This window comes from Tasmannia lanceolata, unplaced genomic scaffold (genome assembly GCF_043159265.1).
Source record: "Tasmannia lanceolata isolate RefF3 unplaced genomic scaffold, GAP_Taslan_0.1 ptg000002l, whole genome shotgun sequence".
Classification (NCBI taxonomy): Eukaryota; Viridiplantae; Streptophyta; class Magnoliopsida; order Canellales; family Winteraceae; genus Tasmannia; species Tasmannia lanceolata.
Window position 1 is genome coordinate 21,544,435 of NW_027518679.1, and position 144,179 is coordinate 21,688,613.

The 144,179-nt window shown below is 38.9% G+C and overlaps 4 protein-coding genes across 4 annotated transcripts; all 4 read right to left on the reverse strand.

Moving 5' to 3' along the window:
- Positions 1-6,543: 6,543 nt before the first annotated feature.
- LOC143887794 (agamous-like MADS-box protein AGL18) lies at positions 6,544-54,438 on the reverse strand. The gene is made up of 9 exons (XM_077392012.1): positions 54,085-54,438; positions 44,405-44,480; positions 39,839-39,903; positions 39,597-39,696; positions 39,386-39,427; positions 36,867-36,908; positions 36,584-36,759; positions 31,741-31,821; positions 6,544-7,020 (listed from the first exon to the last, which is right to left on the reverse strand). The coding sequence occupies exons 1-9, from the start codon at positions 54,294-54,296 to the stop codon at positions 6,930-6,932; spliced, it is 885 nt and encodes a 294-aa protein (XP_077248127.1). The 5' UTR covers positions 54,297-54,438; the 3' UTR covers positions 6,544-6,929.
- A 28,616-nt stretch (positions 54,439-83,054) lies between these two features.
- Positions 83,055-89,881, reverse strand: LOC143889482 (uncharacterized protein At2g29880-like). The gene is made up of 4 exons (XM_077393708.1): positions 89,732-89,881; positions 86,286-86,357; positions 83,699-84,034; positions 83,055-83,612 (listed from the first exon to the last, which is right to left on the reverse strand). The coding sequence occupies exons 1-4, from the start codon at positions 89,879-89,881 to the stop codon at positions 83,055-83,057; spliced, it is 1,116 nt and encodes a 371-aa protein (XP_077249823.1).
- Positions 89,882-105,726: 15,845 nt separating this feature from the next.
- On the reverse strand, positions 105,727-113,588 carry LOC143887864 (uncharacterized). Its single transcript, XM_077392124.1, has 3 exons — positions 113,440-113,588; positions 106,057-109,304; positions 105,727-105,944 (listed from the first exon to the last, which is right to left on the reverse strand). The coding sequence occupies exons 2-3, from the start codon at positions 109,132-109,134 to the stop codon at positions 105,936-105,938; spliced, it is 3,087 nt and encodes a 1,028-aa protein (XP_077248239.1). The 5' UTR covers positions 109,135-109,304; positions 113,440-113,588; the 3' UTR covers positions 105,727-105,935.
- Positions 113,589-118,474: 4,886 nt separating this feature from the next.
- LOC143889487 (uncharacterized) lies at positions 118,475-119,956 on the reverse strand. Its single transcript, XM_077393721.1, has one exon. It carries the CDS (start codon positions 119,954-119,956, stop codon positions 118,475-118,477), a length of 1,482 nt encoding a protein of 493 aa, XP_077249836.1.
- Positions 119,957-144,179: the final 24,223 nt, after the last annotated feature.

Sequence of the window (144,179 nt, forward strand, 5' to 3'; positions counted from 1 at the left end):
CTAAATTAACTGAGGGCGATGATATTTTCACCCCCTGCAGTACGCATTCCCCCCCTCTTTTAACGTGATTTGACGTCAAAAAGCGTTTAATTTGCCCACTTTTCACGCTATAAGGGGGGTGAATGCGTCCTGTAGTGGGCGAAAATATCATCTACTTCCATGGAAAGGAAGAATATTTCAGCAAAAATTATTTTCATCTGAATTTTTTTCTTGCAATCCAAACAAGGAGGGATTAACCTTTTCTTGTTTTTCTGGTTAATTGCACTTTTATTCCTAGAAAAGCTAAAAGGCCGTGGCTTTAAGGTTCTCATACCTGACAGGAAATCTGTGGGCCACAATTGTGCCAAGTATGTGATTGGATCTGTTGGTCTGACCTATGAGTGCAAGGTTGCACTTTTGCTAAAAAGGAAGCTATAAGTAATGCAACTATGAATATCATGGAGAGTTCGATCCTGGCTCAGGACAAAACACTAAACCGTTGATTTCTGTAGTTCGTCATCTTATTCATCGCCTCACATGTAACACATGAATGCGATTGGGTCTGTTGATCCAACAGCAGATACAAGTCTGGCCCATCCCCCTTGAACACATCTCATCAATCGGATGATCTGAGGCCCTGACTCTACCAAAATCATGTTGATCACCTAGTGGTGTTCTACAAGATCGACAGTCTAGACACATGTTCCCTTGTGGAACCCAAAAATGGACATTTCATATTCATCTTGATAGTGACTGTTAATATAATGGGAAATGATTTATACTCTCCAATGTTTTGATAAACATACACCCCCGTGTTTGTCCTATAGTATTTAAAGGGCTGTCAGAGGAATATTACGGTTCTCAAAAAAGCTCTTAAAGCCCTTTAAATACTACAGGACAAACACGGGAGCGCATGTTTATCAAAACATTAGAGCGTTGAACCATTCTTATTAGTATTAGGACAAAACTATCTGCCGATGGTTGAAACTTTAATATATTTAGAATCATTGAAACCCCACTTCTTTTTGTAAGTTTGTAACTATCATTCAGCAATTTCCCCCGCGTATTCATGCTTGGCCCGTGGGACTAGCAAGTGAATGAGCCCACCTTATTTTTATCATTCTCATCACACTTTACGAGGAGGCGGCATAAAAATAAGAAAAGAAAGACCGACCAAAGCAATGTGCTTTGATTTTTGACTCTATATCCGTGTTTCTAGGCACATGGATTTCGAAAGCCGAAGGGGAGAAATCAAACAAAGAATGCGTTGATTAAGGCCATCAAAGGAGGCTATTCTCTACTTTATATCCACAAAGAGTATTAATGGGTCCATTTCATAAAGTTTTGGGCACAATATATCTAGGGAAATGTTATCTGTGTCTTTTGATGATGGCACTCCTCACTTTACTAAAAGTACAGTATGGCCTGCACCATAGGGTGATCCGAACCGTCCATTAGATGGTCCACATTCTAAATAGGTTGTGCCCCAAAAATTATTTCCATAGCTTGATCCTAAGCCTCCGATCTATAGAGGGTTAGGATCAACCCTCTAACATTCAGATCGGAAGGTTAGGATTAACCTATGGAAATGATTTTTGGGGCAGAGCCTATTTAGGCTGGAGCCCATCTAATGGACGTTTTGAATCATCCTATGAGGTGGTCCATACCGTACTTTTAATAAAGTGAGGAGTGCCCCCATCAAAATATAGTAATGTTGATAACATTTCCCTATATCTATAGAGATTGGATTCATGGATTGACTAGAATGAGTGGGCACAAAAGGAGATTTTATCAGATTTTCAAAGGGTTACAAAATGCGAACTGGTCAAAAGTCAAAAGTAATATGTTGATCCAATAAGGGGCCCGGTGGATCCAACGGGGGAGCCCTTGCAGCTGATTTTTTTTAAGGGAGTCTACTGGTTTAGCATTCTTCTAAGCTTTGAGTAATGCTAAATTGGAGGGTGCCCTTTCAAAAAATCCCCAGCTACTACAAGGGTGCCCAGGGTCGGAGCCAGGAATTTACACTTGGGGGCCAGATTAATATACACTTGCCTGCATTGGTCATTGGGGGCCATGACCACTAAAATAGATATCCTCTGTTTAAAAGGGTGCGAATTTATCATCTCCCTATGCTAAAGTTGACACAAAAAAACAAAATGTTCAAAACAAAATATTGGACAATACTGCTACACACCATATAAAAACTCCTAAAAAGAGAATGATTATGCCAACAATCGATGGGTGTTTTGATAAAAAAATAAAATTCCATACTAAAAGGTTCATTGAATGTTGGAAATTTTTTCTATAAGGTCATGTTTGGGTGAGTAGGAAGAGAGATTTGATGGGAGAAGTCTGATTAGGGGATGAGAAAAGCATGAAAAAACAAGGAAAAAAAAAAAACTCCACTCAAAATATGATTGATTTTTCCTTGTTTTTACCCACTTATCACCCTCTATTCATTCGTGCCCACTGAAAATTTTCCTAAGTATGGATATCAATGACAACAAGTCAACAAGCAAGTTTGAAATGAAGACAGTTGATCTTGTAGAGCATCATGAGGCAACTCAAGTGTTCTTTGTCCCCCTGTAAAATGGAAGTGCCCTAGTAAGATAAAAGGCTATAAAATTTTTAAAAAATTAATGACCAAAATACCCTTATGATAGGGTTAAGTTTTTAACAAATGCCACTCACAAAAGAGCGAAAGGTGATTTGTTGCAAAAATAAACTATATTTAATTGCTCTTGAGATAGAGTTTGGTCCTATGTAGCTTCCGGAGCCACTGGGGATTGGTGGTTATCATTCCGAAAAATTACCATTAGTGTATGGGTATTTTTGTCATTTTATTGAAGCCGTTTTTGGCCCCAAATTTCACCATTTCAAGCTTTGTTTTTCTTAACATTTCATTTCACCAATAGCGGAAAATCAAAGTAAAAGTGCATCTTTTCCTTTTCCCTTTCCTAACATTGTTTGGTCGTCATTTACTATTCACAACATAGTCCTTGTTTACTATAGATTTTCCAAATGCAACCCCCTTGTTTTCTAGTAACTCCCAATCTTTTCCTTCTATTCTTTTATCTTGTTTTCTAGTTTTTATAAACTCAACTCAACTAAGCCTTTGTCCCAAACTAGTTGGGGTCGGTTTGTATTCTAGTTTTTAATCCCTTATACAACACCATAATGACTACTTTCCAGGAAAGCCCACTAACAATTCTAACTTGATAATGTAAAGTTAGGATTTGCTAGGGTCCATTGCAAAAGGCATTTCACAGCTAGTCTGTCGCATGTCAGACCAGCCAATTTGAAGACAACAGCTTTAGTCTCCATTCACAAGGTGGTTGGTCTGACATGCGACAGACCAGCCGAGAAAATGCCTTAATTTTCGGTAAAGTTTGTAGAGAAAAAGATGGGGGATTTTGATGAGAGAAATAAAAGGCATAAATCACATGCTATTATTAAGTGATGTAAGTTGAGTATAAGAGACAAACATGATAATTTCCGTTGTTTTTTTGTTGGCTGTGTGACACCCGTGAACTGTCCAAAAAAGAGACGTTAGTAAGTTGAAAACGATCTTAGAAAGACTTTGTTGCCATATAACGGTTGTAAATGTGACCTGCAAACTTGCCTTTGTTTTTTTGCGAGGAATTTATTTTACTCTGCTTTCCCCCTCTGTTATGTTCTCATGACCCTCTTCTTCTCATCCAGGCTAGAAATTTTTGCAATTGAAAATTTCTAAAAGTCACATGTGGGATGTTTCCCTCGATTCTGTCACCATCTTCTGTCCCTTTAAAGCTTCTTTCACTAAAAAACCCAACAGACCCATGTGGAACTCTCTCTCTCTCTCTCTCTCTCTCTCTCTCTCTCTCTCTCTCTCTCTCTCTCCATGACCCATGTGGAACTCTCTCTCTCTCTCTCCATTACTAAAATGAAGAGTGGAAGAGAGAAAAGAAAGAGAAAGGGATAAAAGAGAATAAGACAATAACTTCTTGAGATCTTCTACTCAGAAATTTGCGGAGAAGATTATGAGGAGAAACATCTCCACCACGTAGGCACCACCTAGGATAAAAAGCAGTAATGCTGTCTAGAAGTTGTTTCGTGGTCAAAGGTCTAAATGACAACAAAACATGCATTGGGGAAATCTTTCGAATATCTCAAGCATTTGAAACTTCTACAATCCCCCAAAATGAGAAACCCAACATAGCATAGAGTAACTAAGTATAAGTCAATTTAGAAATTGATCGTGACCTATGGATCCGAAGAGCAACCTGAATCCATTAAAGGCCCGTTTGGATACCTCATATTTTGTATTTGGATTTGGAATTGAATTTTGAATATAAAATAAATAAATCTGCCAGCTCATGTTGAGGGAGACAGAGAGGGAAGGGGGTACTTCCTACTAGAGGGGAGAGATTGAGGAGCAAAGAAGGTGAAGGAAACTGCCAGATCTGTGGATTTCCAATTACTTATTTCCACAGCATATTTGAAAATCTGATTTTTTTTCACTGTCAGTTGCTGATTTGGAAATCAAAGGATTTGATTCAGATCCAAATCACAACACAAAAGGGCTGCAAATGTGAGAAATCCAAATCAAAATCTTCTCAGCATCCAAACGGGCCCTGAGGGATTTGAATGGATCTGACGAAGACAGGTGGATCCAATCCAAAATGGAACCTTTGACATCCAATGGATCTATTGCCACGCCTCAAAATGCTTTCATGTATACCACACCAAATCTCTGAGCCTATCTTTTTATGGTTGAGATTGTCGGGGGTTCCACACAAAAGCAAAGACCCCGCATCGAAAAAGTGATGAGATGTGGATGGGCTTATAAGGGCTTGGGCACGCACCCCTTAACGGCTTAGCTTTTAGGCTTGGGCACGCACCCCTGTGGGGGTTCAGCCTATTAGTGCTAGTTATTCTTGAATAATTCACTCAAGGCAAATATTCAAAAACATTGGAAAATGTCAGTATGGGAATTTTTAAAAAAGTTATGAATGCCGGTTTTTATTTGCTTACAATATACAATATATGAACTAATTTGTCTAATGGAGTGATAGATTCACCCCTTTTTTTTACTTGGGACAACCTCCTCTAGTGTATTTATGACTACTCTTCTACATTAGACAGGGTTGTCTCAAGTTAAAAAGGTGAATATATTATTTACCTTATTCTAAATAAGCCCCAACAAAAAGCATGAGTCAATTTTCCCCCATTGTGACCAAGCGGATTTTAGAATCCTAGATTTCTTCAAAATTATAGTTGGGAGACTCTGAGAGAAGAAATAGACCAGCCGTCATTTTCTGATTTCTCGCTCTTCCTTCCGACAACAAGAGAGCAATAGATCGTCCCATGTTTAGAAATCTCAAGCTGCAGGAGAGATTTTTAAAACGTGGATTTCTTACTTAAAATCCAAAAAACGCTGTCAAGACAGCATACATCAGCTTGATCATAAACCCTCTTTTACACTATTTTCAAACTAAAACCTGGACTCTAAAATCCACGTATCCAAATGGCCCCTAAGTGTGTTGCCCAAAATCAGCACATTCACTTTCCCGTGAATGGCTGAGAATAAAAAAAAACAGTTTTTCAGTAAGAATAATCTCAGCCATTCATGGGAAACTGAATGGACTGATTTTGGGCGACCTCACCATGGACACCGAGGTGAAACAAAACTCCAAAAACCAGAGTCAAAACTATTTTTCTACACAGCATTAGTTTTAAAAGTAAATAGGGGGTTGAAATGGAAGACAAGTTTTCTATACGACAATAATTGTAAGTTTATTTTTTTCAGAGAAAACCATAACTTCTTGCATAATATTAAGAAGAATTATAAAATGTAGGCTTAATGAAAATTTTATTTATATTCTTATCTTTTACTCTAATGCTGCTTATGCTCAATCAATTGAAAAATATGTAGTGTCATTCCTAATTTCTTAGCGTCTTAGTAATACCATCATACTATTCTCAAATATTGATTGAGTATTAGAAAATCAAACCAACATTATTAAATTAATAAAATAAATTTATTCTGAAAAAAATCTTTTACTTGAAAAATGTTCAAAGAATTATTGAATTAAGAAACAAAGAAGGTAGAAGAAAAGTCAAAGGAAAATGGGAAAGTAATATGTAAAAAATAAAATAAAATTTACATTTAAATTTAAAAATACCCTTAAAATGCTATTCAAATTATTTTCATTAGAATAGGGAAATAAACTTTTGAAAAATCAACCATGTTTAGACAATGGGAAGACTCATTGATTTGCTGCAGAAAATTATTTGGCAATTGTAAAAGCCTTTGAGTTTGAGAGCTTTGTAAAAAAAATATGAGGAATGCTAAACTCAAGGGCGCCCTTGCAAAAATCAAGTGAAAAGGCTCTCCCATTGGTTGTGTACATTTATAATGGTTGAAAGTGAAAGAATATTAAATGCACTCTGGTGACCTAGGGGGCATGTTTGGCAACCATGAAATTTTTTTCCCTGGAATATTAGCATATTCCGGATGGGGTTAGGGAGAAGGACCAGGTCAGAAGAGGGTCACCTAAGGCTGAGAAACAAGGAAAAATAAAAGTCCACTCACAACAACCATCCTTGTAATATTTCTAATCAACATTCAGCATATCCTTCAGTTGCAGCATTTATAGAATTCAATTGCATTGAAGAAATACACATCATCAGACGCATTTTTCAAGTTTACACAATTCTGCAAGTAAGGTTCTTTGATCATCGTTGATGAGCATACATTTTTATGAAGAATGGACACGCCAGTGAAAGACGGTTATTGCTAGAAAATGACCCGTTTCAATTCGGCCTGTTTCGACTCTATACTGACTACTGAGAAAGTAACTCAAAGGTAATGAAATGAACTGCTCCATGGCCATACGCAAAGACCAGATGGACATGCAAATAAAAAACATACTATGTCATTACAAAATAATGGATAGGCAGAAGAAAGATTACCGTCGGGGTGTTTTTGTTTTCCTCCCTGAATCGTTGGAATTGGATGCTCTCTTTGGTGTGTTCCTCGTGTAATGAACATCAGAAAAACTGCAAAACATTTTGTATGAGATTGAGTGGAATAATACCATATGATCATGAGGCATTTCGGAATTTACTAGAAGTTTGGATTCTTTCTTCAGGGAAAAATAAGGGCATGTTTGGCAACCATGAAAAAAATATTCCACGAATACTTATGGGTACAGTTGAGAGAAATGGGAGGAAGAGGGAGAGACTTGAGAGGTTGGGTGTGAGGGAGAGGGATATCTCATGCTCTCTCCAATCCTGTCATCTCAGGTCTCTCCCTCTCCAACCCCCTCCTTCCCTGTCCATCTTTCATAATTGGGCCGATAATATTCCATGGAATAATTTTTCATGTCTGCAAAAATGCCCTAAACTATCAATTACAAGGAAGCAAAGGCAGCAAACATGCAAGGATTGACAGTAATATATAGAGTGCATTATCATATGGAGCAAAAGTCATGCTTCATATAAATATAAAATAACAAAACAACTTGCAATATGTGATGATCACTATCCTAATCACGACCACTATTGTCTTTGAATAAATTATTCAAGCTTCACCAATCACACAAATGCCATATGTGATGGGCCCTATCATAATAAACAAAGAGCTACCAGCAGGTGAGACAAGAGAGATGCATATCTTATGTTACAATACAATAGCAAAATACAATATCTGGACCAGTTAAACCGCTTTAAAAAAGCAGCATCACTAAGCATTAACACTCATTATGATTCACAAAACATGCAACGTGAGGAGCATACAAAGATCTTTTTAGGCCGGCAGCGGTTTTGAGGACCCAAGCCCTTCTAGATCCCCTCTTCTCCTGGTTTTTAGGGGCCCAAGCTCTTTTAGACTCCTCTCCTCGCGTCTCTCTCCTGGATTTCTGCCATGAATAGGAGCCCAAGCCCTTCAAGTCTCCCTAATGTCCTACCAGGAGATTGGTTTTGCAAGAGATGTGAATATCAACTTCAGAAGGAGAGAATGCTGTCACCAGTGTCAAAAATCCAAATTACCGGGTGAGCCTAAAGTCAGCGCGGTCAATAGAAAGGTAGAATAGTGGCCGGATTCTGGATCGATTGAAATATTGGACTCGGGGGATGCGCCGGTGATCTCTATCAGCAGTAAAGAAGTGGAGGGGACGTGTCAACTTCTTAAAGCTTGCCTTATTGGAAGGTTGAAGGTCGATGTATGGGAAATAGAAGAGCTCTGGGTTTGGCCGAAATGGTTCTGGGATATCCCCTCCCTTCCTCGCCCGTGTGTTCTAAGTAGTAAAGAAGTACTCTTCATGTTTGAATCGCAAGAGCTGGCATTGAAGGTTTTTAGCCTTGGGAGGCCAAGCCTATGGACAATACATCCTTTCCCTTGCTGAATGGGACCCTGGGTACCAGCAACGGGTGAGAGCTTTTTGGGTAAGCTTTTATGGAATCCCTCTTCATGCATGGGCAACCTCAACGGTCGAAGCGCTGGGTAGAATTTATGGGCCGGTCCTAGAAGTTAAGATGGAAGGAGATCATGGGCTGGATATGAGATATGCATCAGCCAAAGTGTTCTCCAATGACTGGAGCATACAAAGATCTTTTGTTCGTCTGAAGATAGAAAACAATTGGTTCACAATTGGGGTCAAATACGAAAGGGTAGAGTCTGCTGATAGCAAGGATAAGCCAACCCTTGATCCCTTAAAGGCAACGAGAATTGCTAAAAATCACCATCAGGATTCAGGCAGCGCCCTGGACAATTTCTTTGGACCTGAGGTGGATAGTCTCCGGTCGGTCCGAAGCGAAGGTGTGGATCTCGAAAGATCTGGGATCGGATCTAGGCCTTTGGATCAATCGTTGCCCCCAAAGATGATCTCAGCAGTTGTTCCAGGTCCTGGAGTAATCGAGGCAAAGGGCGCTGTTGTATCCCCTGTCAGGTATAGTTTCCAAGTCTACGCTGAATTCAAATTCGAAATGCTAGAAGTGAAATCAGTGCGAACGGCTTTAGTTGTTCCAAAGGGTCAATCCAAAATTGGACCCTTGAGGAGTCAAAAAGTTATCAGAGTCAAGAGAATCCGTTGGATCCAAAGAACATGATCCGGACTATTATTATTAATTTTTTTTGAAAGGTGACTTTTATTAATAACAAAGCAGTACAACCAGACGAGGACAAGATGTCCCCAGAAAAAAGAAAAAAATTACAAAGTTCTCACAGGAGGACATCAATACCCGACTTGATTTGAGTTACGAATCGAATATCGGGTAGATGTGCCCCATCTTTAGCCAGGACATCCGCTACAGTATTTGCTGTTCTCCGACGGTGTTGCAGTAATGGATGAACCTCCCACACTAAATCCTGAATTTCATCGAGAATTTGGTGGAGCCGCCAGGGACCACTCCCCAAGTTCTTTGCCCAACCAATTGCATTGGTAGAGTTGCCTTCGATGATCAATGGCCCCACATTATGGTTCACATACCATTGCAATCCGACTAAGAGGGCTCTCGCCTCGGCCTCATTAGCATGACAGATCCCAGCAGGACCCGAGAAAGTCATGATGGAGTGTCCCTCAGAATTCCGAAGTATTCCCCCTATACCTGCCTTGCCAGGATTCCCCAAAGAGCTGCCGTAAAAATTTAACTTAAACCAACCCTCTGGCGGTGGTTCCCATCTCGATGAAATTTGGTGGGATATCTTCATCTCCTTAGCAACAATGCCCCATTGTCTAAGGATCATGCCCACCGGGTAATGGATTCCGCCCGACCGGCTGGCCCAGGCAATGATTGAGAGCTTTACATCCAACAATATGTGTCTCCAAGATTTTACCTTACCATCAAATATCCGACAGTTGCGTTCATTCCAAATATGCCACAGAATAGCATGGGGGTAGCTGACCACATAAGACGTCCAAGGCATCCATTGAACATGCCGCTCCAGTGGGAAATAACCTGTGCTAAACTATTATACATTACCCACGACACGCCATAAGCACGGAAAATAGCCATCCATATCTGGAAGGCAAAAGGGCAGGTAATGAATAAATGATGGAGCGTTTCTTCCTCCTTTCGGCACATAATACACCAGTTTGCAAAGTGAAAACCGTGACACTTTAGACGATCAATGGTATTGATACACTCATGAGCAACAGTCCACGCAAAGGCAGAAATGCACGGGGGTGCAGCATTTCACCAAACACGTGCTCTGGAGGAGTCCGAGTCTGTCCCTTCGTTCAATTTCCAGAAGAATAAGCTTACCGAAAATATGCCTTGAGAATCTGGGCACCAAATCCATTCATCCTCAGCAGTCGGAGATAAATATTGTTTGGAGAGAAGCTGCATCAGGGATAAAAAACTAGGGATCTCCATATCCTTTAAATTTCTTCTGAATCTTACATCCCAGAATGCACTCCCGTATGCACCCCTAGTTTCAAAACCCCTACGATTCACTCCTCTTTGTTGGACATGATTCGGAATAGATCTGGGAAGCGATGCTGTAGCTTTTGATCTCCAATACAAAGATCGGACCAGAATCAAATGTAATTACCTTTACCGGCTTTAAAATGAAGATACGGTAGAAATGATGCTTGAGCGGAGCTTATAGACTTCCACGCACCAGACCCCTTACCAGCAGTAGGTGTTCCGCATACCCATTCTCCCCAATCAAAGCCATATTTGATTCTGATAATATTGTGCCACAGTGCCTCTTTTTCCGTACCAAAACGCCATAGCCATTTACCAAGTAGGGCCCGATTCCTTAGTCTGATTTTTCCGATTCCCAGTCCCCCCTTCTTTCTAGCTTTACAAACCACATCCCATTTCAGCAAGTGTTTAGATTTTTTGTTACTATCGTTGCCTTCCCAGGATCTAGACTATTATTGACCCTGAGGTTAAATGGATGAAGTTGGGACTTGCGAAGACTTCAGAACCCTCATTGCCCGAGGTGACAGGTCAGATGTTTGGACCTCAAAATTATCCCACCATGTAACCCGTTAAGGAGGCGTGGGCCTGGTGGACCCCTTTTCTAGAAACTTAAGGGGACTGGCCTTAAAGCAAAATTTAGCAACCTTCTGGGTTTCTTCAAAGATGGGCCTTCTCTTATCAAAGGCGGGTGTGGATACAATCTCAAGGCCCGTTTCCCAAGAGGGTCAGATGACACCCGGCCTAGAATAAATAAATCTCATCTCTTATATGTTCAAAGGCCCTTCCCGCAAAAGAAAAAATATTCAATCCAGGAAGACCTTAGTGATAGTGGGTGATACTCTCAAACATAGTGGGAGATTGAAAGCAAACTTAACGAACGAATCCTGGAACCCTAAGGGGATCCAAGCGGAGCTTATTCAAGAGTCCTTGATGCTTTCCTCAGAAGGTTCCCTCCTAGAGGGGGTTTTGGGTTAATGCCAAGTTGGGGAGGATTTTAGAAGGGTGGGCAAATAATAGTTTAAGATGAAGCTAGGATTTTGGAACATAAGGGGATTGGGGGAGGAGAAGAAAGTGCTAGCGATTAAGGATCTAGTTCATTACCGTAAACTAGATCTTATAGCAATCGTGGAATCAAAGATCATGGGGGTAATAGATAATCTCATCAACATGTTGTGGGGTCGGAATCATAGAGTATGTGTTTCAAAAGAGGCGGTGAGCTCAGCAAGGGGAATTATAGTAATCTGAAAGGAAGTTTTTTTTTTTTTTTTTTTGCAATGGAGGACTACTTCATTGGCAGACTTTCTGTTTCTGTCTTGTTTAGCTCAGCTTCTTGGGAGGAAATATGGGTTTTGACGATGGTTTATGGCCCAGTTAGGGCTAGGAAGAGAAATGAACCATGGACGGAGCTTCAACTCAATCGTAGTGTCTGGCAGGGAGCTTGGATAGTGGGGGTGATTTCAATACAATCCGCTTCCCTGATGAAAAAAAAGGTCAGGAAAAATCACGTCTAGTATGAGAAGCCTTTCAAATTTCATCCTTGAAAATGAATTGAATGACCTGCCTTTGGAAGGTGTGAAGTTCACTTGGTCCAACAACCAGGAGCGCCTGATTATGAGTCGATTGGATCGTATTTAGATCACGCATGATTGGGAGGAGCATTTCCCGAAGATTGCTCAGCGTGTCCTTCCTAAGCCTTTGTCCGATCATAACCCCATTCTGCTAGAAATATCGAATTCCTCGGGAGGCCCGCGCCCCTTTAAATTTTATCTGGATCTATGCGAAATTCCAGTTTTTGACAAGAATCTGAAATCCTGGTGGGATGACATCCAGGCTGAAGGCTCGAAAGGATTCATCCTTTTGCAAAAAATTGAAAGGTGTCAAAATGAAGATCAAGGAATGGCAAAAAACATCTGACGGAAACAACCAAAGAAGGAAGGAGGAAGTGATCCTTGAAGGCCCTTGAAGGAAGGGAAGAGAATGGCAATTTCACAAATGAAGAAAAAATCGGTCATCTGGGCCTTCTGGAAGAGCATGAGGAAATCCTTCGAAGAGAAGAGACAAGATGGAGGCAGAAGTCGCAAGCCGTATGGCTGAAGGAAGGTGACAAAAACTCAAAGTTTTTCCATCGGACGGCAAAATTAGAAGGAGAATCAATACAATCCAATTGTATCAGAGATTGTGACCAGTTACTGGAAAATGCGGAAGAAATCAAAGAGAGGATAATACAAAACTTCTCTACCATGTATACAGAGAGAGTGCTCTGGCGCCCGAAGATGGAAGGCTTGCACTTCCGGACCATCAGTGCTGCACAAAGAAGCTCGCTGGATAGGGATTTTTTCAGAAGAGGAGGTCGAAAATGCGATATTCTCGATGCAAAAAGATAAAGCCCCAGGCCCGGATGGTTTTCCTATGGCATTCTTCTAGGAATATTATTGGAGTATTTTGAAAGATGACATTATAGCTTTCATTTTGGAGTTTCAGGAAAGGGGCATCGTTAGCGCAACGGCGAAATCAACCTTTATAGCCCTCATTACAAAGAAAGGTGTTATTGGAATTAAAGATTTCCAGCCGAAAAGCCTTATCCACAGCCTTGCGAAAATAGTATTGAAGATCTTCGCTCGAAGATTGAAAATTATAATGGGCAGTGTCATATCGCAATTCTAAGGGGCTTTTGTTAACACAAGACATATTTTGGATGGAGTTTTGATTGCCAATGAGGTCGTCGATTCTGTCAAACGCGATGGAAAGGCTGGTCTGGTACTCAAAATCGGCATTAAGAAAGCTTATGATCATGTCGACTGGGAAGTATTATATGAAATTCAATGCCACATGGGCTTTGGGCATCGATGGAGAAAATGGTCAAATGCTGTGGTAACATCGAATACTTTTCCATCTTAATTAATGGGTCGGTGGAAGGATACTTCAGAATCTCGAGAGGCTTACGCCAGGGAGACCCTCTAGCCCCATACTTATTCATAATGGTGGTGGAAGCACTGAGCTTGATGATTTCTAAGGCAAGGAATCTGGGTCTTATTCATGGATTGAGAGCGGGTCCAAATGGTGAAGAAATTACGCATCTCTAATTTGCAGATGATACCTTGATTTTCATTGAGAATGAAGAATGACACATCTTCAGATGGTTTGAGCTGATCTTAGGTCTGAAAATTAACTTTGGTAGAAGCAAGCTGGCAGGAATTAATGTGGACTAGGAAGTTGTGCAAAAGTATGTGAGGTCTATAGGATGTGAAGCAAGCCTATTCCCCATCACGTACCTTGGATTACCCCTGGGGTTTGTGATTCCTTCAGCAGCACAATGGGACCCAGTCATAGAAAGAATTAAGCAGAAATTAGCAACATGGAAGAAAAGATGCATTTCGTTGGGGGGTTGGATCACGCTGATTAAAGCAGCCCTAGCTAATATGTCGGTCTACTTCATGTCGCTCTTTAAAATTCTAGTGAAGGTGGCACTAAGAATTGAAAAATTGCAGCGTGACTTTCTATGGGAAGGGGATGGCAAAGCTAAGAAGCTTAAACATTTATTGAACTGGAAAAGGGTATCCAAAGTGAAAAAGAATGGAGGGCTGGGCATTGGCAAGATCAGAGGTCGTAACACGTCCCTTTTGGGAAAATGGTTATGGAGGTATGGAAATTAAAAGTCGGCACTATGGCATAAAGTCGTGTGGAAAAATATGGGATGGAATGGGGAGAATGGCAACCCAAAGCCCCGCGATCAGGTAAGGGCTCGGGGGCCTGGAAATCAATCTGCTCTGTAAAAGAGGAGTTTCAGCCATTAGTCCGATTAAAAGTCGGTAAAGGAAATCAGGTTAGATTCTGGTTGGACTTATGGTGCGGTGATAAACTGTTCAGTGATGCATATCCAAGATTGTTTAGGGTAGGATTGAATCCTGAGGCAATGATGGCGGACTACCTGAAAAGACTGAACGCCATGGGTAGGGGTGTCAATGGATCCAGACGGTCCGATGGATCGTCCGAATCCGAACGTTAATGAACGGGATCTAAACATATGAATAGGATCCATGGGCATATTTTGGATCATCAAATCTGGGATCCGAAAAATTTTGGATTGTGTATAGACACACCACAGATGCCCATTGGATAGTCACGATCCGAAATGGTTTACAAAAATACCCTCCAAATTTTGTTAATGCTAACCGTTCTATGAAGGGTATTTTGGTCAAAACCTCTCTTATCACTTAATGAATCAGATGGGAATGAGATTTCACTCATTTCAGTCGTTTCATTCATACTTTCATGAAGGAAAAGAGAGGGGTTTCGTTCTTTATGCATCATATTCTTTGATAATAGTTATACATTATATTTGTGTATGTAATTTTGATTAGTTTTATTGTTTATAAGCATTATTATACAAATAGATTAAACATAGACAAATTTTTAATTTACTTGAAGAAAATGCATAGAGGCACACTAATAGTGGACTGCCATTCTATCTCTTTTTTAAAAGATTAATTGTTTACTTAGCTTAGTGGGACATAATAGGACACTTCGATGGATGGTCCGAATTAAAATGGATCGTGATCATGACGTGGAAAGTAGGATCCGAAGAACAATCCGACTCTGACCCGACTGATAAGGAATTTGAATGGATCGTGACTGTGACATAGGTGGATCCGACCCGAAGTGGATCCGTTGACTCCCCTAGCCATGGGGCGAGGGTTTTGGGATATAAGATTGAGAAGGGAACTAAAGGAGGAGGAAATATCGGATATTCAGGAGCTTCTAGGTCAGTTACAAACCATGTATTGCTCAAATTTCAAAGAAGACGAGAGAGTATGGACCCTAGAGTCGGATGGAGAATTCTCAGCGAAGTCGTGTTTTGCTGCAATTAATAAAGGTAGAGGCTCTTCAACAAGTAAAATTTGGAACTCCTTGCCTCCTCCAAGAGTGGTGGTCTTTTCATAGACGGTAGCCCACAGGCGAATCAACACTTGTGACCGACTTCAATAAAGAAAGATCCAATTGGCTAGTAGATGTGTCCTGTGCTTATTAAACTATTTAATGTTGCACTGTCCATTCTCCTCGCAATTATGGACCAAGGCTATGCAACCCTTCGGAATGTCTTGGGTCTGCCCACGCTCTATCAAAAGTGTATCACTACATTGGAGCAATGGTCCCTTTGGAGACTTTGGCAGATTGTTATGGAAAGCAATACCCTATATTATTGTCGGGAATATTTGGAAAGAAAGGAATAGACGCATCTTGGAGGAGCAAAATAGGCGCATGAGTCAGGTGGCATCAGACATCAAAGTGGAAATCATCTCTTGGGCAAAAACAAAAAAGAGAATTCCTTTTTGGCATTGGCGAGATCTTGCAAAATTGGTCGACAGTAATATGGGATAGAACTATCAAGACTAAGCCCCAGCCCAAATGGAAGCCACCACCACCGGGTTGGTTTAAATTGAATTTCGATGGGAGCTCGATAGGCAAACCAGGGAAGGATGGGATTGGGGGGCTCATCAGGAACGATGAAGGAACAACAATCATGTCTTACTCCAGACCGGCAGGGGAATGTGACACGAATGAAGCCAAAGTTAAAGCTCTCCTTTTTTGTCTTCGATGGGTCCAAGAACACGCCCTGAGCCACTTGATAGTGGAAGGTGTCTTAGCCAATGTAGTAAGCTGGGCATCAAACAAATCTAAGGGTCCCTAGTGGATTCAAGGGCTGATCGCAGAAATCTTAGACCTTATGGTTTTATTGAAGCCGAAGATAGAGCATAGAAGGAGATTGGTAAATGAGGTGGCAAATGCCTTGGCTAAGGAAGGGTTCCTGCGGGAATCTACACTAATAGTATCATTGTCTAATTCCCCCACTTAAAAGTACCTTGTAATAGGTCTTCAGATCGTTTTTATATATTGTAAGTTGTGGGACATCTTGTCCCTGGCTAAACCTAATGAAATTAATGAATGTCAATTTTCAAACGAAAAAAATATAAGAAAAAATCAATCAGCTTAGCATAACATTGAACTAGCACATGTTGCCAGCCAAATAACCTCATCAAGCTAGTTTGTTAAGGGAAACTCTCCCCTGCTTGTTATCTTTTCCTAGAGATTTAGTTGTTGGATAAACAATTGTGTTTCTTCCTGTTATGTAAAATTCTGACTTAAAATGTGACAAATAACCAATATTTCTTGTCTTGCAGAAAAGTTTGACATATATGTGCAACAACTTAATATCATCGTTGAAACCCTTTTTCCACAACCCTTGTTTGGGGTCCGTCATGCACCACCTTGGCTCATGTGATGGTCCATCCAAGTCCCAAAGGTTATTAAATATAGCCAATATATAGACTTGCTTTCCACAAAACCTTGTTTTGGATTAATTGTCTGCCACCACGCAATATACGGATTCATCAAGTGCTACATCTGTCGGTGCATTTGATGGGACCTATGGTCACAATCATTGGGTTTCCTATATCAAGTATGATTGCAATCTGATAAAAAGGTCACATTTTGACTTTGTTTATCATGTCAGTGGTGTTGGTAGGAACCACTCTATCAGAATGTGGGGTGGAGATGGGAGATGGCCGCCACTCGGGTGTAAAATAGTGGTCCTTGTTGATTTGGAGAGAGAGAGAGAGAGAGAGAGAGAGAGAGAGTCTCTTAATTAGTCCCTCCCACCAATATGATATATATATATATCAATGTTTTGAAAATCGGAATCGAATCGTAAATCGTAATTGGGGTCGAATCGTATCAGATTGTAAATCGTATCGTAAATCGTAAGATTCATTCAAAAATATAAAAAAATATGTATAATAAAAAATTATAAATAAATTAAAGAATAAAAATAGCCAATTATTCATTTTTCATCCAAATTCATTAATTCAAACAGAAACTACCATGATAAGCATTCAATATCGTAATACAAATTGTTTGTTGACAAACTTGACACATACTAATCATCTAATTCTCATCCAAAACCATGAATTTTGGTTAATAATCTTTAAAAAAAGGCACATGATCATATCAATTCTCAAAGTCTCAAACATCAAATGAGAAATATCAATCATAAAAGACGGGAATCGATGTTGTCCTTATTATGGTAGCCTCCCACGTCGACTCCCACCTCGATGAGAGTAATGCCCTCAACAAATGCTCTGTGCTCGATTGGTTCGATTTGTTGGATGTCCTAATCCTCCTCTGTCTTCTTCCTTCTAATGAGAGGGATTTCAAAGGCTTCTTGTAATGTAGAAAGGAAATGAGGTTTTTTGAAAGAAAGACATATTTTCTTTTATACAAAATTTAATTTGGATAAATCGCATAAATCGTATGAATCGTACGATTTACGATCGAATCGTAAGATTCAATAAAAAATCGTAAGATTCATACAAATTAAGATTCATCATGGGATTCAAATCGTTTTGCCTAAGAATCATAAATCGAATCGTAAATCGTAAGATTTTCAAAACAATGATATAAATATATATATATATATATATATATATATATATATATATATATATATATATATATATCTATGTGTGTGTGTGTGTGTACAGCTTGCTAGGGTTATACATGGTGAAATGCCCAGAGAGAGAGTCTGTTAATTAGTCCCTCCCACCAATATGATATATATAGGTGTACACCTTGGTGGGGTTATACATGGTGAAATACCCTTAGCCCGATATACAAATTACATAACTCATCTAAATCCCCTCCCTCCCTCTCTCAAGCTGGAGTGTAATGTCATACATTCCCAACTTGTTACAGATATCATTTAACTTTGCCCTTCCTAATGTTTCGTAAACATATCGGTTAGTTGATCTCCTTTGTTCTTATCGAGTGAATACAGTGCAGATTTCACCCTTCTAGATCTTCTCACGAATGAAGTGACAGTCCACTTCAATGTGTTTAGTCCTCTAATGAAATACTAGATTTGAGACAATATGGACCACAGCTTTATTGTCACAATACAACGGATAATGGAGATGGGGATAGGATACCCATCTTAGATAAAAGAGAGCGTAACCAAATAAGCTCCCTACATGTGTGTGCCAAAATCTGATACTCCGCTTCTGCACTTGATCTGGCTACCATGTCTTGTTTCTTACTTCGCTACGACACCAAATTGCCTCTAACAAAGTTGTGGTATCCCATAGTTGACCTCTTATATGCAGGAGATTCTGCCCAATCCGCATCAGGAAATCCTTCTAGCTTCACATGACCACGTTTCCTGAAAAACAGACCTTTTTCCTGGAGCGCTCTTCAAGTACTTAATAATTTAAATAACTGCAGACCAGTGAAAAGTGCGTGGTAAGCTCATGAACTGACAGACCACTCCCACTACAAAAGAAATATAAGGGCGAGTGACCCTCAAGTCAATTAATTTTCCAACCAGTCTCCTGTATCTGCCATGATCTTCTAATAAGTTTCCTTGATCTAGATAGAGCTTTACATTGGAGTCCATAAGCATGGTAGCAGGTTTCACACCTAAGGAACCTCCTCTAATTATTGTTTTTTGAGACGATAAAAGAGAGAATATATTAAAAGATGAACCAAGATGGTTCAAGCAAATTACAGAAGGAGGAAAAACGAAAATACAAAATCAAGGTGGGAGATAATCAAAACACTCCAAACTAATCCTAAAAACATAAAAACACCATCCCTTGCTAGGGAGTCTGCATCTGAATTAGCAAATCTCCTCACATGCTTAAACATTATAGACGAACATTATAGACCAGTCAAGAACTATATCATCAATTTCCTCGAAGAAAGATAGAAAACGCCACGGAGGAGAAGCCGCACCCAGAAGCCAGCGAACAACATTAGAGGAGTCCCCTTCCACTATCACCCTATCTAACAGAGAGTTATCCAAAAACTTAATCCCAAGATGGACTGCTCTCACTTCAGCTTCATTAGCATCCGTCACTCCAATGGGGCCCGAGAAAGCCCATAGAACCAGTGTTTTAAAACTCGGCGACTCGGCTCAGAACTCGGCCGAGTCGACGCGGATTTGCGGTGGCCGCGTTTTGGAGTCCTGGACTCGGCGAGTCCTGGCCGAGTCGTGGCCATTTTGAACTCATATTCCATCCTAACTTCAACCATTCCAAAAAAAAAAAAAAAACAGATAAGATTTACAGGAGAGAAACGTACCTAAAGCCGCAGAGAAAACCCTCTGTAATACCCTAACTCATGAAGAAGAAGAAAAAGAAGAAGAAGTAGTTCGTTTTTTTACTGGATATAATATGATTTTGTGAAATGATAAATATGCCCCTTTCATTACCTGAGACAGCCCTCCAATGTAAAAAGTAGTCATAAAAACACTAGAGAGGGCTGTCCCGAGTAAAACCAAGGGGTGATTCGAATAAAACAAAGGGGCAAATATAATTTATTATTTTTTTGGGCAGTGCGGTAGACAGTGAAGTTGTCAATTCCAGCCTGACTTTTGTAGTTTGCTTGTCTTATTCTCTACCTCATTCTGGGTGTGGGTGCCTGGACAGCCATTTAAGAAGACAAGGATATAATTCTTTTATACGGTGTAAGCCCTTATAGTCCCTTACTTTTTTAGAAGTACTACACGGACCACAGTAGAGGATGATCCAAACCGTCCATGTGATGGGCCATGGACTGTTTGGATCATATGGACGGTTTGGATCATCCTCTAGTGTGGTCCGTACAGTACTTCTAGAAAAATAAGGGACTTTAAGGGCTTACACCATATAAAATCTCCTTTTTTTGATATATATAACCTCTTTCTTTTGGTTATTAAAAAATATTTCTAAATTTTCTTACATTTTTAACACCTGAAAAACAAAAAAGATAACTTAAACCAAACCTATTCAACATTTACTTAGATGGACCTTCAATTTATGAGAATATGCCTCCAATTAAATCATATTCATATCATTATACTCAAAATTTTTCCAAGAAAAATTTCCCATCAAAAATGTTTTTCTTGCATGTATTTTTTTAAAAATTAGCGGGCTTGCACTTGGTTAGATGATCTAAACTATTCATTTGTTGGGCCCTACTTAAATGGGTTTGGATTTTTGTATTTTTTTCATTTATTTTTTAATAAAAAATAACGACTCATCTAATTTGGCCACGCCAACCGCGTTCTTGGCCGCGTCAACCATGTCCGCGCCGAGTCGACAAGGATTTTCTTCGGCCGCGTTCCGCGTCGAATCCGCATTTTTAAACACTGCAAAGAACGTCCCCCTTGGAATCTCTGCATAACCCTCAAATCCCTGCATCACCAGGATTGCTAAGAGACGAACCATCAAAATTCAGTTATAACATCCCATCTGGAGGAGGGAGCCAGGGTTGCTTGATTTTGACTTTACTAACTCCCTCCTTACAAATAAGCTGCCATCCTTCCCATAGATCATACGTTGAGACGAAATGAAACAAAGGAAGGCTTCAAGCCCAAGAAACGACCGCTGCAATGATCTTGATAAATATCCAATAAGACGATTTTGCCACACCGTCAAATACTCGGGAATTTCTTTCATTCCAAATGAACCACCATGAAGCCAACAGACACATCTTCCACAGCATCTTACCCTTTCTTTTCCAGGGACACCATTCCCAACTTTTAAAAAAATCTGATATGGTGTTAGGGAGAACGCACAGAACCCCAAAACGGGATAGAATAAAGCCCCATATATCTCTAGCAAACTTGCAATGAATGAACAGATGATCAATGGATTCGCCATCCGATAAACATAAAGGGCAGTGGTTTACCAAAGTCATTCATCTCTTCCTCAAGAAATCAATTGTCTGGATACGACCACAACATACTGCCCAAGCAAAAAAGGAGACCCTCGACGGGCAAGAGAACTTCCAGATCGAAGCAAATAGAGGCTCTACTTCGCTACACACCAAATGATGATAAAAAGATTTAACAGAGAAAAATCCGGATGTACTCCAAAACCACACACGGGAATCGGCCCCCCTCTTAATATAACACCCTTCAATCAAGGACATCAACTTCAAAACTGAATTCAACTCTCTATCAAAAAAGTTCCTTCTAAACTTCGGCTTCCAAACCACTATCGAGTTAACCATCTCAAAGCAATCCGCCACCCAAGCCACCTTCTGAGAAGAGACCAAAAACAGATCAGGGAATAATACCTTAAGAGGAAATGCCGAGCACCACGGATCTGACCAGAAACGAATTCTATCTCCAACATAAACCTTAAAACAAATACCTTTGCTAGATAAGACCTCAACCTTCAAAATATCCCTCCAAACAGTTAGACCTTTGAACTTAAAATTATCCGCAGTACACCAATTCCCCTCCCTCATCCCATATTTACTCCCTATTACTTTAACCCATAAGGCAGAAAGTTCCAATCCAAACCTCCAAAGCCATTTTCCCAACAGAGCCGTATTAAAACCTTTAATTCTCCTTATTCCGAGACCTCCATTTTTCAATGTGAGACACACAGAGCTCCATTTAACCAAGGGAATTACACCAGAGGCATGAGAACCTCCCCACAAAAACCTCCTTTGAATTTGTTCAATTCTAAGCACTACGCTTACAGGGCATTTGAACAAGGAAAGAAAATAAATCGGAATATTTGATAGAACTACTTTAATGAGAACCAACCGACCTACTTTAGAGACTAAGTTGCGTTTCCAGGAATCTAATCTCCTCTCAACTCTGTGGATGATTGAATTCCAAAAGTGTTTATTCGATCTTCCTACCCCCAAAGGAAGACCAAGGTAAGAAGCAGGCAAAGAATTCAATGAACATCCCAGAATTGTTGCAAAAACAGAAGCTTCAGAAGAAGGAACATTTATAACATATAACCCTGACTTCGAAAAATTAGATCTTTGACCGGAAACCATCTCGTAACACCGTAAGACAGCTTTAAGATTCAATATCTGGGAAATCACAGGGGCACAGAAAAGCAAAGTATCATCTGCGAATTGAAGGAGCGAGACCTCCACTTTATTACTCCCAATTAAGAACCCTTCAAAAAGACCCAACTCACTTCCTTTTGTCATAAGCCGGCTAAGGGACTCTGCAACAATCACAAAGAGAAAGGGGGACAGAGGATCCCCTTGCCGCAACCCCCTAGAAGATTTAAAAAAACCTTTAGAAGAACCGTTAATGATAACTGAGAACCAAGCTGAAGAAACACATTTCCTAATCCATCCTTTCCATCAAGAACCAAAACCCATTTTGCCAAGAATATAGTCCATAGAATCCCACTCCACCCGATCGTAAGCCTTTTCCATATCAAGTTTACATAAAACCCCTCCTTCGCCGCTTCTCCTGTAGGCATCAATAGCTTCATTTGCGATGAGAGACAAATCAAGAATTTGTCTTTTATTAACAAAAGGTGCTTTGACTATCGGATATTATTGAAGGAAGAACTAAATTGAGACGATCCGCCAACACGTTTGCCAATACTTTATATAGGCAACCAACTAAACTTATCGGACGAAATTCTGACACCTTTGAAGCCCCCTCTACCTTTGGGATTAGAGTGATAAAGGTTACACCAGTACCTTTATCAAGAGTCAAACCTTCAAAGAATTCTTGGAAGAATCTTATCAGATCATATTTCACAACATCCAAGCAGACTTAGAAAAAAGCCAGGCAAAAGCCATCCGGACCAGGTGCTTTATCTTTAGCCAAAGAGAATAGACCTTTCATGATTTCCTCCTCGGTAAAAGGGATTTCTAAGTTTGCAGCCTCCTCTAGACTTAAGCTATCAAACAGAACCTCTTGCGGGATAGGGCGAAGAATATTATCAGAAGAGTACAATGCCTCGAAAAAACTAAGAATTTCCAATGTAATCACCTCCTTGTTCGTAACTCTTTCCCCTTCCATTACCAGAGATTCAATTATGTTCCTTCTCCTATGAGCACTAGTCATAGCATGAAAATAGGCTGTGTTTTTATCGCCCTATACAAGTCACTTGACTCTAGATTTTTGACGCCAAGTTATTTCTTCAGCAAGCAGCAGACCCTTATGTTCTTGATTTACACTTCCCAACTCCTCCCAATCCTCTTCCGAAGATAACCCACACTCCCCCAAAGCATTTAATTCTAACATACGATTCTCCAGCCAACGCTTTCTACCATGGTCAAACATCTTTTTCTCCTTTACCCAAGCTTTCAGGTTTGCTTTAACATATCTCAGTTTATTACCAATGACTATGTCAGCTGGGCCTTCCGATTTACAAGAAGACCACCAACCTCCTAATCTCTCCTCCATCTGAGGAGACTCCAACCAAGCAATCTCAAATCTAAAAGGAGATGGACCCCACAATTCCATTCTAGGATCTAATAAAATGGGATAGTGATTGGACACCGAATGCGGAAGCGCTTTTTGAAAAACCTCCGGAACGATATCCAACCAATCCCCAGAAATAAGAAATCTATCCAGCCTACTTCTACTTTGACCACGGACCCTGGTAAAGGAGGCACCACCCAAAGGAAGATCCACCAACTCATTGTTCGCTATGAAATCAGAAAAAACCTTCATATTATTATTGACTCTATTACACCCCAACCTATCCCCTACTTCCTTAATTTCATTGAAATCACCCCCAATACACCAAGGAAGAGAGCATCTCCCTCTTACCTTTACCAGTTCCTCACAAAAAAGGCCTTTCTCTGCTGTTGAAATAGGACCGTAGACTCCAGAAAAAAGCCACTCAGACTTATCCACCACCTTTTGAAAGAAGCTGATAAAGAGAAATCTCCAGTCCACACCTCCTTATTAGACCATCGGACATTATCACAGGCTAACAAAATGCCGCCGGAAGCCCCTTTTGAAGCTAAGAAGACAAAGTCCCACTCTTTATTGAAACCCATACTTCTGATATCCAGTCTACTGATAGAGGCCAATTTTGTTTCCTGAAAGCAAACAACCTCTGGCTTCCAAACTTTTAACAATTCTTTTACCTAAAATCTTTTCTCCTGGGACCCCAAACCGTTAACATTCCAAGAAAGTATCTTAGACAAGTCCATCACGAGAATAAGCCAGATGACCTAGGTGTTTGGTGCAAAATTCTTTATGAAGGAAAGTCTTTAGTTTCTGTATGCCTATCCCGTCATTACTCGTGATGACAATATCATCCACCTACACTATCAAGAAAATGTATCCATCATCAGACTGATAACTAAAGACGGAGTGATCAACTGTACATTGCTTCATGCCAAAGCGCATAACTGCCTCAATGAATCTCCCAAACCATGCTCAAGGAGATTGTTTCAACCCACGAAGAGCTTTGTAAAGATGACACACTGACGATCACATCTCCTCTTGAGGAACATATCCAGGAGACATATCCAGGAGGTTGCTCCATATACACCTCCTCAGTTCGATCACCATGCAGAAAAGCATTTTTAACATCTAGCTGATATAATGGACAACCCTGGTTGATGACTAGAGAGATCAGAATGCGGACCGATAGTATTTCGGCCAGGGGAGAGAATGTTTCAGTTAGCCCACACCAAATGTTTGAATGTACCCCTTAACAATAAGTCGCTCCTTCAGATGCTCTATTGAAACATCCAGTAGATACTTAATCAAGAATACCCAACGGCAGCCAATAGGCTGAGCACCAGAGGGAAGAGAGACCAACTGTCAAGTGTCATTCGAGTAAAGAGCATCCATCTCAGCATCCATGGCAACATCCAACCAGGTGAGCTAAAGCCTCTGTAACAAACTTAGGTACAATAATGGATGACAAACTAGAAAGAAATGTATGATAAGAGGGTGAAATACGATCATAAGAAACAAAATGAGAAAGATGATGTGTTATGGAACGTGAACGAGTAAGTGAAACAACAGGAGAATCAGGAAGAATAGAACTAGGAGGAGGATTAGTGGGCTGATTACCTGAAGATGACCTTTAAAACTGGGGCGTCAATTGCTCAAGCGGAGAAGATGCCTTGAGAGTACGCTGAAAATCCGACAAAGACCAAGAGTATTAACCCGTAGATGAGAAGGTAGAGCATCTAATGGAACTGAAGTGCGTGGGGTGATCTAGAGTCACGAACAAAGTCAATCACAGAGTCAGAAGTAGGAAGTAGACTCAAAGAAGGTAACGCATGTCCACCGTAAGGTAAGGCTGCAACACTTATATCCCTTCTGTGTACGGGCATAGTTGTCAAACTCTTACGAGTCGTACAAGTCAACTCTCGAGTCGAGTCGAGTCGAGTCATTGGGCTTTCGAGGCGAGTCACATGGGCAAGTCACCTCTGTTGAAGACTCTTACGAGACATCTAGTGACTCTTACGAGTCGTTGTGAGTCGAGTCAAAACAATAAGGCTCTTACGAGTCCAGTAGAGTCGCTGAGCCTTAGCTTTCTTGTTTTGATAGTTAAAAACTTGAAAGTTGGAACTTAAAACTTAATTATTTTTTTAATGGTAGGCAATTGCATTAAATACGAAAAAAGATCGAAGAGGCCTATACAAATAAAGAGACAGAAAAAGATAAAGAAACACAAGAACAAGCCCCACTACAAGCTTCAAGGAGGAAGGAAGTCAAATTGCTCAACTCTCTCCCTAAAGACACCATCTCTAGCTAAATTGTCCACCACACCATTAGCTGACCACCTAACATGATGGAAAGAAATTGATGCACCCCCCACCACCTTATTCAATTCTTCATTCTCAAGATACCTTATTCCTTGGTAGCACGCACTTCAGTTTCATTAGCGCCAGCGACTCCAATGGGACTCGCAAAAGCCCATTTCATAGCTCTAAATTCATCCCTCAAGACTCCCCCAATTCTGGCAAGACCAGGATTCCCCATACTAGATCTGTTAAAGTTTAGCTTCAAAAAACCATGTGCGGGAGGCTCCCGGTCTTACAATCTTGGGTTCTTGGTCTGAACTACGACAAATTTCCTTCCAAACATTCCATAAATCATGGGCGGATACAAATCTAAAGTAAGGAAAGGTTTTCACCCATGATTAAGTTCCAACCATAACTTAATTATTTTTGTGCATGCAAGTTACAAGCATATAATTATTTATATTTTTGGTTTAGTGCTTTATCTATGTGCTATTAGGTTATATTTTTTACATGCTTCATCGTTTGATATATAATTATATTTTTTCAACTAAATTTCCGTTCTTGTCAAAAACTCTTACGAGTCACGAGTCATAAAATTAAGAAATCGAGTCATGAGTCGAGTCACGTGTTGACAACTATGTGTACGGGAATAACCACGGAAGATGCATTTCTCGGCATGAGGATCCAACTTGTCAAGAATAGGGGCTAGTTTATGAACAAAGCACGCACAACCAAAGACTCATGGAATCACAGGAAATAGAGTCCCCGACGGGTATAACACAGAGAATAGAGTTGATCAGCTAAGACAAAAAAGGGGAGACGATTCCCAAGGAAGCAGGCTGTGAGGATAGCATCATCCAAATAAGGTTTGGAAACTTTCATATGGAACATAAGGGTCCGAGCCATATCAAGAAGATATCTGATTTTCCTCAACCATACCATTTTGCTGGGAGGTATTTGGGACAAGAGGACTAATGAAGAATGCCATGAGATTCCAAGAAGTACTAGAATCCATTACACATGGAGAAATATTCCCTGGCATTATCGGTACGCAAGCATTCAATTGAGCACTTAAATTGATTACAAATTTCTAAATGAAAAGAACAAAATGCAGCGAAAACCTCTGAACGATCTTTTATTAGAAATAACCATGTCATTCGAGAGTAATCATCGACAAATATGATGAAATACAACTCAACTCAACTCAACTACGCCTTTGTCCCAAACTAGTAGGGGTCAGCTAATGAATCCTTTAGAAAATTTTCGGGAAGAAGGTGAAAGAATCTACCCTGCTCAAATTGACTACGTCTAATCATGACACTAGTTAGGTTCGTCTACATGGATCATTTTCTTCCATTCTCTCCTATCCAAGGTCATGTTCTCTGTTATGTTCCTAGCCATCAAGTCTTTCCTCACTGTTTCTACCCAAGTTGTTTTAGATCTTGCCCCTACCTCTTTTTACTCTATCAACTTGGCACGAGTCACTTCTTCTCACTGGAGCATCCAAAGGCCTACGTTGGATATGCCCAAACCATCTTAAGCGGTACTCACTCATCTTTTCCTCAATTAGTGTCACCCCCACCTTTTTACGGATGTCTTCATTTTTAATTCTATCTAACCTTGTGTGGCCGCATATCCATCTAAGCATTCGCATCTCTGCTACACTCATCTTATGCACATGTTGCTTCTTGGTGGCTCAACATTCTGAGGCGTACAACATGGCTGGCCTCACAGCTGTCTTATAAAACTTTCCCTTCAACTTAGTAGGTATTTTATGGTTGCACAGAACTTCTGAAGCATGCTTCCACTTCAACCAACCATCAGCTAAGGGGTGGCCCAAACGGAAAATGCCACTGAAATGAGTCAACGAAGCTCCGTAATGTTGTATCATCACTGCCTTGATCAAGGTAATAAAGGCCATCTATCTCACGACCAAACCAATCTTCCTTCCAGTCTCCAGATCCTAAAAAATACAATAAGGAAAAAAGGAGACGGGACATTTTAGATATTTGGTTAATTGACTAATGGAGAACAAATTAAAAGGGAAACTTTAGCACACAAAGAACAAAAGATAAAGTGAGGCTGGAGTGAAGGGAGGCTACACCAACCCTTGAAACAGGGGATGTAGTCCCATCAGCCAAAGTAATGCTATGACCCGATGAGGAGTACGACTAAAAGGAAGAAAGAATGTCGGATTTACCAGTCAAATGACCGGAGGCTCGTCAATCAATAAGCCATGACTTATAAGCAGTAGCAGTGTGAAAGCATGATAAAGTACTACCTTGTTGGGCTAAAGTGGCATTTGGTTGTTTGCCTATGTCTTTCAAATGCAAGAATTCAATATATTCAGAACGGGAATGGTTTGCATGGCGGGAAGGTCACAACTCTAGATGTTACTCATAACAGTAGTCAACCGAATGGCCCTCCATAAGGCAGTGCGTGCAGAAACAAGTCCCACGGCCCCCAATACCACGACCTCTCCCTGAATCGCAACCACCTCCATGGCCACAACGACCTCTACCACGGTCAGATCGTCCATAAAGACCACTATGATCTGTTCCCTACTGAGCAGTAAGGGTCGAACGATCAATAGGGAACTCATCAGACCCCTCAGTCCTCATAGATCATTGTACACGGGAGAAGACCTCATCAAGACATGGCAGAGAGCCTAAACCCACAATCTACTAGCGAATAGGAAGAAACTTGGGCCCCAAAGCATCAAGGAACTGGATGACCCATAAATCTTGCTGACGCAGAACATACGGATCCGTGGTAAAGGATACATACATATCTAGTTGCTCACAAAGAGACATAAACTGACAATAAAACGCTGAGACTGATCGATCGCCACGCTAAAGTTTCAACAGCTCGGAGTATACATCACAAATCTAAATCAAGTTATAGACACCCAAACGCAGAGTCAGCTCGTTTCCAGATGTCCCAGGATGATTTAAGATACACCACAGGTCCTGCAACTCTGGGTTCCATGCTATCCCAGAGAAGCGTCTTGATCATGGTGTCTTCCTGTCTCCACGTGCTAGAGGACCTATCGTCACTATCAGGAGGATCTATTTCAATGTACTCTACCTTTCCTTGGGCAAGATGGAAGGTTTTAGCTGCCATTCTCCATGGTGGATAATTAGATCCATCTAATTTGATGTACATCATCTGAATGTTGTGAATCTCCATAGGGGGCAAACCAGCGGAGGCAGCCATAAACGAGCGATCCGTAGAAAACTGCAAAACAGGAATCACAACCACAGACACTCACTACTCGAAGAAGGGCACTGATTCGACAAAACATCCTAAGTCTCTGAATCAGATAAACTTCAACAAACACACCATTCGAAGGGATCAAACACAACACCCGAAGACATACAACATCAACACAGAGGTAGGTAAAGTCTACACCATCACAAACGAAGTCGAATAGCAATTGGATCAAATAGAGAATGTCGGGAGAGCGAGGGAGACGAGAACGACGACGATGGTGCCTAGGTTGAGCGGCATCAAGGCGTGCCTAAATCACAGCCCGGAAGAGGGGGGGGGAGGGGAGATAACAGCAAGGAGGAATGGGGGTGGCAACAGCAAGGAGGAATGGGGGTGGCAACAGCAAGGTGGAGGGTTGGGGGGGGCAATGTCCCTCTCTTCCTCCTATTTTTGAGAAGTGGCCATGGTTTCAAATTTAGTTTTCGGAATGCGTTTCGGTCCTCACCGAAATTTCGAAATTGTGGCCAAAATCCGATACACCAATTAAAAATAATATGATATTTAATACTAAATTTCAGCCAAAATTACCAAAATTTCGGGAAAACATTATATAATTAAAAAAAGCGACATTTTTGGATTGAAAAAACGAAATCTCGGACCGAAATTTCTGAAAAAACGAAATTTTGGCCGAAATAAAGTACTATTTCGAGTATACCTGATTTCGGTTTCGGTGCTGATCAAAATCCAAAATTTCAGATTTCAGTCGAAATTTAAAACCATGGAAATGGCACAATACCCTGCCGCTCCGATAACATGTTGATTTGGAGAGAGAGAGAGAGAGAGAGAGAGAGAGAGTTAATCAATCCCTCTCACCAATATGATATATACATGTACAACTTGATAATGTTATAGATAGTGAAATGACCAGTATACCCTCAGCCCGATATACGAATTACATAACTCATCTAACAGTCCCAATCATATGAATGGGTTTGAGTGGATATGGTATACCCTACCATATCAAAAGATGAGGTGTAAAATGGTGAGGCCCCACCCATGCTATGCCACTTGATTAAACTAATATTCCATGAAAAAAATTGTCATGATTGCCAAACATGGTCTCAGTCATTTTTCAGCAGTGAATAGGTGAAAAATGTGACCTCAACAATTTCAGTTGCCTTGTTAGTAATGACGGATCAGTTGTTTAGGAATCCATGGCCATTTTCGTTGGATGAGTGCAGAAGCTACAAAATCAAGCCATCTTGTACACTAGAAGGGTATCTAACCGGAAGAAGGAACATATGAACAATGGCAGACATTTTCAGTTTTGAGAACAAGGAGGAACATGTGAACAATGGCAGACTTTTTCAGTTTTGAGAACAAGGACCGTTTATACTTACAGGGTTGCATTCCAAAGACTGCAATTTTTGGTATTTTGGGAGTCTTATGTATTATAGAGAAAAATAAATGAAGCAGAAGATTTAGTTTCTGGTTATGTTGAGAATAATATCTAGATTAGATGAGGAGAGAGAGAAACAGGGGAGGGGGAGGATTATCACATGAGAACAATACAGAACTTTAAGGAGGACGCCCCCTCAAAGTGGGTGTTTGTAGCCTTGTAGGTCTGTTTTCTCTCAGTTTTCTTCCAATATTTCGCTTTATTTGCTGTGTTGTTGTTAGAATCAATGCATATTTTGACACTACCGCTTCAACAACTGTTTTTATAGAAGCACACACATATAACTATATATATGAGAAAAGTGTTTCTACTCGATCGAGTAGATAATTTATCTAATCCGTAAGCCAGAAACACGGTGGGCCCACATTGTTTGGATGATCCAAAGCATTCATTTGGTAGGCCCTCACATAGATAGGGTGTGCCCAAAAAATCAGCTCAATAGGATCGTCCTAATCCTTCAAACTGTGGAGGTAAAAAATGGATGAATTTGTGAAGGTTTATACCCATCCATTTTAACCTCCACAAATCGAAGGGATGGGATGATCATATGGAGCTTATTTTTGGGCACACCCTATCTATGTGAGGGCCCATCAAAAGAATGGTTTGCATCAGCCAAACAATGAGGGCCCCCACTGGAGTTTAAGCCGAAGGAGTAGATGAGTTATCTACTCGATCGAGTAGAAACACTTTTCTCATGCGTGCGTGTGTGTGTGTGTGTGTGTGTGTGCATGGGCAGGCGCACCACATGCGTGTGGTGCGCGTGCGTGCGCGTGTGAAATCACAACAACAACCACTTTTGTGATATTTCTCCTCAACGTTCAGCATATCCTTCTGTTGCAGAGTTGACAGAATTCAATTGCCTTGAAGAAATACACATCAGGTGCACTTTTCAAGTTTACACAATTCGGCAAGTTTGGTTCTCTACGCATCATTGATAAGCATACATTTTTATGAAGAACGGACGAGTCAATGAAAAATGATTATTGCTATAAAATGACTCATTTCAATTCAGCATGTTTCGACTCTATACAGAGAAAGTAACTCAAAGGTAATGAAATGAACTGCCCTATGGCCATACCAAAAGACCAGTTGGACATGTCAAAGAAAAAACATATCATGTCATTACAAACGAACGGATAGACACCCTAAAGAAAGATTACCGTCGGGGTGTTTGCCTTCCTGAATCGTTGGAACCGGATGCTCTCTTTGGTGTCTCCCTCTTGCAATGAACATCAGGCAAACTGCAAAATATTTTGTATGAGATTAAGTGGAATAATACCATATGATTGTGACATTTTGGAACTTAATAGAAGTTTGGATTCTTTGTTCAGGGAGACGATGAGGATGCAGGTAAAACTAAGGCCATGTTTGGCAACCATGAAAAAAAAAATTCCATGGAATACATATGGGGCCAGTTGTGAGAAATGGGTGGGAGAGGGAGAGAGGTCGGGTGTGAGGGAGCATGAAAAGCCACTAAAAACAGGGAAAATAAGTCCCAATTTAAAGTGACATATTTTTTCCCCTGTTTTAGGGATATCTCATGCTCTCTCCAATCCTGTCATCTCAGGTTTCTCCCTCTCACTCCTTCCTCGCCCATCGTTCATAACTGAGCCGATAAATATTCCATGGAATAATTTTTCATGTCTGCCAATAATTCCCTAAACTATCAATTTACGATGGAGCAAATGCAGCAAACATGCAAGGAATAGTATATAGAGTGCATCACCATATGGACCAAAAGTCATGCTTCATGTTAATATAAAAGAGCATAATAACTTGAAACAAGTGATGATCATTGTTGTAATCATGACTTCTATTGTCGGTATATAAATTATTCAATCTTCACTAATCACAAAAAATGGGAAGAATCTACTGCGGCCATCTCTACCCACTTTTATGAATTCTAACCCCAACCAGCCGTGACAAGGCTGAATTTATTATAACGGTTGTTGTTTAAAAAGGCTGGGAGCTGGGAAACACGCTCACTCATACTGACACAGAAGGCTTATTAAGGGTATGTGATGGGACCCTATCATAATGCACCTTAAATGTAGAGGAAATGGACCATAAACGTAAAGGAAAATGTCTTATTATTAACTCTTCATAGCACATGAAAACCTGATTTAGAAGAGATACATTTAGCAGTGTCAAAACGCGTAACAGAAACCATGCTACCAGCAGGTGAGACAAGAGAGAAGCAAATCTTATGTTAAAAGAAGGGACAATTGTCAGGAAGATTAGTGGACATATACTGAACCAAGAGAAATAAAATATCTAGACCAGTAAACCACTTACAAAGCAGTATCACTATGCATCACAGCTTATTATGGTTCGCAACAGATGCAAACATGTGGGCTTGACTTCAAGTTAAGACTACTAAAAATCTAGGTTACGTAAAAAGTAAATATGGACATGACGTATAAGAATAAATCAATTAGCCCAGCATATCATTGAACTTAGCACATGTTGCGAGTTAAATAACCATCATCTACAAAGTGATTTCGATGTCCTTGTTCCATTTATTGATCCAGATTACATTCGTAGGCTCATTCAAATAGTTTCTCATGCAAGTTTCATAAAGCTAGAGTGTTAAGGGAAACTATCCCCTGCTTATTATCTTTTCCTAGTGCTTTAATTATTAGATAAACAATTGTGTTTCATCCTGTTATGCAGCATTTTGACTTACAATGCGACAAAAACCAAAATTTCCTGTCTGGCAGAAAAGTTTGACATATGTGCAACAACTTAATATCAACGTAGAAACCCCATTTTCCACAAACCTTGTTTGGGGTTTGTCATGCACCATCTTGGTGCATGTGATAGGCCATCCAAGCCCCAAGAGTTCTTAAATATAACCAATATATAGACTTGCTTTCCACAAAACCTAGTTTTTGGATTCAATGTTAGCCACCACGCGAACCAATATACGGATTCGTCAAGTGCCACCTCTGTCAGTTCATTTGATGGGACCTATAGTCACACTCACAGTGTTTCCTATATCAGGTATGTTTGAAATCTGATAAAGAGGTCGCATTTTGACCCCGTTTATCGTGTCAGACATATTGAAATATTTAACATTATTTCCCCCTTTTAGAGCCGACCTCAAGCTCAACCAACAGCAACAACAACCATCAACCATTCAGATTGAAGCAATCAAACGGATGCAGCAAGACTAGAGAAAGAAGTTGATGCATATCCACGAAACCCACCCTATTTGGATTGGAGCTGTCATAAACTGGGATGCCCCTATTCCTCTATCTATCGGTCGAGTAGATAAAGGAGTAGGTGTAGAAGTGAAAGTAGTCGCCCTTATTCCCTATCAATCAGTTGAGCAGGTCAAGCCAATGCTGATGAAGATGTAGATGCAACAGTCAATCCCTTCCCTTGTTTCAAGCGCAGTTGTGCATGCATCAAGCCAAGCACGAAAGCAATCAAGCGCTTGTTAGATAGGAAGGGTATAATCACATATCTCATATCGGATAAGAGAATCTGCCATCTTAAAGTGAAAGCCAGACAATTACATGGAAAAGGTAGACATATCAGATCAGAATGGAAATGGAGTGACGCATTTGACCCGTCTTTGCTCTTAGCTTAGAGGTGCTACGGGTTCTATTCTTCCTCGATCTCGATCTCTGGCGAACAGAGGGCAAATCAAATAACAACGTAAAGCATTAGAATGCGCATGGTATTCGATTTGATTGGTCAAGTACTACACTGAAGGAGACAGGACAAAGAAACAAGGGGGGGGGGGGGGGGGGGGTGCTAGTATTAGGTTTTTCAGCAAGCAAACAACGCCCTATTAGTATGGTACAGAGTTCAAAGCCGTTGCGCCCCCTTACGTGAAGGGGGGCCTTCTTAGCCCTCTTAGCGCAGCGCCCCTATTAGCCCTATTGGTAAGTGATAAAGTAGTAAGGAGCGCGCAAGCTTACGTTTTAAAGCAGCAGCGAGCGAAAAGCGAAGCGAGCTGCGCTAGCGCGCCTTTCCTCCTTCTCTTAGATTGATAGATGCTTCGCTTACCAAGCGCGGGCGTAGGAATGGAGGTTGTTGCTATGCTAATAGATAATGCTAGTTGCTGCCCACGCCCGCCAAAATCAATATATCAGAGGACGTATGCATAAGCCGTGAGATCGATAGATCCTATTGTCCCGGGCAGGCTTTTCTTTCACTTAGTCTACGGCGCTGGTGTTTTTGTTGAAGCTAGCCAGAGCCAAAATGCAGCTAGCAGATTATGAAGAAATGAGCTTCAGGCTGTGTAGTCTGATGCAGCTAGATGAAGACAGACCGATGGGAGGCAGGAAAGAAAAGAGGTATGACAGGGATAAGATTTTCAGTGTTAGACTAGGTCCTGTTATGCCAAACAAACTGGCCTCTGGTGACTGCTCGATGGATCCGTTGCCCCACCCTGCGCAAGAAACTTTGAGTTCTGTAGGCTAGTCGTCAGGTCAGTATAAGGGGGTTGTGTCTGTGAGGGGCTGCAAGTAGAGTCCGATAGTTAAGGGTTGGGAAAAAGGCTTAGTTGAGTTGAGTTGAGTTGATTTTCCCCCTTTCAGAGCTTATTTCACCAATTTCAAGTGATCGATTATTTTACAAAAAATTTATTATGTTTTGTTACCTTAAACTGTTGATATATTTCTAAATTCTTAAATAGAAACTTTATTGCACCAGCAAATCTCACAATAAAGCAGAAAATTAAGGGACGAGTTGTCCCTGTGACATTACAAAAGTAGGCCAGAAACAAAAAAAGTTAAGCCCTGGTGATAACATGTCACCTGCCATAGATCTCTTCAAGAGCACGCCCTACTTAGATACCAATCAATCTAGAATGGGACTGCATCACCAACTGACAACCCTTCACGCTCTACTCCTTCCTTCACCAATATGTCTGCCAACTCACTTTCGAATCTAGGTTTGTGCCAAAATGGTGGGAGAACCTTACCACACAAATTCAGTATCACCATGATAGTTCGTATTGACATCCAAGGACCAAATGAGATTCTTTGTGCTCATGAGATTATAATGCACTGTAGATGTAAAAATCCGGAGTCTGACAATGGAGGGAATACACTTCCACTTCATTTGAATCTCATTCACCACCAAGGCCAAAGCATATGCCTTCAAAACATTGCCACCGAAATTTAGAAATATGCTCCACTCTGGATCGTCTCGATTTGCCTTGAACTCCCATTGAAATTTAGTTTTATCGACTCTTGCAGTGTGGCTCGCATTGAGGATTTCGAGGTATTCAGTCTTCTTTCCCAAATGATGGTCCTCCAATTCCTTAATATCTCTTGGGTTGGGAGTCATGAGCCATGACATTGCCTTATTAATCATTTCCCAATGGATTAAATCAATCATTATCTATGTTATTACTATTCCCATGGGCCGATGGTGGACACTGAATATCCAATTGTTCTTTTCCTTCCTAAATCATAGGATTTGATGGGATGGGGCCACCACCTCTGCACAAACCCATGCATAAGGTGGGGCCCACCATATCTACCAAAATCATGTGGGTCGGGCATCAACACAATGTTCTAATGGGTGGGGCCCACCGTTTTATGCCCATGCATAGCATGGGTCCTGAAAGCTAGTTATGATATACGTATATAACCTTCATACGCATGCACGAGTGCCTATAATTTCCATTAGGTAGATTATGATTATTCCAGGGAAGTTTGCTGTATGGCCAAAGTGCAATTATGTAAATTAATTGTAATAGACAAGTCCATGCAAATATATTTTCGAGACTTCAGGATTTGATGAATCCACATAGAAGTGAAAACAAATTAAAATGGAACCATGGAAATGTACAGGTTTGTTAGCTACCAGCAGAAGAAAATTATTTTATTCATTTTATTAGTCGTTTATTTAAAGTATATTGATTTGTTTGACCTACACAAAAGATTAAGAAGAAACTGCAGAAGAAAAAGATATACAGTTATAAAGAAAAAAAGTAACTCATAAAACTCCTTGTCATAAATGCCAAGAAGGAATGAGCATTACCCCAAGTGCAAAGAAGTATCTGAATCGCCATGCCTCTCAAATATAGAATTACGCATCACATTTGAACTTATCATTTCTTGCTTTATGTGGAAACTCTTTCTCTCAGAGGGACGATCTTCAAGATACGGTATTATTGAGCGTTCAGTAGATGGCAGTACATCTCGAAGCTCTTGGACCTAGAATAGGATTCAAGGAAAAGATGGATTATATGACATGTGATATATTACAGAATACAAATGCATATCAAGAAATTATTAATATCATTAAAAAATCCAGGGGTTACCTGCTTCCGCAAACTCTCGTTCTCCAACATCACATGTTTTTCCTAACAAACAAAAACAAACTAAATCTTCAAATAAAAATGGATATAAGCTAAAAATTATTCCCATAAGAATGCATGGCCACTTATGATAACTGTTACAATGAACTTGAATTAAACAAATATTATAACAAAAGAGATAAATGGTACATCTATACAATACTATTTTTAATAGAATTTTTTTTGCTTACTAAGATTCATAGTTCACAACCTTTCAATAATTAAACTAGGGAACAGAAAAGTGACAAAGTCCAGTTAGGTGCAAATGCAAAGAAAAACCTCAGGACATTCAAACAAATAGGGCATGTTTTTATAGGAAATAATAATCTATAATACTAGTTACTATAAAAACATGTAAATCCATTGTCCAACTCATCTAGCTCCTCCATATTTGAAACACACATCAGTAGGGTACTAGGGTCCATTTGGGAAAATGTAAATAGTGTCATTGTTTCTAATTTCAGGTTTAGAAATCCTTAGCTCTATATGAAAGGGTCATTAGGTTGTAATGATGAATAAGATGAGATAATAATGGAAGGTTGTAACTAAAAGTAGGTTTAGAAGAAGAAAATAAAAGAAATGAAAGAAAGGGTAGAAAGGGATTTCAGAGAGAACAGGATGGATGTTGAGAAGAAGATGATAGATCTAGGGTTTGAAGACTAAGAAAAGGTGGAAGAATGATAAATCTAGGGTATTGAAAGAATGAATGTAACATATAAGAGCATGACTAAGAATAGAACGAGGGAAGATGAAACCTTCATATTGAAATGTCAGATACAGGCCCTCGACGTGAGATCTTGATTCTCAACCAGCTCCAACACCATGTAAAAGCTATGATTTGTGGACACGGACATGAGTGTCACGTGTCGACACGGACACGGAGTGTTGGACATGGCAAGCCCCCAAACTTTAGAAACGGGGACACGACTAAAATAGAAATATTGTAATCATGATTTGTGGATATGGATTTGTGTGTCCAGTTTTGACATCGACATGAGTTGTCTAAATGAGGTAAACACAATATTCAATACGAAAACAGAATGCCACACTTGACACGGTAAAAAAACATGTCCACACAGCCACATTAAGTCGAACACTTCCAGCAATACAAGTAAAAGTGTCCAAAGGAGTGTTGACACATGTGGACACGGGTGTCGTGTCGGACACGGCAGGACACGTGAGTCGACAATAAATTCGAAGTGTCGGCCAAATCATAGTGTAAAAGTGAATACATATTGTAAAGACAAAGGAGGAGAAGAAAGAAGGGGATAAAATATGAGGAAGATTCAATCTATTCTATTAGAAAATAAGTGTACAATATTGTGTATATCTCATGATACAAATTATTAGAACACCTGAAATGAGGGTTATACCAGTGTTCTAAAATTCGGAAGCGGGTCAAAACGCGGCCAAAGAAAATCCCAGTCGACTCAGCACAACATGGTCGAGTACTCGGTTGACACAGCTGAGTAATCAGTTGACACGGTCAAAACTCTGGAGAATCAAAGGAGTTTTGACCGACTTTGTAGGGCAAAACAAAGAATCGAACAAGAACGCAGCCAAGGTAAAAGGGAGTCGACTCGGGGGAGTCCACGATGACGCGGGGAGTTTTGAAACTATGGGATATACAGCCTTTTCTAACAGGCATACCGTAGTGCCATTTCTAACAGGTATACCGTACCATAGTTGCCGGAAACTCCTTGGGTAGGTGGGAAACCCGTTTCCCCTAAAACGTGTTTCTCGCGGGTGGGAAACTCATTTCCCATAAAACGCAGGAAACACGTTTTGGAAACGTTTCCGAAACATGATAAAAAAAATTGGAGAAATTTTTCCGAAACGCATGGGAAACATATGAGAAACTTATGTAAATCATGTGTGAAACATGTGATAAACGTATGCAACACTCATAGAAAACGCATGTAAGATGTGTAAGACACATGAGTGGAACTTACGAAAATCATTTTCGAAAAAACACATCAAATATTGTGGAATAGATATTAAAAAAGAAAATAATAGCATATATTGTCATAAAAATAAAAATAATAAAAATTCAAATAGAAATTTGAAATTAACAAAATTTAACTCTACAAAACCACATTTCGTATTTTCCTTGTGGAAGACATTTCTCATACGATTTTCTATCGTTTTCTCGTTTCCACTATTTTTTTTCATAGGTTTCCCGTTTCGTTTCTCAAATTCGTTTCTCACCCTGGTAACTATGTACCATACTCAAAGAAACACTTGAGATACTTTTCATTTTAGGCGATACACTAAGAACATGGGTATTTTGAGTTTTTTCGCTTGAAAAAAAGAGTTGACTCATACAAGTAATACCAACTCAAGCAAATTTTTTATCCAGGGTTAATAATATTTCAAAACCAAAAAGATTTCTTTGAAAGAAGCTTATTAAATTTAAATGTGGAAATGCAGAAACCATCCATTAAAACATAAAATTAATATATCATTAGAGAAATTTAGTGCACCTGTAAACGTGATTGCTGAAGTTGTCCCAACAGTAACTGCTCCTGGAAAAATGCAAGTTTGAGGTCAGAATTGACATAAAAGGGCAAGGAAACTGTAGATTAACTAAGGAAATACTTGACAAAATGACTGAATTGGTACATTTTTTGTCATGTAAACAACGTTCCAAAATGAACAAACAAGTTCTAAAACTAGTCATAAATTCTTCATTACCTTCCTATTTTTCACAGATAATATCCCCCCATTCAATTGGCGTTCTAGGCATTGCAATTCTTCCAAACTCAAGCCTATGAGCTCTTTACCCATCATCTGCCTAAACAAAAGGAAGGAAACAAAGAAATAAGACGAATATTATGGAAGACGGAAGTGGAAGTAACCTAGCCCCCAACATCTCCCCCCCCCCCCCGGCGCCTTCAAAACTATAATACATAAAATAAAAAAAAAGGTACACATACAAGTTTGCCGTTTTTAGCTTTCTAACTTCATTTTTCAGAATGTTTAGCTCCTCACTTTGTTCAGTCTGCTTGGGGGAGAAAACAAACACTTAAGAGAAACATTAACCATAAAAATAAATAAACAAGTTTATATAACAATTAATGCACAAAAAATACAGAGAGGTGTTCATAGCAAAAGGTGCCAAAAAATTGACTAAATCGCTCAAAAAAGGTATCAGGTACTTGATACAATTTTGTTTAAAATAAACTACATAGAATGGGCACAATTAATACAATTTCAGAACTCTTAAGATCAACAGCGGCAAAACTAAGGCCTTGCTACGCACATATATTCTGACTGCCAAGCACTCAAAACAGTTGAGATGTAGAAGATGACAGGAAGAGAAAATAAAAGTGAGGGAAGTCGGGTCTTTCCCAATATGGAGAGTGCAAGTTTTCCCCTAAATGGAGAGATGGAGGTGAACAAACATGAATGTTATCATTGTTAGAATTCTTGAAAGACAAGCCTGGAGATGGAGGACCATAGAAGCTCCAAATTTTACATTTAGATATCTAAAATATAACCGTCATGGAAGTTACTAAGATACATTGCAAGGGTCATGATAAAACATGTCCCTCTTACCCTCACATTCGAGCTTCGAAGACAAAGTCCTCCCAAGATCTGCTCATTATCAATCAAATTTACCCCCTCAACCCTTTTCTTTCTTTCCCCACAACCCCTTTTCTGAGCTAGAAAAAATAACATTATAGGCAAGTTTCTTTCATTTTCCTGGTCGGAAATATAAGCACTATATAGTAGAGCTTGTCTAAGTAGATATTGTATCTAGATAGGTTAATAGCCTCTTTAACTTAATAGAAAATCACAGGACCAGACTTAGGACAGAAGCCAAAGTTAGTAACCTCTATAGTTATTCTTAAATAATCTTTGCCAAATATTTTCCCGATCCTGGTGTTTTCATATATTGATAAAAGAAAAAAGCTTTTATTGTGGATTTTTCAATCTATTTAATAAGGCTGTAAATTGAGTGATGGTATCTGAATATATTACTTCGACGGGCACCAGATGGTTCTTACCCCTATATTGAGGGAGATGAACTCTTAGAGAGTCTCAAATGATTTCCTAATCCTTCAAATAGACTTTAGGATACATTTATCTTTACTTATGCCCTCAAAGATGAGGTTTTTTGGGCCCTTAACCAAGGTAGCATTTTCACTATCAGATCACATTTTTCATGACTTAAGTAGATGTTAAGCCCTTTATACCATACATTAGAGAGTTACTTTTCCTTCTCATCGCGTCATTCCTTTATTATGGCTGGCCATGTGAGGCGAAATTCATACTGGGGATCAGCTATAGGAATGAAGAATCATTGAGATGATTGACTGCATATTTTGGGGCCATCTTGAAGAAAACATGGAGCATATTTTTAGCCACTATAGTGGTCTTTCCAAATTAAGAGAGCTTCATTCTATGATATTGTTTTGTAAAACATTTGTGAGGAGCTTTATATCATGATATTCTCTCCAACTTATGGAAAAAATATTTTTGCCCCAGCGTGAAGGGGTGTTTTACAAAGTATATATAATGACATAGTGTGTTTAAGTGGGTTATTTAGTGTATGATACCTAAATTTGAATAACAGTTCTTTTGGGATGATTAACGTGTCAAGTATCTATGGCATTCTTGTAATTTTTTGTATCATGCCATTATTTAGTAAAGTCTTGGTGTGCGAAAATCGTTAATTCACCTCTTATTGAAGATAATACTATCACTCCCTAGTATTAATATTAGCACTCTTATTTTGCACTTTTCTCATTAGTTGGTACAATTGCCAACATGTTGCATACAGCCAATTAGTAAATCTTATAATTAAAGAGTGTGAACAACAAACAAATGGACCATAGATAACATCACCCAATATTAAATCCGCTAGACTCTCTCTCTCTCTCACACACACACACACACACATATATATATATGTGTGTGTGTGTGTGTGTGTACATACACATATATGCATACACACACAATATATATATATATATATATATACATACATATACATACACACACCTATATATATATATATATATATATATATATATATATATATATATATACACACACACACACCTATACACACACCTATACATATATTTATATATATAAATATATGAGGAAAAGGATTGTACGCTCGACCGTACCTAAAGTTAGGTACGGTAGAGTGCCAAATCACATGGGTCCCCCATTTTTGGTGGGCATCTAAACCATTCATTTGCAAGGCCCCATCATAGATAGGGTGCATACCAAAAATCAGCACCATTGAATCATCCTAACCCCTCCAAAACTGGAGGCCAAAATGGGCAGATTTGTGGACAAACACTGTCTGTCCATTTTGGCCTCCACAAATGGATGGGTTAGGATGATCCTATGGAGCTGATTTTTGGTATGCACCCTATCTATGATGGGGCCTTGCAAATGAATGGTTTAGATGCCCACCAAAAATGGGGGACCCATGTGATTTGGCACTCTACCGTACCTAACTTTAGGTACGGTCGAGCGTACAATCTTATTCCTCTAAATATATATATATATATATATATATATATATATATATATATATATATATACACACACACACACACACACACACCTATATATATATACACACCTATACATATATTTATATATATAAATATATATATATAGATATATATATATAGATATACACACACCTATATATATATATAGATATACCTATATATATAGATATATATATATATATATATATATATATATATATATTTAGACACAGCATGTTTCATTGTACATATATTTATATAAATTATGCAAATTGTGCATATGTATGTATGCGTGTACATTATAAACTAAGTACATGAACATATGTATGTAATTAAAAAGTAAATGTATATATTCACAGAGAGAGAGAGAGAGCTTGGTATGTATATGAAGTTCTAAATTTAAATTTTTAGGACATGCATATGTTCGAACAAGCATGGTTTTAAACTTCCACCGACACGTCGATTTCGGCCGACAAGTGTTGACTTTCGTGGGGACCGAAATCTAAGTTTGATTCCTTGAATGCACCCAAATAACCAAAAAAAACACCCCATGTACGCAAGAAATATTAAAGTATATTCCATTAATAAGATAAGTTGAGATTTAAAATAATAGCACAATCATCAATGTTCAAATCATGTGAAATATCTATATAGAACCTTGTTCCAACATCTGTGACATCACATGCCACTCGGAGATAGATCTTATTAAACCATTAAGAATGGCTATCATGCTTATGTGATGCTTTTAAGTGTGCATTTGTGCTTATTATATAATTACGTGAAGGTTCATTGTAAATTTTCGTCATTTCCATGGACTTCCTTAAACTTCCATGATTTTTCTATGATTTCCATGCATTTCCATTAATTTCCACAAAATACCTCCACATTTGTGGGGCCAAAGTCTCAAACTAAAGATCGAATCTGATTCTTTTTGTACTAGTAGTTCACTACATGAAATTAGATGCAAATAACAAAAAATAAGAGTAAGATCAGGGAATAAAGAGAAAGGAAAAATAATGAATGCATTTTAATTTATATTAAATGGATTCTTCTGAATGGAAAAAGTACCTGTGTCAGAAATGTGTCGGATTCCAATATTTCATGATTCGCTCCCACAATTCTATATCTCTTTCATCTTACAATTAATACATGTTTTAAATTTTTCCGTCGAAATAAAACATTATAAAATTGAGTAAAACATACTGGTAATCATATTTTCTTCTTTTACTCTTTAAGTTTTGCATATCCGACACGTGGTACTCACGGGCAAATTCTGATACTCGTACTCGTGCAACATAGATTTTAACATAAGTGAAATTGGTATAGTGTAATACCATCGTTGGACTCTTTTAGTGGAATCAACACGGGACATTTCTACAAGGAGAGGAAAAAGAAGTACACAATACAAGCAAGTAAAAGAACAACAAGTGGATAAGGGTGTGTGAGCTAAGGAGTATGATCAACAAGAAAGAGAAAATTGGAAAAAAAAAAAAAAAATGACTTTGTGTGTTTTATAACACAAATTAGAATGCAATCTTCTTTCAAGTCGATCTTGAAGAAAAATGAGTTCCAAATGTCAAAAAACAATGAAAAAGCTCAAATTCAAAAAAGCAAAGAAATATGTTTGCTTGATTTAGAAAAAGAGGTCAAATGATTTTTTATAAGGTTTTAAGGGGTTTCAAAACCCGATAAGTGGAATTTTCCCTTCTCTGAGGCACCAAATTAACCTTCTAATGGGTGTTAATCATGACCAAGGCAAAGTGAGGGGTGGTGGTGAGGTGGTGGTGGGCCCTGTGTGATGTGGACTACCCCACATCTAGGCTCCATAATAATTATATAATGAAATATAAAGTCCTAGATAAATAAAAAAATTAAATAAATGGATAGTCTCTAAATATGGCCCGAAAACAAGGCCAGATCACATCACCACTACATATATCATGCTAACATTTTAGATGTTAGAACCGCAAATAAGACATAGGATACCTCGGCCTCATGCTTTACTAAAGAAAGCTCAGAACATTCGACGCTTTTGTTGTACCTCGCAAGTGCTCTTTTCATGCTTCACAAAGAATAGAGAAACAAACAGAAGTCAGTATACCTTACAATTTTTTTATTGAAGACTTTAGACTGCCATTAATTGGCGCATGTGAAATCCATTAAAAAAATTAGGCACTAAACCTTCCCAAACATTTACAACATCTTATAATGGTCTGATATCCATTAAAAAATTTAGGCACTAAACCTTGCCAAACATTTACTACATCTTATTCTTATAATGGCCTAGCAAGATGAAAATCAATGCGCATGTCACCACACCGATTAGATTAATCAAGTAAAATCTAACATATTTTAAACAATTAAGAAAATATTCTCATAGAATGTAAGACGGGAATGGAAAGCCATGGTTGTCATGTCACATGGAATGCATATCAATCTCCTTTTAAAGTTTAAACACCCTTCATTACAACTAGAGCATAATATGGGGCTTTTAAAGGAAAAAAATCATCCATTTCCATCGAAAATGAGCACTTCATTGAGTCTAAACATGGAAAGGGAAAGATTGATTTCCATGTCGAGTCCAAATGGAGAAGCCATGGTACTAGTGAGAGTATTTGCACTTGACAACAATATGATCTTTATATATGGGAAAAATCATTATAACCGGTGAACGCTACCAAAAGCATCCGGGTAATATCAGATCTTTCCCAAGAAACGATGAGAAAGAATTAGAATGGGGTAGAAACCATGTGCCGGAATTTTGAAAATCACTCCTTTGTTGCAACTATACTTTTTTTTTTTGAATGATCATTTGTTGCAACTATTAAATCCGCATCTAATATAATAAGGAGGAAGGGAGGTTCACTGTTCACCGTTGACGTGGCAGCCCTCCTCTTCCTCCCTCAAATCTACGTGGCCAATAAATTCCAACGTGGCATTTTTTTGTTCTTATTTTTCCATTGCAAAAAGGCAACCAAATTCGATTAGTATTCCCATATTTTCAGCGCATGCCCGATTCATAGTATAATCAATTAGGGAAAGATACATTTACACCCCCTCTAGTTTCTGACACATTCAACTCTAGTCTTGACTTTCAGAACGTGACAAGTACACCCCCTGAGGTTTCAATTTGTATAAGTTCGACCCCCTCCGTCAACTGTACATCAGTTTAACCCGACGGAAAGACTGAAACTAACTTGGGTTAAGATTTTGAGGATAGAAATACCCTCAGTCACTGGTTTTAAGCCATTTGCAAAGGGATTAAGGTTACGCCATTTCGCACTGCCGCCGACACACCTCCGGCCACCGCCACCATCGTCACTGCCGTCACCTCCACCACAGACAATGGGACCCCACCCCATGGCTACATCAAACCCACATTTCAAGAAAAAAACATTGATAAAAACAAAAAAAGCCCTAAAATATTAGGGCTTTTGTGAAAATCATGATAATGATGTGAATGAAGACAAATAAAACTCCTAAATCGAGGGTTTATGTTGATAAATAAACAAAGGTTTGAATCAAACCCTAATTTTCAGTTTTCATGTATGAAAACCCTAATTTTCAGTTGGGGAAGACGAGGGCATTTTGGTCATTTCCGCCTCGACGTCTACTCCATCACATTTAAAAAACCTCAGGGGGTGTACTTGTCACGTTTTGAACGTCAGGGTTAGAGTTGAATGGGTCAGAACTAGAGGGGGTGTAAATGTATTTTTCTCAATCAATTAATAGATACAACGCATCAATTAATTGTTGGATTTTTTCTAATAAATTTGCCATATCCCATATCTTCTATTTATTGCTGGATATTTATTTCTATCAGATCTACATGGCAAGAATATTCCAAAAGTAAATAGTTTTTAAATCTTTGGTATTTCTAAATTAAAAGCCGGTTCCTTTCTCAAATGCATGTATATCCCACAATATTTGGTTTTCACGATAACTTTCCCTCCCTAAAAATTCTCTTTTCAACTTGCCGGAGATATCTACGTTTAAATCTTTAGTATTCCTAAATTTTTGCCGTTTCCTTTCTCAAATGCATATATATCCCAAAATTTTTTGGTTTTCATGATAACTTTCCCTCCCTAAAAATTCTCTTTTCAACTTGCGGAAGAAGGGATGTTTCACTATTCACGCCCATCCTCCCTCAAGTTTACATGGCAAGTTATTTCTTACGTGGCACTTTAAATTTTCAACCCATTTTTAAAAATTTTTGTCCCAAAAATCAAACGATGTAAAGAACATTTATTTATAACAATTAATTACACGCACGTTTTTCTTGAAAAGCCGTTCTTAACCTAAAATCTCTCTCTCTCTCTCTCTCTCTCTCTCTCTCTCTCTCTCTCTCCCACACAAAAAATGATCCTAACGTTTTGAAAACACCCCCATTATATTCTAATAAAGAATCCCATTAAATAATTAACGTTTCCAGTAATATTCTTTCTCGAGGATTCTTTTCAATTGCATGTCGTTTCTTACTCCAGCAACAAAAATTCTCAAATGGAAACAAAATCGTTTCCTATTCTTTTCCAAAGGGATATATCCATTCGTTTTCCTAACAAATAAATCTCATCAATCACATTATTCATGGTATTTTTTTACAAACGTAAATCTCAATGAATGCCTTCCCTTTATATTCGAGAATTTTCTATATATAAGTTACAAAACTTCTTAAAACTCTCTCTCTCTCTCTCTCTCTCTCTCTCACACACACACACACACACACACCGCTTTAATGGATCCCAGTCTTCACCCTTGCGCCTCTCAATACCCATAGGAGGCTGCCGTCGATTTTAGACCTTCAACTATTCTATTTTCAGATGTGTCTGTATTTCCAATTTTTTTACAGCTTTTATCTTTAAAGGTGTCAAAATTGTAGATTGCCTTTGAATTTTTTGACAGCTTTCATCTTTAAAGGTGTGAAAATCTTAGATTGGCTTTGATTTTTGTTTGGGACTAATGTGATTTTGTTGTATTGATTCTAATTTTGACCCCTCTGGTTCTGCAGTTGCTACTAGCCATCGCTTCAGGTTGAAGATTGATTCTTTATCCTTCATTCACCCAAATGTAAATATGGTGATGCGGACTCAAATTCTATGAGTCATGATCGGAGAATTCAGAGTCGGCTATTTCGTTAGAGTGAATTTAGTTGATAGATTCTTATTAATGCGGGCGAATTTCAAAGTCCAGTAATGGTTGATGCACTTGGTATTTTGCTCTTTCTGTAACAGGATGTTAGAGAATGCCATTGACATCTTTTTTTTTTGTTCTTCACTAATTTCTTTTAGCGTTTAATTTATTTGGGATTCCTACTATTTTTCTTTTCAGGGTCTATAAAAATAATTGAGAGAGACACTGCAGCTACTAGCCAACAAAGCCACCACCATTGCCTCGACTGAATCTGGCATCTGATACCTCTAGGAGAGCAGCAACTGCCGAGTTCTGTACTCGAAGATCCATTTGGAAATAAAGCATTGGATGGGACTGGATTTTGAAGCAAGACCTATTTGTACCAAATTTATAGCAAGTTCTAAGGGATAAATGGTTTGGATGATTGAGCAAGTTTTGTCACGGGAAATCAATTGCCTAATGAAACTGTATTCATACAGGCCTGCAATCATATATATAGAGTACGAGCCCCACTAGCATGCTTGGTTTTTTCTCTTTCTTGAGTACTGCAACCAATAGCTTAGAGGATGATTCTAATTGTAAATTACTGAGAAATTCAAATTAGAGAACTCTCAATTTCTTGCAATTTCTTTTCCATAAAAAATAACTTCCAATCCCATGCATAGCACGGATGGTCCCACTAGTATATGCTTGAAACCAAATACAAACAAAGATATTAGAAATCTGATGCGGTGTAGAAAACCACGAATTTGAGGATTAAGAATCTAACTCGCATTTTACAAAACTATTTTACAAAGAGGAGTAATATGAGAAATAACGAAAAATAGTACATGCATTGAAATCAACATTGCAAATTTCATGGGTGTTTTCTATGCCAATTTACGTGTTATCTGCCCTTAATCCTCCTATTATTGTGCTTAATCACATTGAAAGCATCTTTACAAATTTCAAGTTAGGAGCTAATGAAGATGGCAAGAAAACTCAATGGTTGCTAGGATGAATCTTTATGCCCGTAAAGAGGAAAGAGGAATCAACACTAAACCACTTATTGATATGTGTGATTTCTTTAGAATTAAAGTTATCCAATCAGCATTTATAGGAAAATGAGTGGATCATCTTTTGGAGACTGAAATACTTGAAGAACGACAGTATCTACTTGAAAACTAAAAAGGCTGGTGATACCAAACAATGGAAGGATATAAAAGATGTAAAGGAAGACTGCATATCTAATAGAAGATGGATTATTGGAGATGGTGGTATTCGGTTTAGCCCAATAAGTGCTACTGGCATAGACTCCTTGATGGGGATCCATACTCAGGATTTCGAGTGTACTAGCAATGCAGGAAAAACAAAGATAGGCAGATGACTTCAATCTGGATAGATGATAAAATTCTTTGATCCAAATATCCTAGATCGATGATCCGACAGCAAGATAATGAACGGATGTTGCAGACATATTCCAGACGCCCGGCAATCCCACATATATTATTCAGAGATGATACTATAAGCCTTTTAAGTCATGCAAGGTAATATAAGTCTTTTTAAGTCAACGGCACCGATGATGGCAATGAAAGCAGTGGAGCAACACCAGCAACAATGGCAGTTGCGTGCAATGGCAGCAAATTCTAGCCATTTCAGTCGAAATTGTGACCGAAGTAATGTAGTGGAACAAATCCATTGAGCTTTTGTTTCGGTGGGGACGGAAATGGAAACATTTCGGTTATTTTGTGTCGGTTTTGGTGGAAATTGAAAACCAAGCAATGGTGTAGTGAATGAATTCTTCTTCTGGCATGGCCATGACTTTAAGTTTCAATTTTGGGAATTTGGGGCATCTTCCAAAACGGGCATCTCTCTGCGTCATCGAGTCCCCATGAAGAAGGACATGATTTGCACACTGAACCAACTGGTTTCTGTGATGAACAATCTACCCATTGGTCCAGTTGCTAGGTTGCCATCTTTGCATGACCATGTCATAGGTTGGAATTAAAATGAGAGTAGATAAAGTTCTTGCATCCGTAAACCGTAGCTTACCAAGACAATAAAAGAAATAAACTAGCCATTGCATAATGTAGATGTTCCTAAGTGAAGCAATTATTAAATCGTTCATTTGATCTGTGAATCAGCTTACTGGTTCGTTTACGGTCTGTCATCCTAGCATTTACATGTGCCCTAGTTGCATGTTGGAATGCAGTAAGATGAAAATTGAATATCTAACCATCATTACGGTGAGGCATGTTACAGACTGATTCAAGCGACGTGCTTCAGAAACCATGCCTTGAACATCCATTCTCCATCCACTCATTTCTCACATTTTTCATGCAATAAAAAATACCCAGGAATTCAAATTTTTCGGGTACATACCACTTGATTGAGAATCAACAGTTTCTAAAGGCACATGTCAATATAGTAATCATGTAACACAGTATGTTACTCATCCAAAATCATGGAATTCAAATCCAACAAAACCTTTTGGATAGAAGGGATATAGAAAACAGAACACCCAGAGAAGACAGGTAAAATAACAGAGGAAGCAATAAATGCCATCTAGATCGTCAGGCTTTGGAAATGTTTGATTTCCTTAACCCTTGATTCGAGTGTTGATTTACTTTTTTGTTTTTCTTTTCACTCTAGGGTTGTAGATTGATCATCTCAATCGCCGGGCTGATCCCACTATTTATTTCTTTGGTTATTTCTTTGGGTTTTGCTAACGAGTGCCCTACACTCATCAAGCATCATTTAATTGCCCATTGGATGTTGAATTTACACATACTATGAGGAAAAAACCTCAAAACATGGGTAAAAGTATCAAAATATGTATCAATTCAACATCCTAATGGCAATTAAATGATATTCAAGGACACTCTTTAGCAAAACCATAATCAAATTCATTACCATTCAAGAAAAAAAAAGAAGCAATAAATTCATATAAAGATGCACAAATAGGAAAAGAAAACACTTCCAAAACGGGATTTCGTTTGGAAAATAAAGACAAAAGTGAAATTGCCCAAAGATTTGGTCATTTCCACAGTGATTTTGCATACCTAGAACTGGAGAATTCGTAGAGCGTCCCAAAACATGATCTGATACTTCTTTTTTTATCAAAACAAGTGTAAAATATCATTTCCAATGCACCATAACGAGTGCCCTAACCTTAGCAAAACCCTTCCTTAATCCAATTCTTTACTATTGAAAAAAAAGGGAAGAAATAAATACATATATTGAAAGATGCATAAATACGAAAAACACTTCAGAAGCGGAATTTTGTTTGAAAAATAAACACCAAAGGGAAGTTGGCCAAAGATTTGGGCATTCCACAGTGATTTTACATATCTAGAAAGGGAGAATTCGTAGAGCTTCCCTGTATTATTTTACAAATCATTTTAAGGTTTTACACATGTTTTGATAAAAAAAAGTCTCAAAACATGGGTAAAATTAAGTTTTCAATCCACCTTAAACGCACTCGTTAGCAAATCCCCCCAAGAAAAGGAAGCGATAAATGTATATAAAGATGCATTAAGAGGAAAACACTGCATTTCGTTTTGGAAATAATGAGGAAAGTGAAATTGCCCAAAGATTTGGTCATTTCCACAGTGATTTTTGCATTTACAAAAAACTATAACATAACTAGAACTGGAGAATTAATAGAGCTTCCCATTAAGGTGCATTTGAAACTTAATTTTGCAATTATTTTACACATCATTTCAGGGTTTTACACAAGTTTTCATTAAAAAAATCCTCAAAACATGTGTAAAATTAAGTTTCCTATGCACCTTAAGCGCACCCGTTAGCAAAACCCTTCAAAAAGGAAGCAATAAATGCATATAAAGATGAATAAATAGGAAAACAAAAGGACAGGATGGTTTGTGAAAATATCAAAAAAAGGTTGTGCTGGTATCATTTCCCATATTTTACACATCATTTTAGGGTTTTACACATGCTTTCACCCAAAAAAAGTCTCAAAACATGTATAAAACCCTAAAATAATGTGCAAAATAATGGCAAAATTAAGTTTCCAATGCACCCTAAGGGAACTCCTTAGCAAAACCCTTCAAAAAAAAGGAAGCAATAAAGCATATAAAGATGCATAAATAGGAATCGTCTGGGAAATAACGAGGAAAGTGAAATTGGGCAAAGATTTGGTCATTTCCAGAGTGATTTTCGCATCTACATAAAATTAAAATATACCTAGAACTAGAGGATTCGTAGAGCTTCTAGTTAAGGTGCATTTGAAACTTAATTTTGCAATTATTTTACACATCATTTTAGGGTTTTACAAGAGTTTTGATAAAAAAAATCCTCAAAACATGTGTAAAATTAAGTTTGAGGATTTTTTTAGCAAAACCCATCAAAATATGTGAAAATTCAACATCCCAATGGCAAATAAATGATACTTAAGGGCACTCTTTAGCAAAACCCTAATCCAATTCTATACCATTCAAGAAAAAAAGAAGTAATAAATGCATATAAAGATGCATAAATAGGAAAAGAAAACACTTCCAAAACGGGATTTTGTTTGGAAAATAAAGACGAAAGTGAAATTTGGTCATTTCCACAATGATTTTACATACTTAGAACTGGAGAATTCGTATAGCTTCCCAAAACATGTTCTGATACTTTTTTTTATCAAAACATGTGTAAAATATCATTTCCAATGCACCTTAACGAGTGCCCTAACCCTAGCAAAACCCTTCCTTAATCCAATTCTTTACTATTCAAAAAAAAGGAAGCAATAAATGCATATAAAGATGCATAAATAAGAAAACACTTCAGAAACGGGATTTCGTTTCGAAAATAAAGACATGAGTAAAATTGGCAAAAGATTTGTGCATTTCCCCAGTGACTAAAATTGGCCAAAGATTTGTGCATTTCCCTAGTGACTTTACATATCTAGAACTGGAGAATTCGTAGAGCTTCCCTGTATTATTTTACACATCATTTCAGGGTTTTACACATGTTTTGATTAGAAAAAAAATCTCAAAACATGTGTAAATTAAGTTTCCAATCCACCACAAGCGCACTCGTAAGCAAAACCCTTCAAAAAAGGAAGTAATAAATGCATATAAAGATAGGAAAACAATAGATTTCGTTTGGGAAATAACGAGGAAAGTAAAATTGGCCAAAGATTTGGTCATTTCCATAGTGCTACAAAAAACTATAACATACCTAGAACTGGAGAATTAATGGAGCTTCCCGTTAAGGTGCATTTGAAACTTAATTTTGCAATTATTTTACACATCATTTTAGGGTTTTAGACATGTTTTAAAAAAAATCTCAAAACATGTGTAAAATTAAGTTTCCTATGCACCTTAAGCACATGGTTTTAAATTTCGACCGAAATCCGAAATTTCGGAGACCGACACCAAAACAACCCAAAACCGAAATGGTCATTTATTTCGGTCGAAATTTCGGAATTTCCGAAATTTGACCCAAAAATTCTGTTTTTTTTAATTAATTTAATATTTCACCGAAATTTAATAATGAATAAAATAATTGTTTCAATTTTTGTACCAGATTTCAACCGAAATTTTGAAATTTTGAAATTTCACCGAAACCGAAATTTTAAACCTTGCTTAAGCATACTCGTTAGCAAAAACCCTTCAAAAAAGGAAGCAATAAATGCATACAATGATGTATGAATAGGAAAACAAAAGGGCATGATGGTTTGTGAAAATATAAAAAAACGGTCGTGCTGGTACCATTTCCCTTATTTAGACATGCTTTGACAAAAAAAAGTCTCAAAACATGTGTAAAACCCTAAAATGATGTGCAAAATAATTGCAAAACTAAGTTTACAATGCAAGCAACTCGTTAGCAACAAAACCCTTTAAAAAAAGGAAGCAATAAAGCATATAGAGATGCCTCATTTCGTTTGGGAAATAAACACTTGATTTCGTTTGGGAAATAACTAGGAAAGTGAAATTAGGCAAAGATTAAAAGGGCTTCGATAGGTCATTGATTGAGGTGATGCGTGAATTCCATTGAAGTAAAGAGATTATGGCAGCTTCTTAGTTAGGTTCTGGTTCTACCAAGTTTAGGAAGTCATTCGTGGACTTCCTCTTCCTCAATGATGGTTGTGCTTCTTCGGTTTAATTCCAGATATAGTAAAATGTAGAAATCCATCCTTAAAGTGAAGTACGGAGTGGTCGAATTAAGCTAATGCTAGCAAAGGAATGAAAATCCTTGTGTAAGCGTTTCGACTCAACTAAGAAGGTTCCAAAATCTGGGAAACCTCGATACCACACCACATTCATTAAAGAGAGAAATTATTAGCCGTCCTCTGAGGGTTAACACCCATAGAAAGATCAGATCGTGAACTCTTGCAGAGTGATTTTAACATCTACATAAAATTAAAACATAACTATAAAGCATACTAGAACTAGAGATTCCAGAGTGATTTTAACATCTACTTAAAATTAAAACATAACAAAATACCTAGAACTAGAGAATTCATAGAGCTTCCCATTAAGGTGCGTTTGAAACTTAAGATTTGATCATTTCCACACTGATCTTTTCATCTACATAAAATTAAAACATACCTAGAACTAGAGAATTCGTAGAGCTTCCCTGTACTAGAGAAGACAATGGCAGAGACCTCGGCATCACATAAAATAGAGAGTTGTTGAGCTTTATTGAACAATCCTTCTCTGCGTTTGGAGAACGTGACCTTTCTACGATCCTTATTATCAATCCTCTTTATCTCAATCTTCCTCTTCCCCATGTTAACACCTTCGCCTCTTTTTCTTTCCATCCAAAAAAACCCTAGAAATGTACGTACGCATTTAGGTATATATATAGTTGGACAGAGATAAAATGAGAAAAGGAGAGACCTCTAAATATGGAAATCTTTCTAGAGATAAGGGAAAGGAATTTCCAAAAATGGAAACGAGAAACGTTTTGTGCGTCAGGATGGTGCGAGTGCCCTATTTGTAGTTACGGCGAGGGTGGGAATTTATATATTTATTATGAGGGCTGATGATATTTTCAGCCCTTTTCGGCCCCTTTATAACATGAACAGTGGCCAACTTTAACGCTTTTTGACGTCAAATCACGTTAAAAGTGGGTGAATGCATACTGGCAGGGGCTGAAAATATCATGGCCCTTATTATAAACTTGCTGAAAAGGGTATTTGCCAGGGAAAATGAGGAAAGGGATTTCGCGGAGGGTGTTGCATTTGAGAGGAGCCACCTCGGATGAATAATCAACAGGGCAAAATATGCTGAAAAGTGAGCATGTGTGGCTGCTCTCTAATGCAAATGCTGGTTGCGAAACGTCTTTCTACTATGGTCTGTAGCAAATCAAGTTAAAAAATAGAGGAGTTTATTATCAACACGTTAAAAAGTAAGGGGAGCATAAATTTTGAAAGGGGGGTGCAAATTGGGAAATCCGCTCCCCATCTTTAGGTATCGGGCTGTTAAAGATTAAGCAAGAGACGGGTGGGGAGGATACATTTCGGGAAATGATATTTTCCACGCCTTTTATGGATAAAATTAGGGGTGTCAACAGATCCACTTCGGGTCGGATCCACCTATGTCACAGTCACGATCCATTCAAATTCCTTATCGGTCGGGTCGGAGTCAGATTGTTCTTCAAATCCTACTTTCCACGTTATGATCACGATCCATTTTAATTCGGACCGTCCATCGGAGTGTCCTATTATGTCCCACTAAGTTAAGTAAACAACTAATTTTTTTAAAGCAAGCAATTTAACAACTTGAAGAGATGTCAGTGCAAAGGGATCGATCTCGTTGATGGCGAGCTGCAGAGGAGAGAGAAATCAGAGCCCTAGATATGAGTTTTTTATGTAAAAAATGAAATGGAATAAAAACCTCAAAGCTTCCTAGGGCAATGTAAGATTTACGAACGAGAGAGTCTCTCTCGATGGAGTCCTCTTGAGTTTCTTGTCTTCTTGAGAGAGAGAGAGAGAGAGAGAGAGAGAGAGAGAGAGATTGGGATTTGGGATCGCTGTTGTTGTTAATGGCAGTCGGGTAGCCAAAAGAACAAAACCCTAAAACCCCTCTCTCTTTTCCTTCGTGAAAGTATGAAATGAAATGACTGAAATGAGTGAAATCACATTCCCATCCGATTCATCAAGTGATAAGAGAGATTTTAACCAAAATACCCTTCATAGAACGGTCAGCATTAACAAAATTGATCGTGATTATCCAATGGGCATATGTGGCGTGCCCAGATCCCAGATTTGATGATCCAAAATATGGCCATGGATCCTATTCATATTTTTAGATCCCGTTCATTAACGTTCGGATTCGGATGATCCATCGAACCGTTGGATCCATTGACACCCCTAGATAAAATCCCCCCCCCCCCCACCCACCCCCCCTAACCGTTATGTGAGAATGGTTCACTGCTTCAGGATAAATTCACGCCCTTTAATGTTTTTCTTTGCCTTTAAAACTTAATGGATAACATTAAAGGGGGATTTTATTTGTCAGAGGGGAAATATCATTTCCCTAACTTTCTTTGGTTTTCTCTTTTTCTTTTCTTTTTTTCTTCTTTTTTGTTTTTTGTTTTTTTTTGGGAAAGAGAGTCGGTGGAAATGTTGAGGCTCCGATCCGACCTAGTGCTCGGATGGGTCCCTCTTAGGGGTGTAAATGAGCCGAGCTTGGCCAGGCTCGGCTCGGGCTCGGCTCGGTCAGGCTCGGCCAGGCTCGCGAGCCTTACCAAGCTCGGGTTATATTATGTTCACACCCCTCATCTTCCCTGGACAGCCCTACTAGTGTAATTTGACTACTTTTTTTACACTATGGGGGGTGGTCCTAGTAACAAATGGGGTTCCAAAAATGAAGTGACATATTTTGCCCCCCCCCCCTTTTCACTCACTGGACAACCCTTTTAATGTATAAATTAATATATAATATATATTTAAATATATTAAATTCTTAACGAGCCGAGCCTGGCCTAAATTAGGCTCGGCTCATTAAGCTTAACGAGCCTGTGAACCGGCTCGGCTCGGCTTGTTAAGGATTCGAGCCGAGCTCGAGCCAAGCTTTTTTCGAGCCGAGCTCGAGCGAGCCTCCGAGCCCGAGCCAAAATTGACACCCTTAGTCCCTCTCGATCTAGCTGAAGTAGAAGGGTAGTTGGCTCGTTCGGATGTCCTACGCTTAAAGAAGACGGTCAGGAATTGATTCTGGTGCATCTCGACAGGTCCTTCATATCAATGGTAAGAAAAAAACAGATCCATGATCGAGTAGTCGAAATTGCTTAGCTCGATGATCCGCCCCCAATCGGGGATCGGGCCGATAAAATTGTAACTTCAAAACACTTGTCATTTTTGGCACATTCCAAATTTAGTAATTTTCATTTTGGTGTATTTCATTTTTGGAGGGCTCCAAATTTGGAAAAGAATTCGCATTTTCAAACTTACTCTTTAAATCCAGATTTTGATTTTCACATTTGGGAGTTATTTGGCGATTTTTATTAGTTTCTAATTTGTGAGTCTAAATTTAGCAAGTTTCCAGTTTAGGAGCCATAATTTTGTTTAGCAAGACGGTCAGGAATTGATACAGGTGCATCTTAACAGGTCCTTCATATCAACGGTCAGAAAAAAAAGCAGATCCACGATCAAGCAGTCAAAATTGCTTAGCTCGATGATCCGCCCTCAATCTGGGATCGGGTCGATAAAATTGCAAATTCAAAACACTTGTCATTTTTTGGCACATTCCAATTTTACTAATTTTCTTTTTTGTGTATTTTTATTTTTGGCAGGTTCCAAATTTTGAAAAGAATTTGCATTTAGAAACTTACTCTCTAAATCCAGGTATAGACTTTCACATTTGGGAGTTATTTGGCGATTTTTATTAGTTTCTAATTTGGGAGTTTAAATTTAGCAAGTTTCTAGTTTAGGCACCATAATTTTAATTAGCAAGACGGGCAGGAATTGATACAGGTGCATCTCGACGGGTCCTTCATATCAACGGTTAGAAAAAAAAAGCCGATCCACGATCGAGCAGTCAAAATTGCTTAGCTCGATGATCCGCCCCCAATCGGGGATCGGGTCAATAAATTGCAAATTCAAAACACTTGTCATTTTTTGGCATGTTCCAATTTTACTAATTTTCATTTTGGTGTATTTTTATTTTTGGCAGGTTCCAAATTTGGAAAAGAATTCGCATTTTTAAACTTACTCTCTAAATCCAAGTTTTGATTTTCACATTTGGGAGTTATTGGGCGATTTTTATTATTTTCTAATTTGGGAGTTTAAATTTAGCAAGTTTCTAGTTTAGGCGCCATAATTTTAGTTAGCAAGACGGTCAGGAATTGATACATTTGCATCTCGACAGGTCCTTCATATCAACGGTAAAAAAAAAAGCCGATCCACGATCGAGCAGTCGAAATTGCTTAGCTCGATAATCCGCCCCCAATTAGGATAAAATTGCAAATGCAAAACACTTATCATTTTTGGGCACATTCCAATTTTACTAATTTTCATTTTGGTGTATTTCTATTTTTGGCAAGTTTCAAATTTGGAAAAGAAATCGGATTTAGAAACTTACTCTCTAAATCCAGGCTTTAATTTTCACATTTGGGAGTTATTTGGCGATTTTTATTAGTTTCTAATTTGGGAGTTTAAATTTAGCAAGTTTCCAGTTTAGGCGCCACAATTTTAGCAAATTTCCAATCTGGGCGCCATGGTTAATTTGGAAGCTAGATAAATTAAGTGTTTCCTCAATTAAAGAAGTTTTCCCATTCTCAATTGGGTATGAAATAGCAATGAGACACGAAGGACTGGAAAGAAGAACACAAGATGCTACAAGTTTCCATTTGAATCGGTCAAAGAGAAGGAGAATAGTAAGTTCCATTTCAACACTCAAATTCGTAGGAAGCACTTGCCTTGCCCATCTAGCAACTCCCATGATACAGGTCCTTGGCAGTGAATTTTATCCTATAGGATGTTTCCTCTTCAGTTTATTAGTAGAGTCTTTTTTCTTACAATTGATTAGCTAGAATGGAAATTTGGATATTAGTCTTAGAGAGTTACTTTTACTGGTACTCATTGGGTTTCTGTATTTGTAACAAAGTGATGGACGATCATGAGAGCTTTTTGTTTCTTTCTTGATTATATAATATAAGGTGAGATTCAGCTACAAAAGAAGCTCCATGTAGTAAGAAAATGAACCTTTTGCTGAGTGAAAAATCTTAATTTTAATGTGTTGCTCAACCTTGAACTTATTCTCTTGTGAATGTAGTAGCAAAGCTGCTTGTTTATTTCTTAGCTTGTCAAGTGCAAGCTTCTTCCCATAACTGATCATCTACTGACCAGTTTCACATGCAACTCCAAGCAGCCCTTCATTGTTTGTTGTTTTAGTTCCAACATCTATGAGGAATTGCCGAGTTCCATCGTTCGTTCTAACTGATCTCCCCCCACAATTGTCCATGCATGCAACTAGTTGTTTTTATAGCAATTCAATGGCTAGCGATCTTCATCATTTTCACAGGATTACAACAGTTGAACTTGCTTTCTGTGTTAGGAATAAATTTCTTATTTACATGCTTTCCTTATTTATGTTACTGCTATCCTATATTAGGTTTCCATATTTCTTTTTTTCTATTCTGTTGACTTCTATTTCCATATTTTACTTTCTCTAATTTCTGTTAGAAAAATTGATGTGCAAATCTGTAATTTAGGATTCAAGATTACCTTGTAACCTTTTAATCTCGTAACTTTGGAATCAGAAATCAACAGTAGCTATTTACTGCAAGAAATAAATGTAAGCAAATAAACAAAGTCGTTAGATCACTTATCGAGTTGAGTCACGAAGGATCTTCGCTGTCCTTAAAACAAACCTCGCCCTCACTGTGACGAATCAACGGTGCAAATGGGCTTCACGACGTATGTCTCCAGGATACAACAACTCTTGCTCCAGGGGTGTGCACTCACTCAGCCCGGATGCCTATCAAACTCACTTATATGTGCCAGAAAGCCTTGATAAGATAATCTTGGGAAAATCAGAAATTCCAGAAACAGAAAGAGACGTAGAGAAGAAAGAGAATCGTGAAAGTTTCTCCGCAAAGAATTACTTTTTGTTACCTCTAAATCCGGTTTTACAAAAAAACAAGAGGCACGTATTAGTGAAACGTCACACCATCTAATGCGTGAGAGACGTTTCCTAAACGGCCACTAAACTGCGTCGATAGGCCGAGCGGAGCCGGGCGGCGCGCGTGTGTGGTAAGACCAAAAGCCCACCGGACCCAAGTGGGCGATCCGTGCGCGTAGGATCCCCATGACTTCCTGCTCATTCACAAGGCTAAGAGAGTGAAAGTATATATATATGGCCACTTTCAACTTCTCACACTTCCCATCTAGGACTAAAGTTTTCTCCTGACTTTAGTCCTTTTGGAGGGAAGCCTAAATACTTTGAATGAGAAGCCCACAAGCATAAAGCAAGTCCCAAAGAAGGACAAACATATAATGACTAAAAACACCTCATTGTAAGTTTGAATTACAAAAAGACCTTTTTCACATAAAAAGTCAACAATCCCCCACTAATTCAAAATTACAAGAAATAAATAAATCATAAATGTAAATAGATTTGATCAAGGCAAGATGTGTTATGCATCAGTAGAGGTGTCTGTTGGACTTGAACCTTTACTTAGTGTAGGTATATTGAGTTTCTCAAGTACTTGGTGAACATACGTCTTGAACCAAGTACTTTTAGTAATAAACTGAGACAACATACCACACACACAATACAGAAGGCATAAGCAACTTCATACGGTGTCGCACTTTTCGGCCATGTGCTATATCCTGCTTTCATGAGCGCTCTAGAGAATTTACCCCAATTCTCATAGGAAGCAGCCACACTTCCACACTCATATAGGTGTATCTATCAGGAGTGCCCTGTAACTACGCACCCCACTGACAATTAGCTAGACAGCTAGTCAGCTATAGATAACATTAAGAGTCCTACAACTCATCCTCTTATCATTACAGGTTGCACCCACATCATAGGGATAGGCTTAGTGAACTTAATTCACATACAACTTGGTGTAAAATAGATCACTCAAATAACTTATTTTTCCCATTGAACCTACTTCTTGGGATCTCCAGTCAGATAGGTTGGGTTCCCGTTATAGATGATCTAAAGAGTGGGCTTCAGCCCCATCCCCCTCGATGTGCTCATGCCCAAATTTTTATGTAGAGTATAAGAACATCGAAATCCGACGAGAAACGAAGGAGATATGATTTTTTCAAGTTGGAAACAGATTGCTGGAAATCCACTTTCGGAACTCCGAGAAATTGTCCAGGTTATAAAAAAAACCTGTAACGGTCCACTCGGAGCTCCGAGTGCGGACTCCAAGAAGACCGTTGGGGAGTCTAAAAAGGCCATATCTTGACTCCCTATATATATATGAACCTTGGGGCCTTTGAAAAATGAGGGAATGAGATAACCTAACATTCTTAGAGCATTAAAAGGCATATTTACTCAATTCCAAAGAGATTTTCACTCTCTCATTTCTCTCTTGTGCCTTGACTTTAGATTGTTCTTGAGAGACCATAGGCTTTTACTTGTTCATCTTTTCTTGAGTGAGAGTGAGTGCTATTTACTTGTAATCAACCTACTAAGAGGCAAGTGAGATACATCCTTTCTTCTCTTCATTGTACTTGGCAACAAAGGGCGCCGTAGTTAAGACTCTTGGAACTTGGAAGCTCAGATTGTACTTGGCGAAAAAAAACCATTCATCTTATTCCTTTATCTTGTTGTGGGATTTACATTATATTCGTAATCTTTAATCATCCACCAAGTATTTTGATAAAAAGATTAAAAAGGAAATAATCAACTTGGGTTTTTCAAATGTCACTTAACAAGTGTTTGTCAAAAGGTTTAAGAGATAATATTCTCTTAAGCTTTTAAACACTAACTAATCTAGCAAAAGTTTTTAAAGGGGTAAAATCTTTTATAAGACAACCAATTCACCCCCCTCTTGGCTTGTGTGGACCCCGATCCGAGGATGATGGGGAAACGAGTCCCTACATCCTCTAGATCTCCACATGAAAGAAAGCTCTACCAAGGAATTCTCGAAACGGATGCCACCCTCATAGCATAGCACGAGTGGCGATAAATGAGATACCTCTTAATCCAATGATAAATTCCTAAACCAAGAGGTACCTAAAATAAACTCAGAGTCACCATCCATGGATAGGCCATGGAACCCCAAAATCAAATCCTCTGTGCAATGGATAACCAGAAATATATATGGGCTCGTGCTGATTACGAATGGAGAAGGTCCGAAGAGCACCCCCAACTCGTCCGAGTGCAAGCACTAGGTCTCTTATGCCATTTTCATTAACTCCAAAGAATTTTGGGCAACAATCATTTGAAATGGGAACAAAATATCCCCGGGAAGACATCTACCTAATCATGCATGACCAGGGGATAAAATAATAAGCACACACAAAATAAAATAAAAGATGTGTCACCTAATGACAACTATGTTGTGAGTGACATGCCTAACTGGTGTCTAAGTTCTGGTGAACAAACACATACATTCTACAGCTAAAGGTATAGGTCTGCACAAGAAAGTAAGAAAACACTACAAAATATACAATATAACAACACAACAAATCCTAAGACTCTAAACGATTTAGCCCGAGTCCTTGGATGGTCTGATGTTCATCCAAAGAAGCCTACGTATCCCCGCCTCCACGAGAATCAGAGCAACGTAGTTCTTCGCGCCTATTCTAAGCTAAGATGCCTAAGACACCTAAACCTCTATCCTAGACTCGATCTAAAAGACTAGACTAGTTATTAAAGCTTCTTGAGTGATTATTTAAATTCCAATGGATTGTGAATTTTTAGGACACCCTATATGCCCTAATTAAATGCATGTTAGCCTTAAGCTAATGCAGGTGCTTCCTTCAACCTATGTATAACTAGGCTGCGATTCCTAAGAAAAATAAAGGGGGGACTAACACATCCTATTCTAGTAATCAATCGGCGATGTGGATCGCCAATTAACAAGACGGAGGCGTTCCTATAACTCTAGGACAAACCCCTAACTTTAAAAACAAGCACAAACAAGCACACAACAAAACAGAGACCAAACCCTAACTCAAAAACTCTCTATCTAGGACAAAGTCCTAACTCTAGAGGAAGATCTTTTTGAAAATAAGGTTTAAAATCGGTTGAATGATTTTTGAAGGATTTACAAAGTTTATTTACAAAGTTTGGCTGGACTTGGGATATGGATCCTAAGCTGCACTACGTACCTCGTGAAAGAGGATCAAGCAAACGTAGTTCGGAACGAACTTTCCTATTTAAACCTAATACTCCAAATGATTTAAGGTTTTTAATGTTTTGAAAAGTTTTTTATGCTTTTGAATTTCAAGCTATTTCAATATTTTTGGATTTTGAAAGGTTTTAAGTGTTTTTGGGTTTTAAAATGTTTCAAGTGTTTTTGGATTTTTAAATGTTTCAAGTGTTTTTGGATTTTTAAATGTTTCAAGTGTTTTAGGATTTTGAATTTCTGTTTTCACCCATTTGGTCAAAGACCTAAGGGAACATACAAAGCAACACCCTAGGGCCAAACCCTAGGGCTAATAGGGGAAACCCCTAGACTAGGTAAGCTAATGTCAAAGACAAGGAAAAGATCTAAGATCCCAAAAGGCAAAGCTCTAATAATACTGTGTTAGTCCCTAACAGAGAAGAGTGACGACAATACTAAAGAGAAACTGCTAACTGATAACACTAAGGAATTGAGCAAACAAGTCAAAGACTATCTATTAATGCCACCTAAAGGACGAGTGAGTCAACGACTCTCTAATAATACCATCCAAAGGACGAATGAGTCAAAGACTCTCTAATAAAAACTACTAAAGAAGACAAATGAGTCAAAGACTCTAACAAGGACAAATGAGTCAAAGACTCGCTAATAATACCACTAAGAAAGACAAATGAGTCAAAGACTCTCTAATACTACCACTTAAAGGATGAATGAGTCAAAGACTCTCTAATACTGCTTCCAAAAGGATGAATGAGTCAAAGATTCACCCGAGAAGAAGGGGGGACTCTAACATGAGGCTGAGTAAGCCTCCTAAAAGGGGAACTCTCTAAATGAGACAAGGCTTGTCCCCAAACAAGGACTCTATAAATGAGGCAAGGCATGCCTCCTATGAGAAAAAACTCCCTACCAAACTAAGGCAACCTCCCTAAGGGTAGGTCCCAAATGAGGCTTGTCTCCAAAAGAGAACTACCTCAATGAGACAGAGTGTGTCTCCTAGGGGGGTTAGTCGTGCGGGATTTAAACGTGCGGACATTAATGTGCGGTCTTCTTCATATTGTCCATGACTCTTTGGGGACTTGGACTTTAATGTGCGGACACTTTGGACTTTGGGGACTCCAGCGGGGACTTTTTAGAGTCATGCAGACATTGAAATCACCCGTTAGTCATCAACAATAACATGAATTTGAAGTCCTTGACTTTTAATAATCTATTTTTACTATGATCCCATGGATTTGTGGGCCCTACTAAAATATCTAAGTAATATTATGCATTAGTGGGTCCTACAAAGTGCAAGGCCAAAGTAGTCATTTCACTTTGGACAGGGTCATAGGCTCCCCTGTCTAAGCTAGTAATAAGTTAGTTGTTAGATTGATCTGAGCCGTCCACTTGATAGGGCTTGGTTTGGATCTCCTATAGCCCCAAAATCTGGCCAACTATACCGTCGATCTAAATCGCCCACTTAGGGCTTGGCTTGCTCTGGATCTCCAATGGAGGCCACAAGAGACCCAAAGCAAGACTTATCAAATGGATAGCTGGATCATTCCAAGGTCGGATCTGAACCGCCCATTTAGGGAAGCATTTATCCAAGATTTATGATTGAATGGTTAGAAAGTTTTCATTGAAATAGTTGATGGCACATTTACTTAGAAATAACGATTACAACGCAGTTGCACAGAATTCGTCTGCATGAATAAATTGAAGAACAATATCCAATAAACAAAAAAATAAGTATCTTTTACCACATTTAACTAAACTCAACTCAACAAACAAATAAGTATCTTTTACCACATTTAACATATAACAAAATTAAGAAAAATCACACTATCAATCCATAAAATCCAAAGCATCTTTTACCACATAATAATATTAAAAAAAGAAGAAGCAAATAAACTGTCATATAAATCCATGTAGACACCCCATTTTGACCGTGCCCTATACCTCCATGTTTTGTGCTTAACTTTCTCAAATCAGTGTGTCAGGACCCTAAATTACACCTTAGGCTAGCTTAGGGTCCCACCGAGGTCCCTGTAAATTTTCGTCAAGATCCAAGCGCGTTCGCCTAGCGAACGAGCTAGGGCAATGTCGTGGGGCAAGTTCAGAAGGGTGGTGATTTAGCCAGAAAAGGGGTGCGCAGGAGCCTAGAAAACCAGTTCAAATTTCTCGTAATGGGTTGTCCAGGGAGATATAGGGGGTATACAGATTAGTGTGTGGCTAAATTAGTTAGGAAGAATCTTTAGAAGCTTCCTAGGTGGTTAAGCTTCCTTTGATCCCAACCCTTAAACAAAAAAGTTGATTTGAAGGGCTAGGATCAAAAGGAAGGAGAAGATATTTTCTCAAAATTTCCCCCCTTTGTTTTTACTCAGGCCCCCCTCCTGGTATAAAATAGTTATAAATACACTAAATAGGGCTGTCCAGGTAGAAAGGAAGGAGTTCGGATATACCATTTCCCTTTGGGTTTATTTTACTTGGACCCCCCCTGTTGATTGAAAAAGAGTAGTCATGAGTGCATAGAGGGTGGGCTTTCATGGGAGAAAAGGGGTCGAATTTATCATCTCCCCATTACAAAACCCAAATCGGTTTAGGGTTTTAGAGGAGCCTCATTTTTTTTTAGAGAAATTGCAGAGAGAAAAGGGAGGTAGCAGAGAGAGAGAAGGAGAGAGGAGGAGAAAAGAATACCTAGCACCCAAAACCCTCACCTAATGATCCCACCGCCACCAACTTCGATCGGAATCCGACCGATTGACATTAAATCCGGCCGGCCACCACTACCAGCCAAGCCACCATCTCCTCTTCCTTATTCTTCTTCTTCTTATTTTTTGTTTTTTTTTTAAAAAAAAAAACCCCTCTTCCCCGACCAACAGTCTCTCCCTGCAAATCCGACCATCTTCATCTTCTTCTCCGATCACCATCACCGGAATCCGGCCAACCACCATTAAAGCCGGCCAGAGTCATTCGACCTTCTCCATCTCCTTCTTCAAACCCATCTCAACCTCCACCTTGTATTGACCCCATTTTTACTATCCAAACCCTCTTCCCAAACCCTCCACCTATCCGACCCAAATCCGATCGTCACCACCATCCCACCGGAATCCGAGCTCCACCACCATCTCATCTCATTTGCTCAACCCCATATCCACCTCCATCTTCTACCACCACCGCCAAAACCCCAAACCATTTCTCCATCTCTCATTAGCCCAACTCCATTTCTACCAAATCCATTTCACAACTCATCCTCTTCTCCTCATCATCTCCGGCGAGCTCAGACTTCGTCCAGACCTCATCTTTTCCTTCTCTTAATGCTTAAAACCCTAACCCTTTCTCGTTACTTCATCTTCTCCAATTGAAATCCGAAGTTTCGTTGGGAAGCAGTGAGATCCGAAGAGTATAAGAAGGTTGCATAGAATGTGAAGAGGATCCAAGGTAGAGAGGGGTTTTATATCTCAGTGACTTTCTAATCGAGGTTAGTATTCTTCAAATTCATTCAGTTTTGACCTCTTTGCTTATGCAGATAGAATAATGTTTGGTATTGCTCTGTAGTTTTGGATTTCATGATCAGCTGGTGATGATTCTTCTTTATTTTATAAAAAACATACATCATATGCTTTAAATTGGTAAACGTGAGTAAGATTATATATTACTGAGATGAGATCTTATCTTAAGCTTTGCTTTAGTTGTTCAAGTGTCTCATAAAGAAGTGATTTCAGGCACAATTCCCGCTACAGGCCTCTGGACTGTTGTTAAATCGCATTTTTGGGCTAATAAATGACAGAATTAGGAAAAGCGGTAAACTATGAAGTTCTAGGTCTTTTTGATATCTTTCCAACAAGTACTCGTGGTCAAAATTTGGAGCTGTGGTTAAAAAGTTACGGCTATTTTGGTAGACTGTGTCTACTAATCCTAGCTTATTTCTTTCCTTTGAGTTTTACTTCTTGAGTTTTGTACTTGCGTTTCTATTGGTCGATATCCTTTGATGTTTGTGCTGATTTTGTTTTCATTTGGAACTTTGGCATAAATAAATAAAAAAGAAGCTTTATTATGCCATTACAGTTGTATTATAAGAGCTTTCTTTGGAGTTGCATATTGGTCAAATGCCTAATTGTGTAGGTTATAGCATTACATTTGTTCATTCCACTGTGTTCTGAAAATAGTCTACCCACTCTTTGTCACCTATGCAGTTGTATTGTGATGGTGGCGGATGTTCCTGAAATATTCTTATGATCCATTATTAGGGCTTATATGTCTTATTTTTCAATGGAATCTATACTTTGGCATCCAATTTAACCATCATCAGTAAAAAATCAAATTTCTTAAGGAGCTGTAGAAGCAAGTGATTGGTAATGATGTTCTAATATTGATACATTGAAAATGGCATTACTTCCCCATTTTATTATTCAATAGTTGACCTTCAAGGTCATTTTACATGTGTTTAAGTAATGCCATCCTTGAGATATGATAGTGCAAATGCCAGCACTTTTGGTTTTTTTTTGAGGCATAGTTTGCATTGTTTGAGGGTGTGTGCCTTGGTCATTAACCAAGGTTATCCCTGTTTATCCCTATTTGCTTGAGTCGTATTTTGTGGGTCTGGCACGCACATGTGTTCATTGCAGTGGTGCAAAATAGCGTTCAGGCCTTGTGTTTCTTCTTAATTTAGATGGTTTGAGGAAGGTTTAGGGCGATGAAGGTGTTAGCCCAAGCCCTTTCTTTAGGGGGACTTACTTAGTCTTTTAGATAGCCTCAAATCATTTGTTTCCCTCTCATTGCTGGGGCGATGAAGGCGCTAGCCCAAGCCCATCCTTAGGGGACTTGTTCAGTCCAAGTAGCATGCCCCTCCTTTGTATATAGGAGACTTGCCCAGTCTCATTCTCTTGCTAAACCTCCTCTTTGTGCGTCGTTTGGTTTTGGGAGAACACCCTACTCGGCTTGGCAGCATACCCCTACCCTTATGGGTATTGGGTTGCACATTTGTTGCACCCTAGGGCTAGGCAGCTGTCCGGCCCGGCTGGGTGTTTTACCTTTGCCAAATATGCACAGGGTCTCTTATTCCTTTTTACGTCATTTGTGTCTCGGAGACAAGCCTTGTCTCATGTAGAGAGTTTCCCCTTTAGGAGGCTTACCTAGCCTCATGTTAGAGTGGCCTCTTCTTTTAGAGTGAGTCTTTGACTCGGTAGTGTTATTAGAGAGTCTCTGACTCATTTGTTCCCCTCTTTAGTGTTGTTAGTTCTGAGTTTCTCCTTTAGAGTTGTTGATTACTTCGCTTTGATTAGAGGCTAACTCAGTCTTATTAGAGCTTTGCTTGCTTGGGATCTTGGATCGTTTTCTCTCTTCTTGGGACGCTATCTTTCTTGTTGTGGTTCGTCTCTTTGAGGCGTTAGTTGCTTGTTTGGGGTTTCCCCTTTTTGCTTTAGGGCTTTGCCATAGTTTATGGTTATGCTTGTTTGTTCTCTGTAAGAGTGAATTCATCTAAAGGTCCTGAGCATTGGAAAAGCTTTAAAATCCAAAAACATTAGAAATTTAAAACTCAAAAACATTTGAAAACTTTAAAAATATCAAAAACATTTGAAAAACATAAAAAACCTTTAAAAATCTAAAGTGTTGAGTGTTTCTTTTAGAAGCGTATTAGGCGAGTTCGATTTTCGAACTACGTTGGCTTGATCCTCTTCCACGAGGTACGTAGTGCAGCTTAGGATCTTCATCCCAAGTCCAGCCAAACTTTGTAAATAAATGCTTTAACCTTTGTTCTTCAAAACCTTGTTTTCAACAAAATCTTCCTCTAGAGTTAGGAGTTTGTCCCAGATAGAGAGTTTTAGAGTTAGGAGTTCGTCTTTGATGTGTTGCGTTCTTGTTTGTGTTTGTTTTAGAGTTAGGGGTTTGTCCTAGAGTTATAGGAGCGCCTCCGTCCGGTCAGTTGGCGATTCAGATCGCCGACTGATGACTAGGTCTAAGATGAGTTAGTGATCCCATTGTTTTCCTTAGGACACACAGCCTAGTTACACATAGGTTGTAGGAACCACCTGCATTAGCCTAGGGCTAACCTGCATTTAGTTAGGGCATATAGAGTGTCCTAAAATTCACAATTCACTGGAATTTAAATAATTGCTCAAGAAGCTTTAATAACTAGTCCGGTCTTTTAGATCGAGTCTAAGATAGAGGTCTAGGTGTCTTAGGCATCCTAGCTTAGAATAGGCGCGAAGAACTACGTTGCCTTGATTCTCGTGGAGGCGGGGATACGTAGGCTTCTTTGGATGAACATCAGACCATCCGAGGACTCGGGCTAATCATTTAGAGTCTTAGGATTTGTTGTGTAATTATTGTATTTATTTTGTTGTGTTTTTTTTACTTTCATGTGCAGACCTTATACCTGTAGCTGTAGCATGCATGTGTTCGTCCACCAGAACTTAGACACCAGTTAGGTATGTCACTCATAACCTAGCTATGCTTAGGCAGCACATCTTTCATTTTATTTTATGGGTGTTTATTATCTTTATCCTCAGGAAATGCATGCTTAGGTAGACGACTCCTGAGGATTGTTCCCATTTCACATGATTTTTGCCCAAAATTCTTCGAAGTTAATAAATAAATGGCATAAGAGACCAAGTGTTCGCACTCGGGCGAATTGGGGGCGCTCTTCGGACCTTCTCCATTCGTCATCAGGCACGGACCTTTTGTATCTCTGGTTATCCATTACAAACAGAGCATTTGTTTTTGGTTCCATGGCGTGTCCATGGATGGCGACTCTGAGTTATTTCTAGATATATCTCGGTTTCGAGCCCTGGCTCCGGATCAGGATGTATCTCTTTCTTTTTATATCGCCACTCATGCTATGCTGTGAGGGTGGCATCCGTTTCGAGAGTTCCTTGGCAGAGCTCTCTTCCGTTGTGGAGATCTTAGAGGATTGCAGGAGGGATCTCGCGTCCCTCGGCACCGTCCTCGGATCGGGGTCCACAGGCTGGCGACTCTGCTGGGGAGTTCTTGAAACATTGCCTAACTCTATAAAAATGCCATTTTTACTAACTTCGGAGAAATTTGAGCTAAAATCATTTTAAATGGGAATTCTATCGTTAGAATCCAGGGACACCAGATAGGTGCGTAATTAAAACAAGGGATTCACACACTGCACATCAAATGTTATCATATTGTTTATTCTTTACTTATTTCATTGTTTTTCATTATTATTGGCTCTACGGGATAGATTGAATGCGTGCCCGACTGGGATGTTATTACACCCTGATAGTACTGTTGAATCTATTTCCAAGCTATGCGCCAGCGCTGCAGCCGTAAACACTCGGTGCACTTGTGTTTACAGCAGCCGATGAGCAATGAAGCATACTATGTATAACACTCGGTGCACTTGAGTTATACATATTAGGTATGTTTCATACGCATAGTACCCGAGAGATTGAGTCCGGAGCCGTACTTTGTTTTATATATTATGTATATACTTATTGACCTAGTGAAACCCAACTAGGAGGTACTCGTGTTTATATAAGTATATTGCATTCATATAAGGTCGAACATGTGTCGCTCACACATGGGGAGCCTAGAGTTAGGAGCTTTGTCCCATTTGTAGACTAGGGTAGCTCATTTTATATGGCTACAACACGGTCCTAGTACACTCATCAGTCTGTCTTGAGTCGAGATTTTCTTGACTCCGTTAGATTAGATTTGAGCTGGTGCCCCTGGTTAGGATTTGTGTATATGTGTATATATATACTGATTATGTATATTAGGGTTCTCCTCTTAGTTAGAGTTCCTTATTCATTTCAATTGGTTATATCCATTCTCTGTTCAGATCTAGATCTAGTCAGTGGCTTTTGCTTGCCATTACCTTGGCCATGATCTGTCCTTCGATCTGTTGTTCATAGGATCTAATCCGTTGTTACATGTTCTCATCTATGGTTAGTCCTTCTTTTGATTACCTTTTTCCGGTAGTCAGGAGTCGTTTATTGGTCGTGAGCTTTTCCTGCCACTGTCATTTGAGCATCAGTATTTTTGCTGAGAGTCCTGTTCTATTGTTTTTTTTTTTATATATATACCCTTTTGTTGAGCCGTGGGGATCCCCTGTATAGCCGTTATGCTGCCGGATTTTATCTAGAGCATTTTTTTAGCATGACCGCTATTTCTTAGAGTTAGGAGATCCATGCGTTTACCTTACCTTGGCTTTCTTGTCTAGCGCCGTTATGCTGCCGGATTTTATCCAGAATATTTTTGAGCATGACCGCTATCATTTAGAGTTAGTTAAACCATGAGTTTGCCTTACCTCGATCTTCTTGTATAGCCGTTATGCTGCCGGATTTTACCTGGAATATTTTGAGCATAACTGCTATTCTTCAAAGTCAGGGATAGACCATGAGTTTGTTGTATCGTGATCTTTTTGTTTATTCCTATTTATCCATTTGTGGATTATCATCAGATTCTTGACTTTTGTCATAATCTATTTTTTTATCTTTTGTGCATATAATTAATTCATATTTTCCATCATGGATTTTCCTTTCTTATATCATGATCATTGATGGATTAGCTAAATCTTGCCTATCTGTCGCGAGTGCATAATTATTGCTGAGGTCTAAACTCATTTAGATTAGGGGTGTTTATCATTCTTAACTTTTTCATACCCCAAAAGAGAGCAGCCATATCCCAAAAAGACTTAAAGGGATAAATTGAAGATTCCTTGAGATCCTGTTGGTGTAGGTCATGTTATCAATGCCTACCTTTCTTTGACCTTCATAGATTGACTTACCTGTTTTGTAATTCAAACATGTTCAGGATTATTTTTGTCTCTATTTGTAGAGGATATTTTATCTCCGTTATCATCCATTTAACCTAGTGTTTTAACTTCCATTTCAGTGATTCTTAAGGTGAGCAACTATCGTTATCACCCTCAAAAGAGATAACCAATTGAAACCTGCTTGGTCTAGATCATCTTCGATATCTAGACTCAGTTGATCCTCTCATTACATCGAGAATACCTTTACTCTCTTTGTCTGAGCTGTCTGAATTACCAGAGGTTCATTCAATGGCTGACCCAGTTGATCCTATGATAGCCATTCAGGAGATGCTGAAAAATCTCACTCGCGACATGGCGAGCATGAAGGAGGAGATTACCCATATGAAAATTCAGAATACTGACAAGGCCTCCAATTCTAGAGGGCCAATCCCCCGATCTCCTCGAGTTGCGTCTCCAGATTCAAACAGACCAATTGTTTCACCATTTGAAATCAATTTAGAAGATGAGCAGTATGCTGAGGAATTTTGTGTACCTATGGTCAGTAAAGAGAAAGAGATGTATGACAAGTTAGAGAAGGAGATGTACGATAAGTTCAGAAGGTTGGCTCAAGATGTAGAGAATATGAAAGTTCAGGGGCCAAAGAAGTTTGACATTTCTGAGTTTATGATACCTCCTGAGGCTATTCTGCCACCCAAATTCAAAACCCCTGACTATGATAAATATGATGGGACTGGGTGTCCTCGGGGTCATGTAGGATGGTTCATAAAGCTTTCCCAACAACATGGACTCAACCCCGAGCAGATGGCACAACTATTCCCAGTGTCCCTTGTGGGAATTGCAAAACAGTGGTTCTTGCGCTTGAAACCCGAAGAAGTCAGAACTATGGAGGCCATAGCAAACAAACTGGTTGAACAATTTTCGATGGAGGACGGAATAGAGGTTACGAAGAGGGATTTGAAGCAGTTGAAACAAGGGCCGCAGGAAACCTTTACCTCTTTTATCCGGCGATGGAAAAGAAAGTTAGCGCAATTGAGTCAAGCACTCTCAGAGGCAGATCAAATCAAACTGGTAGTAAAGAGCCTATCCTCCGAATATTTTCATTTCATGGCACCTCAGCATTATCCAAGTTTTGATCATCTGATAAAGACGGGAACTCAAATTGAAGATGCTTTGGTAAAAGGCCTGAGGTCCAAGACTTTATCTGATATTAAAGAAGGGAAAAGACCTGTGGTCGAGCCAAAGGAGGTACATAATGTCAATTCTGTTAGGACTCCAGTCAAAACAGTATTGGAAGGGGAAGAGACAGCAGAAAAGAAAACAAGAAAATTTACTCCGCTTCCTTGCTCGTTATCCTACATTCTCAGGAGATTGATCAAGGACAACAAGATTGAATTGCCTGAACAAAGAGTCCTACCTAATCCTCTGCCTAAGAATTGGAGAAAGGATTTATATTGTGCATATCATCGTGGTTCAGGTCAAACGACTGATAAATGTTATACTCTGAAGCATAAAGTGCAAGATATGATCGATGAAGACAAGCTCACTATTGAAGAGCCTTTCGATGCGCATGCTGTCCCGCCGCTAGCTTCGATAAATGTCATTTCTACTGAAGGAGCAATCTTGGATCCTGCATCTCTCATTCACCCTATTTCTGAGACCCAACTTGTCCCATCAAACGCTCGATTTGTAGAAGAATCTGTTGAGAGGAGTACACTTGTCAGAATGGAAAACTGGATGGTCAAGCTCTTTGGTCAGATGGCTATGCTAACTGAGGAAGTAAGGGAGATGAAAATTCAGATGCAGCACTTGTCCATTAAATGCGACTCTGCTCCAAAGCAGCTTGTGGATATGGGTACTATGACAGAAGAGGCCTCTGTTCAGAGTTTAATCCTTGATAGATATGTTGATTTGCATAATGGGAAAAAGCCTTACATTGCTCCGAAGGAAGTTAGAAGTGTTAGACCTTCTCGACAACCTCTTAAGCAGGCTTTCATTGCTCCGAGGGAGGTTAAGAATGTTGGACCTTCTCACCAACCTTTAAAGAGGCCAGTAATAGAGGAAGAAAAGATGGGTCAGAAACGAGAAAGAGAATTCACTCAAATGCCTTGTTCTCTTATAGTCATCATGAAGAAATGGGTCAGTGAAGGTTGTTTGAGGCTTCCAGATATTAAACCTGTGCCTGAACCATTCCCCAACAATTGGAGGATGGATCAATACTGTGAGTATCGTAGAGGCCCGGGTCACCTGACGGAGAATTGTTTAGCTTTGAAACATGCAATCCAGAGCCGGATAGAGAAAGACTCTTCTACTCTCGCTGAAATCTATGCTTTTGTGAACCAGACTCTTGAAAGAACCATTCAACCTCGCAAAGACCCCGTCACTTATGTCACTCCAGAGCCAGAGAATAAGTTGAAGGGAAAAGAAAAAATGTCAGAGTTTGAATATCTTGAGAATGTTGAGGCAGAGAAGGTGCTGTCACCAGCAGGTTTTCAAAGACAATTTGGGCCAAGTCAACAGGACTTCAAAGGACCACCCTTTCCAAGGTTTCTGAACCAGGGTCGAACTCCTTAGCCAGCATTAACATGGAGGAAGGCGTGCTACTTGTGAACTTCAGTGCCAATTCCTTGCATCTATTCAACTGTTATGCCAAGTATCTTGTTTCAAGATTCGTATTTTGTCAAGTTTGTACCAACTCCTAGGTTGAAAGTTGGTGAGTCTTGTAGTGCCAATGTAAAAAAAATAAAAAGAATTGTCATGTTTGTCAGTCTTTCTTATATAGAGTCAGTGTTTTGTTTTTTATCAGAACCGATGAAGAGCCCATAGAGGCATGTCTGTGAGTCATCTATGTACTTCAAAGTTTTCAATTCAATATAGCATTTGGTTCTGTATCTTCAATGTTTGTTATTCACTCTTGGATTTAATGTTTAAAATAACTAAAGACGCCCCCTTCTCGGATGAGAATGCAGACGAAATTCACCTCGAGATCTGAAAGATGGTCAAACGAAAGGAAGAACGTCGAGCGTAGCCACTTGAAGGAGAAATCGAAGCCATTGATAGTGGTATCGAAATTCGAAACTCGAGAAAGATGGAGTGACAAAACTTTATCTCCCGAGGAACGCAAAGGATTGATAAACCTGTTTAGGGGGGTTTAAGGTAGTCTTGCTTGATCCTATAAGGATAAACCAGGGGAATGCCCTGTCGTTGCTCAAAGCAAGATTTCATCGACTTTAGACATCCAGTTGAAAAGTGAAGATTTTAAAGAGCGAAACATCAGACATCCTTTGGAGCTGATGAAATATTGAGAGAAGAGTTTCTGGCAAGGAAGTATGATAATTTTGAGTCCAAAAAAAAAAAAAAAAAGAAAAAAAAAAGAAAAAAAGAAAGACAAGGAGTTGTGGAACCTTGAGCATAAATTTAAGATCTTCAAGATGGGAGTGGAGCACAGTGGTTGCAGTTTTGCCTGACATGCCGTCAAACTCTGAGAAATTTTTTTAAGTCTTTGAACCTTAAGCAAAAGAGCTTGTACATCAAATACGCCAGGAGGCCATCCTTGATAGTCTGAGCTTTTATAGCCAAAATCCTAATGTTTTAAAAATCTTTTTGTAACCCTTTGGGCCTAAAGTAAAATGAAACCATCTCTTTTCAAACACATTATAAACCCGGGGCATTTATGCACCCGAACTACGCGGACCTGATCCCCATTTCTTCAGGGGTACGTAGGCAACTTGATTAATTCAAGTTCGGTCAAACCTTGGGATAAAATTCCTTTCAAAATTTTGAAGCTAAATGCTAAACCATTCTTTGAAAAACCCCAAAGCGAACTACGCGGATCTGATCCTCCATTTTTGGGGTACGTAGGTAGTCTGGCTAGACCAGATTCGGTCCAAATCGTTTGAACTTTAAATGTCCCACCCTTTTGATCCCAAGCCTTCCTAGAAAGTCCTTCTAGTGCAAGCGAAAGTTGAGACAAGTGGTCTTTTAGACTGAAAACTTGTAAAGCAAAAGTTGAGACAAGTGGTCTTTTAGACCGAAAATTGGAAGGCATTGGTTTTGACTTCTTTTGAAGGGAGAAATCGAGGAGACGGAGAAGCAACCACTACACAGTACAGGATCCCGGAATCCGAGTAGTGTCAGTGAGACTTGCTTTGATATCCTTTTTAAACTAGGGGCATTAAAACCGAACAATCCGAAGGGGGTAATAACCATGACGGAAATCCCGATGGAGGAAATTAGAGCCTTTTGACTTGGTTTTCGAGAGTACTCTAAGAGTGGCTAGCCTTACCATAATAAAATAACACATTTTATCTAAGGGTGAATCAAAAGTGAGTCAAGTCCCTTGAGTAATTTGGGTCTTCTTTGATTGAGTCATTGGAAGTCTTTTTCTTATTTTTATTCTTTTTCTCTCAATGTCCAAAGTGTTTGGCACTGGAGGAGCGAGAGTGCACCTTTTGAAATGTAAAGAGAATTCAAAGTGGATCCTGGTTAGGAATCAAAGAAGGGCAAAATACATTTTGTTCAAACTTGCCAAAGACATCAAAGCCTCAAGTAGTGAGCAATGGAAGAAAAAAATTCTCAGACTCATCCATTGTGGATATCCTTTTACCCATATATCAGAGAAAGAACCCATGCAAGACTAAACTTTTCTTTCCTATCCTGGTTTTGCTCTCCAATGAATCCTGTCATGGAATTAATCATACTAGGGGCATCTTTTATGACTTGCGTCATAAAAGATATCAAATCCAAGATAATTGAGATAAATATTTTCAGCAAATAGAAGCAAGAGAAGCTTGAACGCTCTCTTGAATCAATTTCATCAATTGAACTCATTCTTTGAAAGAGTCAATGTTTCAGAAAATCTAGTACTCAACGGAGTCTAGAATTCACTTTTGCAAGCTTCAAATCTTAGCAGAATGCTTTTCCTCTCTTTAAAAGAGCCAATACCCAAAAATTCCATCAAGTTTTTCGAGTCTGGTCTTCAGCAATGATCATGCACTCCCATTTATTCTCGGTGGGAGATAGCTATGCTATCAATGAACTCGATATAATATCAATAATCCCATCAATCATGTTTGCAAGTCCTTTGGGCCAAAAAAAAAATCTCTTTCTTTGTTAAACCGAAACAAGGGGCATTTTTATTTTTTATTTTTTTCAGAAAAAAAAATGAAATCTTTTGATGTTTGGTGAGGTGCCAAGTAGTGGCCTGTTTATTTTTTGTTTGGTGAGGCGCCAAGTAGTGGCCTGTTTATTTTTTTGTTTGGTGAAAAGTAGTTTCGCCTTGATTTGAAAGTTTGGGCGAAAAGTAGTTCCCCCTTTGATTTGAAAGATTGGGCGAAAAGTAGTTTCCCCGTGGATTGGAAGATTGGGCGAAAAGTAGTTTCCCCATGATTTGAAAGTTCGGGCGAGAAGTAGTTTCCCCGTTGTTTGGAAGGTCGGGCGAGAAGTAGTTTCACCGTTGATTTGAAAGATCGGGCGAGAAGTAGTTTCCCCGTTGTTTGGAAGATCGGGCGAGAAGTAGTTTCCCCATGATTTGAAAAATCGGGCGAGAAGTAGTTTCCCCGTTGTTTGGAAGATCGGGCGAGAAGTAGTTTCCCCGTTGTTTGGAAGATTGGGCGAAAAGTAGTTTCCCCATGATGTGAAAGATTGGGCGAGAAGTAGTTTCCCCATGATTTGAAAGTTTGGGCGAAAAGTAGTTTCCCCGTTGATTGAAAGATTGGGCGAAAAGTAGTTTCCCCGTTTATTGAAAGATTGGGCGAAAAGTAGTTTCCCCATGATTTGGAAGATTGGGCGAAAAGTAGTTTCCCCATGATTTGGAAGATTGGGCGAAAAGTAGTTTCCCCTTTGATTGGAAGATTGGGCGAAAAGTAGTTTCCCCGTTGATTGGAAGATAGGGCGAGAAGTAGTTTCCCCGATGATTGAAAGATAGGGCGAGAAGTAGTTTTCCCTTTGATTGGAAGTTTGGGTGGAAAGTAGTTTCCCCTTGGATTTAAAAAGAATGGGTGAAAAGTAGTTTCCCCGTGATTTTGAAGTTTGGGCGAAAAGTAGTTTCCCCGTTGATTGAAAGATTGGGCGAAAAGTAGTTTCCCCGTTTATTGCAAGATTGGGCGAAAAGTAGTTTCCCCATGATTTAGAAGATTGGGTGAAAAGTAGTTTCCCCATGATTTGGAAGATTGGGCGAAAAGTAGTTTCCCCATGATTTGGAAGATTGGGTGAAAAGTAGTTTCCCCTTTGATTGGAAGATTGGGCGAAAAGTAGTTTCCCCGTTGATTGGAAGATAGGGCGAGAAGTAGTTTCCCCGATGATTGAAAGATAGGGCGAGAAGTAGTTTTCCCTTTGATTGGAAGTTTGGGTGGAAAGTAGTTTCCCCTTGGATTTAAAAAGATTGGGTGAAAAGTAGTTTCCCCGTGATTTTGAAGATTGGGCGAAAAGAAGTTTCCCCGTGGATTTGAAGAAGTTTTGAAGAGAAAAGTAGTTTCTCAATGATTGGAAGATTTTGAAGAGAAAAGTAATTTCTCAGAGATATAGTTTTGAAGAGAAAAGTAGTTTCTCAATTATTTGAAGTTTTTGGAAGAGAAAAGTAGTTTCTCAGATATCGTTTTTGGAGAAAAGTAGTTTATTAAAGATAGAGTTTTTGGAGAAAAGTAGTTTCTCGTCTTTTTTATGTTTGTCGAAAAAGTAGTTTCCTTTTGGTTTTGTTTGTTCGAGAGAAAAGTAGTTTCTTTTGATTTACAGGGCTTGTTTGAAAACAGTTTCCCTTTTTGTTTGAATGCTTGAGGTGGAAAGTAGTTTCACTGATGCAAAATGTTTTTGTCGAGTTAAGAGTTTCAAGAGAGGCCATCTCATTGAGATGTACCAATTGTAGAGTTAAGGGTCAGAGAGAGACTATCTCCCTATTGCTTGCAGTTTTAGAGTTTTGTCAAGAGTCTTTTTGCCAGTTTACCTTTGTGTTTCAAAATCAAAACCCAAAAAAAAATAAAAAAAATAAATTTGCTCTGCTTTGTTTTCGGGTCGGCCAAAATGTGTTGTCTGTTCAGCTTTGCCATTCGTGTGACAAGCACACTCTGCCAAAGAGGGGCATCTGTAGACACCCCATTTTGACCGTGCCCTATACCTCCATGTTTTGTGCTTAACTTTCTCAAATCAGTGTGTCAGGACCCTAAATTACACCTTAGGCTAGCTTAGGGTCCCACCGAGGTCCCTGTAAATTTTCGTCAAGATCCAAGCGCGTTCGCCTAGCGAACGAGCTAGGGCAATGTCGTGGGGCAAGTTCAGAAGGGTGGTGATTTAGCCAGAAAAGGGGTGCGCAGGAGCCTAGAAAACCAGTTCAAATTTCTCGTAATGGGTTGTCCAGGGAGATATAGGGGGTATACAGATTAGTGTGTGGCTAAATTAGTTAGGAAGAATCTTTAGAAGCTTCCTAGGTGGTTAAGCTTCCTTTGATCCCAACCCTTAAACAAAAAAGTTGATTTGAAGGGCTAGGATCAAAAGGAAGGAGAAGATATTTTCTCAAAATTTCCCCCCTTTGTTTTTACTCAGGCCCCCCTCCTGGTATAAAATAGTTATAAATACACTAAATAGGGCTGTCCAGGTAGAAAGGAAGGAGTTCGGATATACCATTTCCCTTTGGGTTTATTTTACTTGGACCCCCCCTGTTGATTGAAAAAGAGTAGTCATGAGTGCATAGAGGGTGGGCTGTCATGGGAGAAAAGGGGTCGAATTTATCATCTCCCCATTACAAAACCCAAATCGGTTTAGGGTTTTAGAGGAGCCTCATTTTTTTTTAGAGAAATTGCAGAGAGAAAAGGGAGGTAGCAGAGAGAGAGAAGGAGAGAGGAGGAGAAAAGAATACCTAGCACCCAAAACCCTCACCTAATGATCCCACCGCCACCAACTTCGATCGGAATCCGACCGATTGACATTAAATCCGGCCGGCCACCACTACCAGCCAAGCCACCATCTCCTCTTCCTTATTCTTCTTCTTCTTATTTTTTGTTTTTTTTTAAAAAAAAAAACCCCTCTTCCCCGACCAACAGTCTCTCCCTGCAAATCCGACCATCTTCATCTTCTTCTCCGATCACCATCACCGGAATCCGGCCAACCACCATTAAAGCCGGCCAGAGTCATTCGACCTTCTCCATCTCCTTCTTCAAACCCATCTCAACCTCCACCTTGTATTGACCCCATTTTTACTATCCAAACCCTCTTCCCAAACCCTCCACCTATCCGACCCAAATCCGATCGTCACCACCATCCCACCGGAATCCGAGCTCCACCACCATCTCATCTCATTTGCTCAACCCCATATCCACATCCATCTTCTACCACCACCGCCAAAACCCCAAACCATTTCTCCATCTCTCATTAGCCCAACTCCATTTCTACCAAATCCATTTCACAACTCATCCTCTTCTCCTCATCATCTCCGGCGAGCTCAGACTTCGTCCAGACCTCATCTTTTCCTTCTCTTAATGCTTAAAACCCTAACCCTTTCTCGTTACTTCATCTTCTCCAATTGAAATCCGAAGTTTCGTTGGGAAGCAGTGAGATCCGAAGAGTATAAGAAGGTTGCATAGAATGTGAAGAGGATCCAAGGTAGAGAGGGGTTTTATATCTCAGTGACTTTCTAATCGAGGTTAGTATTCTTCAAATTCATTCAGTTTTGACCTCTTTGCTTATGCAGATAGAATAATGTTTGGTATTGCTCTGTAGTTTTGGATTTCATGATCAGCTGGTGATGATTCTTCTTTATTTTATAAAAAACATACATCATATGCTTTAAATTGGTAAACGTGAGTAAGATTATATATTACTGAGATGAGATCTTATCTTAAGCTTTGCTTTAGTTGTTCAAGTGTCTCATAAAGAAGTGATTTCAGGCACAATTCCCGCTACAGGCCTCTGGACTGTTGTTAAATCGCATTTTTGGGGGACTTACTTAGTTTAGATGGTTTCTTCTTAATTTAGATGGTTTGAGGAAGGTTTAGGGCGATGAAGGTGTTAGCCCAAGCCCTTTCTTTAGGGGGACTTACTTAGTCTTTTAGATAGCCTCAAATCATTTGTTTCCCTCTCATTGCTGGGGCGATGAAGGCGCTAGCCCATGCCCATCCTTAGGGGACTTGTTCAGTCCAAGTAGCATACCCCTCCTTTGTATATAGGAGACTTGCCCAGTCTCATTCTCTTGCTAAACCTCCTCTTTGTGCGTCGTTTGGTTTTGGGAGAACACCCTACTCGGCTTGGCAGCATACCCCTACCCTTATGGGTATTGGGTTGCACATTTGTTGCACCCTAGGGCTAGGCAGCTGTCCGGCCCGGCTGGGTGTTTTACCTTTGCCAAATATGCACAGGGTCTCTTATTCCTTTTTACGTCATTTGTGTCTCGGAGACAAGCCTTGTCTCATGTAGAGAGTTTCCCCTTTAGGAGGCTTACCTAGCCTCATGTTAGAGTGGCCTCTTCTTTTAGAGTGAGTCTTTGACTCGGTAGTGTTATTAGAGAGTCTCTGACTCATTTGTTCCCCTCTTTAGTGTTGTTAGTTCGGAGTTTCTCCTTTAGAGTTGTTGATTACTTCGCTTTGATTAGAGGCTAACTCAGTCTTATTAGAGCTTTGCTTGCTTGGGATCTTGGATCGTTTTCTCTCTTCTTGGGACGCTATCTTTCTTGTTGTGGTTCGTCTCTTTGAGGCGTTAGTTGCTTGTTTGGGGTTTCCCCTTTTTGCTTTAGGGCTTTGCCCTAGTTTATGGTTATGCTTGTTTGTTCTCTGTAAGAGTGAATTCATCTAAAGGTCCTGAGCATTGGAAAAGCTTTAAAATCCAAAAACATTAGAAATTTAAAACTCAAAAACATTTGAAAACTTTAAAAATATCAAAAACATTTGAAAAACATAAAAAACCTTTAAAAATCTAAAGTGTTGAGTGTTTCTTTTAGAAGCGTATTAGGCGAGTTCGATTTTCGAACTACGTTGGCTTGATCCTCTTCCACGAGGTACGTAGTGCAGCTTGGGATCTTCATCCCAAGTCCAGCCAAACTTTGTAAATAAATGCTTTAACCTTTGTTCTTCAAAACCTTGTTTTCAACAAAATCTTCCTCTAGAGTTAGGAGTTTGTCCCAGATAGAGAGTTTTAGAGTTAGGAGTTCGTCTTTGATGTGTTGCGTGCTTGTTTGTGTTTGTTTTAGAGTTAGGGGTTTGTCCTAGAGTTATAGGAGCGCCTCCGTCCGGTCAGTTGGCGATTCAGATCGCCGACTGATGACTAGGTTTAAGATGCGTTAGTGATCCCATTGTTTTTCTTAGGACACACAGCCTAGTTACACATAGGTTGTAGGAACCACCTGCATTAGCCTAGGGCTAACCTGCATTTAGTTAGGGCATATAGAGTGTCCTAAAATTCACAATTCACTGGAATTTAAATAATTGCTCAAGAAGCTTTAATAACTAGTCCGGTCTTTTAGATCGAGTCTAAGATAGAGGTCTAGGTGTCTTAGGCATCCTAGCTTAGAATAGGCGCGAAGAACTACGTTGCCTTGATTCTCGTGGAGGCGGGGATACGTAGGCTTCTTTGGATGAACATCAGACCATCCGAGGACTCGGGCTAATCATTTAGAGTCTTATGATTTGTTGTGTAATTATTGTATTTATTTTGTTGTGTTTTTTTTACTTTCATGTGCAGACCTTATACCTGTAGCTGGAGCATGCATGTGGTCGTCCACCAGAACTTATACACTAGTTAGGTATGTCACTCATAACCTAGCTATGCTTAGGCAGCACATCTTTCATTTTATTTTATAGGTGTTTATTATCTTTATCCTCAGGAAATGCATGCTTAGGTAGACGACTCCTGAGGATTGTTCCCATTTCACATGATTTTTGCCCAAAATTCTTCGAAGTTAATAAATAAATGGCATAAGAGACCAAGTGTTCGCACTCGGGCGAATTGGGGGCGCTCTTCGGACCTTCTCCATTCGTCATCAGGCACGGACCTTTTGTATCTCTGGTTATCCATTGCAAACAGAGCATTTGTTTTTGGTTCCATGGCGTGTCCATGGATGGCGACTCTGAGTTATTTCTAGATATATCTCGGTTTCGAGCCCTGGCTCTGGATCAGGATGTATCTCTTTCTTTTTATATCGCCACTCATGCTATGCTGTGAGGGTGGCATCCGTTTTGAGAGTTCCTTGGCAGAGCACTCTTCCGTTGTGGAGATCTTAGAGGATTGCAGGAGGGATCTCGCGTCCCTCGGCACCGTCCTCGGATCGGGGTCCACAATCCAAAATATCCAATAAGTAACTTTCATCTCCACAAAACCGCAAAGAGATATCAGTCTAAATTAGTATCTTTCATCCCCGCAAAACCTCAAAATATGTCAGTCTAAATAAGTAACTTTCATCCCCAAAATATCACAAAACCACAAAAACAAATCAGTCTAGATAACCAATTTTCAACCCCACAATACCACAAAAAGATATCAATCTAAATTAGTAACTTTCATCCCCACAAAACCACAAAAAAATGTCAGTCTAAATAAGCAACATTCTCCTCGTGCTCCCAATTACTAGCTTCTATTTTCGCACTTCCAGAAAAAAAAATCCCTGTGAGCCTCCACATCCATATCTACAAATTGCTCTTTGAATTCTGGGGTATTCAAGAACTCAGGGGCCCTATAACGAAGGTCACGCTCTAGATTCAGAATCTCATTCAGTGCCTTTAGCCAATTGGCGTGGTTGGCATTTTTGGGATTAAGGTCCTTCATTTCTCTAACTAGCTCAGTAAATGATTCTACAAGCCCTTCATTGAGGTTTGTACCAAGTCGTGCCCTCTGACGAGATGAAGTGACGCCCTCATGGCTATGCTTTTGCTGCATTGAGGATGAGGTAGAATGGCTAGGCGGCACATGTGAAGGCGCATCATCAGCAAAGACATCTACCCCATTGCCTATATCATCATCCAACATAACATTAAAAAAGTCATCTCCCTCATTACCTATATTTATGCCAGTCTCTGAAACCTGTGCAGCGTATGAACCAATAGCGAATCCTTGACCAATGATCGTCTTCAAGTCCTCAAACTCTTCAATAGTCTTTATTCTGTAGATGGAAGCCTCTGGGTGGGCCTACATCAAAGAAAGACAAAATTTGTTCTTAGTTACAATTTCCAGTAAAAAAAATACAACAATTATAAAATAAATTATTTTCTTACCGCAATATAGGCATCCCAAATTTCCTCTGGGGCCGTAATTTTTTTACTAAATGGATCCCAACCAAATCCTGAATTGGACGCCATTAACTCTGCAATCGGTTTGTAAGTTCTTTTCCATACTCTGAGCTTACTCCTAACGTGGTCATATGTTTTGTTACATCGAAGTTTTGAATTCAACATTGGCAAGACTTTAGTCGTGATGTGATTCTTGGAAAAAAACCCATCGGTCTGCCTTGCTCCATTATTGGCTTCATCCACCAATATCCTCAGTAGTTCTCGAGATTCCTGAACACTCCATTGCTCGTATGCACCCTTGGCTCTTCCTGGCTTTGACATCTACAAACAAATTGATATTTGTTAGAATCTTGAGAATATAATCTTTATAACAATTTATAGTTTCAACAAAAAAGATAAGTTGCCAATGCGTCCACATTGGTGTGGTAGCTTTTATCTCTCTTTTCCTAGTGAAAGCTCATTGGTAATCAAATTCACAAACATAATGTCTTCTCTCTAGCTTATACGGAGATGTTGTCTTCTCACTTGCAACTAACAAAACGAAAAAGCATTCATAATTGGCATGCCAATAGAGACAAACAAATTAATGTTTATTAGAATCTTGATAATTTGAAATTAGGAGGTTGCAAGAAACACATTCTACATGAGATAGAATTGACATGAGAAACTCATACTTGAGCTAATATGATGAGAAACATATTGCTAGAAATACATTCTACAAGAGATAGCATTGACATGAGAAACTCATATTTGAGCTAATAAGGAGAGTAGCAATACTGGTTTCTTCTCGAAACAGGGTCTTCAAAATGAACCTGAAATATAACTATAGATCTTTATGCCCTTGAGTTTGTTCTTGAAGAACATAAAGCTTTGCATATAACGTAATCTTAAGAGGAAAACTAGTGAAGCCCAAAGACTCCTTGGCCAAAAATCCTCTCTTCAAGCTGTTAGCGAATAGCATGCAAGTTCCATTTGTACTTAACAATCTCAGTCCAAATGGAATCATGGTTGTTAAACTCAGTATCAACAGCAAGAGTTTCAAATCATTGAAATGCTCACTAAAGAGGGAATTTCAAACTGAGGATTGAGAGTTATGACAAGCCATTGGGCATCCGGATTGAATCATGGATAGATTTTCGGCTCATAATATTATTTTTGTCTCATACCCGGACGGGGTTGGCACGCCGGCTAGCATCGTGGGTCTGCTCCCATAGATGTGAGTTCGAGTCCCCTAGAGTTACCCGATGCACTGGTTTACTAGTGATTGCGTGCATCCATAGGGATTAGTCCCGCCCTAAAATGGGGTGGGGATGCCCTATGTCATCAATATATATATATATATATATATATATATATATATATAATGTTGTAAAAGAAAAATACCAGCACACATATTTATGAACCCACTATTTCTTCACAAGCTACTACCATTTGCTGCTAGAGTATTTGAAAATGAAAGAACTGTATTTTTCATGTAGGCATTTATACAAACATGTAGTCTTTATGAACTGCTGAAGCAAATATCACTAAAACAGGCAATTTGGATACCAAAAAAAAAGGACGAAGAAGAGATGATGGATTATAAAAAACTAAGCTTTTGTACAAATATGTTATATTATAACAAAAATCCCAACAAATTGAACAAGAATATGAAAAAAATGATTTTGAACAAACTGTGACATATCAGTTAAGAAAACCCTCAAAATTTGAGAGAATTCAGAGGAATGGAATTTCTTATCTTCTTCTACTTTACCAGTCCAAGAGAGATAAAGAGAAAGAAAATGAAAAATATCAGTAAGGATCATAGCCAAAAATCTCTTAAACAAGCAACTCGTAAAACCGAAAAAACATGCAACCAAACCCCATAAAACCAGGTCTAAAATACCCATGAGGGCCGAAAAATCTCTTAAAAATGAAGGGATCATGAAGAAAAAAATGGCAGGGAGAGGGAGAAGAGCATACCTCTCAGAAACCCTAGCAATGGAAATGGATGATGAAGAATAAAATGACACAGAGAGAGGAGCATCCCTATTGAAACCCTAGCAATGGCGTTCCCTTTTCCAGAGATTAGGGCAGAGTTGCAATGGAGTTCTTTCTTTCCCAGAGATTAGGGTAGAGGCTTGGATGATAGGATACCCCGGACTTTTTAAAGTTTCACCTGTGTGAGGTGAACATTATAATCGAGCTTTTCTCTTATAACTCGGAACTTCAAGTTCGCGCCTGCGTTAAAGATCGTGACTTTCCTACAAGAAAAACTCCCTACCAAACTAAGGTAACCTCCCTAAGGGTAGGTCCGAAATGAGGCTTGTCTCCAAAAGAGAACTACCTCAATGAGACAGAGTGTGTCTCCTAATGTAACTCGCTAATGAGACCACTATGGTCTCCTAAATGGGGGTTTAAGTGATTCTTTCATTGCCCTTGCAATGAAGAAGGAAATGATATTTAAAAGGCGTCTAAAAGACTAGTAAAGTCTACTATACAAAGGAGGGGAGCTCTACTTGGACTGAGCAAGTCCCCTAAGGATGGGCTTGGGCTAACGCCTTCACCGCCCGACAATATACCCAACCACTACCTTAACCTGCCCACCAATATCTGCACTGAATGCATCGGTAGAAACATTTTCTAGCTCTTTAATTCCAGCATCCTAATCCAAATATGGTACAATTTGATTAATAGAACCTTGCGATGCCACTGTCAAAGCAAAACTTCCCTGAGAAGGACTGATTTTATTTTGTGTACTTCCAAAAGCTCTTTTACTTCTCAACACAAACATTTTCTTTATGCTATGGCTACCACTCTTTCTATCACAGTGATGGCCATCCATCACTAACTATGCTAAATTTGATCACGTACTGATAGAATCCATATCAAACAATTTTTTATAAAGATACAATTATTGCTAATTTTGATGTCAGCATTTCCGCAAAGCAAGCCAAAGAGTGTTACCACCTATAAAGATAGCAGCTATGTGATGCTTAGAGGTCAACTATATGCTTGTTATCCACACTCAAAATCACAACTATATAACACATAAACTGTAGGACATCAACTATACGATAACGGACAGCAGATATGTAGTGTAGAATAACAGTTCTATGCTCTTTAATCCAACCCAAAATCACAGCTATATAGCACATAAACTGCAGGACAACAACTATATGATAATGGACAGCAAATATGTAGTGTAGAATAACAGTTCTATGCTCTTTAATCCAACCCAAAATCACAACTATATAGTACATAAACCATAGGACAGCAACTATATGATAATGGACAGCAGATATGTAGTGTAGAATAACAGTTCTATGCTCTTTAATCCAACCCAAAATCACAGCTATATAGCACATAAACTGCAGGACAACAATTATATGATAATGGACAACAGATGTGTAGTGTAGAATAACAGTTCTATGCTCTTTAATCCAACCCAAAATCGCAGCTATATAGCACATAAACTGCAGGACATCAACTATATGATAATGGACAGCAGATATGTGCTTCTGAACCAAGTAAAAATCGCAAATGCGAATGCATAACCAGTGGGACAGATTTGGGATAGCAGTGATGTGCTTCTGAACCAAGTGAACTGATACTTTCTATAATAACCATTAGCATAATTAACATGAAATCCTTGCTTCTCTATCTTTTATGGAAAGCAATCCATTAAGACAATAAGACCAAGGAGAGATAGCCTTGGATTCCCAACATGCAAAAATCAAAGCATAGCTGACCCAACATCACTTTCTTTCACATTCTAAATCAGTTAGGCGTCATAACCATATGACACTAGGAATAACTATCCTTAAAAACACCACAAGCAATGCACGCATCAACAAGAAAAATCAAATAGACTATACATTTGCCAAAGCATAATTAAATTGGCATCTTTTAAGATATTATCAATTGGGTATTATTTCAAATACACTAAAAGATAAATCAGACAAGATGTTTGCATGTAAAACCTGATCATTCTGAACTCTTTTTCATAAATATCAACAAGAAATAAAATAAGTAGGTTATGTGTATTAAGAACAAATGAATTTGATCTACAAGGCAATATCTAATTTTTCAGTAGGAGGAAATATATTCAAAGCTAATACCTGTGACCATCAACATTCCTACCTAAACGTGAGGGTAATACATGTACAGTTCAGCACCGTTTAATAGGAGCTAAATTTCAAAATCTTTTCTCTCTAAAGAAAAATAAAAAATACTAAGAGTGTGACAAAACCAAAATTGCACATGCACAGTTCAAACACTCAATACAAAAGCATGAGATCAGACCACTGTTTTATATGGAATCTTGATTTTTCTTAATAATACAACCACAAGCAACTTGAGTAAAAAATGATAGCACTGACATCATCCACAAGAGATAGAGGTGCAATTCTAGGATTGATAAATCAGCTCATATAATAATGATCAAATTTAGTTCATTCAGCCACTATACAATGGTATACATTAATGAATTGCAAACCAATTAACGGTGTGTGATCTAAATAGTTGGGATATATTCTCAAACAATAAGAAACAAATGAGACGGTCTGAACTACAATTGAATGGGCTAATTCCACACACATAGAGCATGAGTTGGATCACAAAGATATGTTCTGATTTTATTTTTATTTTTTTAAACGCCCAGAGTACAAACTGAATCACAAATAAATATGTTGATTTAATACAAACAGAGCATGACACATACAGATTGAATTCCACGCACAAATACACACACATATGCATCGATACACTCTCGCAAACATACACAGCAATCTGGACAATATCTTCTTCTTCTTCTTTAAAAAAATAAATAAATGAAATGACCACTATTAACACTATCACATGTATCGAACCAATATCATGAATAAAGAACTATCAGTACATGCTTACAGCTGAATTTTCCAACTAGAACTTCACTTTAAGATGATTGACCATAAAGAAGACTAAAACAAGGCATATGATTAGATTCTTAATTTTTCCCATATCCACAAAGCTATATCAGACATATTTTGAACTTTTATGTCACTTAAGCTATCAAATCATGAATGACATTATCACAATCTTATTCAACACAACATAAGCTCACATTGTCTCTTGCTCATTGTAAGTGTCAAATGCTACAAACAGTGCATACAAACATACAAATCAACTCTATAAAAACCTTTTGCTTGCACATCAATTAAGTTACCAGAATGATACTTCTCAGTCAAGTCAAAGAGCTTATCACATATCTCGACCATTTGCCTTGAAAAGGCAAAAGACTAACCATCTTAAACTTTAAATCCATCCAATAACCATCCTGAGAAGTATAACATGCTGCAGACTTACTTATTCATGGTTATCACCAAATCTTAAACCTATATGACAATTGTCAAGCATAATTCTAATGTGAAACCAATTCATTACAAATGCCTAAACTAAAACAATTCAGTATGGTAATGGTATCAGGTCTTGCGTAAAAATCAATGTAAAAATTTACTTTCAACAATGCAAATATTTAATCCAAGGTGTTTGAAAACACATCAATACATGACCTCTAATATGAAACCTGTGCCAACAGAACTGATTCTCTATAACAATTTAAAAGCAAAGCTTACCTATTATTAGATGAAACCCACAGATCACAAAATTACATCCATATATCCAGTAATGAATAGCTAGGAAATTTACCACAAGTTACAAAAGCTTTACCACAGAGTCCAAACAAGGGACTAATCATTTACTGCTAACTAGATATCATATAAAAACAGACCTAGATTATGAAAAAGGTATCACCAATTTTTGACAAAAAATCATGATCATGTACCACCGAACAAAGATCGCACAGAGGACTTTTCATCTACAGATCAAATCCTTGTATATTTTTGACCCACTACAACACCATAACGCGAAATCTCATTCAAGATCACACAGCTCGAAAAAAAAATTAAACATGTAAAATAAAAAGAAAATCAGCAATTAAGATGAAAATTACGTGCAAGGACAGTAAAACTAAAAAAAAATAAAATTCTAAGCGATTACCAAATGAGAATACTCAAGCTCGAATAGAGATGATGAGATCTTGATCTTTTTCATTTTCTCTTCTTCAAAATCAACCGAGCTTGGAGAAATTTCCGCTAGATCCAAGATTTCTGAACTCAGATCTAGATTAATTGATCTGATCTCCACCATACATGATCAATTCTGAGCCAAAATCAATTAGATCTATAAAGAAAATATATGGAACCGAGGTGCAAAGGACCGGATCTAGGGTTTCAGATTTGAAATTAGGATTTGAGATAAGTAGAAGAGGAAGATTATAACTAGATTGACAGAAATTGAGGTAATGGGATGCAATGACCGAGATTTGCCTGAGAATTTGGCCGGAAAAATCATTGGAGCTTGGCTGAAAAAAATGGAGGTTTAACAGATCTAGGAGGTAGATTACTAGATCTAAAGATTGGAGGTGACGGTAATGATGGTGGTTTAAGGTTTCAAAAATGAAAGAGATGGGGATAGCTGCTGTAGTGGATGAGCCACCGGATTCCAGTGAGGATCACCGGAAAAAATGGAGGGAGATATACTCGAAGATTGGCCGGAATCTGACGAATCTAATCGGAGAAGACAATCGAATCAATGAGAAAATAGAAAAACCTCAAAATCTCTCTCTCTCTCTCTCTCTTTAGAATTTCTCACGAGAATGAACAGTCCCTCCCTCATTTTTTTTGATTATTTTATATACTTAAAAGGCTGCTGATATTGGCACTCCCCCAAATTGATGGGCGCACAAATATGATGAGCACGCGAATCAAATGCGATAAAAACGGGCTGATTCACCCCCTTGCTTCAATTAACTGCCTATTGCAGATAATTCACCCCCCTTCATTGCTTGTACTGCGCTTCTTGCATCGCTTGTCTTATTTGACAAATCTGCTTGGATTTTGATGAACTTTGGCTGGGGCCTCGGTGGGACCCTAACCCAGCTTAGGATAGAATTCGGGACCTCAACTCACTAATTTGACGAGGTATCCTGCAAATACTACGAACTTGGGTCCGGTCAAAATGGGGTGTCTACAAATGCCCCTCTTTGGTAAAGTGTGTGTAACATGCAAATGCCAAAGCTGAACAAACAATACATTTTGATCGACCCAAAAACAAAGCAAAGCAAATTTTTTGGGTTTTAAATTTTCAAACAGTATTCACAAGGGTAAAGCAATAAAAGACTTGACAATAAGATTCAACATTGAAAACTAAACAGTTAAATGGCTTCTCACCAACTCTTAACATGATAACCATGACATCTCAATGAGATGACCTCTTTCTAATACTCGCAACTCAACTATCTAAACTAGTTAGCAAAGATGAACGAACAGTCATAAAGCATAAACACCACATTTTTTTTATCAAACTAAACCAAAGCAATCATAACCACTGGTCAAAGAGCACAAACCAAACAGACAAACCAATTACTTCAGTCACTCAAAGATTTTTTATTTTTTTAGTTTTTTAGAAACCACCTTGCAACTTCTCCAAGACAAGCAAATCCAAACACTCAAAGAGTTTTTTCCTTTTTTAGAAACTTGCAAAATAGGCCAAAGACCACTGTATTGAAAACTCGTCCAAAACAAGTTCAAAATCAAATACTCAAAGAGTTTTTTATATATATATATATATATATATATATATATATATATATATATTTATCTTGTCGATCAGTCTAAAACTTACTCGACCATTTATTAGGGTACTCGAATATTTGAGCCAAACTCAAACATCTAATACCGAGGCAAAACTAAGTCTCAAGCCCGACGATAGATATACAGATCATTGCTGAAAATACATCTGTTTAACTATCCTAGTAACTCTGACTCCTCTCTTTCAAGGTAGCGAATCACTCCGGATTACGCGGTTCTGTTAAACAGTTCCACATAAACCTAAATTCGTATGTCCTGCTAAACAGTCTCATACAAACCTCTTCGCAGATACACATGACTTCTAACTCGTTAGGAACCTGCACATTGCGGAAAGATGATTAGGCAAGTCACTACTTGACATTGCACTACTAATCAAGCGAAGGAAGAAAAGACCAATCCGTGTAACACAGAATCGGTAATTTTCCCCCTACGAAAACCTTTCGAAATGAACGAAGAAAAAGATCAAACCGTGTAACACGGGTTTGATGAATTCCCTCCCATTAAAACCTCTTTCAAAACGAACGAAGAAAAGAACAAACCGTGTAACATAGGTTCAATGATTTCCTCTATTAAAAACCTTTCAAAAAAGACCAAACCGTGTAACATAGGTTCGGTAATTTCTATCTGTATTAAAATCTTTCAAAAAAGACCAAACCGTGTAACACAGGTTCAGTAATTTTCTATTATGTTAAAATCTTTCAAAAAGACCAAACCGTCTAACACAGGTTCGGTAATTTCCATCTCTGTTAAAATCTTTCAAAAAGACCAAATCGTGTAACATAGATTCGGTAATTTCCATCTCTGTTAAAATCTTTCAAAAAAGACCAAAGAAAATGACCAAACCGTGTAACTCAGGTTCGGTGGTTTTTTCCTTTTAAAACTTCTCAAAAAGACCAAACCGTGTAACACAGGTTTGGTAATTTCCCTTAGTAAAACTTTTTCAAAAACAGATTGAAGGAACAACCAGATAGTGCAACACTAAATTCGATAATTTCTTATTCTATTAAAACCCTCTTCAAAACACTTGAAGAAAAGACCAGACCATGTAACACATAATCTGTCAATTTCTATCCTTATTAGAACCTTCAAAACAACAGAAGAAAGACCAGATCGTGGAACACGGAATCTGTTAATTTCTATCCTTAGTAAAACCTTCAAAATAAATGGAAATGAGAAACTCAAAATGACTGAAAATAGAGACCAACTGTTAATGATTTCACTGATGAACCAGTCATCTCTTTGCAAAGAGTAATTGAGATGCTAGATTTCGGTCAAAAACCAGACTCCAGTAATCTTGAATGAATTTTCGAGTATCAGCCCCTTTTCAAAAAATGCAAACTCCAAACGAGAACAACTTGACCTAAAAGCTCAATACAAAAAGTGTTCGAACTTCTTTAGTCTCTATCTGATGAGAATATCAATTTCAAATGTCAATTATTACTTGACATCTTTTATGACGTAAGTCATAAAAGATGCCTCTAATATGATTACTTCCATGGCCAAATTTATTGGAGAGAAACACAAAAGGAATGGGCCAAAGGCTTTTATTAATGTTCACTTATGATTACAACAAATTTTTCTCATGAACACTTGGGTTTACAAGGCTTTTCACAGGTACAAGAAACTTGTTCTGTTGAAAAATTTCTTTCATCTCTGCCATCTGCTGATATTGGAACTGAGCTAAAAGCTTATCAGCCTCTAAACACTGCTCTGCTTTACATTGTCCACAGGAGCCATAAATTCTCTGCGCTTCTGAGTCTCTGAGTTTTTTTTATCACCCCGGCTTTGGGAGGAATACTGACTAAACAGGACTCTAAAAATTGACTTCGACTTGACAATAGACTGACTTTGACAGACGCCAAAGACTTTGACGAGCCATTAAAGGTCCACCACTCTTAAAGTCCTTTGAATACCGTGTTTAAAGATGTTTCAACCTCTTTTCAAGATCTCCATCATGGTTATTATCTCTTCAGATTGCTTAGTTTCAATCTCCCTAACTCAAAGAGTAACAAAAGAAGCTTTGTTGGCGCTTACTCAGACATTAAAGAAGAGCCAAAGAGAAAATGAAAGTTCAACCGGCTTCCAGAAAGCTCTATTCTTCATGAAGTTTCTGCCATGACTAAATCGCCCTTTTGGGTTTTCGATTTAGAGGACCGCATGCCTTTATTTTTGCCTGGACTGTTTGCCCTTGCAGATTTTCCATCCAGCAGGCTCAACACTCTGATTTTTGCCTAAGTCTCCCTTTCGGGTTTTCAACTTAGCGAGCGAAATGACCCTAACTTTTGCCTAGACCGCCCTTGCGGGTTTTCAGTCTAGCGGGTCTAAGACTCCATCATTTTTTCTTTATTTTTCTGTTTCTCTACAAACCTGGGCCTAAATACACCAGAAGGACTTTCGGTACGCTTAGGTTCGAAAAGGCTAAACCCTAATGTGTTTGGATGTAATTGGACTGAATCTGGACCCTCCAGACTACCTACGTATCCCTTAAAGAAAATGGGAATCAGGTCTGCGTAGTTTACCCCATTTGGACTTCAAGGAATTTTCCTTCAAAAAGCTGTAAAAGACGTGACTGAACCCAAATTGATCAGGCTACCTACGTACCCTTAAAAAGGGACCAGGTCATAACGTAGCTCAAACTACTTTTTTTTTTACTAAAAAAAAAATGCCCCTAGTTTAGGTTTATCAAAGAAAACAAGTTTTTTTTTTACTTGGCCCAAAGGGTTTGCAAACGGTTTTAAACATGTAGGTTATTGGCTCAAAGCTCAAATCGATCAAGGATGGCCTCCTGGTGTACTTAAGCGTAATACTTTTTTAACTGATCCAGGTTTGTAGGTTCATTTAATTTTTCTCCATTTTCATCGAGGAGTCTTACGGCCTTTCCAGGCAGGACTTCATTGACGATATAAGGACCAGACCAGTTTGGCCTGAATTTCCCTCGAGGATCAAATACCGGTGCCCTGTAGGACTTCAAAACAAGATCTCCAGGCTTCAAATCTCGGACTCGGACATTCTTGTTGAAAGCTCTCTCAATCCATCTCTGATATCCCTGGATATGATACAAGGCTCTCAGCCTCTTCTCATCTATCATCTGCAGCTTATCATGTCTGGCTATAGCCTATTCAGACTCTGGTAAGTCAGCTTCCATCATCACTCTCAAAGAGGGAATTCTCAACTCTACTGGCAGAACTGCTTCCATTCCATACACCAAAGAATACGGAGTTACACCTGTTGAAGATCTGATCGATGTCCGATAAGCCCATAAGGCATATGGAAGCTTATTCGACCAGTCCTTATAAGTCTCAGTCATCTTACTGATAATGACTTTGATATTCTTATTCGTAGCCTCAACAATCCCGTTTGTTTGAGGTCTGTAAGGAGATGACTTGTGATGTTTTATCTTGAACTCTTCACACAGGTGTAACACTTCTTTCTTGAAATGCGACCCATTATCTGAAATCAGCTCATGAGGTACTCCATATCTGCAAATAATGTTGGTACGGATGAACTTCGCAACTGTGTTCGAAGTGATGGAAGTATACTGTGGGACCCGATCCCGCGAGAGGGGTGGTGGCGCGAGAGCCGCCACGCACTATCTCTTGGTCTCTCGTACCCACGCGATTGGCGTGTGCCTTTTATTATTAATTTTAATTCATCTTTTATGTGAACTTGGGATCACTAAGGCAATCCGAATTCCACACAAAAGAGACTGACAGAGTCGCCACCTAGATGTGGGATCTAGGACCCATAATTAACCAGAAATCTAGACTCACTACCTGGTTACAAGAATGGAAGGTATGGGGATTTATCAACCACATGCACCATTCCTGCCCGATAATCGGTCTTCAATTCCAAAAGTTAACTCTTTTAAATTCATTTTTAATGGCTCATTCAACTCTCTTGTTAATGTGCTATCTATGTGACATGCATCCTATGATCTAATTTCAATGTGAATCCTAAATGTGTATCTTGATTTCTTAATTGGTTTGGATTCAATCTAAGTGAAAGTTCTCCTAAAATTCTAATTTCATGGAAAATCCTAAGTGATTTGATTGTTTCAACAGTTTTAAAAGTGATTAGCCCGAGTCCTCAGATGGTCTGGTATTCATCCAAAGAAGCCTACGTATCCCCGCCTCCACGAGAATCAAGGCAACGTAGTTCTTCGCGCCTATTCTAAGTTATGATGCCTAAGACACCTAGCCCTCTATCCTAAACTCGATCTAAAAGACCGGACCAATTATTAAAGTTTATTGTACGATTATTTAAATTCCAGTGAATTGTGAATTTTAGGACACCCTATATGCCCTAACTAAATGCAGATTAGCCCTACGCTGATGCAGGTGGTTCTTACAACCTATGTGTGACTAGGCTGTATTTCCTAAGGAAAACCAAGGGTGGACTAGCGTATCCTACTCTAGTCATCACTCGGCGATGTGGATCGCCAACTGACCGGACGGAGGCGCTCCTATAACTCTAGGACAGACCTCTAACTCTAAAACAAGCACACAGCAAACAATCAATCAAACAACCTATCAAAAGAAAAACCCTAACTCTAAAATTCTCTATCGAGGAGAAACTCCTAACTCTAGAGGAAGGTCTTTTGAAAACAATATTTTAAAGGTTTTTGAAGAAGGTTTAAAACGTTTATTTACAAAAAAAGTTTGGCTGGACTTGGGATGTAAATCCCAAGCTGCACTACGTACCTCGGAAGAGGATCAAGCCAACGTAGTTCGAAAACGAACTCTCAAACTACGCTTCTAAAAGAAACACTCACACTTCAGATTTTTTAAGGTTTTTTTATATTTTCAAATGTTTTTGATATTTTTAAAGTTTTCAAATGTTTTTGAGTTTTAAATTTCTAATGTTTTTGGATTTTAAAGCTTTTTCAATGCTCAGGACCTTTAGATGTTTTCAATCTTAAAGGGAACACGCAAGAACAACCACAAACTAGGGCAAAGCCCTAAATCCAAAAGGGGAAACCCCGAACAAACAACTAACGTCTCAAAGAGACGAACCATAACAAGAAAGATAGCGTCCCAAGAAGAGAGAAAACGATCCAAGATCCCAAGCAAGCAAAGCTCTAATAAGACTGAGTTAGCCTCTAATTAAAACGAAGTAATCAACAACTCTAAAGGAGAAACTCCTAACTAAAAATATTAAAGAAGGGTACAAATGAGCAAATGAGTCAATGACTCTCTAATAGCGGTGGAAAAACGAGTCAAAGACTCCACTGATAACAACTAAAGGATAGACGAGTCAAAGACTCCCTAAAAGAGATGGAAACACAAGTCAAAGACTCACTGACAACAACATCACACAAACAAATGAGTCAAAGACTCTTATATGAGGCAAAGCATGCCTCCTATGGGTACACCAATTTCGGCCCAGAATGGCATCCAAGGGAGGGAATCGTGCGCTCTTTCCTTGCGCAATTTAATACTTAGGTTATAGCATCTTATTGCCTGGCAGATCTCAGGATTTCCGTGGACAGTAACCTCGGAGCCAATAACATGTTATAGCTTAAATATCTAAATTGTCAAAGATTGGTTGCAATTGGGATACGATTATGGATGCACTGGCCATTTTTCGAGGGAAATCTAAAGACCCTAAGATTTCTGTTTCAATGGATTAATGAGTTAACATGTGACAGAGATTTAAGGTTCTTTAGAAATTTTCAGATGATTTTCAATTAATTTCGGATTTTCAATGGATTTTATCAATTTTAAACATATGAGTGTTTTTACAAGTGAAACTGTAGCAAACGAATTCGAAATGAATCAAAATTTCTACAGCAGTAAGATGGGTATCCATGCAGCTTACGGGATGAATTTTGTGGATTTGTACATTAAGCTCATATTTAATTTTGATTTAACAACAATAAGACCAGATTGCAAAAATAACACAGAAACTACTAGAAATAGAAATCTAAATTCCATGAAATTTCTACATTAGTAAGATATAAGTGAAAATAGCATGCTGTAAGATTTCCATGAATTTAGAAAACTATTTACTATCAGTTTCGGATTTTTTAAATTTCAAACCAGATTATGAATTAACACTACAGCTCATATGAAACAAGATCAAAATCACTTGAAAATTTTACAGAAGCAAGAAGTATAGAATTTAAGACTACTGTAAAAATTTGGAGAATTGTATCTGTGATTTGACATCAGTAACAATTCTCCCAAAATCTGATAATTTTCAAAGAATGCATAAAATAATATACCAAACAAAATCCAAAAATTCTCACAAATTCATGGTAGAATGTATCATTATCATATTATTTTCCCACGAAATTTCATTATTTGTGGAATCTGTTTAGTATATCTTTTAGTTTTCTTTGTTAAAAATCATGCAAAAATCCGAAAATATACCAAATAATTCTAAAAAATTCCGAAAACAGTGTACCTACCTGTGATGAGTTCCTCGCCGAATCCAAGAGCCAAAGAAATCCAAAAATCCGGCCGACGTGCGATCCGCTCCGCTTCCTTCTTTGTTTTTATATTTTCCTCTCTCTCTTTCTCTCTTATTTTCTCTCCCTCTCTTCCTTTTTTTTTTGTTCTCCTCTTTTTTTTTTTTCTTCTTTTTTTTTCCCCTCTTCCTTCTCCCCTCCTTTTTTTCTCTCATCACCTCTCTTTATATAGTGAAAAACTTAGTGGAGAGGTGGAAATAAATAATGAGAATGGTGGGTGTGGTGGAGAATAATGGAATATATAATGGTAATGGTGGGAATGGTGGTGGGAATAATGGAATATATAATGGTAATGGTGGGAATGGTGGTGGGGATAATGGAATATATAATGGTAATGGTGGGAATGGTGGTGGGAATAATGGAATATATAATGGTAATGGTGAGAATGGTGGTGGGGATAATGGAATATATAATGGTAATGGTGGGAATGGTGGTGGGGATAATGGAATGTATAATGGTAATGGTGGGAATGGTGGTGGGGATAATGGAATATATAATGGTAATGGTGGGAATGGTGGTGGGAATAATGGAATATATAATGGTAATGGTGGGAATGGTGGTGGGAATAATGGAATATATAATGGTAATGGAGATAATGGTGTTATTTTAAAGGGAAAAATGAAGTTGGTGGAAATGGTAGAGAAAGTTAAGTCATGCTAATGGTGAGTCCCACTTTGTGGGTTCCGCACAAGCGGGTCCCACATCAGCGGGTCCCACACAAGCGGGTCCCACACAAACGGGTCCCACACCAGCGGGTCCCATATCAGCGGGTCCCACACAAACGGGTCCCACACTAGCGGGTCCCACACAAACGGGTCCCACACCAGTGGGTCCCACATTCTCTTTTGCTCGGATTCTCATGAATAACCCTTCTCAATATTCAACAGAAAAATACGAAACATGGCGGAAACGACCAAAAATATTTAGAAATGTAACAAACGGACGCGGAAAGGAAAGACATTGGAAAACCGATGGAAAAACCCTAATTTCTTAAGGCAGAGCAAAATGGGGTGTCTACACGTCCAAGCATAGCGAACTTGGGTCCGGTCAAAATGGGGTGTCTACAGATGCCCCTCTTTGGCAAAGCGTGTGTAACACGCGAATGGCAAAGCTGAACAGACGACACATTTTGACTGACCCGAAAGCAAAGCAAATTTTTGGGTTTTTAGTTTTAAAACGATATTCACAGAGATAAAACTCTACCAACAATAGGGAGATAGCCTCTCACCGACTCTTAACTCGGCAACGACAACTCAAAGAGATAGTCTCTCCCTAATACTCATGACTCAACTGTTTAAATCAATACGCAAAGACTCTATTAAAGCAAACACAAACATACTCTGTTAAAACAAAGCTTTTAAGAAAACGAACCCAATAAAATTACCTCAAAGAAAGCAGACCACTATCGATGCAGACGTAAATCAACCCTTCAAAGAATATCAAATCAAATTACTCAAAGAGTATGTAACACTCATAGAGTCTCAAATCAAACACTCAGAGAGCTTCAAACACATAGAAATCTTTATACTCAAAGAGCCTCAACCACCCGAAGAGTCTGTAACACTCAAAGGGTCTCAACTACTCAAAGAGTCTCAAACACATGCAAAAACCTTTATACTCGAAAGAGTCTCAACTACATAGAGAAACCTTTATACTCAAAGAGCCTCAACTACCCGAAGAGTCTGTAACACTCAAAGGGTCTCAACTACTCAAAGAGTCTCAAACACATCAAAGAAACTATTTATACTCAAAGAGTCTCAACTACCCGAAGAGTCTGTAACACTCAAAGGGTCTCAACTACTCAAAGAGTCTCAAACCAACACAAAACATTTATACTCAAGGAGTCTCAACTACCCGAAGAGTCTATAACACTCAAAGGGTCTCAACTACTCAAAGAGTCTCAAATCAACACAAAAACATTTATACTCAAAGAGTCTCAACTACCCGAAGAGTCTGTAACACTCAAAGGGTCTCAACTACTCAAAGAGTCTCAAATACACACAAAAAACCTTTATACTCAAAAAGTCTCAACTACCCGAAGAGTCTGTAACACTCAAAGGGTCTTAACTACTCAAAGAGTCTCAAACCGACACGAAAATATTTATACTCAAAGAGTCTCAACTACCCGAAGAGTCTGTAACACTCAAAGGGTCTCAACTACTCAAAGAGTCTCAAACCAACACAAAAACATTTATACTCAAAGAGTCTCAACTACCCGAAGAGTCTGTAACACTCAAAGGGTCTCAACTACTCAAAGAGTCTCAAACCAACACAAAACATTTATACTCAAGGAGTCTCAACTACCCGAAGAGTCTATAACACTCAAAGGGTCTCAACTACTCAAAGAGTCTCAAATCAACACAAAAACATTTATACTCAAAGAGTCTCAACTACCCGAAGAGTCTGTAACACTCAAAGGGTCTCAACTACTCAAAGAGTCTCAAATACACACAAAAAACCTTTATACTCAAAAAGTCTCAACTACCCGAAGAGTCTGTAACACTCAAAGGGTCTCAACTACTCAAAGAGTCTTAAATACACCAAAACATTTATACTCAAAGAGTCTCAACTACCCGAAGAGTCTGTAACACTCGAAGGGTCTCAACTACTCAAAGAGTCTCACATCAACAAAGGAATTGCTAAATTATCTCATAAGACCCCAGATTTATATGCCCGTGGTGTAACACGGTTCCATATAAATCCAGATTTGTATGCCCGTCATGCAACACGGATCCATACAAACCCCCTCGCAGGTATGCCTGACTCCCAACTTGTTAGGTAGGGACACGCTGCGGACACTTAAAAAGTCCCAAATGCCACACTCAAAGAGTCATTCTTATTATTATTTTTTTTATTATTTTTATTTTATTTTTTATTTTTAGAGATTGAAGCTTTACCAAAGCAACACGAGCCAAATACTCGACAGGAGAGCTTGAACAAAAAGAGCGTGTTCAAACTCTCTAGTCTTATTTGAGGAGAATGTCCATTTCAAATATCAATGTGTATTTGACATCTTTTATGACGTGAGTCATAAAAGATGTCCCTAGTATGATTACTTCCATAACAAAATTCATTTGGAGAGCAACACAAGAAAAATGGGCCAAAGGCTTTCATTAATGTACACTTGGGGTTACAAACTTTTCTGATGAACACTTGGGCTTATAAGGCTCTTAAAAATACAAGAACATGGTTCTGCTCAAAATCCTGCTTCATCACTACCATCTGCTAATGCTGGAATTGGGCTGAAAGCCTATCAACCTCTGAATTGCTCTGCTTTGCACTTGTTCACAGGGGCCATAAATTCTCTGCTTCTCTGAGAGTTCTGCTTTCCCTCCTCTCTCTTTTTTTTTTTTTTGCCACCCCGGCTTGGGGAGGAACAGGACTCTGAAGAATTGAACTCGACTTGACAAAGGAAAGACTTTGACAAACAACGAACGAGGACATTGACGGACACCTGACTCAAATACCAAGATAGACTGAAATCTGCTTCTTAGTCTGATAGGGTTTTTTTTTTTTTTTTTTTTTTAAACAAAAAAAATGGTAAAAGCCACTCTCTTAGAGTCTTTTGAATACCGTGTTTAAAGGTGTTTCAACCCTCTTTTCAGGATTTCTGCCATGGTTATCCTCCCTTCAGATTGCTCGATTTCAACTTCTCTGGCTCAAAGAGTACCAAAAGAAGTCTTGATGGTGCTTACTTAGACTTTGAGAAGGTGCCAGAGAAAATCGAAAGTTTAGCTGGCTTTTTAAAGCCTTGTCCTCTCTCCATGAAGTCACTGCCATGACCAAATCGCCTTTTCAGGTTTTCGATTCGGCGGACCATATGCCTTAATTTTTGCCTGGACTGTCTGCCCTTGCAGATTTTCCATCCAGCAGGCTCAGCACCCTGATTTTTGCCTAAGCCGCCCTTTCGGGTTTTCAGCTTAGCGGGTGAATGACCCTAACTTTTGCCTAGACAGCCCTTGCGGGTTTTCAGTCTAGCGGGTCTAAGACTCCATCATTTTTCTTTCTTTTTGTTTCTCTACAAACCTGGGCCTGAGTACACCAGAAGGACTTTCGGGTGGGCTTAGGTTCAAACCGGTTAGACTTTGGTATGTTTGCATGTATCTGGACCGAATCTGGATCCTCCAGACTGCCTACGTATCCTTAAAGAAATTGGGAATCAGGTCACGCGTAGTTCGGGTTTAAAATCTTTTATGACGAAAGTCATAAAAGATGCCCCTGGTTTAAGTTTAACAAAGAAATTTTGATTTTGCTTTTGGCTCACAGGTTCTTTTAGCGGAAAGGGGTTTCATTATTCATTTTTTTCTAGGCCCAACGGGTTTGCAAATAGTTTAAAACATTTGGGTATTGGCTTGAAGCTCAAATCGTCCAAGGATGGCCTCCTGGTGTACTTAAGCATAATATTTTTTTAATTGATCCAGGTTTGTAGGTTCATTTAATTTTTCTCCATTTTCATTGAGCAGTCTTACGGCTTTTCCAGGCAGGACTTCATCAACAATGTAAGGACCAGACCAGTTTGGCCTGAACTTTCCTCTTGGGTCAAATACCGGTGCCCTGTAGGACTTCAATACAAGATCTCCAGGCTTCAAATCTCGGACACGAACCTTCTTATTGAAAGCTCTCTCAATCCGTCTCTGATATCCTTGGATATGATATAAGGCTCTCAGCCTCTTCTCATCTATCATCTGTAGCTCATTGTGTCTGGCCTTCGCCCATTCTGACTCTGGCAGATCGGCCTCCACCATCACTCTCAAAGAGGGGATTCTTAACTCAACAGGGAGAACAGCCTCCATTCCGTACACCAAAGAATACGGAGTCACGCCTGTTGAAGACCTGATCGATGTTCTATAAGCCCATAAGGCATAAGGAAGTTTGTTCGACCAGTCCTTATATGTCTCAGTCATCTTACTGATAATGACTTTGATGTTCTTATTTGCTGCTTCAACGGCCCCATTCGTCTGCGGCCTGTAAGGAGACGACTTGTGATGCCTTATCCTGAACTCTTCACACAGGTGTAACACTTCTTTCTTGAAATGTGATCCATTATCTGAAATCAACTCGTGAGGTACTCCGTATCTGCAAATTATATTGGTACGGATGAACTTCGCAACTGTGTTCGAAGTGATGGAAGCATAAGATGCAGCCTCTATCCACTTTGTGAAATAATCAATAGCCACCAGAATGTACTCATGTCCGCTCGAGGATCTCGGATAAATCTTCCCAATGATGTCTATTCCCCATACCGAAAACGGCCACGGCGAAGTCAGGGAGTGCAACTCCGAAGGAGGAACATGAATAAGATTCGCATAGACTTGACACTTATGGCATTTTCTTACAAATGCGAAGCAGTCTGTTTCCATTGTAGGCCAATAGAATCCAAGTCTAAGGATCTTTCTAGATAGCATCTTCCCGTTCATATGAGGTCCACAAACACCCTCATGAGTCTGCTCAATAAGTTCTGCAGCTTTATCTTCATCAACACAAAGGAGTTGTATGCCATCAAATGACCTTCTATATAGCTCTTCACCGCAAATGATGAAATTCGCAGATAACTTCTGGAGAGTTTTCCTTTCCTTGCTTGAAGCTTCCGGAGGATGACCCTTGCCTGAAATGAGGTTTCTGATATCTGTGTACCAAGGCTTCCCATCTGGACATCTAGCTGAAATCTCTATAGCATTTACGTGCGCAGGGGCCCATTGCAGTCTGATGGCTAACGGTTGAACTTCCATTGTAGCGGAGATATCTAACATCGAGGCCAAAGTGGCCAAAGCATCAGCAAAATGATTTCTGGTCCTTGATAAGTGAGTAAATGTGACGCTCTTGAATTTTTGGACTAGAGATTCCAAATACATATTATAAGGGATCAATCTATCTTCTCGAGTTTTCCATTGCCCATTAATCTGGTAAATGATCAGGATGGAATCCCCGAACACATCAATATCTTGAATCTGCAATGCTAAGGCTGCTTCAAGTCCGGCAATACAGGCTTCGTACTCTGCCATGTTGTTGGTGCACTCGAACTGCAACTTGATGGAGATAGGAATGTATTCTTTCTTCGGAGAGACCAAGACTGCACCTACTCCTTGCCCACGACTGTTTACGGCTCCATCAAAGTACATTAACCACTTGGTACTGAGAACCTCTTCTTCTTCGATATCCATAATTTCTTCATCAGGGAATTCGGCTCTTAGAACAGCATTCTCCTCAACTGGAGCATCGGCCAATTGTTCAGCTATAACCCGCCCCTTAACTGATTTCTGAGTGACATAACTGATGTCGAACTCAGACAATAACAATAACCACCTTGCAGTCCTTCCTGTAAGGGCAGGTTTCTCAAACAAGTACTTTAGAGGGTCCATTCGTGAAAGCAGAAGAACCTTGTTTGAAAGCAAATAATGTCTAAGCCTCTGGGTTGCCCAAACTAATGCGAGACAAGTCTTCTCCAAAACAGTGTATTTTAATTCATACTCTAGCATCTTCTTGCTGATGTAGTAAATGGGTCTTTCTTTCTTAGACTCAAGATCCTGCTGAGCAAGCATGCAACCCATCGCTGTATCCGTGATAGATAAGTACAACAGCAACGGCTGGCCTGGAATAACTGGTGAAAGAACAGGGGGCAAGGATAGGCATTGCTTAACCTTTTCAAAAGCCTCCTGACACTCTTCATTCCACTTCTTCGAGGAATTCTTCTTCAGAAGCTTGAAAATGGGTTCACATGTCATCGTCAGATGTGCTATGAACCGTCTCAGATACTGAACTTTGCCAAGGAAACCTCTGATCTGCCTTTCTGTCTTCGGCGGCTGCATTTCTTGAATTGCCTTGATCTTCTGCGGGTCCACTTCGATCCCTCTTTCGCTGACCATAAACCCCAAGAGTTTCCCTGACGTAACGCCAAATACACATTTACTCGGGTTCAGACGAAGCTGATACTTCCTGATCCGCTCAAAAAACTTTCTCAGGGCAACAGTGTGCTCAGGCCGAGTCTTCCCCTTTACGATCATGTCATCAACGTAAACTTCAACCTCTTTGTGAATCATATCATGAAGAAGAGTCGTGGCGGCTCTCTGATATGTAGCACCAGCATTTTTCAAGCCAAACGGCATCACTCTGTAGCAATATGTACCCCACTGAGTGATGAACGCTGTCTTCAACATGTCTTCAGGTGCCATTTTAATCTGATTGTACCCTGAGAATCCATCCATAAAGGATAAAAGAGCATGCCCAGCAGTGTTATCCACCAGGAGATCAATGCTTGGAAGAGGAAAGTCATCTTTAGGACTTGCTTTGTTTAAATCTCTAAAATCAACACACATTCTGACTTTCCCGTCCTTTTTGGGCACCGGTACTATGTTAGCGAGCCATTCAGGATATTCCACCACCTGGATGAATTTTACTTCTAACAATTTCTTCACTTCTTCATAGACTTTCAACTCCCATTCTGTTTTGAGCTTTCGGAGTTTTTGCTTCTTTGGCTTAGCACCAAGGATTAAGGGTAATCTGTGCTGGACGATTTCCTCACTTAATCCTGGCATATCATCGTAAGACCAAGCAAAAACTTCTTTGAACTCTTTAAGCAGGGTGATCAATTCCTTGCGTTCTTCAGGGGATAAAGTTTTGCCAATCTTTATTTCCTTAATTGAGGTTTCATCACCAATATTCACAGTTTCAACTTCCTCATCAAGTGGTTTTGCTCGGCGACTCTCCTCCTGTTGGATCATATGTCTGATTTCAGGGGGAGTTTTGTCGGCATCCTCATCAGAGGGGGAGTCTTGATTGTTATTATTAAGATTATCAGATTTTATAGCAGATTCAGCAGATGAAATAGAGACAGGAATGTACTCAAAAGAAGAATCCTTCATTTCATTGAAATTTGAATCATATACATCAACAGACGAATTACCCTCATCGGGGGGTACAATGAACTTTGGACTCATTTTTACAGACTCGATGGAAATGTTGACACCTGCGTCAACTGACTCAGAACTATAAAAGGAAACAGCAACAGATGCTTTATTATGAACAGACTCCAACTCAATCTCGCTTGAAAAGGAAGAAACGTCGCCGATCTTAGGTGAATGGTCCTCTATGGTACCTGCATCAAAAGACTCATTAGAAGATATAGACTCTAAATCAAACCCGGAGACTGACACGTATTTATGGACGACTGACTCTTCTGAAGGGATTCGTTTGTACTGGAAAATAACCTGGGGTAGGACTTGAGAAGTCCAGTTAGTCAGAGGTTCCTCAGCCGGGGTGATAAGACGAGTTGGGTCAAGTATCAGCGGGCTCCTGCCAATCACGGCCACAGTCTGTGACCCTTCTTGGAAAAGTGAATTCAGAAGACTCGGCTCTATGTGCTCTGTCCAATCAGCCTCAGACTCTGTCTCTACAATCTGCATACCCACTGGCTCATCTTCTAGCTCAAGATCGAAGAAAATCTCAAACCCCGGAAGCATCTGACCTGTGCTCTCATCCAACCAAAACTCTGCAAAGCCACAGAAAGGAAAGGCTGCGCCTTCTTTTCGGAATCGACCGTTCATTTTCAAATCAATGGGTGCCATTGGTAGCCCCAAGCCCCGACGACGGTTTTCTGCCCATTTCAGCATCAACTGCTTCATCTCTACAATTTCCTTCTTTGTAGGCTTGTAACCCAGTCCGAACAAACCATTGAATGTTTTGAACACAGGAAACTCGGTCAAACCTTGATGATATTTGCCTAACCCGGCGCCTGGCATATAGCCCTGTCGGCGAATCATTCTGATGACATTCGAATTTGTACTGGTCAGGAAACAAATTTCCTCATTCAAAGCCTCTTTGAAAGTGATCGTAGTTACCTCTAGTGAAAACCCCGTCAAATTGACATCTTTGGATCTTTCCCCAGTTATGTCCGGAGTGATCTGCCCTATCTCGAGATCAGGATCCCCCTTTACTGTTATCACTCTGTTCCTGCGAATGAACTTCAGTTTTTGGTGGAGAGTAGACGGAACAACCCCGACCTTGTGCATCCAAGGACGGCCAAGCAACAGTAAGAATGAAGCCTTAATATCTAAGACTTGAAATTCTACCTCAAAGTCTTCTCCGCCAATCTGTATCTCAGTGACCAAAGTCCCGATTACATCTCGGCGAGTGCCATCATATGCTAGAATACCCTGCTCGGATGGAATAAAATTCTCAGGACTGAACCCCAGGGTTGCTGCGGTGCTTAATGGGCAAACATTCAGTGCAGAGCCGTTGTCAACCAACACCTCTGGCACCTTCTTCTTGTTACAGAAGACTGTGATTTTAAGAGGCTTAGTATGGTCTCGGCCCTCAGGAGGTAAATCGTCATCAGCGAATGACAATGTTTTCGCAGCTCTGGCCATGGCTACGAGACTGACAAGCTCGTCAGGTGAGGTATTAACAGAAACTTGTGCTGCATTAAGCTCTTGAAGGACTAGCTTTCTGTGCTTCGATGAGGCCATTAGTAAACCCCATACCGAGATATTAGCCTGAGTCTTCTTCAGCTGCTTTAACAGGCTCTCATCTTCTTCGTCTGCGCTCACTTTATTCTGCCTCTGATTTTCTGAGTTTCTTGCAACCCCTGCCGGGTTTTCTACACTCAATTCTGGTGGTTTGAACACTCGCCCACCTCGGGTCATGTGACGCATCTCGTTACACTGATCATCCAGCAATAGCAGTTCGTCTTCGTCCGTTCTGAAAACATAAGGTGCATTACTGACATCCTCTTCAAAGTCCTCCATCCTTAGAACATAGGTGGCTTCCTTTGCTTCTTCCAGACCAACATTCTGAAGCGCATATGACTGGGCTGAAGATGACTCAGCGAGTTCAGCATCGTCAAACGACAGCACATAAGGTTCTTTTTCTCTGAATTCTCTGAGCTCTTCATCGTCAAAGTTCAAAACATATGTTTTATCAGATGTAATAGCGCAAATGAGAGCAGAGGGATCAAGGATGGGCTCATCTACAAAGATAGCGTTTGTAGTGGGAGGAGCAACAGCACGGTGGTTGGGGAGAGGATTCTGAGTGATATTCGGCCTTTCAACTGCAAGCTCATCTTTATCGATCATGTTCTGAATCGCGTGCTTCAAGGCCAAACAGTTCTCAGTCATGTGTCCCGGGCCCCTGTGATATTCACAGTATTGATCCCTTCTCCAGTTTCCGGGCAGCGGATTAGGTACAGGTTTGACATCCGGAAGTCTGATCTTCTTGTCTCTGATCAACTTCTTAAGTATCATGGGCAGTGGAAATGGTAATGGGTCAAACTGCCTGAACTGCTTCGTCACCATTGGTCTAACAACTTCATCAACAGGCTTGGTCACTGGTCTGGTATAACTGACTGCTTGTACTTCCTTCGGTTGGATCATAGGCCTCTTCCCCTCTCGGACATCAGATAGCGTTTTGGCTCGGAGGCCCTTAGCAATAGCATCCTCGATCTGGGTGCCGGTCTTAATCAAATGATCGAAATTCTGATAGTGCTGCGGCGCCATGAAGTGAAAGTACTGCGGGGACAAGCTCTTGAGGACCAACTTTATCTGGTCTTCCTCTGACATTCTATGGCTCAGTTGGGCAGACTTGCGCCTCCAGCGCCTAATGAAAGATGTGAATGTCTCCTGAGGATTCTGCTTCAACAGCTTCAGATCTCTTTTAGTGACCTCGATCCCTTCCTCCATGGAGAATTGTTCTACGAATCGGTTAGAGATTTCTTCTAATGTCCTAATCTCTTCTGGTTTCAACCTCAAAAACCATCTTTTGGCTACCCCTATAAGAGACATAGGAAACAAATGAGCCATCTGCTCTCGACTTAAGCCATGCTGCTGGGAAAGAGTGATGAACCATCTGACGTGGTTTCTCGGACACCCAGTTCCATCATATTTGTCATAGTCTGGTGCCTTGAACTTAGGCGGGAATATGGCATTAGGGGACATCAGAAATTCAGAAATATCGAATCCCTTGGACGCTTGAACCTTCATGCTCTCAATGTCACGAGCCATCTTCTCATACTTATCGAACAACTCATTCTCCTTGTTAACCGGAGGGACAAAGTATTCCCCAGCATATTGCTCATCTTTTAGATCGATCTCTACGGGAGAGATGACTGGTCTGGTGAGGTTAGGAGATGTGGCCGGAGGAGGCTGAATGGCGGGATCTTTAGAAGTAGAGACCTTTTGAGTACTCTGGTCTTTTAGATGAGTCACCTCATCTTTCAACCCTGCTATATCTCGACACATATTTCTCAACATTTCCTGTATAGTTATCATGGGGTCCACTGGATCATTAGCCATTTGGTTGACTTCAAAAGAACCTGACAACTCTGGTGAAGATGGTAAAGGTGCTGTTGGTGACACAGTGGGATCAAAGTGACGAACAAGTCTAGATATTGAGGTAGGTCTAGACCAGGTAGGTTTAGCTTGGGTGCCCTTTTTTGAAGCGATGGTTGCTATCTTTCAGAATCCTGATTGGAAGTTAACATACTAGATCAATAATCATGAGATAAAGATTCTGAACAAATAGAGAAAAGAGTAATCTTGAAATACATCAACGGGTATGTTAATTTGGAAAGAATCCTCAATCTATTCCTTAAGGGTATAACCGTTCTTCTTTTGGGAATGAAAGAGTCAGGAACGATAAACATCCCTAATCAAAATAAGTTTCGATCTCAGCAACGATCATGCACTCAAAGAATACAGGTGAGATCAAACTTTTTCATCAATGATTTCGATATGATCCAGAGGTAAAAGATATATGATAGGTAAACATTGATCAATGAAAAATCAATGGCTCAGATAATAGACCATGGCCATAAGAATGACAAAAGTCGGGTCAAGGACCAGATCTAAAATCTGAATGATGGATATCAACAACAAGATGAGATCAAGATGAGATGAGATAGCATAAGATTGCTTTCAACAGATGGATCATGAATGACTAATCCTATGAGATCTTTGGAAATGAATGGGATTTACATCCTAACCCCAAAGGAAAAGTTTTTTAATTTTCGCACATTTTATCAGTGTTACCTGAAGGCATCAACCCTAACCCTAATCTAGCGGAGTGGAGAGAGGATCTCGACTCATGACTTTGTTTGTGTACCTAGGACCGATCGTAGCCATTGAAAGATGGACTACGGCCTAATCTAGACACAAATGGGTAGGATATCCTAAACTAGGCTCACACACACAATTGGGTAAGATATCCTAAACTAGGCTCACACACGTGATGCACATGTGTTCGTATACTACATGCATGTGTGGGTTAATCTAGGGGTAAGGCCAAGAGTTCCCTTAGCGCGAATCCATGTTCGATATACTGTACCAGTGTCCGGCGTATCAGTACGTGAACAAGAGATCCGTTTACGTACCATAAAGGTACTAGGCTAAGGGTGGAATGCTTCTCTAGCACAGAGGCACCAGGTGATGAAATCCCAGTCAACCATGCTAGATAACACTCCGGGTTCCTAAAATAGGACGTGTGTGCATGTGAGATGCAGGGGTTTAGATGAAAGTGATGTAAGTGTGTGCAATAAGTTCGCGCAATCTATGATGCCTTCAGGTTTTGTTAGATTAAGTTTGAGTAAATGTGATGAGAAAATAAAGCATACAAACTAATCTAACAAGCATAAAAGAGATAGAGTTTTCATGAGCCAGTTGAAATAGATTCAAATGAGTTATCCTTTGGAATTGTAATGAAGTTAGGTGGTCCCCAGCAGAGTCGCCAGTCTGTGGGACCCGATCCCGCGAGAGGGGTGGTGGCGCGAGAGCCGCCACGCACTATCTCTTGGTCTCTCGTACCCACGCGATTGGCGTGTGCCTTTTATTATTAATTTTAATTCATCTTTTATGTGAACTTGGGATCACTAAGGCAATCCGAATTCCACACAAAAGAGACTGACAGAGTCGCCACCTAGATGTGGGATCTAGGACCCATAATTAACCAGAAATCTAGACTCACTACCTGGTTACAAGAATGGAAGGTATGGGGATTTATCAACCACATGCACCATTCCTGCCCGATAATCGGTCTTCAATTCCAAAAGTTAACTCTTTTAAATTCATTTTTAATGGCTCATTCAACTCTCTTGTTAATGTGCTATCTATGTGACATGCATCCTATGATCTAATTTCAATGTGAATCCTAAATGTGTATCTTGATTTCTTAATTGGTTTGGATTCAATCTAAGTGAAAGTTCTCCTAAAATTCTAATTTCATGGAAAATCCTAAGTGATTTGATTGTTTCAACAGTTTTAAAAGTGATTAGCCCGAGTCCTCAGATGGTCTGGTATTCATCCAAAGAAGCCTACGTATCCCCGCCTCCACGAGAATCAAGGCAACGTAGTTCTTCGCGCCTATTCTAAGTTATGATGCCTAAGACACCTAGCCCTCTATCCTAAACTCGATCTAAAAGACCGGACCAATTATTAAAGTTTATTGTACGATTATTTAAATTCCAGTGAATTGTGAATTTTAGGACACCCTATATGCCCTAACTAAATGCAGATTAGCCCTACGCTGATGCAGGTGGTTCTTACAACCTATGTGTGACTAGGCTGTATTTCCTAAGGAAAACCAAGGGTGGACTAGCGTATCCTACTCTAGTCATCACTCGGCGATGTGGATCGCCAACTGACCGGACGGAGGCGCTCCTATAACTCTAGGACAGACCTCTAACTCTAAAACAAGCACACAGCAAACAATCAATCAAACAACCTATCAAAAGAAAAACCCTAACTCTAAAATTCTCTATCGAGGAGAAACTCCTAACTCTAGAGGAAGGTCTTTTGAAAACAATATTTTAAAGGTTTTTGAAGAAGGTTTAAAACGTTTATTTACAAAAAAAGTTTGGCTGGACTTGGGATGTAAATCCCAAGCTGCACTACGTACCTCGGAAGAGGATCAAGCCAACGTAGTTCGAAAACGAACTCTCAAACTACGCTTCTAAAAGAAACACTCACACTTCAGATTTTTTAAGGTTTTTTTATATTTTCAAATGTTTTTGATATTTTTAAAGTTTTCAAATGTTTTTGAGTTTTAAATTTCTAATGTTTTTGGATTTTAAAGCTTTTTCAATGCTCAGGACCTTTAGATGTTTTCAATCTTAAAGGGAACACGCAAGAACAACCACAAACTAGGGCAAAGCCCTAAATCCAAAAGGGGAAACCCCGAACAAACAACTAACGTCTCAAAGAGACGAACCATAACAAGAAAGATAGCGTCCCAAGAAGAGAGAAAACGATCCAAGATCCCAAGCAAGCAAAGCTCTAATAAGACTGAGTTAGCCTCTAATTAAAACGAAGTAATCAACAACTCTAAAGGAGAAACTCCTAACTAAAAATATTAAAGAAGGGTACAAATGAGCAAATGAGTCAATGACTCTCTAATAGCGGTGGAAAAACGAGTCAAAGACTCCACTGATAACAACTAAAGGATAGACGAGTCAAAGACTCCCTAAAAGAGATGGAAACACAAGTCAAAGACTCACTGACAACAACATCACACAAACAAATGAGTCAAAGACTCTTATATGAGGCAAAGCATGCCTCCTATGGGTACACCAATTTCGGCCCAGAATGGCATCCAAGGGAGGGAATCGTGCGCTCTTTCCTTGCGCAATTTAATACTTAGGTTATAGCATCTTATTGCCTGGCAGATCTCAGGATTTCCGTGGACAGTAACCTCGGAGCCAATAACATGTTATAGCTTAAATATCTAAATTGTCAAAGATTGGTTGCAATTGGGATACGATTATGGATGCACTGGCCATTTTTCGAGGGAAATCTAAAGACCCTAAGATTTCTGTTTCAATGGATTAATGAGTTAACATGTGACAGAGATTTAAGGTTCTTTAGAAATTTTCAGATGATTTTCAATTAATTTCGGATTTTCAATGGATTTTATCAATTTTAAACATATGAGTGTTTTTACAAGTGAAACTGTAGCAAACGAATTCGAAATGAATCAAAATTTCTACAGCAGTAAGATGGGTATCCATGCAGCTTACGGGATGAATTTTGTGGATTTGTACATTAAGCTCATATTTAATTTTGATTTAACAACAATAAGACCAGATTGCAAAAATAACACAGAAACTACTAGAAATAGAAATCTAAATTCCATGAAATTTCTACATTAGTAAGATATAAGTGAAAATAGCATGCTGTAAGATTTCCATGAATTTAGAAAACTATTTACTATCAGTTTCGGATTTTTTAAATTTCAAACCAGATTATGAATTAACACTACAGCTCATATGAAACAAGATCAAAATCACTTGAAAATTTTACAGAAGCAAGAAGTATAGAATTTAAGACTACTGTAAAAATTTGGAGAATTGTATCTGTGATTTGACATCAGTAACAATTCTCCCAAAATCTGATAATTTTCAAAGAATGCATAAAATAATATACCAAACAAAATCCAAAAATTCTCACAAATTCATGGTAGAATGTATCATTATCATATTATTTTCCCACGAAATTTCATTATTTGTGGAATCTGTTTAGTATATCTTTTAGTTTTCTTTGTTAAAAATCATGCAAAAATCCGAAAATATACCAAATAATTCTAAAAAATTCCGAAAACAGTGTACCTACCTGTGATGAGTTCCTCGCCGAATCCAAGAGCCAAAGAAATCCAAAAATCCGGCCGACGTGCGATCCGCTCCGCTTCCTTCTTTGTTTTTATATTTTCCTCTCTCTCTTTCTCTCTTATTTTCTCTCCCTCTCTTCCTTTTTTTTTTGTTCTCCTCTTTTTTTTTTTTCTTCTTTTTTTTTCCCCTCTTCCTTCTCCCCTCCTTTTTTTCTCTCATCACCTCTCTTTATATAGTGAAAAACTTAGTGGAGAGGTGGAAATAAATAATGAGAATGGTGGGTGTGGTGGAGAATAATGGAATATATAATGGTAATGGTGGGAATGGTGGTGGGAATAATGGAATATATAATGGTAATGGTGGGAATGGTGGTGGGGATAATGGAATATATAATGGTAATGGTGGGAATGGTGGTGGGAATAATGGAATATATAATGGTAATGGTGAGAATGGTGGTGGGGATAATGGAATATATAATGGTAATGGTGGGAATGGTGGTGGGGATAATGGAATGTATAATGGTAATGGTGGGAATGGTGGTGGGGATAATGGAATATATAATGGTAATGGTGGGAATGGTGGTGGGAATAATGGAATATATAATGGTAATGGTGGGAATGGTGGTGGGAATAATGGAATATATAATGGTAATGGAGATAATGGTGTTATTTTAAAGGGAAAAATGAAGTTGGTGGAAATGGTAGAGAAAGTTAAGTCATGCTAATGGTGAGTCCCACTTTGTGGGTTCCGCACAAGCGGGTCCCACATCAGCGGGTCCCACACAAGCGGGTCCCACACAAACGGGTCCCACACCAGCGGGTCCCATATCAGCGGGTCCCACACAAACGGGTCCCACACCAGTGGGTCCCACATTCTCTTTTGCTCGGATTCTCATGAATAACCCTTCTCAATATTCAACAGAAAAATACGAAACATGGCGGAAACGACCAAAAATATTTAGAAATGTAACAAACGGACGCGGAAAGGAAAGACATTGGAAAACCGATGGAAAAACCCTAATTTCTTAAGGCAGAGCAAAATGGGGTGTCTACACGTCCAAGCATAGCGAACTTGGGTCCGGTCAAAATGGGGTGTCTACATATACGAAGCAGCTTCAATCCATTTCGTAAAATAATCAATCGCGACCAGAATGTATTCATGTCCGCTTCGAAGATCTTGGATAAACCTTCCCAATTATATCAATTCCCCAGACTGAAAACGGCTACGGCGAAGTCAAAGAGTGCAGCTCCGAAGCAGGGACATGAATAAGATTTGTATAAATTTGACACTTATGGCATTTCTTCACAAATGGGAAGCAGTCTGCTTCCATTGTGGGCCAATAGAATCCAAGTCTCAAAATCTTTCTTGACAACATTTCCCCATTCATATGAGGTCCACAAACTCCCTCATGTGTCTGCTCAATAAGCACTACAGCTTTGTCTTCTTATACACACAAGAGTTGTATGCCATCAAATGACCTTATGTACAGCTCTTCACCACAAATAACGAAGTTGGCAGCCAACTTTTGAAGAGTCTTCCTCTCTTTGCTTGAAGCTTCTGAAGGATGTCCCTTTCCTGAAATAAAGTTTCTGATATCTATGCACCAAGGCTTCCCATCTGACACCTAGCTGAAATCTCTATAGCATTCACATGCGCAGGAGCCCACTGAAGTCTGACAACTAGTGGCTGAACCTCCATTGATACAGAAATATCTAACATCGAGGCCAAAGCAGCCAAAGCATCAGCAAAATGATTTCTGGTCCTTGACAAGTGAGTGAATGTGATGTTTTTGAACTTCCTGACCAAAGATTCCAAATATGTATTATAAGGGATCAACTTATTTTCTCGAGTTTTCCATTGCCCATTAATCTGGCAAATAATCAAGATAGAATCCCCAAACACATCAATGTCTTGAATCTGCAAAGCCAAGGCTGCCTCAAGTCCAGCGATACAAGCTTCATATTCGGCCATATTGTTCGTGCATTCAAACTGCAGCTTGGTAGAAACAGGAATATACTTCTTCCGAGGGGATATAAGCACAACTCCTACTCCCTGTCCTCGATTGTTGACAGCTCCATCAAAGTACATAAGCCACTTAGTACTCGAAGTCTCTTCTTCAACATCCATGATTTCTTCATCAGGAAAATCTACCTTGAGAAAAACATTCTCTTCAACAGGTGCATTAGCGAACTGCTCAGCAACAATACGCCCCTTAACTGATTTCTAAGTGACATAGGTGATGTCGAACTCAGATAACAACAACAACCATCTTGTAGTCCTTCCTGTAAGGGCGGGTTTCTTAAACAAGTACTTTAACGGATCCATCCGTGATAGCAAAAGAACCTTGTTTGATAGCAGATAATGTCTAAGTCTCTGGGTAGCCCAAACTAATGCTAGACATGTTTTCTCCAAAACGGTGTACTTTAATTCATACTCCAACATCTTCTTACTAATGTAGTAGATAGGCTTCTCCTTTTTAGAATCTGGATCCTGTTGAGCAAGCATGCAACCCATCGCTGTATCTGTGATAGACAAGTACAACAACAATGGCTGGCCTGGAATGACAGGTGATAGAACAGGTGGCAAGGATAGCATTGCTTAACTTTTTCAAAGGCCTCCTGACACTCTTCATTCCATTTCTTCGAGGAATTCTTCTTCAGAAGCTTGAAAATAGGCTCGCATGTCATCGTCAGATGTGTTATGAACCTTCTTAGATACTGAACTTTGCCAAGAAAACCTCGGATTTGCTTTTCTGTCTTCGGCGGCTGCATTTCTTGAATCGACTTGATCTTTTGCGGGTCCACTTTGATCCCTCTTTCGCTGACCATAAACCCTAGGAGCTTTCCTAATGTAACACCAAAGACGCACTTACTCGGATTTAGTCGAAGCTGATATTTCCTGATCCGCTCAAAGAACTTTCTCAGGGCAACAACGTGCTCAGGTCGAGTCTTGCCTTTTACAATCATGTCATCTACATAGACTTCGACCTCTTTATGAATCATATCGTGAGGAAGAGTTGTAGCAGCTCTCTGATATGTAGCACCAGTATTTTTCAGATCAAATGGCATAACTTTGTAGCAATAAGTACCCCATTGAGTAATGAACGCTGTCTTCATCATGTCTTCGGGCGCCATCTTAATCTGATTGTAGCCTGAGAACCCATCCATAAAGGATAGAAGAGCATGCCCAGCTGTATTATCAACCAGGAGATCAATGTTTGGAAGAGAAAAGTGATCTTTAGGACTTGCCTTGTTCAGGTCTCGAAAATCGACACACATTCGAACTTTCCCGTCCTTTTTGGGCACCGGTACAATGTTTGCAAGCCATTCCGGATATTCAACAACTTGAATAAATTTTACTTCTAACAGCTTCTTTAGTTCTTCATAAACTTTCAACTCCCATTCAGTTTTGAGTTTTCAGAGTTTTTGCTTCTTTGGCTTAATACCAGGGATTAAGGGTAAGCGATGCTGAACAATTTCCTCACTTAATCCTGGCATGTCATCGTATGACCAAGCAAAAACTTCCTTGAACTCCTTAAGTAGGGTGATTAATTCCTCGCGTTCTTCAGGAGATAAAATCTTGCCAATTCGAATCTCCCGGATCAAGGTTTCATTACCTATATTCACAGTTTCAATTTCCTCTTCGAGTGGTTTTGCTCGGCGACTCTCCTCCTGTTGAATCATGTGTTTAATTTCAGGGGGAGTGTCGTCGGCATCCTCATCAGAGGGGGAGTCTTGATTGTTATTATTAAGATTATCAGATTCTGAAGCAGAAACATTAGAAACAAAAGTAGAGACAGGAATGTACTCAGAAGAAGAATGCTTTATTTCATTGAATGTTGAATCAAGTACATCAAATGATGAATTACCCACATCGGGCTTTACAATAGACTCTTGAAACACATTTACAGACTCAACGGATATATTGACGCTTGTGTCAATTGACTCTGGACTATGTAAGAAAATAGTATCAGACACTTTATCAGAAACAATTTCTATCTTATCCTCGCTAGAAAAAGAATAACCATCACCGACCTCAGGAGACTCGATCTTTATAGTACCTGCATCAAAAGAATCGTTAGAATAAACAGACTCCAAACCAGACTCAGAGACTGACGCATACTTACAGACAACTGACTCTTTTGAAGGGATACAATTGTATTGGAAAGTAACCTGGGGTATGACCTGAGAGGTTCAGTTAGTCAACAGTCCCTCTGCCGGGGTGATTAAGTGAGTAGCATTCATAATCAATGCACTCTGCTCAATGACAGAAACAATCTGGGGCTCCTCATGAAACAACGAACCCAGAAGGCTCGGCTCTATACGTTCTGCCCAATCAGTTTCTGGTTCAAACTCTGTGATCTGTACACTTGTCAGCTCATCTTCTAACTCCAGATCAAAGAAAATTTCGAACCCTGGCAACCTCAGCCCTGTATTCTCATCTAGCCAAGTCTCGGCAAAGCAACAGAAAGGGAAATCTACACCCTCTTTTCGGAACCGGCCATTCATTGTCAAATTAATCGGCGCCATTGGTAATTCTAACCCTCTTCGGCGACACTCTATCCATTTCAACATCAATTGTTTCATTTCTTTAATTTCTTTCTTAGTAGGCTTGTATCCCAGTCCGAACAAACCATTGAATGTTTTAAACATGGGAAACTCAGTCAAACCCTGATGATATTTGCCCAAACCGGCACCTGGTATGTACCCCTGTCGGCGAATCATCTTTATAACATTCGAGTTTGTACTGGTCAGGAAACAAATTTCCTCATTCATAGCTTCCTCAAAGGTGATTGCAGTCACTTCAAGAGAAAAACCAGTCAAACTAATATCATCAGCCTTTCCCACAACCAGGGCTTGAGTAATCTGCCATACTTCAAGATCTGGATCTCCCTTCACAGTTATCACTCGATTTTTATGAATAAATTTCAGTTTTTGGTGAAGAGTAGACGGAACAACCCCGACCTTGTGCATCCACGGACGACCGAGTAGCAACAGAAACGAAGCTTTGATATCTAAGACCTGAAACTCTATTTCAAATTACTCTCCTCCAATCTGTATTTCTAAGACCAAAGTTCCGATCACATCCCTGCGAGTGCCATCATACGCTAAAATTCCCTGCTCAGATGGGATAAAATCCTCAGGACCAAATCCAAGGGTTGTCGCAGTACTCAGCGGGTAGACATTCAATGCAGAGCCATTGTCGACCAACACCTCTGACACCTTTTTCTTATTGCAAACGACTGTGATTTTCAAAGATTTGGAGTGGTCTCGGCCCTCAAGAGGCAGGTCATCATCAGTGAAAGATAAGATCTTAGACGCTCTTGTCATGGCGACCAAGCTCACCAACTCATCAGGAGTGGTGTCAATAGAGATTTGCGCTGAGTTAAGCTCTCGAAGGACTAGCTTTCTGTGCTTGGATGAGGCCATGAGCAAACCCCATACTGAGATATTAGCCCGAGTCTTTTTCAGCTGTTTCAGCAAATTCTCATCTTCTTCGTCAACGCTGACCTTATTCTGCCTTGTATTTTTTGCATTTCTTGCAACTTTTGCAGGATTTTCTACACACAATTCCTGAGGTTTGAATACACGTCCGCCGCGGGTCATGTGACGCATCTCGTCACACTGGTCATCTAATAACAATAGCTCATCATCTTCCATACGGAAAACATATGGTGCTTTACTATTTTTTGCTTCTTTGAAATCCTCAGCCCTCAGGACATACGTAGCTTTCTTTGCATTTCTGGCACTGTCAGTCTGAAATACACAAGACTGAGACGAAGACGACTCATCAAATTCGTCGTCATCGAAGGAAATTACATAATGCTCCTTTTTTACCGCTTTCAGCTCCCCCTCGTCAAACTTCATCATATAGGTTTTTTCTGTGGTAATGGCACAAATGAGGGTTGACGGATCAAGCAAAGATTCATCAGTGAATATGGCATTGGTAGTAGGAGGAGGCATAGCATGATGGTTAGGAAGCGGGTTCTGAGTAACATTCGGTCGCTCAACTGCAAGCTCGTCCTTGTCAATCATATTCTGGATTGCATGCTTCAAGGCCAAACAATTTTCGGTCGGGTGCCCCTGACCTTTGTGATATTCACAGTATTGATCCATCTTCCAGAATGTTGGTAAGGGAGTGGGTGGAGGTTTAATATCCGAGAGCCGGATCTTCCTATCTTTCATCAGCCTCTTGAGTATCATTGTTATAGGATACAGAAGAGGATCAAACTTCCTGTCAAAGTTACCTCTCCTTGGTGCCCTCGCAGCTTCTATAACAACTCTGGCCGCAGGCCTGGTGTAACTGACAGCATGAACCTCCTTGGGCTGAATTACAAGCCTTTTACCCTCTCGGATCTCAGAAGAAACTTTTGCTCTCAGACCCTTTGCTATAGCATCCTCCGTCTGAGTACCAGTCTTGATCAGATGGTCAAAACTCGGATAATGCTGCGGCGCCAAGAAATGAAAGTAATGAGGAGACAAACTCTTCAGAACTAACTTTATCTGATCTGATTCGGACATTCTCTGCTTAGTTGGGCAGATTTACGTCTCCAACGCCTGATAAAGTAAGTAAAGGTCTCCTGAGGACCTTGCTTCAGCTGCTTTAGGTTTCTCTTCATGACCTCAATGCCTTCTTCCATTGAGAACTGCTCTATCAGTTTCTCAGAGATATCTTCCAAGGTTCTCACCTCTTCCGGCTTCAGCCTTAAAAACCACTTCTTTGCAATTCATGTCAAAGAGATCGGGAACAACTGGGCCATCTGTTCACGGCTTAGACCATATTGCTGGGATAGAATGATAAACCATCTCATGTGATTACGCGGACACCCGGTTCCATCATGCTTATCATAATCAGGAGCTTTAAAGTTTGGCGGGAAAGATACTGTCGAAGACAGTATTAACTCAGAGACATCAAATTTCTTTGGCCCCTGCAACTTCATCTGCTCCATTTCATGAGCCAATTTGCCAAACTTCTCAAACATTTCTTTTTCTCTATCGACCCTTGGAGCACAATACTCTGCAGCGTATTGTTCATCATCTAAATCTACCTCAAAAGGAGAGATAGCGGGCCTATTCAACTTTGGAGATGCAGCATGAGGAGGTGGAAGTATGTGACCTCTAGATGCTGAAGCCTTATCACTCATTTGAGTTTTCATGTTTGCCATTTCCTCCTTCATTCCTGCTATGTCCTGAGTGAGGTTTTTCATCATCTCTTGCATACTCAACAGAAGGTCAGTCGAGTCAGCCATTTGGTTTACTTCAAAGGAACCTGAAGACTCTGGTGAAGATGGTAAAGGTATTGTTGATGACACAGGGGAATCAAAGTGACGAACAAGTCTAGACACTGAGGTAGGTCTAGACCAGGTAGGTATGACCTGGATGTCCTTTTTTGGAGCGATGGTTGCTATCTTTCAGAATCCTGTTTGGAAGTTAACAAACTAGATTAAATGATTGACAAATGAAATAAGATAGTTTGCACCAATAGAGAGAAAAGAAAAACAAACATCCTTTGTATTGACTATATTGATAGGTTACAATGCCAGTGATTGGTTACATATAGAATGATGAAACTATGGATCGCTGACTGTCTATAACATGTATTAAGTAAAATTCTTTTCTTTATATTTTCATCTATAATGAAATCAGATTTACAATATTTGACTCTGATTATATTCAAGTAAAACAAATGAAGACAATAAAGAAATGATAGTCTCAGGCCGAAGATCCTCAAAGCTCTGCATCCGAGCTCTTTTGCCTGCAAGCTTCCCCGGTAACTCCCCACGTCGGACCTTAGATGTTAAGGCAAACCTCTTTTAGCTACGATGGACTAAATGAGATCAGGAGATAATTTTTCACACAAAGGAGGTGTTACAGTTCCGGGAGGACAAGGATATCTCGTGATCTGATGAAGCAAACGGATTGGTGCATAAAAGGTTGACTTTTCTAAACCCATAAGATACACAAAGGGATACGGGTAAGTGCTAGTGATAACTTGCAAGCAAGAATGACTCACACAACAAAACTGAGTTTCCTCCACATGCTGAAACCAATTATGCCGCTCATCAATGGATTGCGATTGGTTGGCCATTGGTTGCCAGGATGAGAAATCCTTCAGGGTGTACTTATCATGGCTTTTTGGCTGGAGGATAGTGAGCTTTTCACAAAGCCATACGTACAGTAATTTTACACATCCAAAGAAATTATCATGAACCTCCTAACGAGCAATAAGGTCCAGTCCGGAGAAAGATTCCGCGAGTGTGGTGGGAACAGGATTCCTTCCTTCATTGATTTGATCCACCACAGCTAACAGGGCCAAAGGAGCATTATAAGAATCTCCACGAAGCACATAACGTGCGAAGACACCAAAAATCAAAGCATTACGTCGACAACTCTGAAAACGGGAGTCAGTAGGGTCAACATTTTTAGAAAAAAGTTTGATGAGGTCCTGGACTCGCACGCCTGTGTCTGTGAGATATGACAGAGCATCAACCGTGAAATTTTTAAACAATTTGCAGAAAAGGGAATGAGGGTCATCTGGACTCAGAGGTTGAACCCAGAGTCCCTCCAATGGGAGCTCCAATAGGACACACCAATCCTCAAAGATAGGACAAAATTCAAAGGAACCAAATCTAAAGACATGAAGAGTAGGATCCCAAAGATTGGTAGCTGCTTGGAGAAATTTCCAGTCTATGCCGAGTATGCTCAAATGATTGAATGTACTAATAAACTTCTCGGCCATACTCCTTTCTGAATGCTCACGCGGAAGATTTTTAAGAGTCTCATTTATCCAACTCCTCAACACATTGTTCGACATGATCAAACCTAACACCCAGACAAGACAAAATCATGAGAGAAAGGAGATATCCATAAACAAATGAAAGGGATAAACTTGATGATCAATTATAGGGGAAGGATACAATCTGGGACATTGAATTTTTCATCAAAGATGAGATAACCAATAGATCAGAAAATAGACTGCGGCCATAAAATGACAAAAGTAGGTCGCAAACCGGATCTAAATCTGGCGATGAATATCATCAACTGTGCGATCAAGAGGATCAAAATGATAGACCATGGTCATAAGGATAGCGAATGAGGTATCGGCCAAATCTTAAGACAAAACAGGTAGACAGGTAAGGATCTAATCCTATTGAGCAATGTATACATAAGATGAATTTATGACACAACAAAAGAGCGGATACATAATCACAGGGTAACAAATAAATGGTGACCACGAGAACGATATGTACAGGCCACTAACCTAGTGAAACTGAACGTATACAAATATAACTGATCAAACCATAGGTTCTCATTAGAAATGGGTTCTAAACCAATCAAGACTATACGTTAAAATCCAGACAAAGTAAACTGACTCCAAAGAATAGCAATCATGCTCAAAATATTTTGCAAAAAATTCAGCAGCATAACGGCTAGACAAGAAAATCAAGGTAAGGTAAACTCATGGTTTAACTTACTCTAAAAAATAGCGGTCATGCTTAACATGTTCTGCGAAAAAAAATCGGCAGCATAACGGCTAGACAAGAAAGTCAAGGTAAGGTAGACTCATGGTGTAACTAACTCTAAGAATAGCGGTCATGCTCAAAATATTTTGGATAAAATCCGGCAGCATGACGACGCTAGAAAGGATTCCCAGAACTCAACCAAAGGTATATGAATAACGATGGTAAAATCAGCTCATAATCGGCAGACGAATATGATTATCAGGGAAAAGTAAATGAAGGACTGACCATAGGTGAGAACATATGACTACTGGTCAAATCCTATAACTAACAGATCGAAGGACGGATCATGGCCAAGGTAATGGCAAGCAAAATCCACTGACTAGATCTAGATCTGAATAAAGAATGGATATAACCGATTGAAATGAATAAGGAACTTTAACTAAGAGGAGAACCCTAATATATATAATCAGTATATATATATATATATATTTATATATATATATATATATATATCCTAACCAGGGGCACCAGCCCAAATTCTAATCTAGCTGAGTCAAGGAAGTCTCGACTCATGACAGACTGATGAGTGTGCTAGGACCGTGCTGTAGCCAAATAAAATGAGCTACCCTAGTCTACAAATGGGACAAAGCTCCTAACTCTAGGCTCCACATGTGTAAGCAACACATGTTCGACCCTATATGAATGCAATATACTTATATAAACACGGGTACTTCCTAATTGGATTTCACTAAGTTAGTAAGTATATACATAATATATAAAACAAAGTAGGGTTCCAGACTCAATTTATCGGGTACTATGCATATGAACCATACTTAATATGTATAACACAAGTACACATAGTGTTATACATAGTATGCTTCATTGCTCATCGCATGCTGTAAACACAAGTACACCTAGTGTTTACGGCTGCAGTACTGGCACAGAGTTTGAAAATAGATACAACAGTTCCATCAAGGTAATGACTTCCCAGTCTGGCATGCACTGTATCTATTTTCGTAGAGCCAATAATAATAAAAAACAATGAAAGAAATAAAGAACAAATAATATGATAACATATGATGTGCAGTGTGTGAATCCCTCGTTTTATTTATGCACCTATCTGGTGCCCCTGGATTCTAACGATAGAGTTCCCATTTAAAATGATTTTATCCCAAATTTCTCCAAAGTTAGTAAAAATGGCATTTTATAGAGTTAGGCAATGTTTCAAGAACTGCCCAGCAAAGTCGCCAACCTGTGGACCCCGATCCGATGATGATGAGGAAACGAGTCCCTACATCCTCTAGATCTCTACATGAAAGAGAGCTCTGCCAAGGAATTCTCGAAACGGATGCCACCCTCATAGCATAGCACGAGTGGCGATAAATGAGATACCTCTTGATCCAAGGATAAATTCCTAAACCAAGAGGTACCTAAAATAAACTCAGAGTCGTCATCTATGGATAGGCCATGGAACCCCAAAATCAAATCCTCTGTGTAATGGATAACCATAAATATATATGGGCTCGTGCCTGATTACGAATGGAGAAGGTCCGAAGAGCACCTCCAACTCGTCCGAGTGCAAGCACTTGGTCTCTTATGCCATTTTCATTAACTCCAAAGAATTTTGGGCAAAAATCATGTGAAATGGGAACAAAATATTCCCAGGAAGACGTCTATCTAATCATGCATGACCAGGGGATAAAATAATAAGCACACACAAAATAAAATAAAAGATGTGTCACCTAATGACAACTAGGTTATGAGTGACATGCCTAACTGGTGTCTAAGTTATTGAGAACAAACACATAAATGCTACAGCTAAAGGTATAGGTCTGCACAAGAAAGTAAGAAAACACAACAAAATATACAATATAACAACACAACAAATTCTAAAACTCTAAACGATTTAGCCCGAGTCCTTGGATGGTCTGATGTTCATCCAAAGAAGCCTATGTATCCCCGCCTCCACGAGAATCAGAGCAACGTAGTTCTTCGCGCCTATTCTAAGCTAGGATGCTTAAGATACCTAGACCTTTAACCTAGACTCGATCTGAAAAACCAGACTAGTTATTAAAGCTTCTTGAGCGATTATTTAAATTCCAATAGATTGTGAATTTTTTGGACACCCTATATGCCCTAACTAAATGCAGGTTAGCTTTAAGCTAATGCAGGTGGTTCCTTCAACCTATGTGTAACTAGGCTGTGTTTCCTAAGAAAAACAAAGGGGGGACTAACGCATCCTATGCTAGTCATCAGTCGGCGATGTAGATCGCCAACTGACCGGACGGAGGCGTTCCTATAACTTTAGGATAAACCCCTAACTCTAAAAATAAGCACAAACAAGCACACAACAAAACAGAAACTAAACCCTAACTCTAAAACTCTCTATCTAGGACAAAGTCCTAACTCTAGATGAAGATCTTTTTGAAAACAAGGTTTTAAAATCAGTTGAATGATTTTTGAAGGATTTACAAAGTTTACTTACAAAGTTTGGCTGGACTTGGGATATGGATCCAAAGCTGCACTACGTACCTCGTGAAAGAGGATCAAGCCAACGTAGTTCGGAACGAACTCTCCTATTTAAACCTAATACTCCAAATGATTTAAGGTTTTTAATGTTTTCAAAAGTTTTTGATGCTTTTGAATTTCAAGCTATTTCAATATTTTTGGATTTTTAAAGGTTTTAAGTGTTTTTTGGGTTTTAAAATGTTTCAAGTGTTTTTGGATTTTTAAATGTTTCAAGTGTTTTTGGATTTTTAAATGTTTCAAGTGTTATTGGATTTTGAATTTCTGTTTTCACCCTTTTGGTCAAAGACCTAAAGGAACATACAAAGCAACACCCTAGGGCCAAACCCTGGGGCTAATAAGGGAAACCCCTAGATTAGGTAAGCTAATGTCAAAGACAAGGAAAAGATCTAAGATCCCAAAAGGCAAAGCTATAATAAGACTGTGCTAGTCCCTAACAGAAAAGAGTGACAACAATACTAAAGAGAAAAACTCCTAACTGATAACACTAAGGAGATGAGCAAACAAGTCAAAGACTATCTATTAATGCCACCTAAAGAACGAGTGAGTCAATGACTCTCTAATAATACCATCCAAAGGACGAATGAATCAAAGACTCTCTAATAAAAACCACTAAAGAAGACAAATGAGTCAAGGACTCTAACAAGGACAAATGAGTCAAAGACTCGCTAATAATACCACTAAGAAAGACAAATGAGTCAAAGACTCTCTAATACTACCACTTAGAGGATGAATGAGTCAAAGACTCTCTAATACTGCTTCCAAAAGGTTGAATGAGTCAAAGATTCACCCGAGAAGAAGGGAGGACTCTAACATGAGGCTGAGTAAGCCTCCTAAAAGGGGAACTCTCTAAATGAGGCAAGGCTTGTCCTCAAACAAGGACTCTATAAATGTGGCAAGACATGCCTCTTACGAGAAAAACTCCCTACCAAACTAAGGTAACCTCCCTAAGGGTAGGTCCCAAATGAGGCTTGTCTTCAAAAGAGAACTACCTCAATGAGACAGAGTGTGTCTCCTAATGTAACTCGCTAATGAGACCACTATGGTCTCCTAATGTAACTCGCTAATGAGACCACTATGGTCTCCTAAATGGGGGTTTAAGTGATTCTTTCATTGCCCTTGCAATGAAGAAGGAAAGGATATTTAAAAGGCGTCTAAAAGACTAGTAAAGTCTACTATACAAAGGAGGGGAGCTCTACTTGGACTGAGCAAGTCCCCTAAGGATGGGCTTGGGCTAACGCCTTCACCGCCCGACAATATACCCAACCACTACCTTAACCTGCCCACCAATATCTGCACTGAATGCATCGGTAGAAACATTTTCTAGCTCTTTAATTCCAGCATCCAAATCCAAATATGGTACAATTTGATTAATAGAACCTTGCGATGCCACAGTCAAAGCAAAACTTCCCTGAGAAGGACTGATTTTATTTTGTGTACTTCCAAAAGCTCTTTTACTTCTCAACACAAACATATTCTTTATGCTATGGCTACCACTCTTTCTATCAGAGTGATGGCCATCCATCACTAACTATGCTAAATTTGATCACGTACTGATAGAATCCATATCAAACAAATTTTTATAAAGATACAATTATTGCTAATTTTGATGTTAGCATTTCCGCAAAGCAAGCCAAAGAGTGTTACCACCTATAAAGATAGGAGCTATGTGATGCTTAGAGGTCAACTATATGCTTTTTATCCACACCCAAAATCACAACTATATAACACATAAATTGTAGGATAGCAACTATACGATAACGGACAGCAGATATGTAGTGTAGAATAACAGTTCTATGCTCTTTAATCCAACCCAAAATCACAGCTATATAGCACATAAACTGCAGGACAACAACTATATGATAATGGACATCAGATATGTAGTGTAGAATAACAGTTCTATGCTCTTTAATCCAACCCAAAATCACAACTATATAGTACATAAACCATGGGACAACAACTATATGATAATGGACAGCAGATATGTAGTGTAGAATAACAGTTCTATGCTCTTTAATCCAACCCAAAATCACAGCTATATAGCACATAAACTGCAGGACAACAACTATAGGATAATGGACAACAAATGTGTAGTGTAGATTAACAGTTCTATGCTCTTTAATCCAACCCAAAATCGCAGCTATACAGCACATAAACTGCAGGACAACAACTATATGATAATGGACAACAAATATGTGCTTCTGAACCAAGTAAAAATCACAAATGCGAATGCATAACCAATGGGACAGATTTGGGATAGCAGTGATGTGCTTCTGAACTAAGTGAACTGATACTTTCTATAATAACCATTAGCATAATTAACATGAAATCCTTGCTTCTCTATTATTTATGGAAAGTAATCCATTAAGACAATAAGACCAAGGAGAGATAGCCTTGGATGCCCAACATGCAAAAATCAAAGCATAGCTGACCCAACATCACTTTCTTTCACATTCTAAATCAGTTAGGCGCCATAACCATATGACACTAGGAATAACTATCCTTAAAAACACCACAAGCAATGCACGCATCAACAAGAAAAATCAAATAGACTATACATCTGCCAAAGCATAATTAAATTGGCGTCTTTTAAGAGATTATCAATTGGGTATTATTTCAAATACACTAAAAGATAAATCAGGCAAGATGTTTGCATGTAAAACCTGATCATTCTGAACTCTTTTTCATAAATATCAACAAGAAATAAAATAAGTAGGTTATGTGTATTAAGAACAAATGAATTTGAGCTACAAGGCAATGTCTAATTTTTGACTAGGAGGAAATATATTCAAAGCTAATACCTGTGACCATCAACATTCCTACCTAAATGTGAGGGTAATGCATGTACAGTTCAGCACCTTTTAATAGGAGTTAAATTTCAAAATATTTTCTCTCTAAAGAAAAATAAAAAATACTAAGAGTATGACAAAACCAAAATTGCACATGCACAGTTCAAACACTCAATACAAAAGCATGAGATAAGACCACTGTTTTATATGGACTCTTGATTTTTCTTAATAATACAACCACAAGCAACTTGAGTAAAAAATGATAGCACTGATATCATCCACAAGAGATAGAGGTGCAATTCCAGGATTGATAAATCAGCTCATATAATAATGATCAAATTTAGTTCATTCAGCCACTATACAATGGTATACATTAATGAATTGCAAACCAATTAACGGTGTGTGATCTAAATAGTTGGGATGTATTCTCAAACAGTAACAAACATATGAGATGGTCTGAACTACAATTGAATGGGCTAATTCCACACACATAGAGCATGAGTTGGATCACAAAGATATGTGCTGATTTTTTTATTTTTATTTAAAATGCCCAGAGTACAAACTGAATCACAAATAAATATGTTGATTTAATACAAACAGAGCATGACACATACAGATTGAGTTCCACGCACAAATACACACACATATGCATCGATACACTCTCGCACACATACACAGCAATCTGGACAATATCTTCTTCTTCTTCTTTTAAAAAAAAAATAAAAATGAAATGAACACTATTAACACTATCACATATAACGAACCAATATCATGAATAAAGAACTATCAGTACATTCTTACAGTTGAATTTTCCAACTAGAACTTCACTTTAAGATGACTGACCATAAAGAAGACCAAAACAAGGCATATGATTAGATTCTTAATTTTTTCCATATCCACAAAGCTATATCCGACGTATTTTGAACTTTTATGTCACTTAAGCTATCAAATCATGAATGACATTATCACAATCTTATTCAACACAACATAACCTCACATTGTCTCTTGCTCATTGTAAGTGTCAAATGCTACAAACATACAAATCAACTCAATAAAAACCTTTTGCTTGCACATCAATTAAGTTACGAGAATGATACTTCTCAGTCAAGTCAAAGAGCTTATCACATATCTCGACCATTTGCCTTGCAAAGGCAAAAGACTAACCATCTTAAACTTTAAATCCATCCAATAACCATCCTGAGAAGTATAACATGCTGCAGACTTACTTATTCATGGTTATCACCAAATCTTAAAACTATATGACAATTGTCAAGCATAATCCTAATGTGAAACCAATTCATTACAAATGCATAAACTAAAACAATTCAGTATGGTAATGGTATCAGGTCTTGCGTAAAAATCAATGTAAAAATTTACTTTCAACAATGCAAATATTTAATCCAAGGTGTTTGAAAACACATCGATACATGACATCTAATATGAAACCTGTGCCAACAGAACTGATTCTCTATAACAATTTAAAAGCAAAGCTTACCTACTATTAGATGAAACCCACAGATCACAAAATTACATCCATATATCTAGCAATGAATAACTAGGAAATTTACCAAAAGTTAAAAAGCTTTACCACAGAGTCCAAACAAGGGACTAATAATTTACTGCTAACCAGATATCATATAAAAACAGACCTAGATTATGAAAAAGGTATCACCAGTTTTTTACAAAAAATCATGATCATGTACCACCGAACAAAGATCGCAAAGAGGACTTTTCATCTACAGATCAAATCATTGTATATTTTTGACCCACTACAACACCATAACGCGAAATCTCATTCAAGATCACACAACTCAAAACAAAAAAATTGTAAAATAAAACGAAAATCCGCAATTAAGATGAAAATTACGTGCAAGGACAGTAAAATTAAAAAAAAATGAAATTCTAAGCGATTACCAAATGAGGATGATGAGATCTTGATCTTTTTCCTTTTCTCTTCTTCAAAATCAACCGAGCTTGGAGAAATTTCCGCTAGATCCAAGATTTCTGAACTCAGATCTAGATTAATTGATCAGATCTCCACCATACATGATCAGTTCTGAGCAAAAATCAATTATATCTATAAAGAAAATATATGGAACCGAGGTGCAAAAGACCGGATCTAGGGTTTTAGATTTGAAATTAGGATTTGAGATAAGTAGAAGAGGAAGATTATAACTAGATTGACAGAAATTGAGGTAATGGAATGCAATGACCAAGATTTGCCTGAGAATTTGGACGGAAAAATCATTGGAGCTTGGCCGAAAAAAATGGAGGTTTAACAGATCTAGGAGGTAGATTACTAGATCTAAAGATTGGAGGTGACGGTAATGATGGTGGTTTAAGGTTTCAAAAGCGAAAGAGATGGGGATAGCTGCTGTAATGGATGAGCCACCGGATTCCAGTGAGGATTACCAGAAAAAATGGAGGGAGATAGACTCGAAGATTGGCCGGAATCTGACAAATCTAATCGGAGAAGACAATCAAATCAATGAGAAAATAGAAAAACCCCCAAATCTCTCTAAGTCTCTGTCTCTGTCTCTCTCTTTAGAATTTCTCACGAGAATGAACAGTCCCTCCCTCATTTTTTTTGATTTTTTTATATACTTAAAAGGCTGCTGATATTGGCACTCCCCCAAATTGATGGGCGCACAAATATGATGAGTGCGCGAATAAAATGCGATAAAAACGGGCTGATTCACCCCCCTTGCTTCAGTTAACTCCCTATTGCAGATAATTCACCCCCCTTCATTGCTTGTACTGCGCTTCTTGCATCGCTTGTCTTATTTGACAAATCTGCTCAGATTTCGATGAACTTTGGCGGGGGCCTCGGTGGGACCCTAACCCAGCTTAGGATAGAATTCGGGACCTCAACTCACTAATTTGACGAGGTCTCCCGCAAACACTACGAACTTGGGTCCGGTCAAAATGGGGTGTCTACAGGTTGCCTATTGGAATTTCATCATATTTTTCCGATTTTTGTAAAATTCATATCTCCCTCGTTTCTTACCAGATTTCCACGTTCTTGTGGTCTACAGATAAGCTAAGAGAGTATTTTTTTTAAAATAATTTGGAAATCATTTTAAAATTCCTTAGATCCATTATCCATAGGTTAATGACCTTTGGTCAACCGAGCAAGTGCCAAATTAGTTCTTTTTCATTTTTAAGCCCTCTTTGGCACTTGGGATTTCATACACTTGATTTCTCTTATCATAAATCATTTGTTTAGGGTCCCTTTTAGATGTCCTTGAGGGCCTTTGAGTGAAATCTAAGTGAGGTATTATTTTTTACATTCTAAAATAAGAGGACTCGACTTTTGGTCTTCAGGTTCAATTTTCTTCTTCGAGTCCTGAGCTCCATATTCATGGATCAAATCACTTGTTTTTGGCTCCATGATCTCCAAGATTGACTTAGCCTTGATCATTGTTTCCTTGACTTTGGTGCTTTGGTTAAATCTAAGCACTTAAGCAACAAATACAAATTAGAACATATAAATCACTTGTGTTTGGAATCATTAAAACAAGATAGAAGATAGCCAAGGGTTGAACCATTGGGCTTTTTTCACCATGTGGTACATATGAGATGATGAAGTGTTTCAAATACTTTGACCGAAGTGCCAAATTATCTCTTTATGTTTATGAGTTGCAAAGTTCATACTCACCAATAAATTTAACAGCATATTTGGGTAAAAACTTTCATCGAAATTGATTTTTTCACACATCAATGAAAGATATGAATTGAGTGAACCCAAACAATTTTCATGCAATTCATCTCCACTAGGGGGTCCACTAGATGAAAGGATGGGATCAATCTAAAATCTCCTTGGTGGGCCCAATCACAAGAGATCTCATTAGTGTCTCAAAAAGGGTAAATCCTACATATTTGCAAGATAATGGGGCTGTTCTTCGATCCATGGATAAGCTGTTCAGAGGATTGGTTGTTCTCGACCACAAACAAAGGATAGAACTCATATAAGGGCAGCCCAGTGCACGAGGCTCCTGCCATTGCGGGGTCTGGGGAGGGCTAGATGTATAGAAGGATAGAAAGCATATATACAAGGATAAAATAAGGGGAATGATATTCTCCCCCTCAGACGGATAAAATCCCCCCTTCCCCTCTCCCCGCTAATGTTCTTTGTTTAAGTTTTAAAGACAAAAGAAAAACGTTAAAGGGGGTGAATTTATCGTCAAGGAGTGAAACATTCTCGCAGAAACCGGTAAGGGGGAGGATTTTATCCGTTGAAAGGGGAGCGGGGGGATATCATTTCCCTAAAATAAACCCCAACCTGCTATCACCATTAAAAAATAGCCCCATGTGGAGAACGTCTACATGCCCAAAAAGTTAATTTTACAAACAATGGGGAAACAAAAATTTTGGGCCTTACAAGAGGAGAATTGTGGTGGTGGTGGTGGGGGGGGTTCATATATGTGAAATCAGCACTGTTGATCTTGTTGAGCATGATTAGAGCACTCACGTCTTCGTTGCAACCAAACACAAGATACAAGACAGAAAATCAACGGTTTAGCTTTTCTTTGCTGAGCCACAAGCTTAACAGATCAAGGTGTTTTCATCGCCGTTTAGATGGACGAATCTGAATATTTAAACAGAGATTAGGCCCTAATTAACTCTCTTTTCGAAGGGTGCATAAAAGTGACTTGTATATAGCATTTTCATTAGAATTAAGTAGAGATCAGTATACATAAACAATAAATCCATCATTACTTGCATTAACATAAATAATTCCCTTTCGGGTTTTGCTAAGGAGCATTGTAAATATAAATTTACACATGGTTTGAGCAAAAGTTAAGTAAAAGTCTAACTATGAGTAAATTTAAGTTTCCAATGCACCTTAGATATTTATGTTAAATTTATGTTTCCAAATGCCCTTAGCACACCTTAGCGAAACCCTTTCTTTTATTATCAAGGTTTGTTACCGTAAAAAACGAACAAATATTAGCCTAATGTCTAGGAAAAATTGCCGATGGGGGACACAAAAAAGCTGGAATTGCCAACAGAGGACACAATTTTGAAAAATTGTTAAAGAGGGTTGATAACCTCCTTTTGAGAGTTTGATAACCCCATTTAGAGGGTTGATAACTGTAGACACCCCCCATTTTAACCGTGCCCTAAACCTCTATGTTTGTACAAAAACTTATCAAATCAGTGAGGTACGACCCCAAAATACACCCTAGGCTAGCTTAGGGTCTCACCAAGGTCCCTGCAAAATTTCGTCTGAATCCGAGCACGTTTGACTAGCAAACGGGCCGAGATTGTGTCGTGGTGCAAGTTCAGAAAAGGGGGGCGAATTATCCTGAGAGGGCCAAGCTTGGCTCAAAATTTCGCGCGCTCATCAAAAAGCCGCGCGCCTTATCAATTTTAGTGCCAATATCAATTCCAAAAGAATCCTATAAAAACCCATTTTAAGCCTCATTTCTGATTTTGAACAAGGGTTTTCTCTTAATTAGAGAGAGAGAGAGAGAGAGAGAGAGAGAGAGAGAGAGTAGATCTGGAATCCCTACTCCTCTTCAATCCATCTTCTCTGGCCAAAAATCCCTTATTTTCCGATCTTCTCCGGTATAATTCCGGCCGGACCCCGGTTATCCTTCGGTCATTGATTTGTGTTCTTCATCTCTTTCAACTAAGAAACTTTGGATCTTTGCTATTCTCTTCAAATCTCATCACCGAAATCCTGAGTTTTCAATTTCCTTGTCTGAAAAAAAAAAAAAAAAACTAGCTTTCTTTACCTTCTCATCATCTTCTCCGGCAGAAATTGCTGACGAGATTCTGACAAATCCGGTCATTTTTCCGGCATACTCCATTCATTTCCTCTCTTGTTCTTCCTTAAATTGCAAATTTTCTTTTGTTTCATTTGTTCAAACCCTAAATCTCAGATCTAAACCTCCGAACCCTAATTCCTTCATTAAGTTGTAGATCTGCACTTTCTTAGCCCTAATTTTTCTCTTCGGTTCATTTTCTGGCCAAGCTCCGACGAACGCCGGCCATACTCAAGGGGTCATCATCATTAATTTCATTAGAAATCAGTGGTTGGAAGGTGAATTTAACAGCAGCAAAGGTATGTATGAAATTTTTTATTTTGCCTGAACTAAATAGATTCTTCCTAATCCTTATACTTGCCTGAAACTATTATGCATGTGAAAATTGTGATTATTTGCTAATCAAAGATGTTTTCTACAAGATGATTCCTTTTGTTGATTTTGTTTAGGATTTGTATGATCTGTATAGGTTCATAAGAGCTGAAACCAACATGTCATATCGAACTGAATCTAGCATCATAAATAATATGACATGAACATGACATGAATAGGTAGACAAATCTGAGCTTTGATTTAAATATCTTACTCCTTATTGAAGCTTGATAACATTAATTACCCTCATTTGCGTCCAAGTAAGTATCTTCTTTAAATTTTTTGTTTATGCTTTGAATAGCTAGTTGAAATTGGATAATTGTCCTCTTAGTTCTGAGTTGTCTTTCTAAGTCATATGTTTGATAGACTTGAAAACATATTATATCTTTTGCTTATATTGTGTAATAAGAGATCTTTGTATGTGAAGTGAGCTTGTTTGTATGAATCCATGATGTGAAGAAATTAAAATTTAAACAACAGCAGATGTCCAGTATTGTCAGTAATGACAGTAATGTCAGTAATGATGTATTTTCTGTGATGAATGCCTTGTAATTACAGATTGTAATATAATAACTTAATTCGTTTACAAGACCATATCTATACCAGTGTATTCTGATCAGGCTCCATGTTAATATAGTGTTAAAATATTTGTTTTGAATGAACAAATTATGAGAGGTGAGTACGAATTTTGATTCTTTTGATTTCTGTTTTGCAAAATGAAGTGTATATTGTTGGTTTACTGAATGGCACATGCCATTGAGCACTTGTTCATATATTTTCAGGAAAAATGAATAAGAATTAATTGTAGTGGTTGTACGTCTTATTTTGTGATGAGAATTGATTTTCTAGAAGAAATTACATTGATTATATTACTTACAGACTTATGAGCATTCTCTGTTGATTATCTTTGCTGCGGAAATATGTGTTTTAATGCTATCAACTAATGCATAGGGAAAATGCTAAGGTTCTTCATGGTAATAGGCTTCGTCTTGTGTAGAAACATGAAAAGGTGATCTAATTTGTAAATTCACTTTAGATTGAAGATACAAGTTTGAATGCAAAAATTAGTGTTTTAATTAGCGGAGTTTCAGGAGTTTAAGATGATGGAAGTGATAATATTCTTGGTAATTGTGTGAACTAGATAAAAGATTATGGATAATTTGTTTTATAATTTTTTTTTAAATGTCATGTTCCTGTGTTGTTAGAGTATGATTTTATATACCTAGTTAAATGTGTCCTGAATCCAGTCTTGGAGAATGGGTTGCTGTGATAGTATTCAAATGGTTTTTGGAAGTACCAAAATGCAGGTCCGTGCTTATAGGCAAGCAAAGAGGGATTTCTTTTCATACCTGTTCTATCAGTTGTCAAATCCTTGTGTTGAGATTTCCATGTCACAGATGTTAGATTGAAGAATATCATATTGAAGAGTCGTACGAGCACTCACCTTCTTGATAATGGCAGCCCTCACCACTTTGTTATTTGTATAGCCTAGTTTTGGCCAAGTATTGATGGTTGGATAACCCTAAAAGATGAGTAAAAGTTGCAATAGGGTTATAGGTTTTGATTCAATTTTAGTGTTAGGTCCTTGATGGGCATATTCAAAAGGTACAACAATATATATGCTACCTGAACACATTTTTTTTTAAGTACCTTGATCATATTGCACATGTCATAAAATTTTATTTTATAGCTGAAATGAACTGCCATTTAATGGGGTTTACATTTTTTTATTTGAGTATACCATTTTTAAAGGGTTAAGTGAATTATTTGGGACTCCATTGTCAGCTGATTTGTGTAATGTTTTTATTAACAATTGTGAAATGTCATAGTGTTTTGGGCTCAATTATATGGTCACTCAAACTGAATTCAATTACAGCTTATTTGATGTTTCATTCGGAGATAATTTAGATGTCTATCATTCATGATACAATATATAAGAAAGTGACTACAAAAATTTAGCTTTACAGATTTGCGAAGAATAATGTGTGTGATGTTTAGAATATGGCTAATAGTGTTTATGCCTCATGATAATAAAATTCTCAGGCAAAGAATGAAGAGTTTGAATCATCTTTTGGAATTTATTTTAAGCTAGCTCGGGTAATGAGGTTCTTTTGAAAATCATGTTATCATTATGCCATATAATCTGCATAAATATTATTCAGTCTTTAATAAGGAAGAATATGAACCTAGTTATGTTTCCTGTTCAAATTAAAAAATGAAGTAGTTTCTTTATTCTTTTGATCATTAGGTTCAAGAAATAATATTAGTTGGTACAGCTGGTACATAGTCCTAAAATGATATGAACTGTCATTTTCTTAATGATTATATGAGGATTTATAGAATTTATAGTTACTTGTTTTAATAGTATTTTAAAATAATTAAATGGTAAGAATTTTGAAATTGAAATGCCATTATTGCTCATACATATTATTGTGATGATCAGTTAAGTTGCTAACTTGTGTTATTAATTGCACCAACATATTATTGGGTTCTGTACAAGTTTTGACATACGAATTGTGAAGGGTAGATTCTTGTATTATATAGATATTGGCCTCATATTCATCTTTACAATATATTAATTGCATTGTTTAAAAATAGGGACAACAAGGTTAAATTGTTAGTGTCTCTGGTGTTAGATAATCCTTATATATGTTTGTTCTAATCACATAGCTTACGTATCCATAGGTAAAGATATAAAATTAAATAGGGTTTAGTGTTTGAACGATGAAGGCGATAGCCCAAGCCCATTCTTAGGGGGACTCACCATATCATGGTAGTACGCTCTTTCTTCTTCCTCTTCCTTCTTTAGGTAGAAAATTGCTTAGACATTTAAGCATTAGCGCAAGCCCACCTTTTAGGAGACAAGCTATGTCTCGGTAGAAAAGTCAAATCATTTGGAAACAGGCTTTGTCTCATCAATGAATCAACCCATAGTAGATTCTTCAAGTCTCACAAAGTTACGCCCCTAGGAGATTAGCTCAATCTCATTCTAGAGCATTTCCACCTCATTAGTCAGAGGCTAGCTTAGCCTTTTAGACCCTATCCTGATATATCATTGCAGGGGCAATGATAAGGATACTTGGAGCCTTCCATAAGAGACACTCATGTGTGTCATTAGATGATCATTCTCATTTAGGGAGACTCGCCCAGTCTCATCTTTGTTATTTAGGGAGACTCGCTCAGTCTCATCATTTTTTCTTTTAGGAGACTCGCCCAGTCTTATCATTTTTTCTTTTAGGAGACTCGCCCAGTCTCATCATTTTTTCTTTTAGGAGACTCACCCAGTCTCATTCTCTTGTCGATTCTTTTATTTTAGGAGACAGGCTATGTCTTATTGATCTTAATGGCCATTTTCATTTGAGAGACAGGCCTTGTCTCATCTGCACACTCTTTCAGAGAAGAGCAGTGCAAGACTTCATTTCTGATTTAGTTCTTCTCCCTTCTCTTAGGGTCTAACTCAGTCTCTTTAGGTTTTCACACCTTCTCGGGATTTCAATCACCGATTTACTTGTTTAGGACAACCCTTAGGCTAAAAGGGTTCCGTCTTTTCATCTGACACTTCTCCAGGATATGGATCGTAGGAGTGTTCTTTTCTTTCTGATTGTCTTTTTGTTTCCCCTTTGGCTAGAAGGGAGAATCCTCTAAAATTTCAAAAGCCTTGAAAACATTTCAAAACAGCAAAAACACTTGAAAAATATCTGAAAGACCAAAAATCTCAAAAGTCTTGAGTCATTAGGTGTAGTTAGGAGAGTCTGTTTCCGAACTACGTTGGCTTGATCCCTATCCACAGGGTACGTAGTGCAGCTTGGGATCCATATCCCAAGTCCAGCCAAACCTTTAAAAATAAACATTTTAAACATTCAAAAAATACAAAAATTCTTCTAAATCTTTTCAAAAAAGATCTTCCCATAGAGTTAGGAGTCTGTCCTAGATATTTGGGGTGTTTTAGAGTTAGGAGTCTGTCCTGATTGTGTTGATATGCTGTGTCTTGTCGTGTGAATGTCCCTAGAGTTAGGAGGCCTCGAGTCGTGGTCGGTTAGACATTTAGTCGAACCGATGGCTAGACTAGAAAATATTTAGTTTGCCCATGGTTTGCCTTAAGATACATAGCATAGTTACACATATGATATATGAACCACCTGCATTAGCTTAAGGCTAACCAACATGTATTAGTTAGGGCATATAGGGAGTCCTAAGAATTACAATTCACTTGAATTTAAGCAATCGTACAAGAAGCTTTAAAAACTAGTCAGGTTTAGTTGATCGAGTCTAGGATAGCGGTCATAGATGGTTAGGCATCGTAGTTTAGAATAGGTTATCGAACTACGTTGATTCTGATTCTTCCCGAGGCCGGAATACGTAGAGCAGCCAGGATGGATGGCCATCTTGGTCTGATCAAGTACTGCATTAGAGTTTTAGGGTTTGTTATGTCGAGTCGGGTGTAGAGTCAAGTCGTGATGTGTGTTTTGTTGTGTTTTCTTACTTTCATGTACAGGCCCTATACCTTTAGCTGTAGTATGCATGTGTATGCACACCAGAACTTAGACATCATTTAGACAATTCACTCAAAATCTAGCTATTCTTAGGTGACACTTCTTTCATTTATTTTGTGTGTTTATTATTCATCTCTGAGACATGCATGATTAGGTAGACGTCTTCTCGGAGATATATGTTCCCATTTCACATGAATTTCCCCCAAAACTCTTCAAAATCAATAACAAATGGCATAAGAGACCAGGTGCTTGCACTTGGACGGACGAGGTGCTATTCGGACCTTCCAAATTCGTAACCAGGCATGAACCTTCTTTTATATCTCTGGTTATCCATTGCAACAGAGCATAGTATGGGATCCAGGGCCCACTTCCTTGGATGACGACTCTTCTTTGTTTAAGGTACGTCTCGAATTCGGGCTAGTCCCCGAATCGAGAGGTATCTCACTTTATATCGCCACTCATGCTGTGAGAGGCACATCCTTTTCGAGAGTTCCTTGGTAGAGCTCTCCTTCACGTGGATGATCTAGAGACTTTCTTGGGGCTCGTCCCCCACCTCTCTCGGATCGAGGTCCATCTCCTCCCTCTCTAACAATTTTTCAAAATTGTGTCCCCCTTTGACAATTCTCTTATTTTGATGTCCCCCTTTAGCAATTTTTCCTAATGTCTAATATCCAGAGCAATGACTGGACGTTGGGAACAGGCAATGGAAAAACTAGGACAAAGAAAAGGTGAGTATTCACCAAAAATAGTGCCTGTAAATATCATTTTCTCAAACAAAGTTCCAAGCATTTACACAAAAATTGGGCATTGATAAATTCACTCCCTTGAAAGAATAATAGATACCTTGATTATTTCTCTTACCTTTTCAACGAATTCTTGATTATCTCTCTTACCTTGAATAATATGCCATAAGAAACATGTTTATGATACGTACTTATTATGGTGTATGTGATTTAGTTATCAAGTAGTTATTTATGTGGGGTAGTGGATGTTAGTTTCATTATGTGTCATGTTAGTGGGTAAAGTTTGTGGGTTAATGGGCTATTGTTGTGGCACTTTCTTTGTGCATGTATTTAAGTTGTTTTACTTGAATGAAATGAGAAGAAGAAAAGAATTTTACAACAACAAAGGAAACTTTGTTTTGAGGAGTCATGGTTCCTCTCGAATCGAGCCATTAGGAGGTCCGGTTGCCTCAAATCAACATCTCCCCCCCTTTTTCTATGTTTCATTTTGTTTGTTTGTGTTACGGCCAATTAGGCATGTAACAGTTTACCTCTACTTCTACGTTTGCCTCTGAACATAAGTTTGAAAACATGTTTACCTCTGGAAAGTCTCCATTAGTCATAATAGAAGAAGATTCAAACTCCAGCATGAATGAATTCCCTTGCCAACCCAACACAAAACAAAGACAGAAGCCCAAACGTGTGTGGAGCTATAACGATGAGATTGTCATTTTGGAGGGCATTCTCAATTTCAAGGAGAAAGGCTTAAATCTTGGAGCTGATTTGGGGCCCTTTTACCAATTCATCAAGAAATCTATTCCATTTGAATTTACCCGGAAGATGTTGAGCGATAAGATTTGCAAGCTCAAGAACAAGTACAAGAATTTGAGAGCTGCAAATAAGGGGAAAGACTCAATATCTGTTGGGAGCCTTGATCAAAAGGTTTATAAGCTCTGAAAAAAGATATTGGGGAATGAGAAAGATGATAATGGCGAAGATAATAATGATTCTCGAGGGTGCAATTCTCGTCGAATGCAGAAAAAGGCGGTATCTACACTTCAGAGTCCTTTTAAACAAGGGTTGGATTTGATAGAGCATTCAAAGATCAAAGGGTACTGGGAGGAGCAGATCAAAGCGTGGGATGAGCAATGGAAGGAGTTGGCTATGATGAATAAAGAACTGTATAAGAAGCAGCACAAATTGATCAATGAAATGGGTGATCTAATTATTGAAACACTTCCAATTAGTTAACTTTTTTCTTGTGCTGAGAATGGAAAAAAATGAAGAATGACAATTGGCAAGTCTAACTCATTCAGTAAAGGGTTGGATTCTAGAAGCAGAGCAGTTCTATTCTGCTCATTTCTCCTGCTCACAAAGGTAAGTAGAGATCTTTTTTCATAGTTGTCTTGCTAAACTTTTTGGGGTTTACATTATTATGTGGTCGAAATGTAGATTTCTGATGGGTTTATTTTATTTTGCCGAACTGTTGCTTCTTTGGATAGGAAAACTGTAGCTAAATCCTTTTTGGAATGTCAACTCCCTCTATTTTTAATTATGTGTGACTAAAATAAGTTTAGGTTTTAACAAACAAGTAAGACGCCATTGTTTCGATTCATAAAAACTGGCATGATACTCACCACCCTCTCTGGTACACGTGTCTAATCATCACGACTAATGATACGGTGGGCTAAATGTCAGTCATCATAGTTGGAGCCTTGGAGGTAAAATCAACTTCCACTTAAGTTGAATAAAAGTCAAATTTGTTGGAAAAACTTGATGGAGGAGACAGTGGGTAAATGAGATGAGATGCTTCAAGACACGTTTCATACGTTGCTTTCCTTAAGACAATATTCACTCCCATCAATTGTGTGCACAGGGAACCACAAACTCGCCTCCAAGATACAATGAAGCTATGTGAAATTCACCCTTTGTTTGTTGATGCTTTGCACTAAAGTCAACAAACCTAAATCACTCTTGTTTTTGTCAAGTATTTCAGATACTAGTGTCTTTTTCTCAAGAATAATAGAACACTAGTGAGCAAACTTCAAAGAGAAGGAAAAAATGAATTTGGAAAAGGTTTCAAGAGAATGAAAGTTGCTTTGGATTTTCTAAAATTAGAGTCCCCACTTGTATTTTTGAATTCTCTTTGAAATGGTGAGCTTCTAGTTGTTTTTATAGACCTTATGGTGCCTTTTCACATTAAATTTCACCTTTTGGTGGCATCTGATCATAATGAGATGCTTAGTTGACCGTTATATCATGCTGTGGGACCCCGATCCCGCGAGAGGGGTGGGGCGCGAGCCGCCATGCTCTCTCTTGGTCTCTCGTACCCACGCGATTGACGTGTGTATTTTATTATTGATTTTAATTCATCTTTTATGTGAACTTGGGATCACTAAAGCAATCCGAATTCCACACAAAAGAGACTGACAGAGTCGCCACCTAGATGTGGGATCTAGGACCCCATAATTAACCAGAAATCTAGACTCGCTACCTGGTTACAAGAATGGAAGGTATGGGGAGTTGTCCACCACATGCACCATTCCTGCCCGATAATCGGTCTTCGATTCCAAAAGCTAACTCTTTTAAATTTATTTTAAATGGCTCATTCAACTCTCTGTTAATGTGCGAACTAAGTGACATGCATCCTATGATCTAATTTCAATGTAGATCCTAAGTGTGTATCTTGATTCCTTTATTTGTTTGAGTTCAATCTAAGTGAAAGTTCTCCTAAAATTCTAATTTCATGGAAGGTCCTAAATGATTTAATTAAGAATTTACAAGAAAATTAATATACAAAACACCACAATTTGTTGTAGTGCCGACTCGCGGTTGGTATGTCATCAGACATCCAAGCTGCCTACGTACCCAAGCCTCACTAGGATCAGAGTCGACGTAGTTCGGTGCACCTAAGCTAAGCTACTTATGCCTAACTCAACTAAGACACCGACCTAGACGGGATTGACTGTTTCAACAGTTTTAGGAGAAGTTATTTAATTTAAGTTGAGGATTTTATTATCCTAGGATTTCATCTAAGATGCTATATGATTCTTATCTAAATGCAAGTTGTTCCTTAGACTAATGCATGTTAGCCTACATCCTAGTTTACTAGGCTTGTCCTAGGGAAAGATTGGGTGACTAGTGTAACTAGACCTATGGCACGGTTGCTATCCATAGCAAACGTCCGTGATGAGGCTGGACTCCTAACTCTAGGACTCCCTAAAACTTAAGACTCCCTAAAACTTAGGACAAGACACAACACCAGTGTTCCTAAATTGGGCTCTAATGGTTCTTATGACGGAAACCATAATCCAATGGTTCCGAGAGACACGAGATGAATCGATTTCAGTTCTTGAAGTTAATGAATTTTAGATTTTAAGGATTTTCAGTTTCTGGACATTTAAGGAATACCAATGGTTCTAGGGTTCACCAATTTCGGCCTCAAATGGCATCCAAGGAAGGAAATCGTGCGCTCTTTCCTTGTGCAATTTAATACTTAGGTTATAGCATCTTATTGCCTGGCATATCTCAGGATTTCCGTGGACAGTAACCTCGGAGCCAACAACATGCTATAGCTTAAATATTCAAATTGTCAAAAATCGGTTGCAATTGAGATACGATTATGGATGCACTGGCCATTTTTCCAGGGAAATCTAATGATCCTAAGATTTCTGTTTCAATGGATTAAGGAGTTAATATGTGACAGAGATTTAAGGTTCTTTAGAGATTTTCAGATGAATTTCAATTAATTTCAATATTTTAATGGATTTTATCAATTTTAAAACCATATGAGTGATTTTACAAGTGAAACTGCTGTAAACGAATTCGAAATGAGTTGAAACTTCTACAGCAGCAAGATATGATGAGATGTAGCTTACTGGAAGATTTTTACAGATTTTTACATTAAGCTCATATTTAATTTTGATTTAACAATTAATTGACCAGATTGCAATAATAACACAGAAACTACTAGAAATAGAAATCTAAATTCAATAAAATTTCTACAATAGTAAAATATAAGTAAAAATAACATGCTGTGAGATTTTCATGAATTTTAGAAACTATTTACTATCAATTTCGGATTTTTCAATTTTCAGTCCAGATTATGAATTAACACTACATCCCATATGAAACAAGATCCAAATGAATTGAAAATTTTACAGAAACTAGAAATATGGAATATAAGAGTACTGTAAAAATTTTGAGAATTTTATCGGTGATCTGATGTCTGTAAAAATTCTCCCAAAATCTGATAATTTTCAAAGAAACCATAAAATAATATACCAAACCAAATCCAAAAATTCTCAAAAATTCATGGTAAAATGTACCAGTATCATATTATTTTCTCACGAAATTTCATTAAGTTTTGAATCCTTTTAGTATATAATTTATTTTTCTTCGTCAAAAAGATATTTTTGAAGAGTTTTCTATTTTTAAAACATGATTTTTGAGAAAATTACGACTCCGGAAAATATCCTCCAACCTTGTTCTGATGTGATGAACACAAAAAAAATTTAAAATTCCAAAAAATAGATCATCCTGAGATGGCTATTTTTTCGAATTTCGTAATTTCTCAGCCATTATTTTAAATAAAATTCTACTCTTCAC

What these genes read in the sequence shown, in the direction of transcription:
- LOC143887794 (XM_077392012.1), bottom strand. Translation starts at nt 54,296, where the DNA reads ATGGAAAGAAAAAGAGGCGAAGGTGTTAACATGGGGAAGAGGAAGATT. An exon ending in AAGCTAAAAACGGCAAACTT is followed by an intron (nt 39,697 to 39,838) that starts GTATGTGTACCT and finishes CCTTTTGTTTAG; the next exon opens with GCAGATGATGGGTAAAGAGC. An exon ending in GATACTTCTTTGCACTTGGG is followed by an intron (nt 31,822 to 36,583) that starts GTAATGCTCATT and finishes AATATTTTGCAG; the next exon opens with TTTGCCTGATGTTCATTGCA.
- LOC143889482 (XM_077393708.1), bottom strand. Translation starts at nt 89,881, where the DNA reads ATGGTGGAGATCAGATCAATTAATCTAGATCTGAGTTCAGAAATCTTG. An exon ending in AGCTTGAGTATTCTCATTTG is followed by an intron (nt 86,358 to 89,731) that starts GTAATCGCTTAG and finishes TATTTGGATTAG; the next exon opens with GATGCTGGAATTAAAGAGCT. An exon ending in TTTGGGATGCCTATATTGCG is followed by an intron (nt 83,613 to 83,698) that starts GTAAGAAAATAA and finishes TCTTTGATGTAG; the next exon opens with GCCCACCCAGAGGCTTCCAT.
- LOC143887864 (XM_077392124.1), bottom strand. Translation starts at nt 109,134, where the DNA reads ATGGCTAATGATCCAGTGGACCCCATGATAACTATACAGGAAATGTTG.
- LOC143889487 (XM_077393721.1), bottom strand. Translation starts at nt 119,956, where the DNA reads ATGTCCGAATCAGATCAGATAAAGTTAGTTCTGAAGAGTTTGTCTCCT.